At 38.7% G+C, this 144,179-nt stretch overlaps 3 protein-coding genes and 1 non-coding gene across 14 annotated transcripts; 1 reads left to right on the plus strand and 3 right to left on the minus strand.

The window, feature by feature from the left end:
* Positions 1-783: 783 nt before the first annotated feature.
* Positions 784-25,600, minus strand: ZCCHC8 (zinc finger CCHC-type containing 8). 6 transcript variants are annotated; one of them, XM_070220322.1, is made up of 14 exons: positions 24,913-25,460; positions 23,768-23,804; positions 21,223-21,297; positions 19,257-19,362; positions 17,792-17,869; positions 13,786-13,889; positions 13,604-13,669; positions 12,966-13,026; positions 12,347-12,489; positions 11,616-11,758; positions 9,491-9,612; positions 7,792-7,878; positions 7,410-7,524; positions 784-2,803 (listed from the first exon to the last, which is right to left on the minus strand). In XM_070220322.1, exons 3-14 carry the CDS (start codon positions 21,285-21,287, stop codon positions 2,034-2,036), a joined length of 1,860 nt encoding a protein of 619 aa, XP_070076423.1. In that variant the 5' UTR covers positions 21,288-21,297; positions 23,768-23,804; positions 24,913-25,460; the 3' UTR covers positions 784-2,033. The 6 variants fall into 6 exon arrangements, with proteins under 6 accessions (XP_070076423.1, XP_070076421.1, XP_070076422.1 ...); XM_070220320.1 differs by having other exon boundaries at positions 23,768-23,808; positions 25,096-25,427; XM_070220321.1 differs by having other exon boundaries at positions 23,768-23,811; positions 25,098-25,310.
* LOC111774864 (small nucleolar RNA SNORA9) lies at positions 20,624-20,758 on the minus strand. Its single transcript, XR_002810165.1, has one exon. It is a non-coding gene; the product is annotated as a small nucleolar RNA SNORA9 (small nucleolar RNA).
* A 4,247-nt stretch (positions 25,601-29,847) lies between the features above and the next one.
* RSRC2 (arginine and serine rich coiled-coil 2) lies at positions 29,848-47,132 on the minus strand. 6 transcript variants are annotated; one of them, XM_070220334.1, is made up of 11 exons: positions 46,936-47,091; positions 42,787-42,943; positions 41,556-41,599; positions 40,669-40,746; positions 38,862-39,074; positions 37,774-37,977; positions 37,081-37,203; positions 34,534-34,613; positions 32,402-32,634; positions 31,839-31,928; positions 29,848-30,836 (listed from the first exon to the last, which is right to left on the minus strand). In XM_070220334.1, the coding sequence occupies exons 4-11, from the start codon at positions 40,674-40,676 to the stop codon at positions 30,657-30,659; spliced, it is 1,131 nt and encodes a 376-aa protein (XP_070076435.1). In that variant the 5' UTR covers positions 40,677-40,746; positions 41,556-41,599; positions 42,787-42,943; positions 46,936-47,091; the 3' UTR covers positions 29,848-30,656. The 6 variants fall into 6 exon arrangements, with proteins under 6 accessions (XP_070076435.1, XP_070076436.1, XP_023503009.1 ...); XM_070220335.1 differs by having other exon boundaries at positions 32,402-32,631; positions 46,936-47,061; XM_023647241.2 differs by lacking the exon at positions 40,669-40,746 and having other exon boundaries at positions 38,862-39,052; positions 46,936-47,132.
* Positions 47,133-47,200: 68 nt separating this feature from the next.
* On the plus strand, positions 47,201-121,007 carry KNTC1 (kinetochore associated 1). The gene is made up of 64 exons (XM_023647239.2): positions 47,201-47,432; positions 49,537-49,707; positions 53,518-53,638; positions 55,046-55,161; positions 55,476-55,554; positions 56,145-56,222; positions 57,377-57,411; positions 57,652-57,762; positions 59,448-59,541; positions 59,899-59,951; positions 60,157-60,272; positions 60,625-60,679; positions 67,891-67,989; positions 69,287-69,330; positions 69,440-69,505; positions 69,603-69,678; positions 71,838-71,963; positions 72,054-72,143; positions 73,072-73,125; positions 73,779-73,840; positions 76,603-76,714; positions 77,387-77,530; positions 77,990-78,046; positions 78,141-78,242; positions 81,657-81,776; positions 81,871-82,014; positions 82,532-82,630; positions 83,240-83,343; positions 83,500-83,599; positions 84,050-84,184; positions 84,736-84,855; positions 87,139-87,211; positions 87,841-87,908; positions 90,672-90,949; positions 91,695-91,867; positions 92,301-92,398; positions 92,839-92,977; positions 93,497-93,553; positions 94,051-94,214; positions 95,543-95,647; positions 96,025-96,153; positions 96,760-96,876; positions 97,702-97,811; positions 100,813-101,020; positions 102,400-102,489; positions 103,318-103,489; positions 103,576-103,634; positions 103,769-103,985; positions 104,733-104,806; positions 105,491-105,701; positions 105,818-105,927; positions 108,040-108,086; positions 109,758-109,836; positions 111,002-111,120; positions 111,762-111,897; positions 112,393-112,488; positions 112,863-112,919; positions 115,468-115,522; positions 115,606-115,669; positions 116,615-116,744; positions 118,079-118,168; positions 118,469-118,614; positions 119,686-119,776; positions 120,779-121,007. The coding sequence occupies exons 2-64, from the start codon at positions 49,579-49,581 to the stop codon at positions 120,797-120,799; spliced, it is 6,624 nt and encodes a 2,207-aa protein (XP_023503007.1). The 5' UTR covers positions 47,201-47,432; positions 49,537-49,578; the 3' UTR covers positions 120,800-121,007.
* Positions 121,008-144,179: the final 23,172 nt, after the last annotated feature.

Here is a 144,179-nt window from a genome sequence, read left to right on the forward strand (position 1 = left end):
AATTTGAGGCCAGCCCTCCTTAGCTGCTTCTCCTATGACCCCAAAGTGGCCCAGGGACCTTGCCCTGTTCACAAGGCCACTTAGTGAATCTCGTAACTAAGAAGGAACCATGTATCTTCTTCCACTAGTGTATAAGCTCCTTAAAGCAGAGTCTATTTTCTTCTTTTAATGCCTCAAAGCACGCACAACGACTTAACACAAGTGCCTTCAATATGTAATTGAATAAATCAAAAACTAGGAGCCAACTTTTTGAGAAACCAGAGCTTTTATGGCAATGACAGGGAGGCAGTACAGTGGTCAGGAGCATGGATGTGGGGGTCAGAGAGCTCTGATTCAGGTTCACTAGGTTACTTACCAGCTGTGTGGCTTAGGCATTTCCTCTAAAAAATGACACAACAAAACCTACTGAACACGGTGATTGTGAAAATGGGGTAGTGCGCAATACCTTAACATGACGTCTGTGGCCCCTGCTAAGGAGGTAACTGTTAGACCCCTCTGGTGCGCACAGAAGGCTCCGCTGACGCGAGCCTTCAAGGGGCGTGTAGCCTAGCCTATGGTGTAGGGAACAGGCAGGTCTTCACCTGAAGCCTGGCCTCTCAAGAACCACTTCTTGGATGGTGACGAGTCCCTTTAGCCTGTCACTGCTGCTGAAGTTTCCTCATGTTATATACATAATGTGGCGATAATACATTTACCCCATAGAAAGACTAAGGTAACGTAAAAGCACTGTGTAAACTACTGTAAAGGATTACTTTTACATGTACTTCAACTCAGAGAAAAAAGTCAAAAGTAGTCAACATTTTATTCAATTTCCAGCATGTTCTGTGAAGGCCTTGAAAATAAATTTCCCCTTTTCATATAACTTTCCTCCTCCTTACTGTTATAGGACAGTAAATTTGGTTACTCAGGCTCTCAAAATGAAAGTGAATTCTAGACTGGCTGGATTCTGCTCCCTCTGCTGGCCTGAGAGCAGGATAGCACTGCCCGAGACTGACAGTTCAAGACCACCTGAACGTTCATCATCATGGACATGACTAGAAGGATGTAACGGCATTCCAGAAAAAGACAAAACCCATAGTTTCAGCTCTATCTTATACATCTGACAGTTAAAAGCAATTTTTTTATGTCTACTTTTTTAAACTATTAATTATCTTAGGGTTCAAATCTAGAAAATTATTTTTGTACAAATGCTAGCTGCCCTCCATTTTTTTCAAAATAATTTACTTTAAAAGATTCTGTTTTTTATATTTAAGGCTGAAATCCACTGAAAACATCCAAACTTGCAATTTCTTATAGTTCCTTTGCTACCACCAATTTTTGCAACCATAGAGTTAACTTCGAAACTTAAAAGGTTGTCTATACTAATTTGACTGTGAATCACTTTTTTGCATTCAAAGTCTTAGATTATGCATATGAAAACTAATTTATTAAACCTCTGTACACAAAGCTGAGCTACCTGTATAGCAAGCTTATATGAAGAACCAAGTTACAAAAAAGTAAAAGTGTTATTAAAACTGATGCATGTAAATCACTTACAAAAATACCCCAAATGGGATAAAGCTGCTCCACCCTGATTGTTCTCATTTGGTTGTCAAAGTTGACATATGAATTTAAAATGGTTAGATTTGTTTCTTTTAAAAAGTGATATATTAAACTTATATACAGGATAATTAGCAAAACGTACAAAGGGAAAACAACGTACAAAAGACAGATAAAAAGCATCACTCTTGACAGACACTCACAATCCAAAAATAGTATAAACCTTAACAAACTATCTCTAAACCAGCTCATACTTAGACCAACCCCCCACCCCCCAAGTTTTGATCAGAGAATAAAATAGAGTAAACCAGCAAACCCAGGCTTTCCATTCTTTAAAATAGGCCTGACTTCAGGCCACAATTAAGCCCTGGATAGATTTTTAAACATGGGAGGGACAAATAGGAAAACAATTTTATCTGTCCATTTGGTTAGTACTAATTAACAGAACACAAAGTTACAGAGAATTAAATAGCTCTTCGTGCTATGTCAAGCAGTTAATCAGAAGCCTTTTTGTTTTTTTGCTGGTTTCGGGGCGAGTTCTTTAACAAGTTTCTTATCCTGAGGTACATTCCAGTAGATTCTGCCATATTCTCAAATTCAAATGGTGTTATTCCAGTTGCAAACTTGCTCATGTCAGGTATGGGACTATGAACTTTAGTGGCTGTTGAAGGACTGGTGTCCACATGGCTGCCTCCATTCCTAATGTCACAGTTTGACACAACGCTGCCATTATCAAGAAGAGCACCTTGAGAGTCTACCTGAGTAGATTCTTTCTTTTCCTTCTGACAAAGCGATGCAGCCTCAGAATCCGGACTCGAGGGACGGTCAACTTCCGATTCCTTTGCACAAGTACCTGGGACCTCAGGCTCCTCTGGAGTCTGTTTTTCAGGTGTTTTTCCCACTGGGAAAGGGAGGTCTAGTTCGTTTGGACAAGGTGAAGAGGCAACTGAATTCCCAGTCAAGGGCGTGTCAGCGGGAATATCAGAATCGCTGTTTACGCTCTCAGCCTGCTCGAGGGCCGCCCAGATCCGCCTCTGCTGCTCTTCGAGTTCTTCCAGAGTCAGTGCGTCCGCATCCACAGCTGCAGATGCTGTTCTGGTTTGTGGCGAGTCACTGGGAGTCAGCGGCGGGGTGCCTTTGGGGAGCGGAGGGGTGAAGATGGGTGGAGGAGTTCCCCGTGGCAGAGGGGGAGGAGTGCCAGGGGGCAGTGGTGGCTGAAACTGAAAAGCTTCGCTGCTCGGAGAACCACGTGGGACCTCTGCATCTGAAATAAGAAAGATACGATACTTCAAGTTGTCACAGCATTTGGTTTTATTAACATTAGTTATTTGAACTCAGGGGTATCCAGAGAGTCAATGGCCCAAAATAACTGGCTCAAGAGGGGAAAACTGTGGCTCCTCAGCTATCATGTCCATCACCTAATGTCCTCAATCTACCTGAAAAGAAGCCCTGCGGGGAGAGCTGCAGGCACTTCTGGCACCAGAAACTTTACCCACACCCCTGGGGAATCCATCTCCACGCTGTTTACATCATTTTAGGGTGGGGAAATATTAACAGTGGCATGGAGATACAGAGTAATCTCTAGACAGTCTGCTGTAACTGAAGATTGGGGCTCGTGGCAGGACACAGTAGGACCCTGGGCTGGAAATGCAGGCTGGCTGGACTGCAGAGTTGGGGAAGACTGAAGGAGATGAAGCCGAGGAGACAGGGCAGGAATACACCCTGGCTTATTTCCCAACTCTGTACCTCTAGTCTAGACTGCTTGCCTGAGCTATGGGTTCAAGTAGCTAATTGATCACTCGTCATCATCACATATATGTCCCTCAGACAACACATCTGATCTGTCCAAAACAAAGGATCTTTTCCTAAAATTGAGACTATTCTCAGTAACGGTACCACCAGTGGTATTTGGTTGAAGTTTCCCAAAATGAAACCTGCTCGTCATCTGAGAGTCCTCCCTTTCCTTCTGCCCTACCCCAGGTCCTTGGCTCTCTGGGGTCCACTCTTTCCTAGAGAGTGTCACAGCCACTATGTTATTTCTGGCCCATATTAAAGTCATCCCTGCCTCTGCACTCATTTTCCTAATATCCATCCTCCAAACTATTAATTTTTCTAAAACACAAATCTGATCCTATTAATCTTCCCACCTCACTGGAAACCCCTCAGTGCCCTCTGATCAACTACAGGATGAAGTGTGATCTCCTCTACGCCTTGTAGGGCTCTCTACGACCAAGAATTTGCCTACTTCCACCACATCATTTCTTACTGCCTGGTTTAAACTCCAGCTGTCACTCTGATGTTGGCACGGTGTGCCGTGATACTTCATGCTTCTGCATTTGCATTTCCCACTGTCTCAAATGCCCTAACCCTACTCATCTCCCTGGTAAATCCCTGAATTCATCTCTCAAGATACAGCTAAAAGCCCTTCTTGGTAGGGGTCTATGACTCCATCCTAGCACAGCTGCTCAGTTTCTCCTTTGTGCCACCATCAGAGTCGGTAACCAGCTCTGTGGCAGCAATAGGCGATGGCTCTATACATATCAATATGGGCCACGTACATCAAAATGATGTTTACACATCTGCAATCCCTAGGTGACAGAGTGGTAACTAAGGGCAGCAGTTGTGTCTTATTAATCTCCCTGTCCTCAGGGTCTAGTAGAGAAGTCTGTAACACACTATACATGTTTTACAAATTTGGAAAATTCAACTGAGTAACATGGAATCTTGAAAGCTACGCAAAACCAGTCTGAAATTTATTGTTCAATAAATAAGACAATAAGGCAATAAGATTTGTAAGGAGATAAACATACTGTCATTTATATTTTAAGAAATTAACTCAGGGGCTGGCCCCGTGGCCGAGTGGTTAAGTTCCTGCGCTCTGCTGCAGGCGGCCCAGTGTTTCGTTGGTTCGAATCCTGGGCGCGGACATGGCACTGCTCATCAAACCACGCTGAGGCAGCGTCCCACATGCCACAACTAGAAGGACCCACAACGAAGAATATACCACTATGTACCGGGGGGCTTTGGGGATAAAAAGGGGGAAAAAAAAATCTAAAAAAAAAGAAATTAACTCACTCTGAAGAGCAAAGAATGGATAAAATAGCTGAAACGAAAGATGCAAAAAAAAATCAGTTACAAGGGCACCAAAAGGCATTAGGTAAGAGAGAAGAGCCTGAAGTAAGAGGCAATTTACTGAGATATTGTTAGGATTTTGGCAACAGGCTAGAAACGGAGGGCCAAGATAAGGGTGGATGGAGCTGCAGATGAACGGGGTTTCTCAGCCTAAGGAATTACAAGAACACTGATACCACTAACTGCAACAAAGAGCACACACGAGGAGGAGGACGGGGAGGAGCAGGGGGCAGTGAGAAGCTAACACCAAGCTGGTAACTTAGTTCTTTAACAATTTGTGTCCATGATGCTTTTAAGAATAAATCATATCCAAACAGTTTAACCCAAGTTTTATTTGCACAAAATATCACAATATTAGCATAAGGATGTTATGTTAACATTGTTAAAGTAAATAGGAAAAAGACATTTAGGTAGTTAGAGTTCACAACTCCAAACCAAATCACTATACTCACAATTTTGTGACACAGAATCCCATTTTACTTTTAATATATTAATTTTAATTAAGCCAGCAGAGGCCTGGTAAGCAGGTCCAACGGATGGAAGGATTCGATTACAGACGGTAGGGCAAGGGTGATGGAGTGAGCTAAGGCAGAGATGCGAAGGTGAGGCCCTCAGAGAGCTGCTGTGGCTTACCGTGGAGTGCAGCCACCCCTCAGGAAGTGCGGTTGAGACAGCCCTAACAGTATGGTATGAAAATAGGTCATCTCAGGCCTTTTAGGCACCTATGGGTGAATAATCTTTGTTCTGCAAAGATTCCATCTTCTTACAGGGAACTCATGCAAAAAGGTTCTGTTTGCATTATAGAGAACTAATGAGGTTCTAACTCAACTGTTCATCAGGCAAGTGCTGTAACTTCGGCCCCAAATTCCACTCTGGACTGGCTGAGAGCCAAGGAAGGAATGCGGAGGCACTAAACTTGAATCCTTAAGACTCTGGCCTTGGGATCAAGAGTCTCAGCTTACCACACAGGCTCAGGTTGGCTCTGGATTGGCTAATTATATGAGAGAGAGAGGGATAGATAAACTTCTCCTAGGAGGCAGGTTTCTCAGCCCTCAGCGATTCCCTCAAAAGAAACAGACGAAAAAGCTCCCAGCACAGGGCTGAAAACACCTGCACCTAAGTGTGTGACACGGGTGCCACAACCACACATTCCCAAACTTCATGAGACTGTAACTATGTCTCAAATGATTCAAAACACCAAGCATGGGTGACTTCTCCGCACAGATACTGTGAGTGCCTAAGACCAAACTTAACTTCTTACGGAGAGAGTTCTTCCAACCAAAGCATACAGGCACGAGAGTCAGACCACTGGCACCGCCCAACATCCCTGAGAGACAGGAACCAGGACTTCTGCCCTCACTCAGAAATCTCAAGTATGGCCTTCGGTAAGGCTGAGAGATACTGGGCTCTGGGGACATAATTTTGTCTGGGACAACTGCTTTTGGGGTTTTGGTAACTGCTTGTTTTCAAAGTTTCAAAGATACGTGACAAAGGCTGTAAAGATTCTGCTTCCTCTTAACTCATTGGCCTCGCTAACAGTGAGACCGGATGCTGAAGTCAGGCTGCATAGGTCTAAGAGCCTAGGCTGTGAACTCCACTCAGGGATCACGGACGCCTGCGGCTGAGACCCAGCAGAGTAAAGCATTGGGGAAAATGGTCTGGGGGCTTTGATTTTGGACTCTGAAGTCACTCATGCAAAATAATTCAATTTTGGACTTTAATTCCCTTGGACTTTAAGGGGATTTAATCTGTGACCTTTGAATTCTCCTTGGGAATCTGAAAATGGGAAGGGGGGTTCACATTCGAATGTGGGGCAATTTATATTGCTGGCATCTTTCTATTAGAGTGTCTGAGTGCATTTTATCTTACTGTTGCCATTAATCTCACTTCAGAACATCTGACAGGCTATAGGACCAAAGTAGCTAGGCATAATTTGGGATGGGAAATCGAGTAAGTAGTGAATTTTCAGTCGTGGATTCAGAGTGGCCTTGGAGTTTATCTAATAAAACAAAGTTCTGATCCATTCCAGAGCCTTCTGGGGGTAAAAATCTAGATTCCTCATCAGTAATCCTAAGAGGAGACCCAAAGGAGCAATGGTTGGTACTGCGGGGATGGGAGCTCAAAAAGGTGGGAGCATGACTGTGCTGATGGATTACTGATCTGCTGAAAAGGACCATCACGATCCTGGCTGACCACAGCTTCCAGGGTTAAGCCCAGAGGGTTCAGAGAACAAAGAGCTTGGAGAACGTCAGAGGGCACAGCCTCTGTTCCACCTGGGGTTTCCAGGAGGGCAGATTTTCCTCATGGTCTCTCTTTCCCGGGGAGGAGGAGCGATTTATCAAACTGATACAATTGGGGAGAGTAACTGGGCAAGTTTGGCTAGGGCCCCGCCCTTCTTCCTCTTGGGACCGAGCTGCCAGAGGGGAGCACTTTCCGCTGCCTGTCTCAGAGTGCTGCCCCTATCCAAGGGGCCAGTCCAGATGTGGGAGCTGGGACTGGGTGGGTAGGTCTGCCTAACTCAGGAATCCAGTTAGCTGGCCAATTTGGCCCTCACATCAAGCCATGTCCTCCAGCTCGGCTTCAATCAGTAAAAGTGGTGATGCCTGATCGCCAAGGATAAAATCAAAGATTTACTATTTAGTAGTGCTCATAAAGAGTTTCCCGTTCTTACCAGACTCAGGAGCACAGTAATTCGTCTTACGTTCTCAGCGAAATTGAAACCGCGGGACGAAACTTACCTGAGTCGAGCTCCATGTCGGCGGGCGAGGCGGCGGAGCTGCTCTCCTTCTTCTGCTTCTTGGGACTGCTAGTGCTGGACTGAGACGACCTCTTGCTGCCAGGCCTCACACTCGACTAACAGAGGAACCAAACAAACGTAAGTCAGACGGGGTAGACAAACAATCAAGCTCCATCCGCTCGCTTAAATATGACGTAGAAAACCACTCTGGAGCTAAGTCTAGGTAACGTAAATTCAGCTACACCTTTGCCTTTGGATTCATCAGAAAACACAGAGTGTTCTATATACAAAGCAAGAAATGGCATTAAGATGCGAATGAGCCACAAAATCCCACAGATACATGTGATACATTTTTATAAACCATACCCTGAAAATCTATTTACCACTTGGAAGTTAGAAGTAAGGTAATTGGCAAACACGTCCTTCTGTTGACATGCCTGCATCGGTATGGAACCAAACATCCGCCACTCCTAAAGATGAAAAGAGAAGGCAAAAATAAGTACGTATTTGGAAAATGTCATGCCTTGGGATTTTCCTCAAAGGAGGTAAAGTGGAGGTCTCAAACTACATTTCTGCTCCATATGGGACTTTTCCTTTTTTTGGGAATTAGTGAAAATAACGGTGCAGTGAAGGAAAAAAACAACTCTGCCTGCAGAACGATCAGGACTGAATAGTAAAAGACCACTTGAAAAAATCACTTGGCTCAAAAAGGTTTCACCTACCACCAGAAGCTACAGGCAGAGACGCCACGGACTCCTGTCCAGCCTACCTGGCTCGTCTCTGCCACGGTGCACTAGCACTGCTAACTCGACTTCGCACTGCTCACTTCTCCCCGCACATACACTCATGCTGAGTCGTCTATCTCCTGTTCCTTTCCTTTCCAAACTGAGCACTCATCTTTAATGCTTGACATCTCTCATCTCTCTTTGATCACCAATAGCACAGTCAACAGTGTTTCTCAAGAAGAATCACTTTGGGCTTCTGTTAACCCTACAGATCCCAGGGCCTGCGTCAGTTACGTCTAAGAGCAGGTCTCAAGAATGTGCATGTCTAACGAGCGCTCCAAGGGGATTCTGAAGTAGGCTGGTACTTGGACCACCTCCAGAGGCACTGATGGTTTGTACCATGTAATTTAGCCCTTAATTAATTGCACACTTGTCTTTATAGCTGTTTGCTAGACTCAGTTCAGATCTTTGGCTTCTTCTCTACCACCCAGTTCCTAAGAACACCTAGAATGCACGTTTTTATTAAAATACCACCAATACCATCACCACCACAATAGCTAATTGTTGAAACTTGAAACATAAGATGAAAAATGGAAAAGAGTAATTGTAGAAAACCATTCTCATGTAAAACAAGAACTTTTACTGTGAAGGGGAGATAAAAGGGAAGAAAGAATAGAAAAGAGTTAGATTTACTAAAGGTAGAAATTTACTTCTCAAGTAATTCTGTAAAATTATAATACTATCTCAGAACCATCCTATATTTTTAATTTTTTTTATCCCATATTTTTAAAAAATAATCTTTTAAGGGGCCGGCCCTATGGCCAAGCAGTTAAGTTCGCGTGCTCCGTTTCAGCGGCCCAGGGTTTCACCAGTTCAGATCCTGGGCGCCAACATGGCACTGCTCGTCAGGCCATGTTGAGGCAGCGTCCCACATGCCACAACTAGAAGGACCCACAACTAAGATATGCAACTATGTGCCGGGGGATTTGGGGAGATAAAGCAGAAAAAAAAAAAGAAAAAAAAAAGATTGGCAACAGTTGTTAGCTCAGGTGCCAATCTTAAGAAAAAAAAAAACCAACTTTTAATTTTAGAATAGTCTTAGATTTACAGAATCTAACCATTTTATTTTAGCTCCTTTCTTAGGGCATAAAGTCAGAAAAAAATGTGTGGGTTTTTTTTTGATGAATATAAGACTTCACTCAACATAAAGGAGGTTAAAAAGTTAAACACACAAGTCACATATTTACTGTTCTTCATGCAACAGTAACTGGTGAATAAGCTAACATTTTGAACAACCTTTAACATATAACATATAATAATGTCATATCCCAGAAGAACAAAAAAACAATATACTTACATCTGGAATTCCTCTGGGAGTAGATATATTAAAACCTGGATAGGTTACCAATTTCGAGAGATCGTAGGTGACACTTTTATTCTGTTGTACTTCTCCAGCTTCTGTCTCCCCGTCAGCACCATCTATAACAGACCATCGAAAGGGCAAATATTGCTCAGTGCCAATATAAACCCCTCTCTGGACCAAGAGCAGACCTGGGAGTGCTTACAGTCACGGCAACAGAGTTATTCCAAGAAGGGTTTATCATAAATGGGTGTTGGATCCTGTCAGATGCTTTCTCTGCACCTATTGAGATGATCATGTGGTTTTTGTTTTTCATTTTGTTAACGTAGTGAATCACGCTGACTGACTTGCGGATGTTGAACCATCCCTGTGTCCCTGGTATAAATCCAACTTGATCATGGTGTATAATCTTTTTGATGTATTGCTGTATTCGGTTTGCCAGAATTTTGTTGAGGATTTTTGTATCTATGTTCATCACTGATATCGGCCTATAGTTTTCCTTCTTTGTGTTGTCCTTGTCAGGTTTGGGGATCAGGGTGATGTTGGCTTCATAGAATGTGTTAGGGAGTGCTCCATCTTCCAAGAATGGTTTTAATTATCATTTTCCTGAACCATTAGAATTTTAAAACAATGTGGATAGATGTAATACTTTAATGAAAATAAATATTTAAAATCTTAGAAACTTTGGTTCTTTCATGGGTTGCTTAAAAGTCTATTTTGCACTGATCTTATAATTTGCCTAATGCTCTATTCCAATGTTTTTATTTTATTTAATAAGCATTTATATAATGCTTACTATGTACCAGACAGTGTTTTAGATGGTTTACAAGTATAAACTCAGTTAATCTTCATTACAGCCCTAAGAGGTGGTGCAGCGGTTAAGTGTGCACATTCTGCTTTGGCCGTGGCCTGGGATTTGCTGGTTCGGATCCCGGGTCCGGACATGGCACCACTTGGCAAGCCATGCTGTGGCAGGTGTCCCACATATAAAGTAGGGGAAGATGGGCACGGATGTTGGCTCAGGGCCAGTCTTCCTCAGCAAAAAGAGGAGGATTGGTGGTGGATGTTAGCTCAGGGCTAATCTTCCTCAAAAAAAAAAAAAAAAGAAAAGAAAAAGAAAGAAAGAAACCCATATGGATGAAACAATGCTCAATGTTTTTTCTGAGGACTTATTTATATAAAAAGTTTTTTTTTTTTTTTTGAGGAAGATTAGCCCTGAGCTAACTGCTGCCAATCCTCTTTTTGCTGAGGAAGACTGGCCCTGGGCTAACATCCATGCCCATTTCCCTCTACTTTATTATGTGGGACGTCTACCACAGCATGGCTTGCCAAGTGGTGCCATGTCCGCACCCAGGATTCGAACTGGCGACCCCAGGGCTGCTGAAATGGAACGTGTGCACTTACCCGCTGTGCCACCAGGTCGGCCCCAGTAAAAAGTATTTTTTTTAACCACTGCGCCACCGGGCCGGCCCCTCTTTCTTTTTTTTTTAAATTTAAGATCAATGGCATCATAATATTACAAGTCATCCAGAAACTTGCTTTTGCTCAGCATTGCACAGATTTTGCTATGTCAGCTCACATGGATTTACTCCCTTTTTAAAATTCTGCAGGGACTCCAGAGCCCAGACTTCCCAGGCTTTATTTAGCCATTCTCCCTTCAGGGCCTTAATGTTGGTTTTAATTTTTCACTATCATATTCAATGCTACAAAAATACCTTTATATACATACATTTCCTTGTGCACGTGTGAATATTTTTCTGGAGTAGATACCTAAGAGAAGAATTCTAGATTATAAGAGGGTTTATGTATTCTAAATTTTATAGTCCTCTTGGCATTGACGGATGTATTTCTGTTATTACCGAGAAAGGCAAGACCTTATGAGGAGTAGCTGGAGAACTGAAACTTTGGCTGAGTTAGTCATTGAACAGGTCCAGATAACTACCTGATAATACTCAATGAAGTTTTAGTTCCTTCCTTGTAAAACAAAGGAAATACTATCATATTTTTTAGTTAACTCAACACATACTAAACAAGCCAGCCATTCCTATGACATTTTATTGCGATTCTCTATTAAAAAAAAAGATTCACACTCGAGCTGACTTTCTAACCCCACATACTGTACCTTTTCCATCATAGAGTGCAAGCCCTGAATTCTCCAATTCGGCCTCTTTGAGCCAGCCTGGTGGGTACCCGAGCTGGCGCATCCGATAGATGAAAGGCGGAAGGCTCTTGTCCGTCACACCCAGTGCATCCTGAAGTTCCTCACTAAGTAAAAATGAAAGAGGAAGAAAAACTGTATTCCTGTTTGGATGAAAACATATACTATTCTGATGTTTTAAAACAATTCTATGCCTTATGTTATACAGAATGTGCCATGGTGCCTAACAAATACATAGGTAAGATTTCAACTAATGTTTTTTGTTTGTTTTAAAAGTGGAGTATTTAATATGGCTTCATGTTTTTGTTTTGTTTTGTTTTGTTTAACATTGACCCTGAGCTAACATCTATTGCCAATCTTCCTCTTTTTGCTTGAGGAAGATTGTCCCTGAGCCAACATCTGTGCCAATCTTCCTCCATTTTGTAAGTGGGTCGCTGCCACAGCATGGCTTGATGAGCAGTGTGTAGGTCCTCACTCAGGATCCAAACCAGCAAACCCCAGGCCAGCAAATCAGAGCACGTGAACTTAACCACTGAGCCAAGGGGCTGACCCCCAGTTAATGTTTCTGAATGAACTGATGTATATTATCTAGAGCTGTGCTAGAGAACACTTATACACTGATAATTACTCTCAAGATACACGGTTCCAAATATTGGGGAAATAGAAATGACATTCTACGGTTGAAAAAGAGATACCTAATAACTCCTGGCTTGAATCTTCCAAATCTTTCTTCTACTTCTTCTGCATGGTATCGCTGCTGAAAATTCTGATTGTTTGTCTCACCACAGGCATCCATATATTCTTTTCTCTTTTCACTTATTCGGGCAGCATTTCGAGGCTAAATTGTCATGCATTCAAAAAGAATAGTATCAAGCAGTTTAGAAATATTTCAGAAATTAGATAACCATAAGCACTCTGTTTAGGTCAAGCAAACAGATTATTCCAGTTTTAATGTATAAGGAACAAGTATAAAACAGGGTGAATATTTTAGAAAAATAAGGAAGAGAAGCAGTTACTCTAATTTCTTATTATCTTGATATTATCATAACATAAAATCAAGTTTTTAGAATAAATTCTCTAAAAATTAACTCTCATAATGTTTCATTCATCTCATATATGGAGAACTGTAATAAATTATTACTTTTTTAAATGTGATGTCTTAAAATTTAAGTACAGATTTCAAAGGATTTCAAATTCAAGGACAACAGGAAAATAACACAAGAAGTTTCTTCATAGCACACAATGCCATAAATGTGTCAAAAACATTAGAAAGCTCTGGTTCAAACACATTTTTTTAATATGACAAAAATTTACCATTGGGCAATCTTTCATTTGATGTTCTTCAGAACCACAATTGAAACAGTGAGGCTTTGGCCTATTTGGTCAAAAACAAAGATTTTCATAATGTAAATTAAATATAAAAGCAAATCAATAAAATTCTATATGACAGCAAAGTGTATCAGAGAGACAAGAAAGCACTTAGATCACAAATTACTAGTATCTGCAATACTGAGTACACTTTCACCTCCTGTAATTAGTGATTTAACTAAAAGTACTTGCAACCTGGTCTTTTAACCAAGAACCCTTATGTTCCCGACTGATCTGTTACCTCTGAGTTTTGTCATTGTGGTTAATAACAAAGAACTGAGGCAAACAGATTATCACACTTCCTTTTGGTAACGTGGGAAGGGGCAGATGGTTATAAGACAGCAATCAAACTGACAGCAACAATTACACCTTTCCACCCACCCAGGCATATTAGGCGTGAACCAATGAATTCCAACAAACAGATGATCAATTTAAACATTTAACATATGTCTACATACTAAAATTCTAGCTTAATCTGTAATTTATTTATAGTAAGCCAGCAATAAAGAATATTAACTTTTCAAGCTAAGAGTTTATGGTTTTGGTTAAAAAAAGAAGAATAAAAAACAGCTCCCCACACAAACCTTTTTGCCTTTACTTGTATTTCTTGCCCTTCTAGAGAAACAATGTGGCTGAAGACTTGCTGGTACCTTTAGTGAATTTTATTAAGGAATAGTTATCATAGTCTGCAAAATTTGGTAAATTGTTTTAAAGGTGAACTTAATGGCAAGATGCATAAAAGATCTTCATTCACTATGTAGGATACTTGGGGATTTCCCATCCTTCGGTAAGCTGAGGGTTTTCATTTAGTAGCGGTTGCCCCAATTTATCAAGGCAAAAATTAGTAAAATACAGGACACTTCCTACAACCTGCAGAAAACAAGTCAAAAAATATTGCTATTTAAGCAGGAAAAAAAAGACATTAAATAATGTAAGACTATGATTAACTGTTTTAACGATTTATTTTTGGATGAAATTATTAGAAGTAATAATCAATTCCCTAGTTAAAGGAGCCAGATTTTGATGTGTCAAAGCTCCATCTTTAAATTCCCTTATGTTTCCTAGATCACTGAGTTTCTCCTCTATTGGATCATTACTATCAGCTGCACTCTCTCCAGACTTAAAAAATAAAAGCTTTGACTCTCACATTTCCCTCCAATTCCCCATTTCTTTGCTTCCCTTTGCAGCAAGACCCTCAGAAAAGTTGTCTATATTTACTATTTCCATTTCCTTTCCTCCCATTCACTCTTTTCTTTTCTCTCCAATTTTTTGGAAAAATTTCATATGGAACAGTTAAAAAACAGTACAACGAACACCCATATACCCTCTACCTAGATTCAACAATTGTTGTTTTGGTTTCTTTTTTGAGGAAGATTAGCCCTGAGTTAACATCTGCTGCCAATCCTTCTCTTTTTGCTGGGGAAGACTGGCCCTGAGTTAACATCCGTGCCCATCTTCCTCTACTTTATATGTGGGACGCCCACCACAGCATGGCTTGCCAAGCTATGCCATGTCCACACCCGGGATCCAACCTGGCGAACCCCAGGCTGCCAAAGTGGAATGTGTGCACTTAACCGCTGCACCACCGGGCCTGCCCCAATTGTTGATATTTTTGTGTGTACATCTCTCTCTACATAAACATAAACCCACACACACTCTTATTTTTTACATTTGAAGAAAGTAAGTCACTACCGCTAACACTTTACTCTAAGTTGCTATTTTTTTCTCGCCTGAGATCAATACATAACTTCCTAACTGGTTTCCAGCTTCCACACATAATCAGGTTTAGACTATTTTCATGACACTTCACTAATAAATACATCAATATGAGTCTGCTAAGAATAAGAACATACTCCTACAAACCACAAGACTATTGTCACACTTAAGAAAATTAATAACTCCTTAATATCATCTATATCTGACCCATATTCAGTTTTTCTCAACTACCCCCAAAATGCTTTTTATAGCTTTTTTCCCCAAGCTGGGATCTGATTAAAGTTCACATATTGCAATTAAGATGTTATCTTTTTAGTCTCTTTTAATCTAGAACGGTCTCCGCACTTTTTTTTCTGCCATTCTCTGCTGCATATCTCCAGTAAGGCTTCTGTTCCTATTACTCCATTACCCTACTTGATAATGGAGCTTCCTAATGACCCCACCGCCAAATTCAATGGATAGCTCCCCATCTTCATCTTAACCCATTAGCAACAAGTGACACAGCTGATTGCTCCTCTCTTCTAGAAACATCTTCTTCCTTTGCCTTCCAGGACACCATTCTCTTGGTTTTCTTCCTACCTTGCTGACCAGTCCTTCTTAGTCTTCTTTGCTAGACTCTTCTCATCTCTCCACCTTCTGTTAAGCTCAGTCCTTAGTCCTCTTCTCTACTTTCACTCTAGGTGATTCATCCAGACCCATGATATTAAATATAATTTACATGCTGACAATCCCCAAGTGTCCAGTTCTGACCCCTTCTAAACTCCAATCTTGTATATGCAAGTGCCAACTCCACAGCTCTCCCTGGACATCTAAGAGGCATCTCTAACTCACCTATTTAAAACTGCACTGGATTCTTATCCCCTACAAACCCGCTCCTCCCTCCAGTCTTTCCCATCACAGAAAAGGCAACGTTCTTCCAGCTGCTCACGCCAAAAACTTGAGCCATTCTGATTACTCTCTTGCTCTCACATTCCACACTCAACTCATCAACACATTTGATCAGTTCTCCTTTCAAAGTATATTCACGCTCTAACCACTTCTCATCACCACCACTATCATCTTAGTCCAAACCGTCACGTTCTCTCTCCTGAGATGAATACAGTAGCAGCTTCCACACGAAACCAGCTACAAACTATTTTCCATAGAGAAGCCAGCTCTTTTAAAAATTCAAGTCACATCATGTCACATTTCTACTTAAAACTTCACTCAGGCTTTGCACCTCACTCAGAGTAAAATTCAAAGGCCTCCCTACAGCCTATAAGGCAAGACAAGGATTCAGACCACACACTCTGGAGTCACTGGGCCTGGATTCAAACCCTGACTTTGCCACTTACTATCCGGTGACCACTGGCAAGTTACTTAGCTTTCCATGTCTGTTTCCTCATCTGTAAAATGAGAATAATAACAGTACCTTCATGCGTGATACCTGTAATGAGCTGAGAAGCGCCCGCTACACCGTGAGCAATACCTAAGTGCTCCTGCCTCAGGGCTTTGCACTCACTTTGCCTACTGCCTGGAGTACTCTTCACTTAAACCGTAGCACAGCTCATTCCCTCAGCGGACGCAGGTCTTGGCTCAGAGAGGCTGTCACTACTCACTATACAAACCAAATACCCTCTACTTCTCACTTTCTACCTTCTTACTCTGCTCCTTCTCTTCAGAGTGCTGCCTTCCCCAACTAGGACGTAATTCAATGAGAGCAGGGACTTTGCCCCCTTTTTCCATTCCTGTGTCCCTGGAACCTAGAACAATCCCTCGCACAAAAGAGCATTTAGTAAATATTTATTAGTATTTATTGAAGGACTAAATTAATAAATACACAAAATTCCCAGTTTCCAGGCAGGCACCACTTTAAATCCCAGAACCTTAGAGTTAGAAGGGAAATGAAAAGTTATCAAGTTCAAAGTGAGAAAGTTTTCTTTAAAGTGCCTTGATAGCATCCGGGCCTTTATTTGACTATTTCTAGTAACAAGGAATTCACTTTTTTATTAAGAGGTACCATTTCACTTTTCACATCTGACACAAATTTCCACCTTCTGAAAGTTGAGTTGAAATGTCTCTTTGTACTTAATCACTGTTCCTAACTCTGCCACGTGGCACTATACGGGTGATCTAAAATGCTATCTTTTGCAAACAACAGCCTTTATCACATCTGAAGAGATGTGACATCCCTTGTAAATCTTTTCACTAAGATCTGGGCTTTTCGACTTCCCAGCAGCCCCATGTCTTAAAAACTGCAGTATATTTATGGGGCACAATATGCCATCAAAATGAAAACTAGTCTTCCTTGAATCAAATCCAGGCTTACATTAGTTTCTTGAAAAAATTCTAAGTTGCAAAATCACACCACTACACTTCAGTGGCACTGCTGAATTTTGCACGCGTACTGAAAGGCCTACACGTGAGTTCACCCCTGTTCAGCTGCTTCTCTTTGTCACCCGTCATTTGAGTTTGTCAGCATTTTAAATTTCCTATCTGCCACCTGGTATATTAGCTCTTTATCCCTCCCAGCTTCATCCATCTGTAAGTTCAACAAGCATGCTTTTTTTTATCTCTATCTTAAGTTCTTGAAGATAAACACGAAGAGGTTGGTCAGGACAAAAATAAAGTCCCCCAAAGAACGTCTATTGCGCCCTCAGGGCATCACATTGCGATAGTTATTAAAAAGCAAACTAGAGTCACGTGTTGCTTCATGACGGAGATACGTTCCGAGAAATGCGTCGTCAGGCGATTTCATCATTGTGCAAACATCATAGAGTGCACCTACACAAACCTAGATGGCACAGCCTACTACACACCTAGGCTCTGTGGAACTAATCTCATGGGACCACCGTCATGTATGTGGTCCGCTGTTGACCTCAACATTGTTATGCGGCACACGACTGTATAATATTCAGAGGCTGACGCCTACACTGTTGTGTATAACAAATTTAACCAAAGAATGTGTGATCATTTGATGACATACAACCTTACCACTTTATCATTTAAATGCCACCCAACTGACAAAGGAAAGGAAACGTATCTGTAGAATTCAAAACTACAATGTCCAAACTTACACTAAAAGCTTCCTTGTTGTCTTTAACTGCACAGGATTCTTCTACTTTATGGTCCTCTTCTAGCATAACACTGGATGGCTAAGGCAAAGAAAAACACACATTACAAAAGGCAACCAATTTTTAACAACTTTAAATTTCAAATATTAGGAATTTGAATACACTCCTCTATTTTCTGATACATACTATTAAGGTATGTAAAATTTTGAATTCATCATTGTCATAAATAGGGGCTAGGAATGTTTACAAAGAAATTTCACAAGTGGGAAAATTAAATTAAAAAGTGTACAAAAGATGGCATCTGAAGCATTAGCATACACTATGACTTTTGCGTTGAGTATTAACTATGGAACTTTCAATGCTTAAACTGGCAAGGCAAACTTTACTTTGAAATCAGATAACAAGAAAGATTAAAAAATATGTAATTTTCCATTACTGGTCAATACTGATAATATAACTCTCACAGATCTCAAGCCACTACAAAATTCTCAAGTCTCCCTTGAGTCAAAAATAATATCCAGTATTTTTGTTAAATATATTGTTTCTTAAATCTTTAAAAATTGTATATGATAGGTGAAAAGCAAAGGTAATAAACAAAAAATTTAATGAATCATGGGGCCGGCCCTGTGGCCAAGTGGCTTGGTTTGAGTGCTCCGCTTCAGTGGCCCAGGATTTTGCTGGTTTGGATCCTGGGCGAGGACACGGCACTGCTCATCAGGCCGTGCTGAGGCAGCGTCCCACATAGCACAACCAGAAGGACCCACAATTAGAATATACAACTATGTATTGGGGGGCTTTGGGGAGAAGAAGAAAAATGAAAAAAGAAGATTGGCAACAGATGTTAGCTCAGGTGCCAATTAAAAAAAAAATTAATTAATCAGAATACTCCATTCTTCAACCTGAGGATAAACTGCTAAAGATCATTATTTGAGATTCTACCTACCTTAACTGTTAATTAAAAAAAAAGCCCAGAAATCATAACTCTGAATTTTTTAATATAAATTCATGCTCTAATATTCACACAGTGAAATTTCTCATATTTCTTTGGGCATGCTATTGATTTTGTTAAACAAGTAGAGGGCAAAAAAAGGATGGCATATGAATCTGTTGGTTTTAGATAGATCCATCTTTTATAAACTCGAGATATACAGGGCTTTTTTCTGGCTTAAAATTAATTTTCTGCCCAAAACTATGTGTCCAAATTAGGGAATAAGGAAAAAAAATCCTTTAATTTTGAGTATAGACAGGTCTGAATATGACTCTCCTGAGAAAAGGAGCCATAACCCAAAAGCAAGCCCCATGGCCACACTGGACGGACTGCGGAGGAGGAAGCCTGGTGGAAGGATGGAGGACGAATAGATAGTCTCAACAGTCATTTTGGTTTTGATTCAAGAGGATCCCTGTGGCCTAATAATTGGCAATGAAAAGCATACTTTACTAATCTTCAAGTCTTTTAAGTTTGAAATACCTGGGGCAAAAGATTAAAGGAAGTCTTTTCCACATCATTTTTCTGCTGTTCCTCAAATCTTTTTACTAAATTTGATACAAATTCCTCTATTTCTTGATGATATTGCCTGCATAAGAGGACAAAATGGTCAGAACCCAGACAAAGTAAAACAATGAATCAATCGAAGTCTTATGCATTATTAGAAGATGTCATGTGTAAATTTTATTTTATTTTTCAGAAGTTTATCAAATCACTCTTTGTACCACTCAGGAATCTATTCACTAGGAAAAAATACACATTGCTGCCAAGTCAAAAAAATGATTATGATAACCTAACACACTGCTCTGTTTGTAATAGTTGGCAAATATTTGTGCAAAGAACAAATGGATTTTATTAACAAATTTTATGTACTTAACTTTTGAATACCTAACACACATAAATGGTTCAAAATCCAAAACAAGTGAAGGAGTTACATAATGAAAAGCTTCCTTCCTACCCTGGCTCCAAGCCAACTGCTTCTGTAACACAAAAACAATCAATGCGGGGGCTGGCCCGGTGGTGCAGCAGTTAAGTGCGCACATCCCGCTTCGGCGGCCCGGAGTTTGCCAGTTCGGATCCCAGGTGCGGACACGGCACCGCTTGGCAGGCCATGCTGCCGCGGGTGTCCCACATATAAAGTAGAGGAAGATGGGCACGGATGTTAGCTCAGGGCCAGTCTTCCCCAGCAAAAAGAGGAGGATTGGCAGCAGATGTTAGCTCAGGGCTAATCTTCCTCAAAAACAAAAAAAACAAAAAACCATCAATGCATTCAGTTCTTCCACATCCTCCTCCCAGAGAGCCTATGCACATATAAGGGAACACCCATATAAATATTAAAGTGGAAAAAATAAAACCAAAATGTAATGCAAGAAAAACTACTGAGGTCTACTTTCTCCAGCTTTCCAAGTCAAAAACTACATTCATCAAATGTTCTTCAGCGCTCAGTTCAGGAGGTGCCAGAGGAGCCCACGTTAGACTGCAGTTGGGCAGCCAACTTCCTATTCACAGACCTGATGATCTGTGAGATCTCTTTAGCTCTGACATTCTAGGATTTTTGCAGGCGAAACACCAGAGAATGGTGCAGAAATTAGACTGCCATGACCTAGAGTAGATGTCGATCCTAATCCGATGGTGACAACAGGGCTAGAGCCCAGCTGTGCGCAGCACCATGCTGCTGCTGCCCTCACCATTGAGGGTCCCCACCCCTCAGAGCCTCAGTTTCCGCTTCTGCTGAGATAAGGTAGGTAATGGGCTTGTCACATAGCTAACACTCTCCGTACGTTACTCTTCTTTACCTTGCCCAGCACATAAGGTAACAATGTGACTAAGTGACTCAGGAGGGGGCAAGCAACTGTCTGAAATGTCCATGACCATGCTCTGAGGAAGGGTCAGGGCAAGGCCTCAAACCGTTTCAGAACACTTTAGCAAGCACTGCAGGAATGCACTGAGTCACCCTAGACCCCAGCATGCTGGAAGGCTTGCAAACGTCTAGTTTGATATTAAAGGAAAAAAATCATGTGGGTAAGCTTTAAAGAGAGCTAACAGAAACAACTCAGTTACCTAATTTTGGGGGAGAAATGGCTAACATTATTGACTGTTGCGGTGGTGGTGGTGATTTTATTAGAGGCTATTTATTGGGCTCTTCCTGGTGCTCATTTAGCTATGTGAGAGGTAGCTACTGTTAGTACCCTGTTTTCCAGTGAGGAAATGGACTGCAGTGAGCGTCAGTGACCTGCCCAGGTTCACATACGTAGAAAGTAGGAGTCCAGATCCAAACTCAGGTTTATATGACTCTAAAGTCCTTGCTTTTAATCTTAATTATGACTCCACAAATTTTAAGTAAAAGAATAAAGATGGTATAAATACAAATGAAAACAGTATATTTATAGAAGACATTGTTTCATAAACACTTTAACTCATTACATTTAGGAAAGGGAAAATGACTTACTTTGAAATAACATTGTTCATAAATAGAATCTGTAATAAAGGTCCATCTAACTTAGTATCGTTCATCAATATTCCACTAAAACAGAAGTTAAAACACATTCTTAGAAGAGGTTCAAGTAAAACTTGCATATGTACATATAAACACACAACTTTTATAATATAATTCTTAAGTACCAAAGATCACATAACATTTTACAAATAGGATCAAGAATCATCAAGAACTCCAGTTTTCTCAAGAAAACTTTAAGTTTTCACCAATGTTACCCTACTTTAATGATTATACACAAAAGTATCGCTTACATATTTAAAAAAAAAATTTCACAGTTTTCAACCAAAAAGTTTCTTTACGTAATGGCTAGTTTCTATACAAACTGGAGGAAGAGAGGGTCTGGATAGACCAGTAGGTCACAAGAATGTATTTCTAAAAGCAGAATGAATTTGGCTTGGAAATCTATAGGAAAATAAAATACTTTATAAATAAATGGATAAACTCTTGAAGGGCAAGTCACATCCCACTAAATATCTCAAATCCAAGATTCCAAAGTAGATATTATTTGTTCCTGGATTTGACTTTCAACTATTACAAAAACAGAACTACAATGTAGCCGGGAAACCTGCAATATATCCCTTTGGTAACCTGGGACCAGCTGAATCTCCGCTTCCTCCTCTTGTCACCTACCTCACATTCCTCTACCTGTACAGCATGTGAAATAAGTAAGTCTGTGTTTGGAATTGTTTGAATCAAATAAAGAAAACAAAATTAAAATAGGAATAGGTTCAGAGACTTGTTTCAACTTGTGCAAGCTACAGTCTTAAAAAATACATCATGTTGGGGTCGAGTGGTTAAGTTTGCGCGCTCTGCTGTGGCGGCCCAGGGTTTTGCCAGTACAGATCCTGGGCGCGGACATGGCACCGCTCATCAGGCCATGCTGAGGCGGCGTCCCACATGCCACAACTAAAAATATACAACTATGCACCAGGGCGCTTTGGAGAGAAAAAGGAAAAATAAAATCAAAAAAACACAAGACATCTTTTTAAAAACCACAAGCAACTGCATGGTCCTTGATTGGAGTTCAGTTTGAGCAATCAGCTATAAAGACATGCAGCTGGGGAAATCCGAATACGGACTGGAGAGGGAATGTTAAGGAAATCATGACAGTTATTAGTTCTGAGAATGGTGTGGTTACGTATGAAAAAGTCTTTTTTAAAAAAAAACATGGAATATTTGGGGTAAAATGTGCATATGAGATTAAAAGAAGAAAATATGACAAAATATTAATTGTTAAATCTGATGAAAATATGGGTATTACTTTTACTATTTTTCCCACTTTCTGTTTATTTGAAATGTTTCATAATATAGAGTAGAAAAAAAAAGAAAAAAATACCGTTTAATGAAAAAAAAGAAGAAAAACATCTGATCATGACAATTCCAAAAATTAGGATTAAACCAAGAGACTTGGTATAAATTTTATTTAAAAAACTTTGTTTCTTTTTTGTTCTTTGGTTTTCTATAAAATGCTTTATCAGTCTGACAATATGGAGGGTACTAATTCTAAAAAAAAATTAATTTATTCCTTTTTCATGATACTAATGCTTGTTTCTTATAAATTGGAAAAGGCGACAATGCTATAAATAAAGATTTAATGTTTAAACGATCAACTCTTTTGAAAATGTGTACTTATCTGAATAAAGTATCTTTAAATAGATAAAAATTATGGTATTTGAGGAATCCTAGTTATATCAACACATTTGATATCTAACCAAAAATGAGTTAGATCCACAAAGCGTGCTCACGTAGGGGAAGCAAGGTAGGGTATGGGGAAGCTATTCCAAAATACATGTAAATTCTAAAATTTTAAACTTTTAGTCACCAACGTAGCTGGTTACTCCGGCTGGTACCAGGGACACAGAAGTGTATGTGAAACTGCATCCTGGCACCCCCAAATTCTGAAAACGTGAAATTACCATTCCACATAATAAATCTGCAGTTTAGCGCATATTTTAGATTTAGTGACCTGTTAAATAAATTTATATTAAGAGAGATCAGCATTTAATCTTCTGTTAAAATCAGATGCCTGAATGCAAATCTACTCACTGTACTTTTCTCAAAAGCAACTACTTTTCTTCTAAAATGCTCTTTCTTGCATTATTTCTATTTACTAATACACTTTAATCGTGTAAACAAATCTTGCTAGAGCAATACCGCAATCTTAATTCTAACTTCCCAGAAATATTTGCAGAATAGGAACAGCTGGGTTGACAACTTGCCTGGTCTGAACATTAAATCAAAATTTTCTGGATTGTGTTTCACAAATATGTTCACCCACTAAGTCAGTTTAAAAGTTTAATGCAGCTATGAGAATTTAAATTTTAACCCCACAGAGTAAAAATAAAGGATCATTACTCTGATTTCTCCAGAGTATGCTGAAGACATAAAAACAATACAAAAACCCTAAACATCCTTTTTACAAAGAAATTGTAATTAAATATTCATATAAGGATAAAAAAATAAAGGACAACAATGGTGTAATTTCAAGATCTCATACCTTGGTCGAGTCAGAATGTTCAATTTTCTTTTAAGTTCTTGATGTTATTACTTGTTAAGGAATATAAGCCCCCATAAAACAGAATCATGGAGATCATAAAATTCGACTATTAACTCTCACTTTCGGTAGCACAACGTTATAAACATTAAAAGACCCACAGATATTTTGAGGATGACACACTTACTGAGCTCCCGTTTTGTTGCAGGGCTAGGCATGTGGATCCAAATATTAAGATAGAAGTTTTCATCCCTCCCAGCATAGATATTTCTCAAAAGGAGCCATGTAGTTCAAAGGAGATTAACAGACTGATGGTTGAATTATTCAAACAACGGTGTCTCGTCAAAAGTTAAACAGCCATTCACTCAAGAAAACTCTCCAAGTCAAAGCATCATGATCTTCGGTAAAGCAAATGCAGTATAACAAACCGCTAACGACTGAAAAATCTGGGATGGAATCTATGGATGTTCACTGTGCAATCCTTTCAATTTTTCTCTATTTTGAAGTTTTTCATAATAAAGTGTCGAGGAAAAAGGCAAACTTCGAAAACTTTTTAAAAGATGATTCACCAACGACTTTTAGGGGTCTTTACCAATTTTAAAAGGAAAACTAGCTGAGCCCAAATCATCTGTATGTATATATAGCTAAACACAAAACAAAACTCTAAGAGTGTAAATTAACACTAACAAATCTTGCTAGAAAGGCTGTAATCATGTAACTAAAGCCAAACGGAAACTTACTTGGCGCGATTTTCTTAAAACTTTGCAATGCACCTTTCAGCACGGAAGCTATTTCAAAGTGGAAGAACTTTAAAATGAACCCCCCCTTTGAAGCAATTAAGCATTTCTCTTTGCCTGCCTCGAATCCTTAAAGCCCCCACCTCTAGGGGCCCTGGGACCACCAGCTTTCCTCTCGCCATAAAAACAGATCCGCGCCAAGGTCCAAGTACCCGGTATCTCCTAAGAGACCACTGTTAACAGGACTGCATCAACTTTAGCTTGGCCGCAAAAAATGAAATCGGCTAAGGACTCCAAAAAGGGGGAGAAAAGGGGTGACCAGTCATTCATCTAACCGTTGACACAGTCCAAAATAACCCATAAAACCGGCCCCAGACGGACGGGCGGGAGGAGCGAATCTAGTCAGGATACGGATCCTAGTAGGGGAGAGGTTTGCCCGGGGGCAGCTTACCCCGCTCGAACCCTACATTCTCAGCCCTGCGAGGCGAGAGAAATTACTCGGAATTCTGGCCCTCGTGGAATTTCCGTCCGCGCCCTCACGGGCACAGCCGCCACCACACGCCCCGGTGACAGGGCCCAGCGAGCGGGAAGGATATTCTCGGCGCGGAGCTTCTCGATGGTTTCCTCGCACTGCCGAAGCCGCTCCCGCAGCTCCGCCTCGCCCACCCCATTCTCGTCCTCCTCCTCGCTGTCGTCGTCCTTGAAGCGGGTGTGAACTGGCTTCGGAATCGACTCCTCTGGGTGGTCAAACGCCTCGAACAGCTCTAGGTCGCCAAAATCCACCTCCGCCGCCATTTTGGGCTGTGAGAAAGATTCGAGAAGAGGCGGAGCTGGCCACCGGCTGGGGGCGAAGGTCGTAGGGCGGCACCGCTCTCTAGGGCTTACGCCTCGCTAAGCCACCCAGTAAGGTTTTCTCCAAACGTAGACCGCCGGAGCTGCACAGGCGGCGGCCGAGTCCCAAAAGACTACAACTCCCAGAATGCAATGGCGTCTCTCATACCCACTTCCGAGATTGCTCGGGTGCATGGCATGCTGGGACATGTGGTTTCTAAGCGACTGTTAACTCATTGTTTGCATTGCATCCTGGGATTGGTCCTTTGTAAACGTGAAGAAAGCCCGGCTAGATCAGAATGTATGAAAACAGTATGAATTGTCTCTGTTATGCATCTAAGGCTGAAAAATCAGAGCACGACGCATGGCTTGTCACAGATTCTGGTGTGCGTGCTAAACAAACAAGAAAATAAAGAAATCCAGTTTGTCATAGTGATCCTGGTCAAGCTATTTCAGTTTATTGGACTTGTTTCACTTTTTCATGAAAAACTAGCTAGACCGTTAGACTATTTTAGATTTGTCATTGTGGCTTTCGGTGGCTTCTCTCGTTCAATCATTCAATAACATTTATTTACTATGTTCAATGTGCCAGGCATTGTTCTAGGATCTGAGGATGCAAGAATGAGCAAAACAGAGAAGTTCCTGCTCTCAGGGAGCCTGTAGTTTAGCAAAAGAAAGAAACGAAAAATCGTAAATGTTCCCACTCTCAGGTCGAGGGGCATATTGATGGGTATTCAACATATTAAGAAATAAAATATCTGAAGTAAAAACACAGGGTCCAGCCTGGTGGCATAGTGGTTAAGTGTGTGCTCTGCTTGGTGGCCAGGTTAGCAGGTTTGGATCCTGGGTGTGGACCTACACGTTGCTCATCAAACCATGCTGTGGACATGCTGTGGCAGTGTCCCACATACAAAATAGAGAAAGATTGGCACAGATGTTAGCTCAGGGCCTATCTTCCTCACCAAAACAAGAAGAAAACAGGAAGTTATGGATATGTAACAAATTTTACATAATCTCTGGGAGTCAGTAAACTGAGGAATTGAGGTTTGAACTGAAATATGAAGTGTTAGGACAAAGTTGGTCGTGAGAGTATAGAGGACAGAATTGAGAGCACCATAGGCTGAGGAAACCTCATGAGGAATGAAAAGGCAGAGTGGAGCAGGATGAAGGTGGAACATTAGGCCAGTACTCTCAGACCATGTTAGGGGATCTTCTCTCCACCCCAAAAATTTGGAAGTCATTTCAACATTTTAAACAGGTGGTGTGTTTGTGACCTGCAAATTTTCATTTTGCTAAGATGGTCCTGCTCACATGGTAGAAAAAGGATGATGGATTTGGAGCAAAAATAAAATTCTGAATCTAGGGGCCAGCTCATAGCATAGTGGTTAAGTTTGGTGCACTCTGCTTCAGTGGCCCGGGTTCGGTTCTAGGCTTGGACTTACACCACTTGTCAGTGGCCATGATGTGGCAGTGACCCACATACAAAACAGAGGAAGGTTGGCACACATGTTGGCTCAGGGTGAATCATCATCAGCAAGAAATAAAAAATAAATAAAAATTAAAAAATAAAATACCCTTAAAAGAAAAACTTCTGAGTCTAGTAGACAGATTCGTAGATTTTTGTAGTTGAATCATCAAATGTTAGCTTGGATCAGGGTAGTGGCAGTAGTGGTGGAGAGTACAGACAGTCCCTGATTTACCATGGTTCGACTTTATGATTTATTGACTTTATGATGATGTGACAGCAATATGAATTCAGTAGAAACTGTGCCTTGAGTTGTGAATTTTGATCATTTCCTGGGCTAGAGATATGTGGTACAATACTCTATCATGATGCCGGGCAGCAGCCGCGAGCCACCGCTCCCAGCCAGCCATGCCACCAAGAAGATAAACAACCAATATACTTAACATCATTCTGTACCCACACAACAATTTTGTTTTTCACTTTCAATATTCAATAAATTACATGAGATATTCAACACTTTATTACAAAATAAGCTTCGTGTTAGATTTTGTCCAACTATAGGCTAATGTAAGTGTTCTGAGCAGGTTTAAGGTAGGCAAGGCTAAACTATGATGTTTGGTAGATTAGGAATATTAAATGCATTTTCAACTTACGATATTTTCAACTTATGATGGGTTTATTGGGATGTAACACCATAATTATGTCAAGGAAGATCTACAGATATTTAGAAATAGAGGATATTCAAAACATAAAATTAGAGCAACAGAGCTAATTGAAGGGTTGGATATGGAGACTGGGAGAAGAACAGTTGTGAATATTTGCTGGCTTCTCACTTAAGAAACTGGTTAATAAATGATCATTTAAGACAGAAAACAACATATGGGGACTAGGTTTGGGAGCAAAGAGAGGGAGTTCTATGTTGGTTATGTAGTACCTTGAGGCAATTTTATCCTTATAGGCAACAAGGAAGTAACTGGACTGGTGAAGGAATTTTTGAAGCATTTTGGTTCATCATTGGTACAGTGAAAGTAAAATTTGCGACCCCAGTGGAGGTATATATTAGGCAGCTGGATCTTTGGGCAAAGCTCTGAGAAAATGTTTGAACTAAAGGTTAACATTTGGCTGGCCCGTTTTTATGGAAAGTAAATAAAACTTTTATAGAGGATGAGATTACATAAGGAAGAATACAAAGAAAGCCTAGGACTGCATCTTGAGAAACTCAAAGGGCTGGGATGAAGATGAGACTACAGAAACTGATAAATGGCCGGAGAGAGAACTAGGAGTGGGTTCCACAGGAATTATATTGAAGTGTATACTTAAATCATCTTTTGGCTTAAATACTGATTAACCTGGAAAGATATATAAGTCAGCTTGTTTCCATCTCCTTCCACCAATCTACTTCTTAAATGGTATTTAAGTTTTCTAAGCTTAATAGAATAAAAATCCACCATAATCTAGGGTGGGAATCTCATCTTTCAATTGGCCTTCTTCCACAACACCTACACAACTACCAAATCCTATTCTACCTTCCAAGGTACCCTCACAGCCAACTGTTCCGGCGCTGTTCATCACACCTAGTGTGGTCTTCTGCTTACTGCCCCACCTAGCCAATGTCTTTAAATCATCTGGACAGCAACTTATGTTCCTGTTGCTTACAAGAGTAAAGGCCAAAACATCCATCATGAAGGACAAGGCTTTGAAACCGAAAGCACAGTAACAGCCAGGAAAAAGGGGTAAGGAAACATTTAAGCAGATAAAAATTACCGAGTATGTCTCCCCTATAAACTCATTTCCAATTGAGGCAAGCAGTTAACTGTAGTCTCCCACCTTGTTGGGACTCTAATAATTGCTTCTTAAAGTTTAATTATGTAATTTAAAATCACCTGTGCGCTTCCCTCTAGCTCTGCATTGTCCAATATGGTTGCCCCTGGCTACATGTGGCTATCGATAACTTTAAATGTCACTAGTCCCAATTGGGATGTCTTAAAATATAAATACACACGGTTTAAAAAGTATGAAAATAAGAATGTAAAATCTCAATGAAAAATACCGTTATTTTAAATGTGTACTAAATAAATCAAAATTAGTTTCATCTGTTTGAACTCAGCTAAAATTTTTAAAATTACTGCTCTAGATGAATGCAGGATGGATCTTGTCATTCATAATGTATGACCAGCTCCTAAAATACTGTAGAGAAACACATAACTCCTTAATGTGTGCTTTCATATCCACACTGCCTTACAAGCCTACGAAATTTTTTTTTTGAGGAAGATTAGCCTTCAGCTAACTGCCAATCCTCCTCTTTTTGTTGAGGAAGACTGGCCCTAAGCTAACATCCATGCCCATCTTCCTCTACTTCATATGTGGGACGCCTACTACAGCATGGCTTTTGCCAAGTGGTGCCACATCCGCAACCAGGATCCGAACCGGCGAACCCCGGGCGGCTGCCACTGAGAAGCAGAACGTGCAAACTTAACCGCTGCACCACTAGGCCGGCCCTGTCTATGAAAATTTTTAATTAAATTGACTTGAGAAGGTATAGCTAAACTGAAAAATGTGGATTTGTGATGACTCCAAAACGAAAAACCATGGTGTTATTTTCCCAGAAACTTGACTTTGTCACTGGAGCATGAAGACTCATTTCTCCACAGAATTACTGTGCTCTGGGAACACTAATTTAAACATTTACCAAAATACACTAAAAATCTTGTAACACAACCACTTAGTTTTCATTTAGCACAAAAACATGCCGAACAAGCAAGCTAGCCAGACTTAGTGACTCCGATCTTTAAAGTAGAGGCATAAGTTTCACCAGTCCAAGCACTCTTCCCTTGTTGTTGTGCTCCTACACCGTGGAGATGTTTTCTAAAGGATTTTTCTAGGGAAAGCTAAAAATTATGACTTTGTTGTAATGAAAGCAAACTCTGAGTTCTGTAGTCCGCCCCCCCAACAGCCCTATTCAGTTGAGTGACAGTAGTTTCCTAATGCTTTTAGTACTTTATGCTAGAGAAGACTTCAAAGGGATAATGAGCAAAGGGCATACAAAGAACTTGTTATAAGGCACTTTATTAAAATAAAAGTGCTTACATCCCTTTAAAGTATTAATCTATTTCCTGAATAACATATGGAATATTTAACAAATACTGTACACCAATTCTGTCCCTTATAATAGTAAGAAAACAGTATTATTTTAATAAATTTTACTCCTCCCAACTTCCTTTTACATTCTTGCTCACCATGGTATCGCCTGTAGTATAGTTAACTGTTCTTTAAAAAAAAAAAAAAAAAAAAAAGAGGAATTTCTAGCCAGTGTTTTCTAACAGCAACTGCAAAATGCTACAGAAACCATAAAACAAATTTAAATAAGAATTCCGGTAACTTAAATTAACACGAGTTTTGAGAAAACGATTTTTATTATCACCACCACCCAGCTCATGTGTGCTGGGTTATGTACCAAATGGCCAGATCTTCTAAAGAACATCTACATAACATTTCCTCATGTTTCAAGAGATGAAAATAACTGTACAAGGTTAAGTACAAAAGTACACAAGACAGCGTACACGAAAAATCCACATGAGATTTTATCCCACCTGCAGCTTTTATATATTTGAAAAGTAGAATTCATGAACTAAAAAATATTGTCCTTCTATAATCCTGTCAAGTTTAATGGAAGTGGGTTTAACCTGATTACAACACTAACACCAGTATCACTGATCTGATATTTACAAAAAATCGTATTTTTCAATAAATTAAAGTCAATGCAACACCCATGCAAGCTAGAATGCTAGCTGTTTGGTGAACAAGGACTGACATCAGAACCAGAAGTCTATAAAGTCCCAAACATTAAGCGTGATCTTTTTCAAACTGCATCCATTCCTCGCATTGATGATGTGAAACCCAATCCCATTCCTCTCTGTGTGTGTGTTTGTGATCTTGCCATTTCATACTGAGCATCCAGATTTCTAAATACTTCTTCCTGTTGTTTCAAAGTCTTGTAACTTTCTTCATCAACCGAACTACATCCAGCTTCATCTTCACTCTAAATATCAGACATGCAATGTATTATTAAAATGGATTCAGATGGAAATAAAAAGTGCTGTCACTTGACAGTACTGGTAAATTGCATCTTTAGGATACATATTTGACCCTAATTACTTAGCTTCCATCCACTCATTCAGTATCTATGGAGTAGTGGGATAGAGCAGGATGTAACGAAAATCAACTTAATCTTAGTGGGCATAAGGAAGAACACGTAGAACATGCCAGACAGTGCATCAATAAATGCCTCAGAGAAAAGTACAGTAGTAAATGGAAATGGAGTATTTGCTACTTTAAAAAAAGCAGGTGAGAAAGGACTCTAAAAAGGTGGTATTTGAACAGAAACCAGAAATAAGAAAAATACTCATGCAGGTAGCTGATGGAAGAATAGTGCAGGGAAGGCTAACAGGAAATGCAAAGGTCCTCTGGAATGTTCAAGATTAGCCAGCTCAGTGCAGCTTATTTTAATAAAATAACCCTTCAATAAAAAACCAACTCCCTTAGTAAAAACCATTTGTGGATCTTTCCACGTGGCTGTATGAAATCTAATACTGTATTTGTCTATTTACACTTCATTCAGCAAAAAACCAATTTTCAACATCTTTGAAAAAGAGATTCCTTGAAACTTCAAACATTAAGAAGATTCTACCCCACCAAGTCCAGTTAACCTTAAATGGAAGAGTATTTTTTTCAGCAAATTCATTAATTCCTTTTCACAATTTCATTTTTATTTGCTAAAAGAAGCTTATAATGTCAAACAAGGTTTACCTAAGGTATAAAAACTCAGTAATAATCAACAAACATGTTAATTCAAATCGAACAATTAGCATTGACAACTAGTGATGAAAATATATTTTAACTCTGCGAAACTAATTTGGAGAACATAAACAAAAAAAGCACTAGAAAATACCAAGTTGACACATCATCGAAATAATTTTTGAAAACCAATGTTACCCTGAAAATCTAAGTTAACATTAATTTTAATACAAAGTGTATAACTCACCTTAATACCCATTAATTTCCTAAATTTGACATTTTGGTCCTTGTTTCCAAAATTCAATTTTTCCCATATTTCAGCAGACTGGGATTTGTCCTGTTAAGAAACACTGAGCTTTTAGAATATGTAAAACTTGAATATTTTTTATTAGGATATTAAATTTCTCCCTAATACAGTCTAAGTAAAAGAAACAAAAGCACTTATGGCATTCTATCAATGTAAAAGTTTATAATTATTTTAAGGTTTCTATTATAGATTAATGATGCAAAGAAATAGAAGTACTTCATAAAATACTTTTTTTATACCTTAAATACTTAGGTTTTTATAAAAACACCTAAGCTAAAGAGCCTCTTTACCCTTAATAGATGCACAGTACTACTGATTTTCTTTGAAAGCTTGACTTACATCATGCATTTCCCCCCCAGTATTAAATATTTGTGGCACATAAAACTATTCCAGTTGGGTTCTCAGAAAAAAGATACACTGAAACTGATCTTTTCCAACTCAGACTTGTTTTTCTAAGCAACTGCTACTTAGAAATAAATTATAAAAGGAATAAGAGAACTTACCCCTTCTTTCTTGCCTTGCCAAAGCATCTTTCTCTTTTTCTCTTGTTCAGCAAATTTCATTGGATTCACAGCTGCTGGGTTATAATAGCTAGGTACAGCTATTCCGGTCTCTGCCAAAGCTTTAGCTTGCAGGGCTGCCATTTGAGCTGCCATGGCTATCTGAGGAGTTACTTGCGTTCCTGATGCCAAAAGGGCAGCAACATTGAGAACGGAACCTCCAGTAGCTGCAGCTGCTGAAAGAGGAGATGAATATGGATATTAAGCCTAACTAAAACAAACCTGATCTACAGTAATACAATTTTTTTAATATAAGCTACTAATCTGCAGAAAGGCAGGATATTTTCACCAAATATAAAGAAATGATTTTTAGCTTACAAAGCAAATAACACTTTAGCAAACATTTATCGAATGTATTCATCGATGGATGTATCTCTATGATCCCTTACATATACACCAAAACTTCATCTATTTCTCTGAGGACAAACAGAATTCTGCAAATAGTAAAAACGTATATGATTTCAATGGAAACAAACTATGGTGCCTGTAGCTAAACTTACAACGCAGTAAAAACTTTTATTTGTATAGTTCTTTATAGCTTAAGAAATGATTTCACAGACATCTCATTTGAAACTCCTAATAAACATTTAAAAACATTAAGCAAGGGGGTCAGCCCAGTGGTGCAGTGCTCACTCTGCTTCAGTGGCCTGGGATTCACAGGTTCGGATCCCAGGCGTGGACTTGCACACCACTCATTAAGGCATGCTGTGGTGGTGTCCCACATACAAAACAGAGGAAAATTGGCAAAGATTTTTGCTCAGTGACAATCTTCCTCAAGCAAAAAGAGGAAGATTGGCGACAGATGCTAGCTCAGGGCCAATCTTCCTCACCAAAAAGATTAAAATAAACATAAAAACATTCAACAGGTATTATGCACATTAAACAGATACTAAGCCCAACTCTATAAAAGTTAAGTGCCATGCCTGCTATTTCCATTTTAAAGTGGTTGAGTCAATCTGTAAAAAGATTGTTCTAATGACATATTTTTCTATCAGTCCAAAATATAAGCTTAAAAAGTCCTTAAATTACTAACATTATGGGAATCCAGTTATGAAAACTGTTATAATTATGTATTGACAAAACAGCAGTTTTAGATTATTTTAAAAAGTACCACTATTTACTAGCAATATCAAAAAACAAGACACTTTGCAAATTATATTTCATACAATTCAACAGTAAACTCTGTGATCACCTTTAATCATCCAGAGACAATGTTCATGTTATACCTAAAAACTCTTTTTTTGATAAGATTTTTTTTTTTTCCTTTTTCTCCCAAAGCCCCCCTGTACACAGTTGTGTATTTTTAGTTGTGGATCCTTCTAGATGTGACATGTGGGATGTCGCCTCAGCATGGCCTGATGAGCGGTGCCATGTCCACACCCAGGATTCGAACCGGCGAAACCCTGGGCCGCCAAAGCAGAGCGTGCGAACCCAACCACTCAGCCCCTGGGCCAGCCCCTGATTTCTTAAATAGTAAGACAATACACAGTTCATCTTTAATATACTACATTTCCAAAATCATAACTAAAAGATGTGCAGTGATGGCTAAAGTGCCACATAAATAAGAGTAGTCACTATTTACTTTTCAAAATTATCTGCATCAAACAAGTCAGAAATACATATGCATGAAGATTTTACAGAGTAGGGGGTTGGCTCCGTGGCCGAGAGGTTAAGTTTGCACATTCTGTTTCGGTGGCCCAGGGTTTCTCCGGTTCATATCCTGAGTGGGGATGTAGCACTGCTCATCAAGCCATACTGAGGTGGCGTCCCACATGCCACAACTAGAAGGACCCACAACTAAAATATACAACTGTGTACTGGTGGGCTCTGGGTAGAAAAAGGGAAAAAAAATTATTTTTAAACCCCTCAAAACATTCAAAAAAAAGGGGAAAAGATTTTATGAGGTAGGGAAGCAAGACTAAAAATAAGATGTTCATATTACAGTAATAAAAAAATACGTTTATGATGTACTGTTGGGTAGTAGAGACCATGGGTGATTTTCTTCCTATTACGTTTCTAAACTTCTCAAATTTTCCACAGAGAAATTCCATATACTTCCATAATAAAAAAATTACCTGCAGCTATTTCTTGTTGTTTTTGTTTCTCAACCATTTCCTTTTCTCGCTGTTCTTGTAATTTCTTTGCCCTTTCCAATCTGTCAAAGACAATTTAAAACAATATAAATTTAAAATAACAATATAAAACCAGTATTTATCTTGCTATTTCTCTACACGTACACATGCATAGACATAAAACACTTTATATATAGAATTTTAAATTAACACCTTCCCCAAATAGATATCTGCATGTGGGGAAAAAAGCAATCATTCTTAAGACAGTATCAGTCACAGTTAAAGAATATTTCAATACTGATTTTAAACATGTTTTTAGTTCACTAAATATCCAAAAACCGGAATAGTATTTATATACACAGTTCCCAGAGAGAATGGTAAAAATAAATAAATAAAAATTATTCAACCTTATCAGTGCTGGTTACAGAAAAAAGAATAAAATTAAATCTTGCTAATAACATATTGAGAACCAAGTAAATCTTAATGCATGTTAAGCAGTAAACAATATTTACAGAATTACCTAAATGCTTCTTGGGGGAGGCTGACACAGGATAAGGCCAATCAAAACATGCAGATAATGATTTTTGTATTTAAACAGACTTTAGCATATAGTCTTCAATTCAATAAAAATTTAAAAGCCAAAACTGAAAAAAAAGAAAGCAAACCCTAAATGCCATTCTCTATAATCCAATAAAATGGTAGAAAAACCCTCGATATTAGCAAATTACTTTTGGCAGCAAGGAACTGGAAACGTGAAGCACAAATTCATTCCAAAAGAAAATAAAAACAAATTCTGGTTCACACTAAACTCACTAATGAATACACATAGCAAATCCTAAGTAATATCATCTTCATAATGATTCCTGAAAAAGAAATTCCTTTTCTTTGAAGAATTCTGTGATTTACCAATCATAAGTTTAACCACCACACCTTCCTCCTCTAATATAGTATAAAGGGGAAAGGACTGGGGAAAAGGTTTTTTTTTGTTTTGTTTTGGGGAGCTATGGGCAGTAAAATATAGTGGTAGTAAATTGGCATTTGTTCGAACAACTGCTGACATTTACATAAAAGGAACAGAATAATCTATAATTTTATTCCTTTTATTGAGTACATATGCAAGAAAGATACAGGATAGACTTGACCTTGTCCTGAGGAATAAAAGTTTCTGATTAGGGGTGACACTAAAGTGCAGCTTCATAGATATTAAAAATATTTCTAAAACAGTTTTAAAACTCTGTCCTTATCTAAAAACAAAAAAGGAACAAACAAAAAATGGTCTACATAGTTCTTTATTAACAAAAGACTTCCCTTCAAATTTCAAGGTGCCAATGAGTAGTCTGGAATTCTGAAATTAGAGTATTTCACATAAACTCGTCACCTGAAAATCACTAAGTAGATTTGTCATTTTAAGTCAAAAAACTTTTAGATGCTAGTAACAGCTTCAGCTTTACTAAGATCAAAAAATTAAAACACAATAAACAAACTCATAATAAATAAGAGAAAATTTTAGGGCTTAAAAAATACTGGTCAGAGTTAATGAACCATTCTTTGTAAATCTGTCCAGATGCTACAGCAAATTATTTCCTAATTTTTTTGATTTTAGTTTCAGAAAGAAAATATAATTGACTACTACTGGCTGCATACTTAAAATGGCCATTGCAGGTTTGGAACTAACACCATTCACTAAGGTGAATGGAATGAAGAAGGGGTGAGCTCACACCTTTGCTGCTGCTGCTGCTGTTCAGCTGGAGTTTCTGCCAGGCTGGGTTCACAGGGCAGCAGCTCATCAGGTTACATTGTGATAACTGTATGTTTGTAATGAAAAAAAAATACAAACTCAATTTCATAAAGAAAAAAATCAAAATCAAGCGTATAGTTTTCAGAATATGGGAAAACCTGCAAAGAAGCAATTGGATTTTACTTTATTTCTTGCCTCTTTATATGAGGCAATTCTTTCAATGGTTTTGCAGATTTCAGTCAGACAGCCCAGCCCTGTGTGTGTAGTCCCAGAATCATTCATCCTAGAAATATTAAAAAACTAAAAAATACAATGATCTCCTTATGCTAGCAGCAGTGAAATTTACAGGAGCAAATAAATTGGCTTATAATGTTTATTATTTGCCACCTTCAAAATAAGACAACTATTGACAGAATTCTACTTCTTCTTTCAGACTGTTTTGAGGAAGAAAAAAAGTAAACACAGAGCAGTTTTAGAGGCAAAATTAACAGCTCTCCCGTAAGATTTAAAAAACAGTTTGAACTTCAAACAAAATATTTAGGAGACCGGATTTGAGAAGAATGAATCAGTTAATCACGAAGCAAAGAGGAACTGCTGCAGATCCGACAATCTGCCCTGCTGTGGGAACAACTCAACGTTTAAGAGTGAGAACTGACAAGCCCTTACTTCCAGATCACAAAGATGCCCCAGCAGTCACGGTTAGATTAATTACTGGAATTTCCTCTGACTCAAAGTACTCACTTTGTCCACACAATTGAGTATCTACTTGAAGTTGTGAAAGGAAAAAATGCATCAAATAACAACATACACACCTCCTAGCTAAAGCTTCTTGTGCATCCATCGCTGTATTTCTGCCTCTGAAGGGAGGTGGACTGGGAGTTCGGCTTAAACTTCTGCTAAATCTTCTTGGTTTCTCAATTCTCTTCTTTCGATCACTGTAATAAATCATATTTTACATACCTCAGTATAGCCAAGGACTAATTACGTTGTTGAATCAAAATCAATTACAGTCAGGCATCACCTAACAATGTTTTGATCAATGTTGAAACAAATATACAACAGCGGTCCCATGAGATTAGTACCACACAGCCTAGATGAGTGGTAGGTTATACCATCTGGGTTTGGGTAAGCATACTCTATAATGTTCGCATGACAGCAAAATCGCCCGACAACGCAGTTCTCAGAACGTATCCCTGTTGTTGAGCAAGGCATGACTGTATTGTGATTACAAAATTAACATAATGAATTCAGTGTTCAAAACAACTGAAGTCATTTTAATAGAACTATGCTTACCTGCACTTCACAATAGATCTGATCAAATGAGAACATGTAGGAATGCCAGACAAGTATTTAGGCTCGTTCTTTATTGGTCAGAATGCAATTAAAATATTTTATCATTTATAAACAAGATTCAGACCCATAATCTAATATTCTCAGATTGATAGAAGAAAAACAGACCCTGTGAGGGGCCTATTTGATTTTTATTGAAAATGATGAACACCTACCGACTTCTACTCCTTGTCCTACTCCTGCTTCTACTCCTATGCCTATGTCTTGATCTCGAGCGGGAACGGGATCGGATCCGACGTTTTCTTTCCCTGCTTCTGGATCGTGATTTCTTCCTCTCTCTGCTTCTGGATCTTGACTTCTTCCGCTCCCTACTCCTGGATCTTGACTTCTTCCGCTCCCTGCTTCTACTACGATGACGCCTGAAATTCAAGTACACAAATTTGTAGTCACTTAACAGTGATGTCTTCAATTACAGACATTATCAGTTATCTGTAGTGTATGCAATCAAGACTGGCATACTACTCTGTACTGTTATAGAAAGGATAATTGAGGTTTTTAATGGAAGGGGTTATAACAAAAAATGGACTTTTTCATGTTTGATGATGGCTCCTAGGGAACACAGTAAAGCTATAACATGTCAAAAACACAACGTATACTATCCCAGCTTAAGATTGTGTTTAACAGTTTAAAGTTTATTGCCTTAACCAAAGTATTTATAAAATTTAAGAATGATAATCAAGTTAATCTACTACTGAAAAATTTTGACTGAATCTGATACTACACACATACATTCCGCACAGAAACCTCTAAATATATGGTAAGCATTGGCTTCTTAAAAACAAAAATCCCACAAATCTGAGCCGTGACCCACTTTCTCAAAACTCTTTTAACCTATACCACAAAACAAAGTCTAGATTAGAGTTTAGCAGCAAACAAATCCTACATCAGGAATGTAAAAGCACTGTTATATTGGCTTAAACTACAAAAATATAGTGAGCAATGATTTTTTTCACTGCAAGAGACAGATAAATCAAGAAGTTAAAAAAATATATAGTTGCTAACTAAATATATTAATCATAATCATCCTTTATCCCCCAGTCTTGGATGACATTTTTGCCTTTATCAGAAAGCAAAGCCCCAAAGACTTCAGCTATTAGCAGACATTAGTGGGCAAAGAGATAGGTCAGGTTAACAAGAAATATCAATTCTCTAAGATTTTCTTGGGTATTGCTGGGTTAATGAGCTTTATGTAATTTAGGAGTTCTTTATGGGGCACTGACTTATAAACACCAAAACTTCTCACCTTTCACGAGACCTAGATCTTGAGTGACTTCTGCCTCTTGATGACTTTCTTTCTTTGCGTTTGTGTCTGTCCTCACCATTTTCAGATGAATTTAGCCGCTCTCTTCCTTTATCAGAAGAATGTTCTTTGTCATTATGTTCCTCAGACTTGTGTTTCTTAGAGGACTTATCTTTGGATTCATGTCTTCTTGCCTGTTTTAAGAAGAAGTTGGTTCTTTCAGGAAAATAGTGCAACAAAGAGAGTTAGTATGGGTATCAGTAGACAAAAATGTTGTGATGCAACATTAGTAACCTTAGGAGTGTGTGGCAAATAAAAAAAATGATCTAGTTTCACATCACCCAAATGTTGCAGAGATATATTACTAACTTTACTTTTTCTTTATAAACCCCCCAAATGCAGTTTCCTCCCCCAAATATTTCCAATACCGCAATTAAAACAGTAATTTTCGAAGTTGAAATAATATTCAAAAACCATTATGTCAGAAAAAGAGGAATCACTGATGTTTCTTTAATCTAAAAGAATAAGGGAAGTACACATATAACAAAACTTTTAAATTTTTCAACAAACCTTTTAGAGAAATAGACAATGTGTAAACATCAACTTTTAAATCCAGAGTACAGAATATTAGGTTTAAAAAATTAACAATAATGAAGACAATAAGGACACAAGGAAATGCACCAGAAAAACGCATTTCAAATTAGGTAGCTAAGTAAAATTCATCTAAGTATTAATATTTTCTGCAATTTCAAATTACTTTACGCAGAGTTGAAGTGTCCTTTTTATAGCTATACTGTCACATCCTCTCTACAAGACGGCTCTTGATTTTTCTCCCAATGTCTAAACTGTGAAGCAATCACTTTTCATCTTGCAATATCCCAACAGGCTTGGAGTTCTATTACATTTTTCATGTACCTAGGGTAGAAAATGGCAACCGTATCTGTTTTAATTTTTATGAAATCAAACTAGGTATAACATAATTAATCCCTATAGCATTCTACAATACACACTTCCCCCATACTCTCAAAGATTAAAAACCAAGGCTTTCACTTCTACAACATATGCATTCAGAGACTGAGCTAAAATTAATTGTATGATCAAGTCTCCATTCTACACTCACATACTAAATTAGGAAGTGCTAAATACTAGATTTCCCCACATTAAGATTTGTCGAATCCATCTTGGAGCTAAAGCTTAAAATGTTGGACATCTCAGAATCACAATTTTAAAGCTGGAAGGAACTCAGACTCTCTAATTCTGTACTTTATGTATGACTAACCTAAGATCTAAAGTCACAAAGCTACACAGTAGCAGAGCTGAACCCAGACCCCATGTTCTTCTGATGCCCAGGCCACGGCTTTTCCACCACAATAGGACAATTATCTCATGTTTCCCAAAATAGGCGATAGCATATTTCTTTCTACTCAAGATTAACTTTTCTTAAAAACTAAAAACTTAGCCAAACATTTTGGAACATGCATGAGGACATATCTGAAAAGGATCATAATATGTAATTTATTATTTTGCAGAAAGTTATGAGAGACCTGGAGACACATCTAAATTTTAGTTTCATTGCCAGTTCTCTTTTCTAAGAGCTGATAAAACAGTATTTCCTTGATTTTGCCATATAGTAGCAAACTGGAAAAGCTTTAAGCGGTTTAACTTCCAAAGGTTTTAGAGTTTATTTCAAACCAATTTTCCAAACATAACATTACTATTAATAATGAAAAAAAAAAAAAAAACCATTAAAACCCTTAACTGATTTAAGATATACTTAAGGGAAATAGGAGTTTGAATGACTAATAGTTACCTTATCATGAAGTAGGCTTATTATTTTGCTATCTGAGTCTGCAGCGTCTTCAGTTCAGTCTCTTCGCGCATTAGCACGCTGAGTATGATTTATTATAGAAATGTTATCATGTGAGCTAAACAAAATAGTCATTTTCACAAAAACTCTCCTAAATTAAAAATTTAACAGAGCTTCCATTAGGGGAAGAGGTGAAGTCCCTGCCCACACTTGTTTTAGGAGTCCCTTGCCCAGCCCCCATGAGACTCTTCTCCTCCCTTTTTGGCTGCTACTTCTGCTCTTCCTTGTTGGCTCTTTCCTTGTCTTCTCAGGTGGGTGAACAAGTTAACTCCTCTGCAACACAGCAGCTGCCTTTTTCCTCAAGTTTTGCTGTCACCGCCACCTTTCCAGCTGTCCCTCACTGACACTTTTATTTCAAAATTCAATACTACTATTAGGGGAATTAAACTAGTTTACTAAGGAAAAGAGGACTCTTGTTACCTTCCATGAAGAGAAAGCAGCCCATAGATATCTAGGGTATTGCTACTTAAAGATGATTATTACTTAAAAATCCTGAGCAGTCGTCAGGCATAAGGACACTCGGGACCTCAGATTAATGGAAGCTCTGTGTGACAGGGCTAAAAAAACGAATTATATTCTTCATATGAAATTTTTATTGTGAATATTTTCACAAGATAATAAAATTAATAGTTTTTGAATGAACGTTTCACATAAACAACTATCTTCTTGAAAAATGATGAATCCAAATCATGCTTATTTTATAACTCAATTAACCTTTTAAATTTCAAGTTTTGGTACTTACCTTGACAATATATATATTCACACAAACATTTCTACCAGATACTTTATAAGTATTTTAAAGTGCCTATTCACTACAAAGTGTTAATTACCTCTTTGCTTCTGCTCCGGCTCCTGTGTTTTCTTCCTTCGTTATCTGTGAATACATACAAAAATTCACCATAAACAAAAATACAGAAGCATCTCAAACACAAATTCCAATACTCACATAAAGAACAATTTCAGTCCATTTGGCTAACTAAAGATTCTACTTACTAGTCATCTTCTAAAGAATATAGTTTTTACAGCAGTGATGGGATTATTCTACTATATTAATACTGTACATATGCGAAAAACCAAGCCATCTGAATAAACCAGAATATAACCGAGACACAGAAATACGCAAAAAAAAGTTCCATGGCAAGTCAAAACAGATATAGTCTTTTAGGAGGTTACAGAGTATTAGTATTTAAAAAACATTCTATGACTAGCCCATCTTGTTTCTTAGTCCATATCAAATATATAAAAGGACTTATCAGAGGTTAACAATTAAGAACAAAACAAAGAAGGCAAAAGAAAATAAATAGGTTGAATGACATTTGATATGTTCTAAGTACTCAAAAGGATGTTATAGTTTAGAAAAATTTCCACTCAAAACTGGTTATAATACTGTCTAGTTTTACATATATAAAAATTCTATTTCAACCATTTTGTAGATGATTATCCATGCAAAGGACAAATAACTAGAGCCCAGGTCTTAAAACTTTTAAACTTGTTACTATTCTACTTATCACTTAACCTCTTCATTAAGTAACAATACTGTTTTTTTTTTTTAATAGCAAAACACCATCCTTTCTATACCACCTCAGTTGTTTTTTAAAAGTAAACAAGGAGCAGTTCAAAACAGTCAAACCTCTTGCTTTAGAAATATTCTAACATTAAGTTAAAAAGAAAAACAAAGTTAAAAATGTTCTTCCAATTTACATCAAAGAATGTTAAATAAATTCAGAATAATATACCACTGCCCAGACTACATCTTTTAAAATATTATTTTGCCAGCGTTCAAAGAATGAAACTTAAACATCTTAGGGTTAACAAATAGTTACCATGACAAATTTAAGCATATATTTTTGCCTTTGCACACGTTATAAAACCTCTGCATTAGGACATTTGTATTTTTCATAATTGAAAAATTCTCCAGAAAATTACCAATTCACTTTCATTATTCATTTTTCAACTGGGAAGAACACATCAATTACATCAATAAACTAAACTTACGTCTTATACACATGTCTACATGGATCATAACAAATGCTGGTAATCACCATTTCCAACAATTCATACCTGACTTTCGTTTTCTTTCTCTTGACCTTGATCGTGATCTTGAATAATGATGTTTTGAGGCTCTAGGAGAAACAGATACATCTGACTGCTCTTTTTTCTTATCTCTATCTGGGGAAGTCTTTTCTGGGGCTAGGCCGTCTCGTTCTGTATCACTAGCCTAAAAATTTAAAGAAAAATGATTATAAGTTTCTAATTACATTTAAAATGTATCCAATTACTTAAAAGAGAGGGAGGGGAGGGAAAATAGTCATCCTTGAGATAAAATAAAAATAAAAGCAAAAAAATAAAAATGAAATAAAATCAGTAAATCAGAATGGCTGATTTCCAAGTAGCTAAACATGCTTTGTACCTGATAAATAAATCTAAATAAATTGAAATGACTAACCCAACACCAAAGAGAGACATGTTGTTACACTGACGTGTCTTTAATTTTTTAAATCATTATTTTTATAACTTTCAAAACAATGGGGGAAGAGGGGAATAAAGGTTCTAAGTATTTCCAATAAACATTCAAGCAGAGCAAATATAGTCCATTTTAGATCTGTGAACTCATTTAGCTGACTACCAATATTTTTATTTTAAATTGGCATAAATTAAAAAGACATTTTAAATGAGTTGTTAAAGGTTGAAGACACTCAAGACTGAAAATCTTAAAACAGCAGAGAACGCTTCTAAAATATTATAAAAGAATAAACAGAAAATTAACTTACCTATCTGAGAACCCAATCTTAATTTCATTAACCCTCTTTAATGAAAACAGCCCCTTGGCACAGTGCTGCTGCAATATATGGTCTGCCTCTCCTCACATATGCTCTGGGCTATGGAAACATTAAGTTGTTTCTGCTTTAAAGCATTTTATAAGTTATTACAATATAACTTTTTTAAAAATTAAAACAGTACTCAAGCATACACACTCTTTCCCAGAGACCTGATTTACCTCAAAGAGTAAGCTCCTTCATCTGAGAATCAGTTCTTTGTTTTCCAGTTTACAGAAGGCAATTTCACCTGCCTTGCTCATAACATAGTACTCAGCACAGAAATCAATCAATAAATGTTTGAGAAACAAATTCCAGTTATTATTTTTCCATTAAAAAAAGTATTTCTGTGGCTTTACTGAACTGTGTGGTCCAAATTACAAACAACAAGAGTACCACAAATGAAGAAATTGATTTAAATGAGTCACAGAAAAAAGCTTCAAGGAGAAACTAGAATCTGAAAGTTCCCAATTTTGATAAAAGGCAGGGAAAATACTTCCAGTAATATGTGGAAGATGGATGGTGGTGACCTATTTGACCAGAGGGGAAATATGAAAATAGGTCAATATGCCTGGAGGGTCGATTACTTAGGACAAAGGTTGGCAGACTATGGCCCTTGACCCTTGGCTAAGAATAGTTTTAACGTTTTTAAAAGGGTTGTTAAAGCAAGCAAGCAAGCAAGGAATGTGACAGAAGCTGTTATGTGGTCCACAATGTCTAAAATATTTACTATCTTGCCCTTTACAAAAGAAATCTGGAGTGGATAAACAGCAAATCATTGTACGTTCTCAGCAGGAGGAATAACCACATGGTAATGAACTCTCTTTCCCTTTGGAAGATTAGTCCAGGAAACCAACACTGAATAAACTAAATGGGGAGTATCTTAACAAACGAGGTGTGAGAGGTTGCATTACTTCAACACTTGTTTACTGAGGGTCAACAGTGTGCCAAACTCGATGCTAGATTCCAGGAATAAAAAGGATAAATTAAAAGAAAGGATTTACAGCTTAGTTGGGATGAAAAACAAACTATCTGTTAAGCCTCTAACAATGGTACAAACAAAACAAAATTAAGAAACAGACGTAAGCAACTAAGTACTGGCAAGGTCTCATTCAAGCATATGTGCTCCTCCAGTTTTCTATGTATGGTTGATCTCTGGAATCATAAAATTTTTGTGCTGAAAGGCTTTCATCCCTTAGAATCGACTTCAACTTTCTCATTTTAAAGATGAGATCCAGCAACATTAGCTGACTCGCCTAAGATGGTACTCTCTTTGCTGTCCACTATTAACAAATGATGCAGTATCAGCACAATTAAGAATGACCCTGATTTTCACAACTACAATTGATTATTTTCTTTCATTCTTGGTCTCACTATTATCCTTAAGGACTATTTCAGACACACGTATGATGTGTTAAGTGTTGGTAAAGCCAATACTTGGTAAAATAAAAGCAATTGCAAAAAACTTTAAGCACTGCTGTCACTTCTCTGCACGTGCCATTTTTCTGCCAGACAGCATTCCTGAAACAGTGGCATATCTCATTCACTTTGACAGAGATCGGGACTAGAAGTGAAAACAATCTCCCCACAGAAAAGTCAGCATCTCTCCCAGACAGTAAATGTTTTCAATCAATGCTTAACATCACAGAAGCCTGCCAACAGGGAAGAGAAATGACCTGGGTTTAAGGGAAGGCGCTCTGTGATAGAGGCTAACAACTTACTCCAAGCAGCCCTTTTCACCTGAACACACAACAGGACGACAACGAAAACCATCCTATCACTAAATAGATGCGAATGATAGGCAGCCACTTAGCTCGTGCAGAACTTTTATTTCCATGAGGATATTTTATAGTAGCATAATGAAAGTATTCAAATTTTAAAAATCAATTGAATATTAAAATTTCCCAGAAAATTTCTAAGCTTTATTTCAATTTAGTAGGACTCTACAGATAAATCTTAAATACTAACTGCAAAACTGCCCTCCACTCTAGCATTTGCTCTATTAGAAAGCCACCACTGTTTCTTAAAATTACATATTGTTTAAAACCTAATAACGCTGAAGACAAAGCATACAAATCTTTTTCCAGTGCAAAGAAGGAACACTGGATTTAATACTAGGCCACTTCTCCAGGGGATCCTGTCTATTGAACAAGGCACTACAGAAACAAATGTTTGAATCGATTTCATTTTGTAAAAATATTTGAGCCCAAGTAAATACTACTATTCTTTAAACTACATTAAGAGGCCCCAAATACTAAACAAAGGAAACCATTAAATCGATTAGCTGCACAAATACCAAATGCCTGTCAGGTGTTTGACACCTTATGAAAGAAAAATCGGTTTTAAATTCACTTAGGTATGGGGGGGGGGGGCGCAGAAAACCATCCTAATTCCTGATACCCTAATGATCAGAAAGAGTAAACTAAAAACTTTTCGTTATGTTTAATAGTCTTATTTACTTTTGAAAATGAGAAAACTTCAGGCGGTGGAAAGGAACGCAAAACGCTTGCATTTTTCTTTTAACAGGATAAGTAAAAACGAAGTAACCACACAATAACACGATCCATTAAGATTGGGCATCTGATACCCAAAACACGCTTACTGTTCAGAGAAGGTAATTTAAGAACTGTAGTTTTTATTTAAAATTAAATGGGCCAATGAAAGGTTCTTAAAGGAACAACGCCAAAGATAGGGCTTGATGATAATACTTCTCAAAGATAATTCATTCAAAATTATTACATCACGAGCCGCTTCGGAAACGGAGCATCAATCAGAATTCGTAGTTCCAAAGCCCTCTCCTAATGAAGTCGAATTTTTACTCCCTTTCAGCAACACCTTCCCCAGCTCCTTAGGAATAAACTAAGGTTTTCATAGACGGAACACTAAATCAAAATTATGCAACCAGAACCATCTTACTGAGGGAAGGGAAAAACTATCGGTACGAGACTGTTCTCTTCACCCCTTCCGTCTCTTACAGACACCGCCTTTCTGACACAATACTTTTCAGAGACGACCCCTGCTCCCCATTCTTTTCCCCGGTCCTTCCCCATTGCCAACATAAATTCCCAAGCCCTCAAGAAACTCAATACAAATCACTAGCCAGAGCGACTAAGCGAAACTGGGGGCAGTTCTGTGGCCTGAAAAGAAGACAGAGCTGGGAAAGAGATGAGGAAAGTTCTGGAAGAAAAGACACTCCCTGCGGCTCCCCACCCCCACCGACACCGCCTTATTCCCCCTCCCTACGGCAGGCAGCCATGATGGCGGGCGCAGAAGAAGGCCGCGGCGCCATTTTGTCCACACACGCGCGCGGACAACAGCTCTGGGAACCGTTCACCCATTCTTTGGAGAGTGGTAGAAAAATATCCACGGCTTTAAACTCAGATTCAGCACCTACCGCCATAGTCCAGAGTCCTGGCCGCTAGCGCGGCGCCTCCACTCGCCGCTTTCAACAATACCGGCCGCCAAGACGCTTCGCCACAGACTAAATCGCTCGCGCGAGAGACCCGGATGGCACAAAAGGGATGAGGCCCGGCGCGTCGCACAGCTTGCTGGGAGGAAAAGGGGTGGTGATAAGAGTTTCTATAGCAACGCGGTTCGAGGCGGTGATTGGTTGTACTTTTCTAAGGGGGCGTGTAAGGAAGGAGGGCGGGGCCAAGAATACACCCTGTAACGCGCTGATCAGAATGGGTAAAATTTAAGGGAGGGGCGACGTCCTATTTCGATTCAAAAGCAATCTTGGCCTTCTCCGGCCGCCGTAAAAGGGGTTGGGCTTGGTGTTCTCCCGCCAATTTAAACTCATGGGACGGCCCCTGAAGAGATTAGGGGTGGTTATGGGAGTCGGGAAGAGGGGCGATTAATTTGAGCGTTCCTCTTTAGTTTCTTCAGTTGCAGGTGAGGAGCGGAAGCTGCGCTGCTGTAGGGATCTGCGGGTGGGTTCAGGTCGAAGTAGCAGCGGCCTCAGCTCAGTTCGGGGTGTTTTCCCCTCAAGAGGCTGGCGGGAGAGAGGTCGGAGTCGGTTCTTGCTGGCCCCAGGGTCCAGCTGAGAGCGTTTATGCACGGAGGCCTAACTGACAGTTTTCATTTTGCTTAATTCGTTAATCTATTCTCCACCTAGCAGCCAGAGTGGTCTCAAATCGTTAATCCTATCATGTCACTCGTCTGCTTAGTAGCTTTCCTCTCTTGTAAAACCCAATCTTGAAGTCGAGGATTCTTTTGGCTCCCAGACTGTTGCATTCTTGCTGTGCCCGGGCAGCCGCCTCAAACTCGTTCCAGCCTCTGAGCCTTTGCCCTCGGCGTGCATCGCTCCTCCCCCTGAGCTTTGCATAGTTCGCTTCTTGCTATTCGGGTCTTAGTTCAGAGGTCATCTCCTTCCTTTCCCAAACAGGTGCTTCTTACGCGGCCCTCCTCCCTCCCATCCATCTGAGCCCTGTTTGCTTCCAAACATTTAGCATGGTTGGTAATTGTGCGTTAACTTATCTTTTTGTAGGGAGGCAGTCTAACAGTTAATAGCAGGCGCGGATTTGAGTCTTGTCTAGCTACATAATTTACTCGCTTTAGGTGACCTTGGCCATTTATTTAATCCCTGACTCGTGTTTCTCAGCTGTAAAATGGGTTGTGCAGATTAAATGAGTAAAGCAGTCAAAACTATCTTGCATACTCAGTATGTGTTAACTGTTTTATTTTGGTCTGTCCTTCCTACGAGAATATAGACTTCGTAATGACAGAGACCTTTTCTGTCTTCACAGCTGTATTCCCAGCTCCTAGAGCAGTGCCTGGCATATAGTAGTCAGTAAACATTTGTTGAATGAGTGAGTGTGACAGCCATGGGAGGTTGATAATATTTCTCTACTTTTACAGATATGGGACACGGAAACCCATAAAAGTGTTCACTCCAACCTGTCACTCCTGTCTTAATCTCTTCCCACCTCCCACCCAAATGCCAGTCACTAAAACTACTGTCTGTCGCAACGTGCTTTGTTTCTGCACCCTCGCTTACACTCTTAGTGAGAATTCTTCCTGCACTTAAAAAGCTCCTATGACCTTAAGTTCCTAGCCCAAATGTTATGTGCATCCGATAACAATAATAATTAAGTTAACTCTTAAAATTGATTGCTTGCCATGAACCAAGCATTGTTCTGTGAGTGTTTAAAACTCATAACCTTTTCAGTTATCTACAACGATATTCCTGTTTTGTAGGTTAGAGACTTGAGGAACAGAAAGATTAAGTTACTTGCTCAAGGACAACTGGCTAGGAAATGTGAAAGAGCACCAAGTCAAAAATTATTCCTTCGCTTACTGTACTTCTATAGATTTTAAAACATTTCTGCTAGCACTTATCAAAACAACTGTAATTATTTGGTTCTTGTTCCCCACTAATAGTCTTGACCCAGGGGTTGTTTTTCAATTTGGTATTCTACCCCCACCCAGACCACACATGAAATGAGTTATGTAAATCTTTGCTGAGGAGATGGTTAAGTGACTCTCCTCTGGTTACAAATATACTCTCTGGTCCAGTCAGAAACCTAATCTAATTTTTTCTTCCCCCCCACCCCCCGTTATTGTTTTCATTTATACAACAATACTGAAAACATGCATGGACATTTTTTAAAATTTCATTTGAAACTTTACCATCCTAAGATATCCCAGACAGTCTGACTTCAGATATTTTGCTACTTATTGCTCTACTGATTAAAGGTTTATTTCAAATGAAAACTTATAATTTCAAGCTAGGCACACAAAGTATTAGAAGCTCTAGGATACATTGATAAGATCAGAATTATGTGTGTTCCTAAATCAATATGTGTTTCTCTGATGATAATCAGAGCTCTAGTTCCATTTATCTTATTGGTCCAAAGTGTCTAGGACCACAGAGATAAAAAAAAGACAGAGAAGTCTTTATTTATTGATATATATATTGATTAAGTTTTTTCATTTCCCAAATAACTAGATTCTATGCAACAGTATAATTTAGTCTCTAATTTTACATTTGTCACAGGGAAATCAGTGGTTCCTGACTCAGGAAGACAATCTCAGAAACATGTGGAATGATATTGAGCTGCTAACAAGTGATGATACAGGAAGTGGGTACCTAAGTGTTGGTTCAAGAAAAGAACACGGAACTGCTTTGTATCAAGTAGATTTGCTAGCAAAGGTGACCTCCGAAAAGGTAATTATTGTGATGTTGAGTGTTTTCATTCACAGAATTTTTACTGAGTGCTTAGTAAGCCTAGTAGCCACAGGGTAAATGTTTTGTGAGTGAATATGCACTTTCTCAGGGAATCAAGGTTCAGTCTCAGATTACCAGAAAATTCCATCTGAATTCCCCCTGCATCATCTTAAGATCTGTATTTCCAAAATTGGACGTTTCATAGCTCCTCTTGACATTTTGGACATACAGAATGTATAATAAATGATAGGAAGAATATCCACTACCAGCTTAGGAAATAAAACATTACCAGTAGAGTTGAAGCCCCTGGGATGCCTCCCTGATCCTGTGCTCCTCCCATGCTTTACGCCTGAGTTAAGCTCTCTCCTGAGGTTGAAGTTTATCCTTTCTATGTATTTCTTTCTATATTTGAACTTTCTTTTGATAATAATCCCACCCTTGTCATTCCAGGCTTGAAACCTTATTCTTTGCCTGATATAGAAAATGCTACTGTTAGTTTTTTACCTTAGATTTTCCTTTTTAGTAATTTGCTTCTGGTAAAATATTGATGACCTTGGTAAACAGAGGTTTCTTGTAGAGAAAGTACATCTGATCATTTCTCACAGTGTTACAGTCCAGGATCTTTCTACTTCCCTTAGTAAGTCAATGTAATATTTAATTCTCTCATTATGAATAAGATTTAAAAGAAAGAAAGGAAGACAATACCAACTATTAGAGACAAGTTTTGTATCTTCTAGGGCTTGAAAGTCAGGGCCTCCTCTGGGGACCTTTTATAAAGGGCCTCAAATGTAGGCTTTTGACTTTTCTTCAAGTGAGGTTCTATAGGTATTCAAAGAAACTGGATGATAGGATTTAAAAAAAAGAAATCATTCTTTATGCTGGTTAGATTCTATTGTTAGACTGTACTGCGTTTAGTATATTATGAATCACAGAATTTACAAATATTAGTTATGAGTAGTACAAGTAAATTGTATTCTTTGGTATTAAGTTGTTTATTTGTTAAAGGCAAAAACTTAAAGTATACCACAAATTCTGTAATGAGAAAGTGACATTTCTTTATTTTTCAGTGTTACTAAGAGGCTTAAAACGTGGAAGTGGCCCAGGCCTCTCTTGACCTCTGAGGGTTCCTGTTGAAAAATAATAGTGTGTGTGTATTGAGCTTTGAATTCAGTTAGGAACTAAATTTCCATCTGTTATTAGCTTGGAGCATCACTCATCAATACATTCAAAACTGCCGGGCATGCAATAGCAGATGCGGTGTTCAAAACCCTATGCTAGGCACTTATAATAACATAAGATGACGTATTATCCCTCCTCTTTTAGGACCTTTCTTTAAAGTTAGGCCGACAGGACACCAGCAATAAAAGATATTTTGCTATGCAAGTCGGCCTATGCTAAATTCCAAATGAATGGTACAGGCAGTAAATGCAGTAGGAATTCAGAGAATGGAAAGCTTATTGTGGGTTGGGATAGTTTAACGAGCATTTCATAAAGAAACTAGCACTTGACTTGGGCCTAAAGAAAAAGGAAGGGAAAATGAAAACACAACTTATCAAGGTTTGTGGAGTGCAGTGAAAATAGTCCTTAGAGGAAAGTTTATAGCATTGAATGCATATATTAGAAAAGAAGAAGGGCCGGCCTCATGGCCGAGTGGTTGAGTTTGTGCTCTCCGATTTGGCTGCTTGGGGTTTTGCCAGTTCGGATCCTGAGCGTGGACATGGCACTGCTTGTTGGGCCATGCTGAGGCAGCATCCCACATAGCAGAACCAGAGGCACTCACAACTAGAATATACAACTATGTACTGGGGGGCTTTGGGGAGAATAAGAACAGATGGCAACAGATGTTAGCTCAGGTGCCAATCTTAAAAAAAAAAGAAGAGAGCTGGCCCAGTGACACAGTGGTTAAGTGCGCACGTTCTGCTTTGGCGGCCCTGGGTTCGCCGGTTCAGATCCTGGGCGTGGACATGGCACCACTCATCAAGCCATGCTGAGGTGGCATCCCACATGCCACAACTAGAAGGATCCACAACTAAAAATATACAACTATGTAGCAGGGGGCTCTGGGGAGAAAAAGGAAAAAAAAAAAACTTAAAAAAAAAATCACTGTTGGGGTGATGGATGTGTTAGCTAACCTTATTGTGGTAATTATTTCACAGTATGTATGTATATTAAATCATCACATCGTATACCTTAAACTTACACAACGTTATTTGTCAAATATATCTTAAAGCTGGAAAAAAAATCAATGTAATCCATTAGATCAACAAACTAAAGAAAAATGACATGATCGTATCAATAGATGCAGAAAAAATATTACTAAGTGAAAGAAGCCAATCTGAAAAGGTTGCATACCGCATGATTCCAAGTATATGACATTCTGGAAAAGGCAAAGACAATACAAAGATCAGTGGTTGGGGGTTGGAGGGAGGGATGAATAGGCAGAGAACAGAGCATTTTTAGGGCAATGAAGATAGTCTGATGAAGATAGTCTGTATGATACCATAATGATGGATACCTGTCATACATTTGTCCAGACCCACAGAATGTACACCACCACGAGTGAACTACAATGTAAACTATGCACTTTGGGTGATTATGATGTGTCAATGTAGGTTCATCAGTTGTAACAAATGTACCACCTGGTAGGAGATGTCAGGGGCAGGGGGTATATGGGAATTCTCTGTACCTTACTTTCAATTTTGCTGTGAACCTAAACCTGCTATTAGAAAATAGTCTTAAAAAAAAGAAAGGGAAAGTGCAGTCCAGGCAGAGAGAACAGAATGAGTAGACCCCTAGGAAGTATATAGCACAGTTTCTTCTATGCAACGCTTCGGTGCAACTTTTCACTAGTTGAAGAAGCAAGTTAAAAGACTATACGAGGGATCAGAATGTGATGGGGTTTTCAAGAATTACACCTGGAGAAGGTGACCATTGAAAACAGGCATAAAATGAACTGATTGGCTTAAAACTAAGCCAGGGCTGAATAAGAATAGTTAACATTTATTGAGCACATACTATGTGCAAGGCCGTCTTCTAGCTCTTTACTGAGTTAATTCATTCAATCTCCATACGAGTCTGCTTTGTATTATTATTCCTGTCTTACAGGAGAGTCAGTCAAGGCATTTGCCCAAGATTACTCAGCTAGTAAGTGACTGAGCATTCTCAACCACTGAGCTGTCCATCTGCTTCAGGATACATATGTGTGGGAAGCTCTAATCAACAGAAGCTGAAAACTGGAGACTCATAGTTGGCTTGCATAGTGTTTTTAAAGATGTTGCCTTGACTGCCAGGATTTAAAAATCAGAACATTTCGCATAAAGATCTAGCTTTTTGTGATAAATTGGAAGGTGTAGTTGCCATCCCAGGGTCTCGTTTCCGAAGGGCCTTGAGCTGGCTGATTCTGCTCTTTAGTTTGTATGGGGGTGTGTACCCTCCAGTTCACAGTACACCACAGGCCCCTCCCTGTCGTATCCCAGACACTGAGACTTTATGCCAGTCTTTGTTCATTCATTTATGTTAATGCCTCTGGCTCCTACAGGCATAAAGATCAACTCTTGGGAAACAAAGACTTAAACATGGAAATCCTTTGCCCTTTCCTAGCAATCCTGGTCTATTTCCCTATTTTGGACCTTGGATTCAAAATATACCATGCAAAGAAAAAGTCAACTAATTAGATATATGGGCTAAAGAAAAAAGGCCTGCCAAGTTAAGTTTTAAACTTGAGTGCTTGGGACAATGATGATATTACTGATAAATATTGTTAAATGTGTATAAAAAAGTTTTATTTTAGTCATGCTTTCCCCCCCACAGGCCTCATTAAATCCGAGGATTCAAGCGTGCAGCTTGAGTGATGGGTTTATTGTTGTAGCAGATCAGTCAGTGATACTGCTTGACGGGATTTGTAGATCACTTCAATTGCATCTTATATTTGGTAAGTCTAATGTAATATAGTAAAATACATGGGAAGTCAAATATATCTTCTTACCAATTTCCACTGCATTGTCTTTTCTTTACTCCGTTATCTCTAAGATCAAAATTGGACTAAATTCCAGAAATTAATCTTGAGTGCTTTTTTTGTCCCAAGTTCTAGACACAAAGGATACTGAGATGATCCCTTGTCTCAATAAGTCTAAGGGGCGATATACATGTAAAGCAATAATTTACTTTATTTGCATGATTTTTGTGTTAAAATATTGTAGAAAACAGGTGAGCCCAATTGTGTTCAATTCCTGAATCTTGTGTATAATTTCATTATTATAAACAGATACTTGAATACTTTTAGAATGTATAACGCTATAGAAAGCTTTTGAAATACTTATGAATTAATTCTTCATGGAATTAAAGAGCTTTAAGTGTATGCAAACATGGACAAGAGTAAATTAAGGGACAATCAGTGATTGTGCTAGAAAATAAGTGAGAAGCTTATTGGTGAAAGCTTTTTCTATTTTGAGTGGAAATTTTGACAGAAAGATGGTTGTTGAAGTGTTTGCATAAGAACTTAGACAAGTGAAAAGGAATCAGAAGGTAGGCATTTGAGAACGCAGTCTTAATCACAATATGGAGGCAAGACGCTCATATTTTTGGAATCTTAATGTATCTACCCTGATCGGTCCACAAGATTCACAATTCACCAGTGAAATAGTAGGCTGTGTTAACATATACATTTGTATAAAGATATTGCTACTGGACAAGTTTAGTTTATAAGCCACTTACATGCTGTTGCTTTTCTCTCTTACTCTTCCGCTCTTGGACGCCACTTCACTCCCCCTGGGCTTCTTGCTGTTGCACAAACTGTGCGGCAAGCTCCCACTTTACCATCCGTGCTCCAGGTGTGCCCACTGCCTGGAATGCTCTTCATCCGTTCGGCTAACTTCCTCACTTCCTTCAGGTCTCTGTTCATATCTCACCTTGTCAAAGTGGGCTGTCCTGAGCACTCCTATTAATGCTCCAACTGCATGGTTCTCCTGAGCTCTCTTACCTTGCTCTACTCTTTCTCTTTTCCACAGCATTTATCACCTTCTTACATGTCTTACAATTTGTTTATTATGCTAATTGTTTATCATCCATTTCTGCCTTTGAGCTCCATGAAGGAAGGAATCTTTTGTCATTATTCTCAGATATATGCAAAAGGCCTAGAACAGTGCTTAGCGTATAATGAGTGCTCAGTAAATATTTGTTGACTAAGAGTCAGTAGCCTTCTTTTTTAGTTTAATCACCATTTAAAAAAATATTTAGAAGAAGCTTGAATAATTGATTTTTAATGACAAAATTTGCAATTTTTTGTATTAAAAATAAACATTTTCAAAGGAAGCTTGTAACTTTGATTTAAAATTTTCAGATACTGAAGTGGATGTAGTTGGCCTGTGTCAAGAAGGAAAGTTTCTTTTGGTTGGGGAGAGAAGTGGCAACTTACATCTGATTCATGTAACATCAAAGCAAACATTACTCACTAACGTAAGACGTTGTTATGTTTTTCTAAATTCTAAGTTCTCTCTTAGTTGTGTTTTAAATTAAAAGAATAATACTGCTTTATGTTAAAGAATCGTGCCTCAGAAACATATGAAATAAATGCAAAGTTGAAAAAGTAAGCTTTGAAGATCTTCTTAGTATGCTTGTCCAAAATAGTTTTCCATTTTAAAACTAAAGTGTTTGGAATATAGGCAGAATTATTGCTCATGATAATTGATAAATCAAGAGTTTAAAGAATATAATCCTTGATTATATTTTTCTGGGTCTAATCTTATTATCTGAAATTAATTTGCAATTAGGCTTTTGTTCAGAAAACTAATGATGAAGATCAGTGTACTTACCGGAATCTCGTTATTGAGAAAGACAGTTCAAATGAAGGTAAGTTTTTTGAATTTTTTTTGAATGGCTTCTGACTAATACCCAATCAAAAAAATCAGATTTAAAGTTAATAAATTCTGTAAATTCATTGTTAAGATATGTTAAATTTTCTAGTGATGTAATTAATATTGTAAGAAACAAGTTTTTTATTTTAGCTCTTTTCAGAGGTTTAAATGTACTTTTTCTAAATGTAGTATTCCAAACTCATTTTAACACTTGAGAGTTCTATAGATTACTAAGGAGCTGTTATATTCTTTTAAAATGTTTTTGTGGGTTTCAGCATATTTATCATATTTTCAACAGATTTTAACTGGACCTTAATTTATTTTAATATTTATCTGAGATTTTTTTTTTTTTCCTGGCAAGTGAAGTTTGGTTTTTTTATAAAAGTTTCAAAGAAGATGACATTGTTTTTCCAAATAATTTACCAATTCTTTGTAAATAAGCTTTATCTATATCATTACTATATTATTTGATGATTAGAATTTAAATGAGCAAATTAACATGTTTTTAAGCTAATTCCAGATACTGGTTTAAATTTTATGTCCCTGTGCCTTTTAGAGAAACTGGTTTTGATTTTATTTTACTAGGTACCTATTATATGCTGCTTCTTACAAACAATGGATTCTTTTGCATTACAAACCTTCAGCTTGTAAAAATTCAACAAGGTAAATAATGCATTATTTTCTTGTTATTGATTTGCAGCAATATTTCTTACTGGTTTTCCAGAGAATTTTTTAAATATTTTTCTTAAGAATATTTAGTTGATTACATTCTATAATACTTGGTATACTTTTAAGTATTCATGATATACTTATTCTTCACTTTTATGGCTGCAACAGAATCTGAAGAAATATCATTTGTTTATAGGTTTCGAGGAGTTTACAGTTTAGTTGGGGAGAGAAGACATACACTACATAGTAATAAATGCTTTTTGGTGTAATAAATGAACCTGGAAAGCAAAATGACTATATAATTGTTAACAATACAGAGCCATAACCTGTAGTATGTGCTAATGAGTGGCATGGACCATACGTCACTCTGAGCTGGGAGAGACTGAGGAATTGGTTTGGGGCATGTATTCAACAATTTTTTTTTTGGTGAGTAAGATTTGCCCTGAGCTAACATCTGTTGCCAATCTTCCTCTGTTTTTTTTTTTGGCTTGAGGAAGATTAGTCCTGAGCTAACATCCATGCCCATCCTCTATTTTGTATGTGGGATGCCTCCGCAGCATGGCTGACAAGTGGAGCAGGTCTGCACCCAGGATCTGAATCTGCAAACCATAGACTGCTGAAGTGGAGCATGCAGAGCTTCAACAATTTGGCCATGGGGCTGGTGCCAAGAAATATTTTTTTAAAATCTACTGTGTGCCAAGACGTGCAAAGTCCTGGGAATACAACAAGGTTTAAGATGCATAGTTCTCTATAGTTTAGTGAGGGAGCTAAACAAGTAAAAGAGCTCTTCCAAAACGGAGTACGAAGTGATGAAGACTTTACAGATAGGACTTCAGAGCTTGAACAGGAGTAGGAGAGTTGGAGCAGGGAGAAGACCCTCTTAGGAGGGAGCAGCATGGTAGGGGAAGGTATGGAGAGGCACTGTAGGGACGGTACAGCAGCATGGCTGCTGCCCTGAATGTAACATGTTACAGTTTAGATCATTGATCAAGGGCAAAACCGAAAAATCACTGCTGCCTTATTCATTTCTGACCAGTGTTCTATTCACTAGATTGTGTATAATTTCACCTTGACACGAAAGGGGTGGCTTGTATATATTTCATAGGTGAATACTGTGAATTTAGCTTGCTTTTCTCTTTTTCATGCAGCAATTGAGAATGCAGACTTCAATAAAGCAAAAAAGGTAAGAAAACAAAACCATATTGTCTTCTTGAAACCTACATTTAATGTAAGTTTAGAAGAGTGTTTCTGAATATAATTGATCAGCTGGTTGATATTTCAAGAATTAGCATGATATAACATTTAATAACATTTCTATTTAAAAATACATTTATAACATTGATTTAAACCAATTTTTACCTATATTTCCAAGGAATTTGGACTGGAGCATATATATAACATTCTTATTTTTTAAATTTTGCAGTTACAAGGACAAATCAAATCCCGTTTTATTTCTACTGAAAATTATCATAGTCTTGGTTGTCTCAATCTTGTGGCTGGAGATTTAGCAAGCGAAATCCCTGTGATAATTGGGGTAATTCTTTTTATAAAATTTCCTTTTTTGATCTCTGAAGTGTTTCTTCATTAAAACGTTATAGTGTTGGCTAAATAATGAATTGTAATATTAGCAGAAACAGGGAAATTATAAAATTAAGGTCATAAATTTAATAAGTAAATGTAAGTTTCTATGTTATAAAAAATATTGAATATTTTCACTAATCTCTACCTCGTATTTAGCATCTTTAATTATAAGCGTAAGCAAAAACAACAATAATGTCAACAAACAAAAACAAAATACTCCATAGTTATACCATTTCCTGTGACTTTTTCAGTAACATCACAGACTTTTTTAAAATCACATTATTGCAGCTATCTTGAAATGTTGTTTATGTATCACTATTTTAAAATTATAGTTTACCCAGCAGGCGGTGTAATAACTATTGGTGACAAAGTCAAAAGTACTGCTGATTCTACTTTTTATTTTTGCTTATATTCGTAATTAAAGGAAACGCTAAATTTCAGATAGAGATTAGTAAAAATAAAGATGTACATTTTTTCCTAAGTTCACAGATCCCTTGAATCTTGAAATAAGCCAGATTAAGAACCTCAGTATTAGAGAATGGTCCTAATGAGTAAAAGGTCTTTAATTTAATCCCTACCTGATAAGTGATTCTACCTTATTCTTAACGTTGGCTAGCTAAGCTACTTACAAGTATATGTTATTAGTAAAATGGGAAACTGCACAAGATTGTATATAGAGAAGCACAGTTCGCTAACCACCATTGGAAAGACAACTCAAAATGTATACCTTTCTGTATAATGTCCAATGTTATATATGAAAAGTAACGTTATTTATGTGTAACTTCTGATTACTGTGGTCACAATTTCTTTGCATCTTGGGGGAAAACATCTAATATTATATTCAAGAAGTGGCAAATATTCAATATAATTACAGCATTTACAACTTTTTTTTTTTATGCTTTTTTGGTGAGGAAGATTGACCCTGAGCTAACATCTGTTGCCAAACTTCCTCTTTTTTTTTTATTTCTCCCCAAAGCCCCAATACATAGTTGTATATCCTAATTATAAGTCCTTCTAGTTCTTCTGTGTGGGATGCTACCACAGCGTGGCTTGATGAGTGGTGTGTAGGTCCACACCCAAGATCCAAACTGGCAAACCCTGGGCCACTGAAGTGGTGCACGCAAACTTAACCACTCGGCCACAGGGCTGGCTCCTACATTTTTACTTATCAAATATATATTTTAAGAAACAGTCGCATTTTGCCATTTTGCGTATCCACTTTAATATTTCATCAGGGTTTTAAATAATTTAAAGATAATATTTATAAATTTTTTTCAAATGTAGTTATTTTAACAAAAATACTTAGTCAAAGATTATAATCATAATATATAATATTATAGTCATAATACTGGAGGCAGTCTTAAGGTTTACCCCATGTCTTTAGAGTGAGCTGTCTGAACGTGCCTACTCCTTATTAAATATCCCTGTGATAACAATGAACAGCAGCAGTTCACTGTTCTTTCCATTCTGCTCTGTGGAAAACAAAGAGAGGAACTGGGAGATAAAGGCCAGTTGGATTTGAATTTATAAATATATTTTCGAAATTACTAATGCGTACAACTTAGGTGTTTCTACTTTGAGGAAGATTCAGATCTAAGAACCAAATTTATAATTAATGTACTGTTTTCACTTCTGTAGGGAACTGGTAGTTGTGCATTCTCAAAATGGGAACCAGACTCTTCCAAGGAAGGAATGACAGTTAAGAATGTTATTGATGCAGAGATTATTGAAGGTACAATAAGTTAGTGAAACCACTTTTGGTAATTGTTAGTGGATTTAATTTTCATGTCAATGTACTAAGTCTGGCAGATGGGCCATTTTACGTACTACTCTTTGAAAGAAGCCAGATTTGTCTAATTGTCCACATGCATGACTGCTCTTGACATGTTACAGTTGTTACTCTTCATTTTGGGAGGTTTTACATTTTAGTGGTCACCTAAAAAATTATAGAAGCAGGAATAAAAGAGAATGGGAACTTTTTGTTTAAATGTAGTTCTGCCTTTCCATAAATATGTTAGTTTTCTATTTAAATCTGGCTGTATGTAACACAGAAATATAATCCTTGCACACCTTGCTTTTTCTTTTGTAGGTGCAAAGAAGTTCCAGCTGATAGACAATCTACTTTTTGTTCTTGATACCGACGTATGTTTCTGATAGTTCTCTTTCAATGTTTTCACTTTGTATTATCTTTAACAACAAAAACATTGTCAAACTTACAAAGACAAGGACTTTCGCGGGGATGGACTACTATCTTGTGTACTGTGCTTTATTTATATCATAAAATATATCCTGAAATGTAAATTTTTAATCATTAAGCTGATATATCAATGAAATGTCTCTTTTGCAGAATGTGCTGAGCTTATGGGATATTTACACTCTAACTCCCATATGGAACTGGTCCTCTCTTCACATAGAAGATTTTCTTCTTACCACAGAAGCAGACTCTCCTTCTTCAGTCACGTGGTACATTTGGGTGCTGGTAGCGGTTCCCCTTCTGTAAGAACCAGGTTTTTTTGCCTGGTTCTGTTCCAATCATTCATTATGTGTCGCATTCTAAATAACACTATGAGCAGACTGACAGGGTAAGGACCATTTCCTTGTCAGCCAGATTCACTGAGAACAAGTAGACAATACAAATCTCCAAGTGATTGTGTTAGAAAGCGTGTCAGGGTGGGCCATAGACAGGCAGAAATCAAGTTCCATGTCTTTTAGGTAAATCAGTTTTAACTTTTATACAAGAATATCCGTTTGACTTAGCTTGTATCTAGCAATTGATAAAGCTTATTTTGATTCCCTTAAACCTTTTCTTTTTTAGGCAAGGAATTACAAATCTCAAATTAGTAGCTCTGACAACTACTACTAATAAGAAGGTACTGGAAAATTTTTTTCACGTTGGTCCATGTTGTGTTAGAAATAGCATTTATTTATTTATTTATTTTTTTTATGGAATGTGAATTTTTTTTTTTTTTTATTAATGTTATGATAGATTACAACCTTGTGAGATTTCAGTTGTACATTTTTGTTAGTCATGTTGTGGGTACACCACTTCCCCCTCCGTACCCTCCCCCCACCCCCCCCTTTTCCCTGGTAACCACCGATCAGATCTCCTTCTCAATATACTAATTTCCACCTATGAGTGGAGTCATATAGAGTTCGTCTTTCTCTGACTGACTTATTTCGCTTAACATAATGCCCTCGAGGTCCATCCACGTTGTTGTGAATGGGCCAATTTCGTCGTTTTTTATGGCTGAGTAGTATTCCACTGTGTATATATACCACATCTTCTTTATCCAATCATCAGTTTCTGGGCATGTAGGCTGGTTCCACGTCTTGGCTATTGTAAATAATGCTGCGATGAACATAGGGGTGCAACAGACTCTTGAGATTTCTGATATCAGGTTCTTAGGATAGATACCCAGTAATGGGATGGCTGGGTCATAGGGTATTTCTATTTTTAACTTTTTGAGAAATCTCCATACTGTTTTCCATAGTGGCTGTACCAGTTTGCATTCCCACCAACAGTGTATGAGGGTTCCTCTTTCTCCACAACCTCTCCAACATTTGTCGTTCTTGGTTTTGGATGTTTTTGCCAATCTAACGGGGGTAAGGTGATATCTTAGTGTAGTTTTGATTTGCATTTCCCTGATGATTAGCGATGATGAACATCTTTTCATGTGTCTATTGGCCATATTCATATCTTCTTTTGAGAAATGTCTGTTCATGTCCTCTGCCCATTTTTTGATCGGGTTGTTTGTTTTTTTGTTGTTAAGCAGTGTGAGTTCTTTGTATATTATGGAGATTAACCCTTTGTCGGATAAGTGGCTTGTGAATATTTTTTCCCAATTAGTGAGCTGTTTTTTTGTTTCAATCCTGTTTTCCCTTGCCTTGAAGAAGCTCTTTAGTCTGATGAAGTCCCATTTGTTTATTCTTTCTATTGTTTCCCTCAACTGAGGAGTTACAGTGTCCGAAAAGATTCTTTTGAAACTGATGTCAAAGAGTGTACTGCCTATATTCTCTTCCAAAAGACTTATTGTCTCAGGCCTAATCTTTAGGTCTTTGATCCATTTTGAGTTTATTTTGGTGTGTGGTGAAAAAGAATGGTCAATTTTCAATCTTTTGCATGTGGCTGTCCAGTTTTCCCAGCACCATTTGTTGAAGAGACTTTCCTTTCTCCATTGTAGGCCCTCTGCTCCTTTGTCGAAGATTAGCTGTCCATAGATGTGTGGTTTTATCTCTGGGCTTTCAATTCTGTTCCATTGATCTGTGGACCTGTTTTTGTACCAGTACCATGCTGTTTTGATCACTGTAGCTTTGTAGTATGTTTTGAAATCGGGGATTGTGATTCCGCCGGCTTTGTTTTTCTTGCTCAGGATTGCTTTAGCAATTCGCGGTCTTTTGTTCCCCCATATGAATTTTAGGATTGTTTGTTCAATTTCTGTGAAGAATGTTCTTGGGATTCTGATTGGGACAGCATTGAATCTGTATATTGCTTTAGGTAGTATGGACATTTTAACTATGTTTATTCTTCCAATCCATGTGCAAGGAATGTTTTTCCATCTCTTTATGTCATCGCCTATTTCTTTCAAGAAAGTCTTGTAGTTTTCATTGTATAGATCCTTCACTTCCTTGGTTAAGTTTATCCCAAGGTATTTTATTCTTTTCGTTGCGATTGTGAATGGGGTAGAGTTCTTGAGTTCTTTTTCTGTTAGTTTATTGTTAGTGTATAGAAATGCTACTGATTTATGCACGTTAATTTTATACCCTGCTACTTTGCTGTAGTTGTTGATTATTTCTAATAGTTTTTCCATGGATTCTTTGGGGTTTTCTATGTATAAGATCATGTCATCTGCAAACAACGAGAGTTTTACTTCTTCGTTACCTATTTGGATTCCTTTTATTTCTTTTTCCTGCCAAATTGCTCTGGCCGGCACCTCCAGTACTATGTTGAATAGGAGTGGTGAAAGTGGGCACCCTTGTCTTGTTCCTGTCCTCAGAGGGATGGCTTTCAGCTTTTGTCCATTGAGTATGATGTTGGCTGTGGGTCTATCATATATGGCCTTTATTATGTTGAGGTACTTTCCTTCTATACCCATTTTACTGAGGGTTTTTATCATAAATGGGTGTTGGATCTTGTCGAATGCTTTCTCTGCATCTATTGAGATGATCATGTGGTTTTTGTTTTTCATTTTGTTGATGTAGTGTATCACGCTGATTGACTTGCGGATGTTGAACCATCCCTGTGTCCCTGGTATAAATCCCCCTTGATCGTGGTGTATAATCTTTTTGATGTATTGCTGTAATCGGTTTGCCAAAATTTTGTTGAGGATTTTTGCATCTATGTTCATCAGTGATATCGGCCTGTAGTTCTCCTTCTTTGTGTTGTCCTTGTCAGGTTTGGGGATCAGAGTGATGTTGGCTTCATAGAATGTGTTAGGGAGTTCTCCATCTTTCTCAATTTTCTGGAACAGTTTGAGGAGAATAGGTATTAAGTCTTCTTTGAATGTTTGGTAGAATTCTCCAGAGAAGCCGTCTGGTCCTGGACTCTTGTTTTTGGGGAGGTTTTTGATTACCGTTTCTATTTCCTTACTTGTGATTGGTCTATTCAGATTCTCCATTTCTTCCTGATTCAGTTTGGGGAGATTGTAGGAGTCTAGGAATTTGTCCATTTCTTCCAGGTTGTTCAATTTGTTGGATATAGTTTTTCATAGTATTCTCTTATGATCTCTTATATTTCATTGGTATCTGTTGTGATTTCTCCTCTGTCATTCCTGATTTTATTAATTTGCGATTTCTCTCTTCTTTTCTTGGTGAGTCTGGCTAGGGGTTTGTCAATTTTGTTAATTCTTTCGAAGAACCAACTCTTTGTTTCATTGATCCTTTCTATTGTCTTTTTTGTTTCAATATCGTTTATTTCTGCTCTTATTTTTATTATTTCCCTCCTTCTACTGACTCTGGGCTTTGCTTGTTCTTCTTTTTCTAGTTCTGTTAGGTGTCGTTTGAGGTTGCTTACGTGAGCTTTTTCTTGTTTAGTGAGGTGAGCCTGTATTGCGATGAATTTCCCTCTTAGGACTGCTTTTGCTGCATCCCAAATGATTTGGTATGTCGTGTTCTCATTTTCATTTGTCTCCAGATAATATTTGATTTCTTCTTTAATTTCTTCAATGATCCATTGTTTGTTGAGAAGTGTGTTGTTTAGTCTCCACATTTTTGCACCTTTCTCTGCTTTTTTCTTGTAGTTGATTTCTAGTTTAATAGCGTTATGATCAGAAAAGATGCTTGATATTATTTCAACTCTCTTGTATTTATTGATGTTTGCTTTGGTTCCAAAAATATGGTCAATCCTTGAGAATGTTCCATGTGCACTTGAGAAGAATGTGTAACCTGCTGTTTTTGGATGAAGTGTTCTATATATATCTATTAAGTCCATCTGGTCTAGTTTTTCATTTAATTCTATTATTTCCTTGTTGATTTTCTGTCTGGATGTTCTGTCCATTGGTGTTAATGGTGTGTTGAGGTCCCCTACTATTATTGTATTGTTGTTGATGTCTTCTTTTAGTTCTATTAAGAGTTGCTTTACAAATTTTGGTGCTCCTGTGTTGGGTGCGTATATATTTATAAGTGTTATGTCTTCTTGGTGGAGAGTCCCTTTTATCATTATATACTGTCCCTCTTTATCTTTCTTTATCTGTTTTGCTTTGAAATCTACCTTGTCTGATATTAGTATAGCGACACCTGCTTTCTTTTGTTCATTATTAGCTTGGAGTATTGTTCTCCATCCCTTCACTCTGAGTCTGTGTTTGTCTTTGGGGCTGAGGAGTGTTTCCTGGAGGCAGCATATTGTTGGATCTTGTTCTTTGATCCATCCTGCCACTCTGTGTCTTTTGATTGGGGAGTTCAATCCATTTACATTTAGAGTGATTATTGAGACGTGGGGGCCTACCACTACCATTTTGTGTCTTGTTTTCCGGTTTTCTTCAGTTTCCTTTGTTTCTCGTCCCATGGTTTAATCTGTTCTGATGTAGAGCTGCTACTCTCTGTTGTTGTCCTTCTACTTATCTCCTCTGCTCTTGGTTTTGTAGCCCCTTTCCTTTTTTGGATTTTTCAGGAATGAGGGTTTTCCTGAGGATTTCCTGAAGAGGAGGTTTTGTGGCAATGAACTCCCTTAATTTTTGTTTATCTGGGAAAGTTTTTATTTCTCCATCGTATTTGAAGGATATTTTCGCTGGGTAGAGAATTCTCGGCTGTAGATTTTTGTCCTTCAGATTTTTGAATATATCATTCCACTCTCTTCTAGCCTGTAAAGTTTCTGCTGAGAAATCTGCTGATAGCCTGATGGGGGTTCCTTTGTAGGTTAGTTTCTTTTGCCTGGCTGTCCTTAATATTTTCTCCTTGTTGTTGACTTTTGCTAGCTTCACTACGATATGCCGTGGAGTTGGTCTTCTTGCATTGATGAAGTTTGGAGATCTATTGGCTTCTGTCACCTGAAGATCCATCTCCCTCACCAGATTTGGGAAGTTCTCAGCCATTATTTCTTTGAATAGGTTTTCTGCCCCTTTCTCCTTCTCTTCTCCCTCTGGTATACCTATAATCCTTACGTTGCATCTCCTAATTGTGTCTGATAATTCTCGGAGAGTTTCTTCATTTCTTTTAAGTCTTGCTTCTCTCTCCTCCTCTGCCTGCAACAATTCTATATTGCCATCTTCCAAATTGCTAATTCTTTCCTCCATATTATCGGCCCTACTGTTCAGAGCATCTAGATTTTTCTTAATCTCCTCTATTGTGTTCTTCATTTCCAATATTTCTGTTTGGTTCTTCTTTATCGTATCAAACTCTTTTGTGACATAGCTCCTGAACTCGTTGAGTTGACGGTCAGAATTCTCTCTTAACTCATTGAGAATGTTAATGATGGCTGTTTTGAAGTCATCATCATTTAGGTTATATATCTCATTTTCTTTGGGATTGTTTTCTGTGTATTTGTTACTTTCTTTCTGTTCTGGAGATTTAATGTATTTTTTCATATTGCTTGATGTTGTTGATTTGTGCCTCCGCATGGAGATAGAGTTTAGTTGCTCCTTTCACTTGTTTCAGCTGCTGCGGTGGGGGGAGCAGCTGTTTATACTTCACCAACCAGGAACCCTGTCTGTAGTTGCTAACTGGGCCTGGGCCCCTCTTCGTAGCCACAGTGGCCCTTTGGATTCCCTCCTCTGCCTTGGGGGCCGTCACAGGGGGGCTTCAGGCTGCAGGTGCCTACTGTTGCAGCCCACCTAGATGTGCTCTCTCCTTGGGGTCTGCAACGGTGTTATGGGCTTTTCCAGCGGCCAGGGGTGGGATCACTTATATTTGTCGCTCCGTTGCTGTCGGCACCCACCGAATCTCACTTGTCCTCTATGGGTCGCAGGAGAGCTATTGGCATCTTCTACAGTCTGTGGTTAGTACACCTAGCTATGCTGCTTTTGCCCTGGGGTCTTCCAGCCTTGTGGCTGGTGGCTGGGTGCCTTCTACTGGTGCTGTACAGAGGCTTTCCCTAAGGCTGCTGTGAGCCTGTAGGGTTTCCCCCTAGGCTACTAAGCTGGGTCTCTGGAACTCTCTCCAGCCCCAGTCCTCTCCGAGATCTCCGGCAATCCCTAGTCCCACGGGGCGGGCAACGGCAGATGGGGGTCGCCCCGCCCTCTGGGCTTCTCTCTGGGCCTCTCCCGGGAGCCCTGAATGCTGGGAGTGGCCCCTCTGCTAATGGCAGACAGAGAGTTTTGTCTGCTTCCTGGCGGAACTCTGGCGCTTCCCCTCCGGGTCGCAGGACCGGCCTTTGAAAGTTCCCCCCACCCCGGTCCTCTCCGAGATCTCTGGCAATCTCTAGCCCCACGGGGCGGACAACGGCAGCTGGGGGTCGCCCCGCCCTCTGGGCTTCTCTCCGGGCCTCTGCCGGGAGCCCTGAATGCTCGGCGTGGCCCCTCTGCTAACGGCACACAGAGAGTTTTGTCTGCTGCCCGGGTGGAGCTCCGGCGCTTCCCCTCCGGGTCGCAGAACCGGCCTTTGAAAGTTCCCCCAGCCCCGGTCCTCTCCGAGATCTCCGGCAATCCCTAGTCCCACGGGGCGGGCAACGGCAGCTGGGAGACCTCCGTACCCTCCGTGACTCTCTCTGGGACCCTCCGGGTGCCCCGAGCACCAGGCTGGGTCTCCCTGCCAATGGCGGGGAGAGACTCTCCCCGCGGGCTCAGGTGTGCAACTCCAAAGTTTCCCTCTGCGTTTAGGAGTAATTGCGGGGGGTTTAGGTAGGGTTCTGGTCACCTGTTTCCACCGTCGCTCCTCTGTTGTGTTCTCGCTCCTGCCCTAGATGTGTGTGGATCCTCTGGGGGCGTCCTTTGGAAGAAAGCCGCTTGTGGGTACTAGGCTGCCCGTCGGGGTCAGAGAGTTTTCACCTATTTCCACATCCTCCCGGAGGAAAGTCCGTCCTCCTTCCGATGTATAGTCGCGTGGGTGTCTCAGACGTCCTGAGATGCTGTCTGGATATCCTTTGTCAAGCGATAAGTGTCCAAATAATTGTAGACTCGAAGGGCGAGAGACAAAGAGGACTACTCACGGCGCCATCTTGGATCTTCCTCCTAGAAATAGCATTTAACACAGAAGTATTTAACTACTTTAAGTCGCGCTCACCACACATTAGCTCTTAGTTCACACAAACACTTAACAAATCAGAAATAATCCTGCAGAGCTCTTTTTTTCCCATTTAAAAAAATAGATATAAATCTTGGCTCCCCATTTTAAATGGAGCATTTCAGGAATAAAAATGTCCACAAGAAAATACATCATTCTGGAACTGGGGAATTAGATTCACCTTTAATACGGATTGTAGAATGGGCTTCAACTATGTGGATTTTCATTCAACATATTTGGAGGGTAGAATAGAAGGTAATTTTATATGTATAACATTTAAATAATACAGTGACAGACTTAATTATAAAATTATTTTTGCATTTAGCTTTGTACCAAGTGTTTTAATCTCTGTCCTTGATTGTGAAGTGCTGACTTGTGCTCATAGGTTTATATTGACCTACTAAATTAATTGCTCTACTATTTTTCTTAGATGAAAAACCTCATGGTTTATTCATTACCTACAATGGAAATACTATATTCTTTGGAAGTGTCTAGTATTTCTTCTCTGGTCCAAACAGGAATTAGCACAGTAAGTTGATGTCTATTTTGAATTACTTTATAATAAAAAACATTAAGAATAAGCTAAGCATGAGTGGAACCCAGTGGAGTATCTGGATAGATCTCAGGTTTATAAATATATTTATTGTTATTAGAGGTCCTTAAATACACTTGCTGAAGGTCAGCGTTCATATAAAAAAAGAAATGAAGAGGCTGGCCCAGTTGCATAGTGGTTAAGTTTGCGCACTCCACTCGGCGGGCTGCGGTTTGCGGGTTTGGATCCCAGGCGTAGACCTATACACCACTCATCAAGCCATGCTGTGGCAGCATCCCACATACAAAGTAGAGGAAAATTGGCACACATGTTAGCTCAGGGTCAATCTTCCTCACCAAAAAAAAAAAAAAACAAAAAAAAACCCAAATTAAATAAAACAACAATTGTCTGTATATTCAATTTTCTTGTTTCTCCACAAGAACTATAGATGATAATTAATTTGGGGGGATTTATTGCTTTTATTTATTTATTTACTAGTGATCTTGTAAAAAGACATTTTACTACGTTTATTTCATCTGTTTTTACATTCCATATGTTGGAAATTACTTGCCAACATCATTACCTGTCACCCCTAAATACAGCAGCAAGTATCAGCTAAAAACAACGGCACTTTTCTACAACACAATTATCAAACTGAGAAAATTTAATATTAATATAATACTATTATGAAATGTACCATCCAAATTGAAATTTTGTCAAATTATTGTGCCAATTACTTTAAAGCTATTTTTTTCTTGATCCAGGATCCGATCAAGCATCACATATCGAATTTAGCTGTCGTGGTCACATGATAGTCTACTGTAATCCAGAATAGTTCCCTTGTCTTTTTTGTCTTCTAAGACAGTGACATTTTTCAAGAGTCCTAGCCTGTTGCGTTGTAGAATGCATCTCTGTTTGGATTTGTCTGATTGTTTCATCATGGTTAGATTCATGCTTAACTTTTTGGCAATAATACTGCGTAGGTAATACCGTGTCCTAACTGCATCACATTAACGTCCATTTGTTCTGTTGGTGATGTTAAATTTGATCACTTGGTTAAGGTAACTCTGCCAGATTTCTCCATTGTAAAAGTACATTTTCCCCCTTTGTAATTAGTAGGTGATTTCTGTGGTGTTATTTTGAGACTATGGGAATATCCTTTTCCCGAATAGTTTTTCCCAGTGATTTTAAAATCCGTTGATGGATAATTCTTGCCTAAACCAGTTGTTACTCTAGTAACTGTAAAATGTATTAATCCTGCATTTCAGTTTTAAACATGGTTTTGCTATTGCAGGATACTATATACCTTCTGGAAGGAATTTGCAAAAATGACCCAAAGTAAGTTATGCTTTTTTTTTATCAGATAACTTGTTAAATAACAGCCAAGTTCAGATTTACTTATTAATGTTAAATGACAAATGCAATGACAGTGAACAACTTTTTTCAGACTATCTGAAGATTCAGTCTCTGTTTTAGTACTCAGATGTCTTACAGAAGCTTTACCAGAAAACAGGTAACTTCTCATTTTCCCTTAAGCCTTATCCCCTAATGAAGAACTTAGCTTCCCTGATTAATAAAAATTTTACGAAAATTTCTTTTCTACTTAACAGATTGAGTCGGTTACTTCACAAACACAGATTTGCTGAAGCCGAGAGCTTTGCCATTCAGTTTGGCTTGGATGTTGAGGTAATCATTCATGAATTCACTTGTGCATTAAACAAGCATTTCTTCATGTACTAGAGGCTGGGGAGCCAGACGTGTAAAACGTGATTGGAATTTAGTATGATAACGCCTTTAATTAAGATAGGTCCAAAGAAGAGTAAGATTCAAAGGAGAGATTGACCTGTAGTGGGGCAGAAAGACTTCACGGAGAAGATACTTTTTATGTCAGATCTGGAAGATGTTCCAGATAGTCCATGGAGAGGAAGGGAATTCTAAGTATAAGGACAGCATGAATGACGTGAGGGAGGCTTGTGGTGCTTCCAGGATCTCCTCGTATTTACGTGGGACCGGAGTGTGGGTTATACGTGCAGATGGAGATGGAGAAGCAGAGGATCAGAGCCTGGAGGGCTTTTGTACGTATTGCAAAGGATTTAGATTTTATTCTGCAGGTGATGAGGAGCTACTGAGAATTGTAAGCAGGAGAATGTCTTGGTTAGTTGTCATTTTGTAAAGATGGAGACTTGTTTGGAAAAGGGCAAACCTACAGGTGCAAAGACCAATTGGGAGACCAAACGGCTTTCTGTGGGAGACCGGAACCGAAGTAGTGAGATGGACAAGAGGAAAGGTCTGGTAGGAGACATCTGCAGGCGGTAGAAGCGGTAGGACTTAGTGATGAAGCTTAGGAGGGACAAATGTAGGGAATGGACTAGCAGGACTCAGGCTTAGCGTACTTGTGGACTGGTGATGGCATTACCTGAAATGAGGAACATGTGTGGAAGAACAGGTCAGGGGTAAAAGATGAAGGGTTCTGCCTTATATAAAGTGCATTTAAGGGATCTTAGAAAATGAGGCTGATAGGAAGCTGGAGAATGATCTGAGCTGAATCTAGAGGTAGGTAACACGAGGGGAGTGGCTCACATCACTCCAGGAGACTGTGTTGAGTAAGAAGAGATCTGAGGATGAAATCCAGGGGTACCAGCATCATGTCTGGTGTTTTCACTGTAAACATCTTTGCCGCAAGCATTTTTCCCACACGCATTTTTGCCACATAACTGATTGGCCATAGGCAATTTTGCTGTAACAGATAAAAAGTAACTGGTTGACAGTGTGGTTTTCTTTTGGTTTCATGTTTCCATTGATGAATTAACTGCCGTAAAAGCTAAAAAAATAGGGCTGGCCTGGTGGTGCAGCGGTTAAGTGTGCACGTTCCACTTTGGTGCCCCTGGATTCCCCGTTTCAGATCCCAGGTGTGGACATGGCACCGCGTGGCAAAAGCCATGCTGTGGTAGGTGTCCCATATATAAAATAAAGGAAGACGGGCATGGATGTTTGCTCAGGGCCAGTCTTTCTCAGTAAAAAGAGGAGGATTGGCAGCAGATGTTAGCTCAGGGCTAATCTTCCTCAAAAAATAAAATAAAATAAAATAAAATAAAATAAATAGTTGACAGGTTTTTTTTTTTTTTCTCAGTTTGGTTTCATTTCTCCACTGACGTTCTTGCAGTTACTCTCTCTTTTTTTTTTCTTTTGAGGAAGATTAGCCCTGAGCTAACATCTGCTGCCAATCCTCCTCTTTTTGCCAAGGAAGACTGGACCTGAGCTAACATCCGTGCCCATCTTCCTCCACTTTATATGTGGGACGCCTACCACAGTATGGCATGCCAAGCGGTGGCATGTCTGCACCCGGGATCCGAACTGGCAAACCCTGGGCTGCTGAGAAGCGGAATGTGGGAACTTAACCGCTGCGTCACTGGGCCAGCCCCTGGTCATCTTTTAAAAACCAGCTCTGTTCACTTTTGAATTGCATAAATTCAGACACATTACTTACCCTCTCTTGAGTCTCAGTCTTCTCGATTGTAAAAAGAGGATATTAGTATTTACCCTCTAGGTTTATGATAAGGTTTAAATGCTTGCTTAGATTTTTATGAGAATTAAATGAGATAATTCACATAAATCTCTGAGTATACTGCTTAGCACATTTAGTAAGGACTCAAGAGAAATGGCTTCCGTAAGTTAATAATCTGGATTACTTTTTGGTCACCTAAGTGTTATGTTCTTTAATGTTTATTCCTGGACCACATGAGGATTCACCTGTTTTCCTAACAGTTTATTGCATGCAGCCTGTGATGTCATCCACAGTCATTATTTTGCTTCAAGTTGCTTGATGTGGCATGTTTATATTACAGCTGGTTTACAAGGTAAAATCAAATGATATATTGGAGAAACTAGCTTTGAATTCTGTGGACACAAGTGAGCAGACCGAATGGCAAACACTTGTAGATGAAGCTAAGGAAAATCTGCATAAAATCCAGGTGTGTTTTCCGTGTCATGTACTAGAGTATTCGGATTGGTGGGTTGATCAACATTAGGTTGCCTTACTATGTCTGGCGTTTGTGAAACAGGATGATGAATTTGTGGTGAACTACTGCCTAGAGGCTCAGTGGATAACCTATGAAACAACCCAGGAAATGCTAAATTATGCCAAAGCCAGGGTAAGTTTTCGTCAAGTTTGTACATATTAGTTCATCTTACGCAAAATAAATCATTTCAAAAAAAGGGAATTCTTTTTCTATCATAAACCTTTTTTTTTTTAGTGAGGAAGACTGGCCCTGAGCTAAAATCCACTGCCTATCTCCCTCTTTTTGCTTGAGGAAGTTTGGCCCTGAGCTAATTATCTGTGCCACTCTTCCTCTGTTTTTTGTATGTGGGATGCCTACCACAGCATGGCCACAGCGTGGCTTGATGAGTGGCTTATAGGTCTGTGCCTGCAATCTGAACCTGCAAATCCTGGGCCACCGAAGTGGAGCATGCACACTTAACCTCTACACCACCAGGCTGGTCCCATCATAAACCTTTTTTTTTTTTTAAAGATTGGCGCCTGAGCTAACAACTGTTGCCAATCTTTTTTTTTTTTTCCTGCTTTATCTTCCCCAAATCCCCCCAGGTACATAGTTGTATATCTTAGTTGCAGGTCCTTCTAGTTGTGGCATGTGGGATGCTGCCTCAACGTGGCCTGATGAGCCGCGCCATGTCCGCACCCAGGATCCAAACCAGTGAACCCTGGGCCGCTGTAGCAGAGCGGGCGAACATAACCATTCGGCCACGGGGCCGGCCCCCATCATAAACCTTTTTTAAAGTGCATTTTTGCTGTAGATTGTTCCCCTCAGTGACCTTTGAACACCATTCCTAGTTATATTCCTTAAAGTGAAGGTGTAACAGATGGGCAAAACGTTGTGAGCTGTTTTTATAAAATGCATTACTTTTTAAGATATGTGATTTCTTTATTGTTCAATGTTCACCTCCGTTCAATGCAATTTCACTTTTAAAGATGATTTTTTTCCTTTAGTTCACAGAAAACCCATTTTCTTTCATGAAAATAACATAGCAGATATTCTAACTGTTTCTTATTGTTCATCTTAGCTTTTGAAAAAAGAAGATAAAACCGTTCCTATCTATTCTGATGGCTTAAAAGAGGTAATTACCCTAGATTTATAGGTTAATTTAGGCTGAATGTACCTTTACAATGTTTTGCAATTCAAGATAAGCCTATATTTTCTTCAAGAGCAAGTTATTTTAATACTTGTTTTCTTATCTGCAAAATGGGAATAATAATAGTACTTACAGGATTATTTTGAGGTCAGATGAAATAAGTTTACATAAATCATTTTGCATAGTTCCTGGCATTTGTTAAGCATGCAAATAAATGTAAAATGTGGTGATGATTATGATGGTACTAAAAATACTTGTGTGTGCGCACACGTGCGTAAGTTTTTTTAACTCTTATCTCAAAGTAAATTTTTGATATAATCCAACTAGGTTTTGCCAGAAGGACATTGATAAATCAGTGGGAAAACTGATTGATTTTGAAGGACATCTGCAATTAATGTGCAAATATCTCCCTCCCTTTTGCAGTTTTATTAATTGAATGTGATTGGAAATATTTCCATTATTCCAAGTTTTTTTGTTTTGTGTCAAAGGCAGTCATATTTATGGGAATTGACCTATAATATGCAATAAAATGAGAATATGTGCAAGACTTCTGAAACAGAATGCCTAACTTTTTGTGTTTTTAATTTTAACATTATTGCCCACAACTTTCAGATTATCAAGTTGTTATTTTTTTTTAGGTACTAAGGGCTCATGCGAAGTTGACTACTTTTTATGGAGCATTTGGACCAGAAAAATTCAGGTGTTTACATTCCTCATTTTTAATTTTTAGATCATGAGTTAGATTTAAGTTTGGAATGTCATAAAAGACATAGTATTGCTCTGATTGAATTTGTGATTCTGGGGGTGTTGAGTGATGGAAAATACTATTTTTCCTGCTAAGCTTTAGCCACTTCCTATACCATCTATGAAAGTGATACATTTGAAAGGCAAATTAAATGCACATATCTTGGCCTTAGCAATTTCACTTCTGGAAATTGATCTTATTAGATAGACTAACGTGTACCAAGAATATCATTATTTACACATGTGAGATATAATTACCTTAAAGATAAAAACAAATTTATTTATCAGAATAAATTAACAATGAAGGGAAGCAGGGCTGGCCCAGTGGCACAGTGGTTAAGTTCACACGTTCCGCTTCGGTGGCCCAGGGTTCGCTGGTTTAGATCCTGGGTGCGGATGTGGCATCGCTTGGCAAGCCATGCTGTGGCAGGCGTCCCACATATAAAGTAGAGGAAGATGGGCACGGATATTAGCTCAGGGCCAGTCTTCCTCAGCAAAAAGAGGAAGATTGGCCGCAGATGTTAGCTCAGGGCTAATCTTCCTCAAAAAAAATAAAATAAAAAAATAAAGTGACCGGCATGAGGAATTTAAAAAAAATAGTGAAGGGAAGCTTAATTCTTTACCTTATAGCTAGTCAGTTATCCCAATGCTATCATTAAACAGTCCAACTTTTCCCTGATAATTGCCTTTATTGTATGCTAAAAATCTGGTGTCTATTTGTCTGTCTCTGGACTTTGATTGTATTCAGTTGATCTTATCTCCCAGTTCGTTCACCAGTAGCAAATAGTTTAAATTAATGTAGCTTTAAATTGTCCTGTTATCTGGTAGACTAACCCTACTATCCTTTTCTTATTTTCCAGAATCTCTCATGTTTGCTTTGCTTTTTTTTTCCTCCCCAAATCCCCCCAGTACATAGTTGTATATTTTAGTTGTGGGTCCTTCTAGGTGTGGCATTTGGGACTCTGCCTCAGTGTGGCCTGACGAGTGGTGCCATGTCTGCACCCAGGATCCAAACCAGGGAAACCCTGGGCTGCCGAAGTGGAGCGCACAAACTTAACCACTTGACCACGGGGCCAACCCCTCATGTTTGCTTTTCTGTATGACATTTGAATCAGCATCAGCTTATCTAGTTTAAAGAAATCTTATTGGGATTTTTAAAATTTTTTTTATTGGGAATGTGCTGAACCTAAGATCAATTTGCGGAGAACCAGCGTCTTATAAAATTGAATCTTCCTATTTAAGGACAGTGTATGTCTTCCTACTGAGTCTATATATTTTTTTATGTTCCTGGGTGGTATCTACCCAGTTGTCTTCATACAGATTTTGTACTTTTGTGTGTGTGTGTGTGTGTGAGTAAGATTGGCCCTGAGCTAACATGTGTTGTCAATCTTCCTCTTTTCGCTTGAGGAAGAGTGGCCCTGAGCTAACATCTGTGCCAGTCTTCCTCTATTTTATCTTTGGGATGCTGCCACAGCATGGCTTGATGAGTACTGTAGGTCCACACCTGGGATCCGAACCTGCGAACCTGGGCTTTTGAAGCTGAGTGCACCAAACTTAACTACTATGCCACCAGACCTGCCCCAAGATTTTATACATTTTTTAATTCATTTTTATTTTATCTTTTTTCCTACTGTTATCAATGAGACTTTTCTCCATCATATTTTAAAAGGATATAGAGAGTTATTAATTTCTTTAAATTACTTTTTAACCAGCTACCTATTGAATTCTTTTATTATTCATAGTAATATTTCAGCTGATCTTACTTTTTCTAAGAATTTAATTATATATTCAAATAATGATAATTTTGCCTCATTTTTTTCTCATTTTTTTTCCTTGCCTAATTTCATTGACTGGCAATTGTAGGACAATATTAAATCATGGTAGTAATAGGCATCCTTCTCTTGTTCCTGACACTAATGGAAATGCTTCTTTTGGTTTATCTTTTAAGTATGGTATAGGGTTTTTGTTTGTCTTTTTATCATTTTAAGGAAGCTTTCATAATCTATTTCTGAGTTTTAATCAGGACTGAGTGGTCATTGCAGCATTGCTGATAATAGCAAAAGAGTGGAAGTAACCTAAATGTTCAACTGTGGAGGACTAGTTAAATTATAGTGAACCCATGACATAGAATAAGAGGTAGTCCTTAAAAAGAATAACAGTTATATGTGCTGATTTGGTACAAGCACCAAGATAATATAAAATGAATCTTTCTTTTTGGTGAGGGGGGGTTGGCCTGAGCTAACATCTATGCCAGTCTTCCTCTATTTTGTATGTGGGTCACTGCCACAGCATGGCTTGATGAGTGGTGTATACATGGTCGACACCTGGGATCCAAACCTGCAAACCCTGGGCTGCAAAAGCAGAGTACACCGAACTTAACCACTACACCACCGGGCCAGCCCTTAAAATGAATTTTTTAAAGTACAGATGGTATATATAGAAAACTCTCTTTCGTTTAAGAAGTAAAAATGGTTGCTTGTATATGCAGTGATTATCTCAGAAAGGACCTATGAGAAGAGATATGGCTTCTGGGGAGGATAAAGGAGTTCTGTAGGTCTGGGATAAGAAGGAAACTTACTTTTCACTTTATAATCTCTGGAACTGTTTTTTTCAACTTTTTGAGGGAAAAAAACTAGTTAATGCATGATACTATCCACTTGTAATGTATAACCTTAATATATTTTTTTAAACTACTAATTTCTTCCTCTGACTTTGCAGTGGTAGTTCTTGGATTGAATTTCTGAATAATGAAGACGACCTTAAGGATATTTTTTTACAGCTAAGAGAAGGAAACCTTGTTTGTGCACAGTACCTTTGGCTTAGACATCGGGTAATATATTTTGCATTTTTTTCTTAAAGGCTTTATAGTTCCTGAGATAGATATCGGAAACTAAACAGGGTGGCAAGTGTAACTAGGTAATAGGATGTTTTCAGATTGTTTGATAAAATATGACCCATCCCTCTTAGGATATTAACTCGGAGGAAATATTAAAAAGATACGATAGGAACTTACTTTATCTCATTATTCAGTCTAGTTAGCTCCCAAACTTAACTCAAAAGGTGATTTATTGATGGGCTTTTTTCTATACTGTTGTTGGAGAGGGTGTTCCTGTTGCAGCTCAGATTGTGGTGAAGGATTGCCCATTAAAATTGCTGCTCTGAATTTTAGCATATGACGATAGGTCTAAAAAGTAGTATCTTAGTGTGATGCCGTTAATGGGCAGGTTCCTTGTTGGGATTTGTACTATCACCTCCACTTAAGTTTTCCTTAGAATGCTATCTCTGCCACCTCATTAGTTATTTGGCACTCACTGTCCTGAGATTTCATGGAATTTGTGGCTCCCAACTTGAATTATTTGTATAGAGTAAATCAGCTTTAGTGCTCATTATTAAATTAGTAAAATATTTCTTGAAATAACTTCCTAGTAGGTCTTTCCCTTTTGGAAGGCTGTCAGTTTACATTTGTCAGATAAATCTTAATTTCTCACACTGTATAATTTAGGCAAACTTTGAGAGCAGATTTGATGTGAAAATGCTTGAGAACTTGCTGAACTCAATTTCTACACCAGTCTCTTTGCAAAAGCTTTGTCCATGGCTTAGAAACGATGTCATCCCATTTGTGAGAAAGACTGTACCTGAAGGACAGGTAAGTTGCCTTCAGTATTTCCACTTTGGATGATTCAGTTTTATTCTTTTTTCTTTTAAGATTGGCACCTGAGCTAACAACTGTTGCCACTCTTTTTTTTTTCCCCTGCTTTTTCTCCTCAAAGCCCCCCAGTACATAGTTGTATATTCTAGTGGCAGGTCCCTCTAGTTGTGGCATGTGGGACGCTGCCTCAGCATGGCCTGATAAGCGGAGCCGTCTCCGCCCCCAGGATCCAAACTGTGAAACCCTGGGCCGGCAAAGCAGAGCGCACAAACTTAACCACTTGGCCACGGGGCCGGCCCCTCAGTTTTATTCTTTATGTTATATCATTGAAGATTAAGTCATGCTAATACCAGTTAGTTTGTTTTAGTGTCTCTTTTGAAAGATTATCATGGAGGTTTCAATTTATTTCAGTGATTATCTATCGAGTTTTGTTTTTAAATGATAAATCTGTTTCAGAAAATTCTTGCAAAATGGTTGGAGCAAGCAGCCAGGAACCTTGAATTAACTGATAAGGTAATACCAGTATAATTGGCACTAGAAAGACATTTTGAACACTCCTAATGGCATAAAATATTATTTTTAATGGTCTCTAATATTTTTTTTTAAGGCAAACTGGCCAGAAAATGGACTTCAGCTGGCAGAGGTGTTTTTTACAGCAGAAAAACCAGATGAGTTGGGATTGGCATCCTCTTGGCATTGGATTTCCTTGGTATGATATGGAAAATGAATTTTTAGTAATAAAACATTCAACTTATGTTAAAGGGTTTGTCTGCATGTCCTGAGAAATATATTCACTTCTTAAATTTTCTGTTTCTCTTTTCTTTTGTTGTGTACTTTTTTTTTCTTAAAGATTGGCACCTAAGCTAACAACTGTTGCCAATCTTTTTTCTTTTTCTTCTTCTTCTTCTTCTCCCAAAAGGCCCCCCCGTGCACAATTGCATATTCTAGTGGCAGGTCCCTCTAGTTGTGCTATGTGAGACGCTGCCTCAGCATGGCCTGATGAGCGGTGCCATCTCCGCCCCCAGGATCCAAACTATGAAACCCCAGGCCGCCGAAGCAAAGTGTGTGAACTTAACCACTCGGCCACTGGGCCTTGTTGCATACTTTTAAAATCCACAAAAAGGAAAATTTGCTCTTTTTCTTCTTGATATTTCTGTTACAACTTCAACGTATTTTAATGTACCATTTTTTTAAAAAAATCTTTTATTGCGGTAACATTGGTTTATAACATTATATAAATTTCAGGTGTACATCGTTATGTTTCGATTTCTGTGTAGATTACATCATGTTCACCATCCAAAGACTAATCACAATCCATCACTATACACATGTACCTAATCACCCCTTTTGCCCTCCTCCCTCCCCCTTTCCCTGTGTTAACCACCAATCCAATCTCTATTTCTATGTGTTTGTCATTGTTTTTTTCTTCTACTTATGAGTGAAAAGATCATACGGTATTTGACTTTCTCTCTCTGGCTTGTTTCACTTACCATAATACCCTCAAGGTCCATCCATGTTGTCACAAATGGCCAGATTTCATCGTTTCTTATGGCTGAGTAGTATTCCATGTGTGTATATACCACATCTTCTTTATCCATTCGTCCCTTGATGGGCACCTAGATTATTTCCAAGTTTAGGTTATTGTGAATAATGCTGCGGTGAACATAGGGGTGCATGTATGTTTATGCATTCATGTTTTCATGTTCTTTGGATAAATACCCAGCAGTAGAATAGCTGGATTGTATGGTAGTTCTATTCTTTTTTTTTTTTTTTGAGGAAGATTAGCCCTGAGCTAACTGCTGCCAATCCTCCTCTTTTCGCTGAGGAAGACTGGCCCTGAGCTAACATCCGTGCCCATCTTCCTCTACTTTCTATGTGGGATGCCTGCCACAGCATGGCTTGCTGAGCGGTGCCATGTCCACACCTGGGGTCTGAACCGGCGAACCTCCGGCCGCCAAAACGGAACATGTGCACTTAACCACTGCGCCACCGGGCCGGCCCCCAACTATTCTTAATTTTTTTTTTTAATTCTTTTTTTTTTTAATTGAGTTATTGATAGGTTACAATCTTGTGAAATTTCAATTGTACATTAATGTTTGTCAATCATGTTGTAGGTGCACCAACTATTCTTAATTTTTTGAGGACTCTCCATACTGTTTTCCATAGTGGCTGCACCAGTTTGCACTCCCACCAGCAGTGTAAGAGTGTTCCCTTCTCTCCACATCCTCTGCAACACTTTTTGTTTCCTGTCTTGTTAATTATAGCCATTCTGACAGGAGTGAGGTGGTATTTCCTGTAGTTTTGATTTGCATTTCCCTGATAATGATGTTGAACATCTTTTCATGTGCCTGTTGGCCATCTGTATATCTTCTTTGGACATTTTTCTCTATTGAATCAACACCAAAAGTGAAACAATATATAAACATACTCCTAGATAGTATACAATCAGGTGTCACTTAGCGATGGGGATATGTTCTGAGAAATGCGTCATTAGGCATTTGTCATTGTACAAACATCATGAAGTGTACTTACACAAAACTGGACTATACTCTTAGGCTATATGGTACTAATCTCATGGGACCACTGCCATATGCAGTCCATTGTTGACAGAAACATCATTATGCAGTGCCTGACTGTAATTGGGATTTTCTGTATTAGCAGCATTTCACAGTTCTTTAAAAGAACAAAACTTAATAATACATTGATTAGTTTTCAAAGGCTGTATCAATTAGGTTTACTTCTTTTATTTAAACTAGTAAACTACTAGTTCTGGTTGCATTTCTGAGACATTCCAAGAGCTATTATGGCTTAAGTACCAATGAATTTTTTTTTTTTTTTTAAGATTTTTTTATTTTTTTTTTCCTTTTTCTCCCCAAAACCCCCCAGTACATAGTTGTATATTCTTTGTTGTGGGTCCTTCTAGTTGTGGCATGTGGGATGCTGCCTCAGCGTGGCTTGATGAGCAGTGCCATGTCCGCGCCCAGGATTCGAACCAACGAAACACTGGGCCGCCTGCAGCAGAGCGCATGAACTTATCCACTCGGCCCCGGGGCCAGCCCCCAGTACCAATGAATTTTTTGAAAGATCAAATTGAAAAAAATCTGGAACTTTCTGACTGAAAAAAATAGCAACGTTAGAAAGGGAAATAAGATCAGGAATATTGATGTTATAGTTGATGTTAATATGAGATTAATGAACTGAATTCATTATTTGGCTTCTAAATTTCTTATGTTCATTTCTTTTTCCCTTCAGGTTTCTAAAAACTAGAAAGCATTTGTTATATTGAAAACAAAGTATATTCTTACATTTTAAAAAAGTTTGTTGGGGTACCATAATTTAGTTTATAAGGTAACATATGAGACATCTCAGTATAATCTCAACTCTGAAGTTTTAAGTACTTAACACCAGCAGGTATGACCTATGTAAGGTCATAATGTACATTATTAAATTGCATTTATTCTTTAAATTCCTGGAGCCCAAAAGTAAATAATAAATTTCCTCCTACTTTCTGATACGTCAGATTCTTGTTGCTAACTGATTCTATGCTGTTAAAAATAAAATGAGAATTTTTTCTTTAAGCTTCAAGCAGTATATTGATGTATAGTCAATATATGTGATAATGTATATTGATCATTATACTATATTTTCCATAGAAGAGCTTTTTTCTCTTGCTATAAAATACTACTTTGTCTTTTCCCTGTAAATTTCCTTTTATCAATATTGAAAGTTCTTTTGTTTGTATATAACTTTAGGAAATGTTATAGCTTTATATATGGTCATGATCTATGTAGATGGGACATTGAGGGCCATCTAAATGATGTTTGCTTACCTAAGCATATTGGGGTTCTGAAAAAATATTCCACTAATATTAATAGTTTTTCTATATTTTTTAAGAAGAAAATTTCTTTCAGATTTCTGTTGGATTCTGATCTGTTAATTTGTACTAGTTCATTTTAGTTAAAATTACACAAAATTTAAGGGTTTAAATTGCAAGTTTCCTCTTATGTACATAATCATAATCATGGTCATTTCTTATTTTATCTGAAGTAATTCTGACCTTTTGTATATTTCCATCTCACACTTTTATTTCATATTCTTAACTATTTTAACACTTTTGTTTTAGAAAGATTATCAAAACACCGAAGAGGTATGTCAGTTAAGGACTTTGGTAAATAACTTGCGAGAGTTGATCACATTGCATAGGAAATACAACTGCAAATTGACCCTCTCTGATTTTGAGAAGGTAAATGTCTAGATTTATCAGAATTATTATTATTTTTTATCATAGCCAGTATGGCTAGAGTTTGCAATTATACCATCTTTCTTTTGGCATCCAGGAGAATACAACCACCATTGTATTCCGAATGTTTGATAAAGTGTTGGCCCCAGAGCTTATTCCTTCCATCTTAGAGAAGTTTATAAGGGTTTACATGAGGGAACATGACTTGCAAGAGGAGGAACTTCTCCTACTGTACATAGAGGTAACTTTTTCTTTTGATCTAGTCTTTTCTCTTGGGTCTATGCAGTGTATGATTGTATTAAATATTTAGCTCTTTAAGGAATGTCATGTTTACTGTTAGGATTTATGCAGCTTATTGTATTGGTTAAGAATGTGGATTAACTCTGCTACTAATTGACTGGTAACTTTGAGCAAAATGGGATCATATTAGGACTTTCTCCAAATGTTATTGTGAAATAATAGCATGAGCTCAATAAATATTAGCAATTATTTTTTGTAGATATTAATAAGCTGCAATAATCTTATTTGTAGATTCTTCAGGAATATTTCCTTCTTAAGTTTTTTGTACCATATAAAACTGAAGGCCAAAGTTTGGCAGTTTTGCATTTTTTTGACCATTATTCAACATTCATGGCTAACTAGAAGCTTTTGGTTTTTTACACATCCATAAAAGCTATTTATCGATATCTATATGTGTTTTACTTTTTTTTTAGTGAGAGTTTTAAGTTAAAAAAATATATGTTTATCTGTTTTTGAAGGATTTATTGAAGAGATGCAGCTCAAAGTCCACATCACTCTTTGAAACAGCATGGGAAGCGAAAGCCATGGCAGTAATAGGATGTTTATCTGACACAGATGTAAGTAAACAACGACCACGTAAATTTCCTTTTGAACATTGCATCTTTTCTTAAAACTTTTTTCTGATCATGAAAGCAACATATATTTGTTAAGACTTTATGTAGTATGAAAAAGGAGTAAAAAGAAAATAAAAACCATCCATAATTCTATTTTCTTAATCATGAAAATATAAAAGTTTTCTCATTCCCACCCCCAGAAGAACCGCCATGGACAATTGGATCCATACGTTTCCAGGCTTTTCTATGGTTTTACAAACAGAGTCATTTTTTAATATGTTATAATATGCCTCTATCTTGACTTGGCACTGTTATTATTCACCATTATAAAATATGAATAAATCATGAAAAGTATTTTTTAAAACCAAGACTGTAGAAAGTAATGGAGCTATATGAGTTAATTTTCAGCAGAGAAAATACTTTTCTGAAATTTTCTAAATAATAAAATTGCTCTTTATATATGAAAATTGGAAGAAATATAAGCTTTTGTAATATTCTCGAGCTACCATACAGTAGGTGTCAGACCCCCTCTGCAGCTTGGGCAGTGTCATTAATTTGTATGAAACGTAAATCTGAGAGCTATTCACCATCAATGTGTGCATATCTTTGTAGCTCATATTTGATGCTGTGCTTAAGATAATGTATGCGGCAATGGTTCCCTGGAGTGCGGCTGTGGAGCAGCTGGTGAAACAGCACTTAGAAATGGACCATCCCAAGTAAGATTACAGTCAGCCAGATAACTTTTTTGGTGTTGGATAAACGTCATCAAGTGTTTTGAGTTCACGTTCATTTATGGTTTCTATCCTTTACTGTGTCCTTTAGTATTTCATAAAAAAGACAATCTATGTTAATATCCATAAATTTACTTTTAGAGTCAAGTTATTACAGGAAAGTTACAAACTCATGGAGATGAAAAAACTTTTACGAGGCTATGGAATAAGGGAAGTGAATCTTTTAAACAAGGAAATAATGGTAAGTGCAATCGTTGAAGAGTCTTTTAATCCCTTTGCTCCATTTCTAGGGCAACATGGGAAATTTAATGAGGATTTCGTATTCTTAAAGGTTAATGGAGCTGAGTTCTCCGCTGCCTCCCTTTGTTAGACAGAATGTCAATAGAGTGTTCAGTTGCTTATTAGAGTAGTAAGGACAACAGATAATAAATTAAGAGGCTAAAGGAGTATCTCAAATCATCACGTTGTACACCTTAAAAATATACAATGTTTATTTGCTAATTTTACTCCGATAAAGCTGGGGGGAAAAAGGAAGTCATAAAATTCAGAATATAAATTGTGTTTTAATTTTTCATGCATCTTAATTTTTTGCTGCCTTATTTTAATGAGTACTTTGTCTTATGAACAAATGATTTCTGGGTTCTCTCTGAGATTTCATAACAAAGAAATGTATTTGTTGTCTCTATTTCAGAGAGTGGTCAGATACATTCTCAAACAAGATGTCCCATCTTCTCTAGAAGATGCTTTGAAGGTGGCCCAAGCATATATGTTATCTGATGATGAAATCTACAGTCTACGGATTATTGACCTGATTGATAGAGAACAGGTATGAAAGTTTAATATTGTCCTTTCCTATGGTTTCTTTGTTAGCTAAATCCTTAAAAACTCAAAATAATCAAATTATCCAAATAGATTAGCCTAAATAAAGTTATACCAAGATGAAAACTTCGAATGTTATATTGGCCATGTTTTTCATGTCTATAGGTTCTTTAAAGGTATTTTGTGGATTAGTTAATGGGCTTTCATACTCTTTGGTAGTTAACAAAACTCAGACTCATGTTTTATTTGTGCTATAGAACCCTTTGATTCCAGAATAGGATATGGGTTTCCTTTTTGTATTCTTAACTGTCTTGATTTCTATATAATTCTATAACCAGAGGCGTGCCTAGGACTTACAAAGGACAAAGGTGGTATTTTAATTTTTTTGTTTGCTGTCATCAAAAACAGAATTTTCAGATTTTTAAAACATTGTATCGTGATCTATTTTTCAAGATGATGTCTTTTCATCTTTAAATAGAAAAGAAAGAGGTAAGTGCACACTATCCTTTGTGCAAAGGTACCAGCTGTTTTTTTCTTCCTTTCAAACACTGTTTATAGGGTGAAGACTGTGTCCCTCTCTTGAGGTCTTTGCCTCCTGCTGAAGCCGAGAAAACTGCACAACGAGTAATCATCTGGGCACGATTGGCATTACAGGAAGAACCAGATAATTCTAAAGAGGTGAGGTTTTCACTAAATAAAATATAGATAAGTGTAGTTTTTATGGGTAGTAATCACTAGGATAGAAAAGATAGACTTACGAATATGAATATCTGCTCTTCTCACCGCTCAAATGGCCTAATGTAAAAATTCCTGTGTAAATAGGCTACATAGAAAAAAAAGCCAAGTATAGCTGCTTTGGAGCAGTGGCTTGCGCCAACACTGAATAATCTGGGATCTGTAAATCAGAAGGGTTAATCGAAATAGTAGTTGTACATACAGGGTTTTCCATAGTGCCTTGCAGTGTAAACAATGTTTTGCATTGTATGGGACGTAGAGTCATTTCTATCACATAATAATGTCAGCCACAGAACCAATGTAAATCTAAATAATCTTAGGACGTTGAAACTTAGAAAGTTTCAAGAGAGCTAATTTACTTCTTTATAGAGATAGGAAACAAATACCTACTTTATCCAGGATAATTGAGTTTTTTAAACCTTTAAAGATAGATACCTACCTCTTAATCTGTCCCAGCAGTCCACTTCAGTAATTTCTTCTCCTTGAGTGAAGTGAGTTGTGTGTTTTTTAACATCTATTAGTGGTCTTATTATGCAGTGGTCATTAGATTAAATAACTTTAAATGAATAATCCACTTCCTCTTAATGACAAAGTTGTGAAGTAGATCCTGTTGTTAGCTTCTTATAGATTAAGTTCAAAAACTAAAATTTCTTTTTGGTAGAGGAAGATTGGCCCTGAGCTAACATCTATTGCCAATCTTCCTCTTCTTTTTTTTCCCTAAAGCCCCAGTACATAGCTGTATATTCTAGTTGTAAGTCCTTCTAATTCTTCTATGTGGGATGCTGCCACAGCATGGCTTGACAAGCAGTGTGTGAGTCCGTGCTCAGGATCCAGCCTGGCAAACCCTGGGCTGCCAAAGCAGAGCATGCAAACTCAACTACTACGCCACTGGGCCAGCCCCCAGAAACTAAAATTTTAAGATAAATGACTTTCTCAATGATATTAGAAAGTGGTAGAGCCTCAACTCAAACTCTGACACCAAAGTCTGTGTTCCTTTTTTTTTTTCGCTGAGGAAAATTCACCCTGAGCTAATGTCTGTGCCAATCTTCCTCTATTTTGTATGTGGGTTGCTGCCACAGCATGGCTGCCGATGAGTGGTGTAGGTCTGTGCCTGGGAACCAAACCCAGGCCACCGAAGTGGAGTGTGCCAAACTTAACCACTAGGCCATGGGTCCAACCCCTAAAGTCTGTGTTCTTAACCATCAACTTGCACAGAATCTCATAGTGAATATGTTTGAGTACTTTGTATGGGCCTGGCCCTTACATACATACGTACGTCATGTCTGTTTTTTTGTTTTGCTTTTTTAAGATTGACCCTGAGCTAACATCAGTTGCCAGTCTTTTTTTTTCTTCTCCCCAGAGCCCCTCATTACATAGTTGTGTATGATAATTGTAGGTCCTTCTAGTTCTACTATGTGGGATGCCACCTCAGCATGGCTTGATGAGTGGTGCCACATCCTCGCCTGGGATCCGAACTGGTAAAACCCTGAGCTGCAGAAGCAGAGCATATGAACCTAACCACTCCACCATGAGGCCAGCCCCTATCATCATGTCTTTTAATTAAAGCTTTTCCCTCTTTGATTTTTCTTCACTTTAAAAAAAAATCCTTTTTAGTCTTGAAGATAATGATTATTTGACTTCTGTTCTCTGGACTAAACAAGTTCAATTCTTTAAAACTTTTCTGAATGTTTTGTTTTTTAATTTTTCCTTCTTTTCTCCAAAGCCCCCCAGTACATAGTTGTGTATTCTAGTTGTGAGTCCTTCTAGTTGTGGCATGTGGGACACTGCCTCAGTGTGGCCTGATAAGCAGTGCCATGTCTGTGCCCAGGATCTGAACCCGTGAAACCCTGGGCCGCCGAAGTGGAGCGCACAAACTTAACCACTCGGCCACGGGGCCAGCTCCTCGAATATTTTTTTCAAATAATAAAAACTGAAAAAACCCGAAACGTCTATAGCTAAAAGGTTATTTGGGAGAGTTGCATATTCTACAGGATTTCTAAATCATATATCCGAGAGTCCATACTGGTGTTTTTTGTGTTTAGCTTATGTATTATTCAATTATGATCCATTTCTTGGCTGCCCAACTCCCTCTAACATGGACCTCTCATTTTTTCAACCATTTTTATTGTTTTTTCTGATTCCATGTTTTTTTTGTGTTTGCTTGTGTGTATACTACTGAAGTGGCAAATAAAGAAAGTCGATTTCATTTTGTATTTTTCTTTTTAGGACAAGGCCTGGAGAATGTCTGTGGCGAAGACGTCAGTAGACATTCTTAAAATACTACGTGACGCTCTGAAAGGTACATTCTACCTCTGTCCTCTCATCTTGGTTTTATTCTAAAGTTTATCCTTTTCAGAAGGGAGGGAGCATCAGTGACAGCTCTCATCCTTATCCACAGTTTTTCTGCCTCTGATTGTCTTTATTGATGTCACTCATTTTTCTTCATGAAAACTCTTGCTTGCCTTATTCTTTGATTAATAGTGTAAGAACTGAAGCATCTAAGATCAACTTATCATTTGTTTGTATGCTTCAGTAAGCTATTTAATGCCAGACTAGATTTCTTTGGTGCCTTGCACTTATTCCTCATGTTTGTCACTTATCATTTGGTTATAATCAGGGGAAGAACCATTTAAACATGGACTTAAATAAAACAATTAACGAAATAACTGTCTTGGGAAAAAAAGAGCTATAATTTATTTTTTAAAAATTGCTGTTTCTCTTATAACGCATAAACTTTTCTACCTTCAGAAAGAATAGATTTCTTTTTGTACTTAAATTGTCTTATCTCAGCATTTCACAAGAGGTACTGAAGACTTGAGATAAAACCAAAGCTAATTAAAATTTTACCTTTTAAAATTTTAACTTTTAACAATTCTGATAATCTGGGAATTTGGATATCTGCTCTAACTCTTAAAACTTTAATTACAGACAATCTGCAGAAGAAGGATGAATGTGAAGAAATCTTGAAACTGTTTAAAAGTGTTGCTAGCCTGCAGGTAAAGATGTTAAGCTATATTCAGTGCACTTGACGCAGATGATCAGTCCCTCCTTAAAATTTTCTGCAGTAGCCTTCAGGGACTTTAGATATACTGATTTTCCTCCTCTTTCTCTCTCTCTCTCTCTTTAAAAACAGCTTTATTGAAATATAATTCACATACCATACATTTCTTTTTTTTTTTTTTAAGATTTTATTTTTCCTTTTTCTCCCAAAGCCCCCCAGTACATAGTTGTGTATGTTTAGTTGTGGGTCCTTCTAGTTGTGTCATGCTGGATGCCACCTCAGCATGGCTTGATGAGCAGTGCCATGTCTGCGCCCACGATTCGAACTGGCGAAACCCTGGGCCGCCAAAGCAGAGCGCTCGAACTTAACCGCTTGGCCACGGGGCCGGCCCCCATACCATACATTTCATATTCATTTAAAGTGTACTATTCCATGGTTACTGGTATATTGTAATATTAAATTTTTTAAATTGTGGTAAAATACAACATAAAATTTGCCATTCTTATCATTTTTCAATATACAATTCACTGATGTTAATTGCATTCACAATGTTGTGCAACCATCGCCACTGTCTAAGGTGAAAAATCACCTTAAGCAGAAACTGCACCCATTAAGCAGGAACTCCCATTTCTCTCTCCCCGCCGAATGCTGGTAACATCTAATCTGCTTTTTGTCTACATGAATTTACCTGTTCTATATATTGCATCCAAGCAGAATCATACAATATTTATCCTTTTGTGTCTGCCTTTTTTTACTTAGTATAATGTTTTCAAGATGCATCCATGTTGTAGCAAATTCAAACTTTTGAAACTTCTTTCTTATTTCTTCACGGTGTGGATACACCACATTTTGTTTATTTATCTGTGGATGACGTGGGTTGTGTGCAGTTTGTGGGTGTTGTGAATAATGCTGCAGTGAACGTGGATGTGCAATATCTGGTCGAGGCTCTGCCTTCAGTTCCTCTAGCTGTATACCTAGGAGAGGAATTGCTGAGTCATGTAGTAATTCTATATTTAGTTTTTTAAGGAACTGTTCTCTCTTTTTTAATTGTATTTTAGTTTATGCTTTTTTATAAAAACATTTTGGTTTGAGGTATCTTTTAAGGTTATTTAACTCAAATGCCCCTGAATAAGCTAACAATAGCTGTCATTTATTCAGCGCTTACTGTGTGCCGGGAGGCATCATTCCGAGGGTATCACGTATATTATTTAATTGTCACAATAGCGCACCACAGAGGGTGCTGTTACAATTCTCCTTTACAAATGAGGAAACTGGGGCACCACAGTTTCACAATTTGAAATATTGTGAAAGACAGAGAATTGTTTATAGACACTGGCCCTAAAGATGATTGTCTACTCCTTCATAGTGTCTTCAGTTTTTTTCTGTAAGTTTCATTCTAGATAATTCAATTTTTCTTAAAAATTAATTTCTGTTAACTCTGAATTGATTAACTGTCCTAAGATTTGAAATTAATTTTATTTTGGCTCAAGGGTCTTACTAATGTAAAAGATTTTGTAATTAGAAGGACTTTCAGAGTTAACTGATACATTTCATAAAATAGAAAATTACATAGATTTGAGCATCTCTTAATGAAAATTTAAGATTAATGCTGGCAGATTTAACTCCCAACTGTCGAAAGAAGAAATAATTTACCACAAGTTTAATGGACCACTGTTTCTCAAAGTATAGTCCATGGAATCCTAAGGGTCCCTGAGTCCTTTCAGGGGATCTATGAGATTAAAACTATATTTATAGCAATAATAAATTATTTTTTCCATCCATATTCTCTTATGAGAGTACAGTGGTTTTTCAAAGGCTATATGATGTGATGACATCATCGCTCTGAAGGCTAATGGAATGTGTACTTTTATATACTCTTGTGTTTTAAGATTTTCTCAGTTTAATTTCTAATACGGTAAATATTGATGAATATCTCATAAACAAAAGTTTTTTGGGGTCCTCAATTTTTAAGAGTGTAAAGGGGTGCTGGGAACAAAAAGTTTGAGACCTATTGTATTAGACCATAGATATCTTTGTGAAAAGCAGCTGGGGAGTCAGCGTAAGTTAACTCCTCATGTTCTTGTTGAATTTGAAAGTTAGAGGTGTTTTAAAGCAATGATTTCATCTAGGCAGAGTCATAGATATTCACCATGCTACTGTTTATTGAACATTTATTGTCCCAGGTCTACTGGGTAGAGGCCAGAGATGCTGCTAAATATTCTCCTATGCACAGGGCGGCCCCCACAACAACAAATTATCTGGCAAGATTGAGGCATGGCATCAAAGCAAAAGATGTGACTCACTCCCACTGCCTCTTAGTCTCCTCCCCTGGGCTTCAGTAGGATTCTTTTTATTGGATTAGAAAAAGAAGTTCCAGGTCTGGGGTTAGCAGCCAACCAGGATTTCTTTTAGAAAAGAGCAAAGCTGTGTTCTTCAAGCCACCAGGGTAGAATTGCCCAACTCTAATAATCCCTCCTTCCTTCTGCTCAGGGCTCGACAACAGAGGATTATCTGACCCAAAATGTCAGTAGTGCTGAAGTTGAGAAAATCCTGGGTTGTAGTGACATTTTCTTATTTTCCAAACTTTGTATAATATTATTACTTTCATAGCTTGAAATATACAGTCTTAAATTCTTAATTTACAAAGGAGTAGTCTTTGAGGGAGAGGTAATAAAGGGAGGTTTGAGACATAGCAATGATTTCTAACAACAGATAAGCTAAACAGACTTGGGACTTTGTTTTGCTTGCCTTGCTGCAGGAGAACTTTGAGGTCTTTCTTCCCTTTGGGGATTATAGCAATAGTTCCCTGGTGGCAGAGCTCCGTGAACAGTACATTAAAGCTCACGAAGTCGCACAGGCTACACACAAACCTAGGAGCACTGCAGAGCCTGTGGCTGCTGAGAAGAGCCTGAGCACCGAGTCCAAGCTGCACAGACAGGCGCTGGCCCTGCAGGTGTCCCGACAAGAGCTGGAAGCTGAGCTGACCCTGAGGGCCTTAAACAACGGGAATGCTGAAACAGCGCTGAGGAAATGCAGGTGACTTCTGGATCCCCACATTGCACTCTGAACTAACATCTGTTGCCAGTCCTCCTCTTTTTGCTGAGGAAGATTGGCCCTGAGTTAACAGCTGTGCCCATCTTCCTCTATTTTGTACGTGGGGTGCCACCACAGCATGGCTTGATGAGTGGTGCATAGGTCTGTGCCCAGGATCCTAACCTGCAAACCCTGGACTGCCAAAGTGGAATGCCCAGACTTAACCACTACACCACTGGGCCAGCCCCCGTTAGCCTGTTTTAGACGTGAGGGTCAAAAAGTGGTAGCATAGAAGACAAGTAACTAACACTCCATAGTTAGGTAACCTAACCATTGAAATTAGGTTACCTTGTACTCTGAGAGTTAACAGTATCCCAAATGAGTTGAAAAGGAAGCACATTGTATACCATGAAAACATTTTTTTTTTACTTTCTTCTTCTCCCCAAAGCGCCCCCAGTGCATAGTTGTATATTCTCATTGTGGGTGCCTCTGGTTGTGCTATGTGGGATACCGCCTCAGCATGGCCTGATGAGCAGTGCTGTGTCCACACCCGGGATCCAAAACGACAAAACCGTGGGCCGCTGATGCAGAGCACGAGAACTTAACCACTTGGCCACGGGGCCGGCCCTCCTGAAAACATTTTAAAGACATTTTAAATGGTGGTAGTGGTTATATATTTCTCTAAGCAAGATGACTGCTTTTGCATTCACTATGAGTATTCTAACCTGTAACTCTTCCTTTCCTCCAGAGACTTGTTTAAGTATCACTGCAATACCGACACTGGGAAACTGCTGTTTCTGACGTGTCAGAAGCTTTGTCAGATGTTGGCTAATGACGTCCCAATGACGACCCCTGTGGGACTAAATCTTCCTTCTGAGATACATAATCTAGCATGCCAAGCTGCCACCATCTGCAGTCCAGGTGACAAGATTTATAATAGGCATAGTTTTATATCCTCTGGTTCATTTTATGCTTGTCTCCCAAATGCTGTCTCCTTACAGTGGCCGTGTGGCAGCAAGAGAAGAGATCATCGTCTCCATTTTACAAAAGGACAATTATAATTGATTCTCTGTGGGGATTATTGTTTTAAAGTATTTGCAAATATTAATGTCGTTGATCCTATCTATTTTCATAGGATTGTCAAATTCCTTGCCTCCCCACATCTGGTCTTACTTTCCAGCCAAGCTTAAGGAAGAAGTTGAACCGCATCATTTGGGTAGTGAAAGCTATGTGAAAACCTTTCTCTCCGCTTGTGGCCTTCCTTAGAATTTTGATAGTAATTATTAAAAGGTTGTTTTCATTATTCCAAGCACATGAAATATTAGTTTAATGATTTTTCTCCATTTTCTTTCAGATTTTTTATTAGATGCTTTAGAACTGTGTAAATATACTTTAACGGCAGTAGAGCTTTCCAGACAGTGCCAAATGGATGACTGTGGAATTCTAATGAAAGTAAGTTGCTTTTGAATTTGTTTTCCTTAAGCAAAACCCCTGCAGTCCATTATGCACCACTTTTAAATGTAAACTTGCATAGTTTGCAAAAGTACTGAATCTCCTTCCTGTATTTTATTTTAGACTCAAAAACTGCGTAAGGGCTTGAGAGGCGTCTCTTTTCCAGTCACATTTATTGGCTTTAATTTGCTCTATCTTTTGAAACTTTGTGCCCCAAACAAAGCGTCTCTGGATATTGTCCTTATCTTAGAGTAACAATTTAATTTCAAGTGGCATTATTATAAGCCACAGACCAGAAGAAGCAGACTACAGAGTTGTACTTGACCATCAGAACTGTGTTTGGCTCTAATAAATCTGATTCTGCATTCTGCTTGGCGAAGATGGTATCTGTGTTTTGGAGTGTACTTATTTGTGTCTTTTCTGTATGATTTGATATTTAGACTTCTTTTGGAACTCATAAAGATCCATATGAAGAGTGGTCCTATAGTGACTTCTTCAGTGAGGATGGAATAGTTCTCGAGTCACAGATGGTGCTGCCTGTTATTTATGAATTGATTTCATCACTTGTGCCTCTTGCTGGTAAATTTCATGTGTGTCATTTTCTATGTATTTCTGCTTTGTGCAAGTTTAAACTGTAGAGGTTGGAACTAGAACTACACATAGTAATACGGATGAATTTCACAGGCATAATGCTGAGCAAAATTAGCCAGACACTAAAGAATACATACTGTATGATTTCATTTACATACTTTCCAGTACATTCATTTTCGTTCAAGTACAGAACAGGCTATAACGAAGCCATGCTGAAGGAGGTCAAGGTGGTGGTTACCGTTGGGGTGGGTAATGACTAGCAGGGGCAAGAGGGGGCTTCTGGATGCTGGTAATGTTCTATTTCTTAGTCTGGATGCTGTCACAGGGATGTATTCACTTAGTGGAGATTTATCAAGTTGTACACTTATCTGTGTAGTTTTCTCTATTTATACTTAAGTTTTTTAAGTAGCACATTATCTGATAATAGCACGATATTTAAATATCTTTGGGAACGTGTGCTCTGTAAGAGAGTTATTTTATTGTTATTTAATTTACTCTCTTTTGTAGAAAGCAGGAGACATCCCTTGGATTCTGCGAGTTTACCGTACTGCTCCATTAGTGAAGGTATTTGACATGAGAAATGTACACCGTTGTGTTATAATTTTGTACATGCACCAATATAGAAATTCCTTGAAATCCTGAATATGAATCTGACTTAACGTTCTTAATGTAGTTTCTTTGTTATTACTGTTACATTGTTATTCTTCCCAAGAGTCAGGAGAGTGTGTCATTTGGCTTATAATGTTAACTTTTATGAATCTGTTCATAAATTTTGGTTGTCTGAGGTTTTCTTCAGAGAGTGATTTGAGCATCTCAAAATAGGCGGATTACAGTCAAAGTAGTTCATTATCTAGTGGACTTAGTTATTTTCTGGTTTAAATTAAGTCTCATGTTAACTCTCTTATTTATTAACTTTGAGAAATAATTCTATGACCATTACCTGAATTGAAAAGGTGGGCTGTCCGTGAAAACAGTTTGCACTAATATGATCTTTATTTGTTTAAAAACAATCTAAATATTAAGATACTTTCCTCAAATAAAATACTTTTATCATTCTACAGGAGATGGCCTTATTTTACCTATTATAAATTCCATCTCTGCCCTGCTTCAGAACCTTCAGGAATCTAGCCAGTGGGAGCTGGCCCTAAGATTTGTAGTGGGTTCATTTGGTACCTGTCTTCAGCACTCCGTGTCAAACTTTATGAATGCCAGTTTGAGTGAAAAGGTATAGTTACAAGAACAAATACTCTCACTTTGGGTGAATATAGATACAAAAGCACTGCCAAACAAAGGAATTTGGAGTCCACTTTTTCCTGTTTGGCTCTGTAGCAACGAAATGGATGATTTGTCGGATTTAAGAAGCTTTTGTTGAGCATCTGCTAAGATTCAGATGTAGTTCAAGGTTCTGGCACACGTTTCATTCTCGACCTTTACAACAACTCTGAGAGTCTCCATTTTGCAAATGAGGAAGCTCAGATTCAGGGAGATAAAATGAATTACCTGAGGTTTTAGGTCACAATGATAACTCTCATTCCAGCCCAGTGTCCACATTAGGTCAAAACTATCTGCTGTTTGTTTTATTTTGGTCCAAATTATTATAATTATTACCTGACAGCATCACTGAAAAGATTCTAGAAGATAAGCTACTTGTTGATAAGTTGCTTTTGAAGCTTCAGAGGGAATTGTGTTCATGTCTACTCTGTTGATATTTATTAAATGCCAATTTTTTTTAAATTAACTTTATTGAAGTATAGCTTTCAAAATGAAAATGCACGTTTTGAATGTATCAACCAATGTATTCACCTTGTCACTAACACCACAATCAAGATATAGAGTAGGGGCCGGCCTGGTGGCACAGCAGTTAAGTTTGCACGTTCTGCTTCTCGGCGGCCTGGGGTTCACTGGTTCAGATCCCGGGTACGGACATGGCATTGCTTGGCAAAAGCCATGCTGTGGTAGCCATCCCGCGTATAAAGCAGAGGAAGATGGGCATGGATGTTAACTCAGAGCCAGTCTTCCTCAGCAAAAAGAGGAGGATTGGTAGTAGTTAGCTCAGGGCTAATCTTCCAAAAAAAAAAAAAGAAGATATAGAGTATTTTAGGGGCTGCCCTATGGCCAAACAGTGAAGTTCGTGTGCTCCACTTTGGCAGCCCAGGATTTCGCTGGTTTGGATCCTGGGTGCAGACCTAGCACCGCTCGTCAAGCCATGCTGAGGCGGTGTCCCACCTAGCACAGCCAGAAGGAGCTACAACTGGAATATACAACTAGGCACTGGGGGGCTTTGGGGAGAAGAAGGAGGAAAAAAAAAAAGTGGCAACAGATGTTAGCTCAGGTGCCAATTAAAAAAAAAAAGATATAGAGTATTTTAAAAGGTTCCTTTTTGCCCTTTCCCAGTCAACCCTGCTCCCCAACCCCAGCTTTCTGTCATTGTAGATTAAATGCCAATACTTTTTTCATATAATGATGAATTTTCCAAGTTTCTTAATATTTAAGAAAAGTTTTCAGAAGGATGCATAGAGTGGACCTAAAGATTCTTTTGTTCTTTTCTGAAAGTTGTTTGGAACGGCCACATTGGTTAAACCAAAGCATGTTGTTACGGAATTGAAAGAGAAAGCCGTTATGTTTGTTAGGGGAAATGCTACTACACTGTTGCACAAAGTGAGTATTTGTTCTTGGTGAGCTCTTTTTCTTTTGCTCTCTTTGGTTGCTTCTGATTTCTCAGGTTAAGAGTGAGGAGTCGGAGGGAATGTTGGGGATTTGAAGAGAAGTGATAAAATCGTCATGCAGGAGAGAAGAAGGAAGGAGTTCTGTGCCATACAGAACTTGTCATTGTTCCTTTCCTTACATTTATAATAGTGAGAATGGACAGTAAAACTAAAGAAACAAGTCGAAACTATGTTACTATAAATAACTTTTCATGAAACATTTGTTCTTTCATAGGATCTATAGTTAAATTTAGTGACAATCAAGCCTTTAGAGACTGAATTCTGTTTTGATTGTGAAGAATTGCTTCTCCTGGTGCTTTCTTCCCATAGGTATTTAATTGTCGCCTGGTGGATCTTGACTTGGCGTTGGGTTACTGCACTCTCTTACCCCAAAAAGAAGTGTTTGAAAATCTCTGGAAGCTCATAGATAAAGCCTGGCAGAATTATGACAAAATTTTGGTATGACCCAAGGAAGCACACCTTCAGTTCTTGACGTATTAAAGATGTAGGGGAAGAAATAGTTAGTTTTGCCACCAGATCTTAAAGATCTAGCAAAGGAAATGACATACTGACTCACTGGGTTTCTACCAGCTTTTCCTTGACTAGTGATGCAGGCCATAAGTGTTGCTCAACCCAAAGAATTACGATACTTTTTATTTCTTAAAATCTGTATGCAGCCGTAGAACCTCACTTCCTCTATTTACTCTAGTGTGTTTGAAACCTTAGACCTATGAGCCAGTTCTTTTTTAGGACAAGTTTTAACAGATGCAAAACTTCTCTTTGATGTTGTTTGTTTTAAAATTTGGTTTTTGAGGGGTTTGGCTTGTAGGATAACTAAAATTTGGCCTTTTCTTATGAAGGGAAGCCAGACTAAATTTATGGCTTCATAATAAAAGCTGAATAATCTAAATTTTGTGTAAATAATGACTGTGTACTGTGCAATGTGTAACATTCCACATTGTTAGCACAAAGAAAGGTTATGACTTTTATTGTTGAATTTCATCTGAAAGGTGTTAGAGCATATTCTATTTGCAATTGAATTTTAATTCTATTTTAATTTTTTAGGCAATATCTCTGGTGGGCTCTCAGCTGGCCAGTCTCTATCAGGAAATAGAAATGGAGCTTAAGTTCCGTGAACTCAGCACTGATGCCCAGTGGGGTATTCGTCTTGGTAAACTTGGTGTGAGTATTCTTCAGAGTGCCACGAAATTTTATCCATTCTGATAATTACCCAGTTTGAAAATTTAAAACAAAGATCTCACTGTCCTTTACTTGTGGGGAGAGGATGTATATATACTGACTCATAAATTTTAGTTATATTAAGTACATACATTGGTGCTTTCAAAGAAATAAAGACTTTTGCCTCATTTCCTTTTTTCTGTATTTCTAAGGAAATTAGAAGAGACCTGACATTTTCATCTGCTTAGTGTTCTCATTTGTAAGAATATAGCTAGTATTGGCATTTATGCTATTTCAGCCCTAGCCTTTAGCCTCATGCTTCTGTTTTGGACTGCTGTTATTTGCTTAAAGACAATATTAAAATGTATATACAGGTGTACCAAGCTTTAAGAACTCCTACTAGGGAAAAGTAAGTGATCTTTACTTTTCAATTTGCAAAAGCAATCAAACAAAATCCTGTTTTCTTTACTATACATGTAAGACATTTTATTTTATTTGCAAATAGTTGACTTATCAGGAATGGAACTACTTCAGAAATTATATATTTTGAAGCCTAATTCTTATGCAGTAGTGGGATGGGTTTTTACTAACAACCATACTTTACTGACGAAGAGCCAAGGGTTTGTGTGGAGTAAGAGAGACTTGGACCCCCAGCCAGATACACCGAAAGTCTCAGAATGATGGTCGATTTGATAAAAATAAAAGTTGAAGGAGCTATGGAACAATATTTGTCGATAAAAAAGGATAGTAAAAAGGCAAATCACAAAAGTGTCCTTTTTCTGATACATTTCAGTCTAGTGGTTTTTGTTTTGCTCTTTTTCTTTCTAGATTTCTTTCCAGCCAGTTTTCAGGCAACATTTTCTCACCAAGAAAGACCTTATTAAAGCTCTCGTGGAGAATATAGATATGGACACAAGCCTCATTCTGGAATATTGCAGGTAATTCTTTAAACTTTAACGGTATTTTTGCTGTTGGCTTAACAAACTGCTAATTCTTACTAAGGGAACACAGTAATAATGATGATTACCATAAGTGGTCCATAGACCTCTGATGTTTTCTTTTTTTGTTTGTTTTTTGTTTTCTTTCTTTCTTTTTTTTGCTGAGGAAGATTCACCCTGAGCTAACATCTGTGCCAATCTTCCTCTATTTTTTAGTATGTGGGTGGCCAGCACAGCATGGGCACTAACAGAGTGGTATAGGTCTGCGCCTAAGAACTGAACCTGGGCCGCCAAAGCAGAGCGGGCTGAACTTAATCACTAGGCCCCCAGGGCTGGCCCTGATAGTTTCTTTTGCTCACCTCTAAACTGAATAAATCCATAACCAGATTAAATTCTCTTAAGATATCACGTTTTTAATTCTCTGTTTAGTGTTTCCCTAACTTGCCTCATATAAAGCCATCACCTAGGGCACTTGATTAAAAATATAAATTCCTAGACCCCTCTTGGCAGTTCTGACTCAGCAGGTCTAGGCTAAGGCCCAGGAATTGGATCCTTAATAGCCCCAGGTGACTCCCCTGATCAGCAAAGTTTGGGAATATTCTTCTGAGCAATTAAACTTCTTAATCAGATCAACTTAGGGGCAAGGTAATCTTAAATTAAAAATTAGTGAAAAATATGATTTAGGGGGAATTTTAAAAAATAATTTAATAAGTGAATTTTAGAAATTGACAATGTAATTTATAGCTACCGCTTACTGTGATGAGTAGGAGTATATGTGTAATTTATATCTCAGATATTTCTATCTAATAAATATGATGACCAATTTGCTGGCACATTATTAGTTTTAAAGTGCTTTCACGCACATTATCTCGTTTAACTTTTACAATTTTTATTGCACATTATCGCAAGTTTATATTTGAGAGAACAAACTCATATTAGGTGACCTCAAGGTCAAATAATAAGTGACTGCTTCTAAAATACTGGAGGTGTTATATCGCTCGTCCAATTTCTGACAGATTAGTAGAATCTGGGTTATTGATAATGAGGCTGCTTGGTGCATTTCCTCACTAGGCAGGTATCCAGTTCTTTCTCCCTGTGGGTGATGCAGAGTAGAGTAATGACCCTGGCTGTCATCATCCTGAACCTGCGGGTCAAGGACTATGGGCTGCTCTTAGCTCTAAGTGGCTCTGACTTAACTGTACTTTGAAGGAACAGAACTCGGCATTCTCTGGGTTGAACTGCTACAAATCCAGAATGGGGTGTGCACACTCCCTCTTGCTTATTCATTTGAACTCCTGGTAGATTTTTGTGTGTTGTTTTATGGGACTGACCCCTTTTCTGACATGTAAATAGCTACAATGATGTCAAATTCGTTTCACAATCATTGTGCTTACATGGCATTGATGATTTGTATTTGTATGACAGTGACACTTGCCTCACGCAGTCCAGCTGAATAAATTTAGATGACCTTTAGAATTTCAGGGCATGACTTTAAAATGGTCATACTTAAAGCTTTTCTTGATATTTTGGTTATTCTGTATAGAAAATTAAACCATCACTGTCTTGTTAATAAGACTTGCAAAGGCGTTTCAGTTGTCTCTTTGTCTGTACTAACCTAAGTCTTAATTTTTAAATCTTTATTATTTTTTCTAATTCAGGTGAAACTTGTTAAGATAGAGGGCCCACATAATCCTGCCCTTCAGGGATAATCACTGTTAAAAGAGTTTTGCCTACATTTTTAATATTTTTTTCCTATGCATATACTAACATGCATTTTTTAAAATTTATCAAAAACAGGGCCAGCCCTGGTGGCCTAGTGGTTAAGTTTGGTGCGCTCCGCTTCAGTGGCCCAGCTTTGGTTCCCAAGCGCAGACCTACACCACTCGTCTGTCAGTGACCATGCTGTGGCAGTTGCTCACATACAAAAAAAAAAAAAAAAAAAAAAAGGAATATTTGCTACAGCTGTTAGCTTATGATGAATCTTTCTCAACAAAAAAATATCGAAAACAGAATCATACTTTACATACTATTTTATAGCATGTATCATTCATTTAACAAAATGTCTTCCCAGATGTGTTGAACTCCGTGGTATTCCTTTGTATGAATAAGTTGACTAGCCCCTTACTGATGGATAATTGAATTGTTTCCAATTTTTTATATTTTAAATTTTATATTTTAAATATTACAAACAGTTGTTGGAGTGGTATCCTCATATGTGAACCCTGGCTACTTTTGTGAAGTGTATGGAAGTGGAATTCTATTAAAGGACATAAATTTTTTTTAAATTTTAAAGATTGGCACCTGAGCTAACAATTGTTGCTAATCTTTTTTTTCTGCTTTTTCTCCCCAAATCCCCCCCAGTACATAGTTGTATATGTGGGTCCTTCTAGTTGTGGTGTGTGGGATGCTGCCTCAGCGTGGCTTGACAAGCAGTGCCATGTCTGTGCCCACAATCCGAACCGGTGAAACCCCGAGCCACCAAAGCGGAGCGCGTGAACTTAACCACTTGGCCACGGGGCCGGCCCCAAGGACATAAATGTTTTTGATTTTATCATAAATTTACCTCTGTTATTGTGCCAATTTACATACCCACCAAGAATATCTGATTTTTTTTTTAATTTTTTTTTTTTTTTTTTTGAGGAAGATTGGCCCTGAGCTAACATCCATGCCCATCTTCCTCTACTTTATATGTGGGATGCCTGCCACAGCATGGCTTGATAAGCAGAGTGTAGATCCACACCCGGGATCTGAACTGGTGAACCTCGGGCCGCTGAAGCAGAGCATGTGAACTTAACCACCCATGCCACTGGGCCAGCCCCAAGAGTATCTGATTTTTTAAAGGCAATATTTCACTCTGATGACAGGTAGATTATTATGAGACTGGACATTGGAAAAGTTAGATTTCAGTGGTGGGAACACCTACGTAAGTTTTCTGTGAGAAACTTTGTGTGGAAATGCTTGCCTTTGGTGAGATTAGTATGTAACTGAATACTTCTTTTAGCACATTTCAGTTGGATTGTGATGCAGCTCTTCAGCTATTCATTGAAACGCTCCTCCAGAACACTAATGCCAGCCAAAGCCAGGGAGATGCAAGCACAGAATCCACAAGGCAGCAGCATTCCAAACTCCTGGCCAAAGCCATTGAAATGGTTCCTTTACTGACGAGCACAAAAGATTTGGTCATCAGTCTTAGTGGAATACTACATAAGGTAGATGAATGGTGAAATGAGTGTATCAGGTCATTTCTAACATCCCTCCTACTCTTAATTAATTAGATACATAGAGTAACAAATTGGAATTGTAAGTCCCATATTTTTTATAAACTTTTAATTTTGAAATAATTTTAGATTTCTGTGTTTTTAATAGAGTTTAATACAGCAGTTTTCTTGTCTTATAGAAATAGCCTTTTTTTTAGATTTTTGAAAATAGCACACATTTTTTGAAAAAGATCAAACCAGAGAGAAAGATATAAATCAAAATGAGATTTCCCTATAACCCCACTGCCACAGATAAAAATGTTTATAGTTTGGTGACTATCTTAAATATACTACCGTGTTACTCTCTTTTTTCACTTAGCGTATTGTCATTACATGTCAATATATATACATCTATCTTATTTTTGACAAATGCATATTTATTGGTCCACTATATGGATGCACATACTGTATTTAACTAGGCCTTTATGGATGGACATTTAAATTGTTTGTAAATTTTATTATTATAAATTGTTATAGTGAATATCTTCATATATACATATTTTCCCTCTTGTCTGATTTTTTTTAAGATTTTATGAGTTGGAACTTTTAGATCAAGGGGTAGTTTGGTGGAGGAATAAAGGTGGATGAGAAGGGGAAATAAGATTGCAAGACTGCATGAAATACTTCAGTTTTATGTTTTGCCTGTAATTCAGCCAAAAATTATACAAACTTGCTCAAAATTTCTAGGTACTATAGAGATCATCTTCCCACTTTATTCAGTGTTATTATTTATGTGACTTTAGTTGACATTTAAAACATGGAAAAAAAGTAACGCTATGTGGGCAAAAACAAAGAATAAAGAGAATACTTCTTTTCTTTTTATAAGCACGTATAGATGCCACCCAATTCATTCTTGCTTTTAGTATATAGTTAGAGCTAGAGTGGAATCCTTTAAGGAACTTTTACTGGGAGCCCACACTTTTAGTTCTGTCCCTTCTAAGAAAAGGTCAATTTCCTCCGATTCTGATTTCCCATCATAAATGGAAGAAATAGAATTTTAATTTCAAAATCTTGTGAAATTTAGATATGTTTATTCTGTCTAGGTTTTTAGTACCCTAAGAACATCTTTCTTTATTAAAACTATATTGCCTTGTATAGCTTTTTCCTAAAATAGCTTTTGAAACATTTTAAAACATGTATGTTTATTCTAATAGAGCTAATTTTAGAAATGAGGAAAATATTTGTCACTTTTTAAAGAATAATCTAATCTAACATTGTAGTTTACTGAGATTTTTTGTTTGTAATCTCTACTGATGAACATAACTGAATAAAACCATCTGCCAGCCGGATAATGTCTTCTCAAGTTTTGATATATTTTTGTTTTTATACAGTTGGATCCCTATGACTATGACATGATTGAAATTGTCCTGAAAGTTATAGAAAGAGCTGATGAAAAGATAACCAACATTAATATTAATCAGGTATAACACGTATACTATAGATTTTAAAATTGCCTTTATATTTTTATTTGGATCATTAAAAAAATTACAGTTATCTAAATGTCTTTCTAGACTATCCTTTGAGCCCGTCTTAACTCCATGTTTTATTCTAATTCCTTTTCTTTAAAAGGGATATAGAAGTAAAAAGATTTTTCATGCTCTCTATATTTTTTTCATTTATATTAATTCTATTTTTACTTTACTGAGGCAATTTAAATCTCTCCAAGAGTGTGAAGTCATTAAAGGACTGATTGGAAGAATTAAGGCAAAATTATTTGACCACAAAAAAGTATGTGGGACTCATTTAGATTCAGCTTTCCATATTAGTAGGTAGGTCCAGAACTGACGCAATTCTAGTACTTTCCGTAACTTCTTAGTCTTTTCTGAATTTTGGTCACAGTAGCTTTTATATCTTTTTTAAAAATTGAAGAAAAGTACACTGATTCAAAAGGTTACACAAGCCCCAAAAATATAAGATATAAACTTGAGAGGTAAGGGATACGGAGGATTAATTTTAGATCTGCCTATGTATTTATAAATGAAATCAAGTAGGGAACTGCCAAACTCTGATTTACGAAACATCCCACCAACAACAGGGTTCCGTTGGTTTCTCCTAGTATAATTTCTTTAATGATCATATAAATTATGGTTTAGAAGAATAACATTAAAAATAAAACTACAAAAGGTTTTCATCATCTTTATGAAAAGAAGACTGTCTCAGGACTGGAAATCTATGATATAGAGTTAGACGATTTAAAACGTTAGGATTGGTTTAATCTCACAGGAAAATACTTTTTTATTTTAATATAGGCATTGAGTCTTCTGAAACACTTGAAGTCATACAGAAGAATTTCTCCTCCAGTGGACGTAGAATATCAATATATGTTGGAGCATGTGATAACTTTGCCGTCAGCTGCCCAAACTAGGCTGCCTTTTCACCTGATATTCTTTGGCACAGCACAGAACTTCTGGAAAATTCTCTGTATGTTCCTTAACTTCTTATGAATTTTACCAAATAGCCAAAATTTTTTTCTGAAGCAAATCATACTCTCCTTATTTCCTTTCTAGCTACAGAACTCAGTGAAGAATCCTTCCCAACATTGCTCTTAATTTCTAAATTAATGAAGGTAATGGGTTAAAACTTTGTAAGTCCTGTAGTTCATTCAGACCCTGTGTGGAAGGATTTTATGCTGCTTTCATGTAAAACCCTTAAAGACGAGTGTATAAATCAGCCTTAATTTTTCCTTTCCTTTGTTTAAAGTTCTCTTTGGATACTCTGTACATGTCTACAGCCAAACATGTTTTTGAAAAGAAACTAAAGCCAAAGCTCCTGAAGTTAACACAAGCTAAATCCTCAACTCTGATTAACAAGGAAATAACTAGGATCACTCAAACCATCGAATCCTACTTATTATCTATAGTTAACCCGGAGTGGGCTGTAGCTATTGCCATCAGTCTTGCCCAGGATATCCCAGAAGGTATGAATTCTTCCTTTAGCTGGGCTTAAAATGGTTGACTATGTTGTTTTTTGAACTTGTAGTAAAAAAAAAAGTACTACTTTCGTCTCTTTAAGGAGAAGCAGTATGATAGTTTAAAAATGTATGTGCCCTCTCTGCTTGCTTGTGGCTTTGCTGAATGTTGCAAAGCCTTCAGTGAAGTAAGCAAGACTCCTAGCTGCTGCTCAGGGTGCAGGGGTAGAGCACTCTGCAGCTCGTCGGTCGGAGTATAAACTGATGCACGCTTCCTAGTATCCAGTAGTACTTTCAAGGACAAATCCTCAGATGTTCTCGAATAATCAAAGAAGTACACAAACACAGGCCTTTATTGCCATGTTTTTGGTTGTAACAAAAGTTGAAAATAAGTTTTCTTTAAATGCTCATTGGTCAGGAGCTGGTTAAAAAAATAGAGCATATTCATAGAATATAGCTGATTTGGAAAGATATCCAAGATGTCTATTAAGTGAGAATAGCAAATTGTACTATGGTATGTACACACCTGCACACACACACACAGAAAACTTCCAGAAGGAACATAAGAATCTAGGGAATAAGGATAGAAGCTGAAGCGGGGGGCCTCTGTGGACGTTTACTGCCTACTTTGTATCCTTCTATTTAAATTGTTTTTTACTATGAGTGTGCATTTTTATAATTAAAAAGAAAAAACTTGTAATACATTGTCTTGAAAAGACTAAGATTTGCTTATAAATCTTTTCTTTATCTTTTTAGGTTCCTTCAAGATGTCCAGTTTGAAATTCTGTCTATATTTAGCTGAGAGGTGGCTACAGAATATCCCATCTCAGGTGTGTCTGAACTGTGAGATTGAAGGCTCCTTTTTTTTTTTTAATTGCTTTTTCTCCCCAAATCCCCCCAGTACATAGTTGTATATTTTAGTTGTTGGTCCTTCTAGTTGTGGCATGTGGGATGCTGCCTCAGCATGGCCTGACAAGCCGTGCCATGTCCGCGCCCAGGATCCAAACCGGCGAAACCCTGGGCCGAGGAAGCGGAGCATGTGGACTTAACCACTTGGCCACGAGGCCGGCCCCTGAAGGCTCCTTGTTTGTTTGTTTTTTGAGGGAAGATTGGCCCTGAGCTAACATCTCTTGCCAATTTTCCTCTATTTTATGTGGGATGCTGCCACAGCATGGCTTGACAAACAGTGCTATGTCCGTGCCCAGGATCTGAACCTGTGAATCCCAGGCCACTGAAGTGGAGCATGCGAACTTAACCACTATGCCACTGGGCAGGCCCCTCCTCTTTCTTTTTAATTTAAATTGTGCTCACCTAGCATACCTTCTCATTCTGCCCTGGTTACAGGCATTTTCAAGGGTTGGATGCCTAAAATGGAGAAAGAAGGCCAGGGCTTTGTGTAGATACTTAAGGATGTAACTAAGGCAGGGAAGGACCTTGATTGATAAAAGTGGATTCTTAAACTTACTTGAGATTTAGAAAACAAGATTTTCTTTTTGCTTGGAATTTTTTAAAAGGATGAAACACGTGAAAAAGCCGAGGCTTTGCTGAAGAAGCTTCATGTTCAGTACCGGCGATCGGGCACAGAAGCCGTGCTCATAGCCCACAAGCTGAACACTGCAGAATATTTAAGACTGATCGGAAAACCAGCACATCTCATTGTCAGTCTGTATGAACATCCTAGCGTAAATCAAAGAATTCAGAATTCATCAGGCACAGATTATCCTGGTGAGAACAAAAACCCTTTTACCCTTTTCTCAAGGAAAACTATTGTTTTGATTCCCAGTTATCTTGCATTGCAAATCTGTTTTTCTTTTTTTAATTCCTTGTCTTAAATATCTTAGATATTCATGCAGCAGCTAAAGAAATAGCCGAAGTCAATGAAATTAATTTGGAAAAAGTCTGGGATATGTTGTTGGAAAAATGGTTGTGCCCATCCACAAAACCTGGTGAGGTAAGTTCACTCTCTGAGAGTATCTGTGGTTATATCTGTTGTCCCACACTGACGTGATTTTCTAATTAGGAACACAGAATCTTCAAAGAAGGAACTTTTGTTCATTTTAATACCTTCTATTATCTGATGAGTTTTAATGAGATTGTTTACTTTTTGTTTTTGTTTAATTGTTGTTTTGCAGCTATTTTACCTTTTAATGGGTGATTCAAGATGAATTGTTGTATAAAAGAAGTGTCCTACACTTAGACTCAGATTCCTGTGATAAACTTTTTATTTTGAAATAATTTTAAATGTACGGAAAAGTTGCAAGAATAGTATAAAAGAATTCCTGTATATCCTTCACCCAGCTCTAACAGTTTTTAGCATTTGCCATATTTGCTTCATCACTCTTGCTATGATATATGTACTCATAATATTTTTATGAACCATTTGAGAGTAAATTGCATGTGCCATGCCCCTTTACCCCTTAATATTAAGTATATTTTTCCTAAGAGCAAGGCTTTTCTTTTACTTAGCCATAGTATAATTATCAAATCATATAATCTAATGTTGATACAATACAAATATAGACTTGGATCTATGGTCTATGTTACAATTTAACCAATTATCCCAATAATGTTCTTTATAGCAATTTTTCGCCTGTGACCAGGATCTGGTCCAGAATTATGCATTGCATTTATTTGTTGTGTCTCTAACCTCTTTTAATCTGGAATAGTTTTATCCCTTTTCCTAGTCTTTCATGATATTGACATTTTTGAAGTATACAGGCCAGTTATTTTATAAGCTGCCCCTCAATTTGGGTTTGTCTAATGTTTCCCCATGATAAGGTTCGAAGTATGTGTTTTTGGCTAGAATACTACCTAAGTGACGTTGTGTCCTTCTCAGGGTATGACATTTGGAGGCACATGATGTCTATTTGCCCTCATAGGTGATATTAATCTAGATAACTTAGTCAAGATGTTGTGCATTTCTCTAATACGTAGTTACTATATTTCCTTTTAAATTATTATGAGAGATACTTTGAAACAATATAATATCCTACTCCTCTTCAAACTCGTCCCTCCACCCCACGTATACCCTGATTTAGCACCTATCAATGGTTCTTTCTTGAATCTATTTGAACTGTGATGGACATTGACATTTTTGAAGAGTCAGGCCAATTGGTTTGTAAAATGCCTCATTCTGGGTTTGCTAATGTTTCTTATGATTAGATTCAGGTTGTGTATTTTTGGCAACAATAGTGTATAGGTGATGTGTTCTTTACAATATATCACTTCAGGAGGTACATAATGTCAGTTTTTTAAGAAATATTATCATTAACATCTAAATTTATGATAGGATTCAGCAATCCAAATGCAGAATTTTCTACACTGTTTCTTCTGAATTTTCAGCTAGAACTTAATTTGGGAGATTGTATAATTCCTTTATCCACCTAGGCAGATATCCTTGAAAAAATCTATTTCTAAACAAATAGTATAACTAACATGAAATTAGGTTTTTAATTAGTAGTTTTAATATGACTTGGCATTCAGTTTAACAGATTTTTTTTTAAGTATTTACCAAGGGCACGGATTGTGCTTCGGTGTAAACAGAGAAGTTAGAAGCATATCTAGACCACGTGGAATCTGTGGTTGACTCAGAAACCAGCATGTTTTAACTTATACATAAATATGGAGCACTAAACTGAACGTTCCACGAGGCCAGGAACTGTGTCTATGCAAAGCACCCAGCAAGTGCTTTGTAAGTCCCAATAAGTATACTGAATTAATGAATGAGTCATTTAAAATTCTTGGAGTCCTTTCCTTTTAAAAATCACCCAAGGAATGTAAGCTTCTGGGGGACAGGAGTATTTGTTTTGTTCTCGCAGGCAGCCCAGGTACCCAGAATCGTCCCTGGCACAGAGGAAGTACTCGGTAAACATTTGTTGACTGAATGAATGAAAGTAAACCCGTATTTTAAGCAAAAATCTTTTCATAAAGTAATGAGTTACATTGTAATTTCTTGTATGTAAACATACTTAATTTTTTACATTTTTCATCTAGTAGATTTTCATAAGCTTACATAGTCAACAAACTTTCTTAAGTTTTTGAAATTTTTTTCACTTTTTCAAAGAAACCATCAGAATTATTTGAACTTCAAGAAGATGAAGCACTACAAAGGTACTCTTCCTTTACTTACATTTGTCTATATCTTGATGCCTAGTAGGAATCTTACCAATAAATTTGTAAGAGTTGGTTTTAAAAGATTTTCTTGATATAATTTGGATTAGAGCCTCTGAGAAGAATCAGTTCATTGGTATATGGCTGTGAATATGTATAAGTATCTCCAATGGAGTAAAAAAATACAGCCAAGATCCAGAATTTTTGAACCCTCAACGAGTTCCTACTAATGTTGAGGGCTCCTAGAACATGTTTAGCAGAGAATGCTTCTGGAGCAAAGGAAAACTCTTTCACTAGCTGGGACTCTCGCCCCAGATCTCTGTGTTCTCTCTGGACCCGATGAGCTGGGCTGGTGCAGATATGGGCCACCAGAATTCCTTTTCCTTTCTAACCTAAGACAGACCAGAAAGGCACATAGGTTTCGTCTACTGTGCTAAATCTGATTGGTCATGGCTTGCTCTCCTGAGAAGACTGTATCTGGGCTCAAATCAAAAAGAATGTGGTAATCCATTAATGATGCTTGGCATAGGCATGGGAGAGGGAGTGCTGACACACATGCCAGCTTTTGCCGTTCCTGGCCTAGACAAAAAGTGGTCAGGTCACCTGTGAAGCCCTCCACCCTGTACGAGTCCTGGAGATCTGATAGTGAGAAAGGCTGTGGAAAGACAAACTCAAGAATTTCTCCCAGTTTGGGCAGAGCTGGTCTACCATCCACTCCATGCCCTCTTCCTGTGGACACTCACCTTGTCCTTGCTTAGTCCTTTAAGGGCAGACGCACCTTTGTCTAAGCAAGAGGCAGCTCCTAGAGTGCCTAACTGAACCAGCATCCTGGAAAATCTTAGAGGGAAAGAGTTCAGAGAGAGAGAAAAATCTTAAGAAGGAAGTCCCAAAAGAACACTTAATGCCAGTTTTGTAACTTCCTGCCTTTTCCCACTGAAAGCTCCATGCCATCCATCTGCCCTCACCCTCTAGTACGCCCAATCTTATCTTGCCCTTCTTGAGGAGGAGCCTGTCAGCCCTGAGTCTGGAGGTTGAAATGTGCCACTAACAAGGTTCCGTGAACTAGAGCACACAATTTTCCACGTGTAGTGTTCAGTGTACTTTGCTTCTATGGTTTGTATTAATTGCTTTTTTTTAAAAATTTTTTTTTATTGGCACCTGAGCTAACATCTGTTGCCAATCTTTTTTTTTCCCTTCCTCTTCTCTCCAAAGTCCCCCAGAAAATAGTTAAATATTCTAATCATCCTTCTGGTTGTGCTGTGTGGGATGCCACCTCAACATGGCTTGATGAGCGGTGTCATGTCCACACCCAGGATCCGAACTGGCAAAACCCTGGGCCGCCAGAACGGAACACAGAAACTTAACCACTCGGCCAGGGGGCTGGCCCCTATATTAATTTCTTAAACAGGGAATTTAAATTATCAGAGATTGGCTGGTCATTTTATAGGAGAGAAGACTGAGGCATTTATTGTATTTATTATCTTCTTTAGCTATGTAGATTAAACCTCTTTTAAAGGAGAAGGTAAAAATGTCCTTGACCCACAACTCTTCAGGCCTATGTTTGAGGTGTCAAATGACTTTTCCTATGGACAATAAACAGGTCTATTGTTTATTGTTTTGGTAATCTATGACTAAATTAAAATCTAAATGTAATTAAAATTTTTTTTCCAGAGTCCTGTATCTCCTTCTGTCTCGTCCGATTGATTACAGTTCAAGAATGCTGTTTGTATTTGCAACATCAGCTACAACTGTAAGCCCTAGAAACTTAGAACTCATCTTGGCATCTCAGCTTAATATTTTTTCTTGCATGTTTTCCGTGCTTGATTTTGTTAACAGATGATTACGATAATGGTCACTTACATACTTACTCAAAGTGTCTTATCTTGTTAATGAGGATTGTGCTATCTGTCTGCTCCATTTAGCTCTGGCTTCCGTAACATCCTGCAAACTGAATGGTGGACCTACTGAGAGTTCCCACGGGTTGTCTGCATTCACAGTTGTTAACTCCCTGCTCAGGCAACATTCCTAATAGCAGGAGGCCAAACCAACTGGCTGCGAGAGAAGCCTCCAGCCTGGCCTCGAGCCCTGCATGACGGGGCCTCCTCCAGACGTGCCACCGCCCCCACCTCAACTCTAGCTAGAGGAATGGTGTGGGTAGAAGGAAGAAAAGGGGAAAGTCTGAGATACTGACTGGGTGTCCTTGACAGCAAGAGGGGAGAAATCCCTTTTTTGCTTACGTATTAGTTTATCTGATAGTCATTCTTTAAAAATGGTGCTCCATGAAAAGTGGCTAGTTCAGCTCAGAACTCAGTTGAATAAGTGCTTTTCCCTGAAAAAACCATCATACTGCAGTATGCTTGACATGTACTATCCCATTTTGTCACAAGAACATTAATGAATACATTTTTAATTAATATTAGTATATATTCAGATGTGAATTCATATTAATGTATTCAAGAGTTGAGTTTTAATAAAATTAATTTTTACTGCTTCATCAAGAACCCTCTTAAGTGGAGGTCATCTTTTGTTTTCAATACTGCAAACGCATGGTTATGAAGAATACAGTGGCTGCTGTGACACTTGGGTGTTCTGCCTTGATTTGAGCCAGTACTTTCACCCACCTGTGCTTTTGCACCAGCAGTGCAAATATCGACAGAGTGTAAAAGGCAAATTACATGTTAATATTATCAAAGTCCTTTTGACCCTTTCCCTCCTGAAAGAGTCTGAGGAACACTCCCCAGGAGTCCCTGGACCACACTTTGAGAACCACTGCTCTACGCTGTGGACTCCCTAAGGGCACAGATTGACTTTCATGTTTTTTCAAATGATATTGCTTATGTTGCCTAAGTTGAACCTCATTTACCCAACTACAACATGCAGGTCTGCAACTCTCCAAACATTTTTCGGTTTTACAGACGTTAGGTATGCGTCAGTTAACTTTTGCTCACAGAACACGAGCTCTTCAGTGTCTCCTCTATTTGGCTGACAAGGAAACTATAGAATCTCTCTTCAAAAAACCCATCGAAGAAGTGAAGTAAGTAGGATTTTTTAAATTGTATTAAGAAATAGGAAATATCTCCCTTTTTTTTTTTTTGAGGAAGTTAGCTCTGAGCTAACATCCACCAGCAATCTTCCTCTTTTTTTGCTGGTGAAGATTGGCCCTGAGCTGACATCCGTGCCCATCTTCCTCTACTTTATATGTGGAATGCTTGCCACAGCATAGCTTGACAAGTGGTGCATAGATCTGCACCCAGGATCCGAATCAGCAAACCCTGGGCTGCTGAAGCGGAGCATGTGAACTTAACTGCTGCATCACCAGGCCAGCCCCCAAATCACTTTTTAGTAATATAACTTTTATGGCCCCTTAGTTCGTAAGAGTGCCTTAGAATAGCTGTGTAAGCGTAGCTTGACGTTTTGTCCTTGACATTTTGGCAAAGGGGGAATAGGACTTTGAGAACATCTTGTTTCCCTGGTTTCTTTGAGACATTTAGAAGCTGAAAGTTTTCTTCATCTTGCTAAAATGGATTTCTCTCTAATATTATATTCAGTGAATATATTTAGAAGCCTAAAATAGACATTTATAAACAAACTGGTGTACTATTTCCATATGGTGGCTTTTATTTTAAATGTATATGTGGCCTATGAGAATGATCCCCATAAATGCCTGTTTTCCAGATCTTATTTGAAATGTATAACTTTTATGGCATCATTTGAGACTTTGAATATCCCCATCACATATGAATTATTTTGCAACAGTCCTAAAGAAGGAATGATTAAGGGTCTGTGGAAAAATCACAGCCACGAAGCCACGGTATGTACACCGAGTCATCGGATGATGGGGGCTTGCATCTTCTCAGATGCTGTTGTATTCACTCCGTTCCCTGTGACCACTCAGATTCCTGGAAGACAAAAACAGAGAAACTGTATTCCTCAGCAAGTCTACTGTTGGGAACCCTTTTCTGCTTTCTCTTTCCTATGGGAATTTAGTCTCTGAGGCAATTCGAGCCCAGGGCGGGAAGGATATTGGGGCCAACAGGCAAACTGTTTTTGTACAGAAGGAAGCAAGGGGAAAAAGTCTGAGATGCTGTTTGTGAGTCCATGACAGCAAGAAAGAAAAAAAGTAATCTCTGTTTTTTCTTTCATTAGAGAGATGGGGGCCTTCACTATTAGGCAATAGATACCCCTAGATTATAAGCGTATTTTCTATTCACCTACCGCACCTTTTCCAAAGATGGTTTGATTTACTGGTGTCTGAAGCAGTATGTGTATATATACATATATGCTTGTGTTTTTTCTTTTGCTCCAGGCGGTAAGATTGGTGACCGAGCTTTGTTTAGAATACAAAATCTATGACCTGCAGCTTTGGAATGGACTCTTGCAAAAGCTTCTCGGCTTCAGTATGGTAAGTAAGACTCAGTGCCCTAGACTGCAGTATATTTTAAAGCTTTTGCACAGCATCTCCTAGACATTTTACATTGATAGTTGTTACTGAACAGATGTGTGCTGAAAAGACATTCACTCTCCCTGGGTTCATGCCAAACTTAAAGACTTTGGTGTTAGGCCAGAGAAAGTGCAAACTCAAAGTGACATAAATTGCACTGGAAACAAATGGAAGGTGCCTTGGCCTTTTTTGATATTTGTGAATTTGTCAGTGGTGGTTCTCATGGCAGATAAATTTTACTGATAATTCCTTTTAAAACTTTAAGAATCTGATGTTTCATGTTGAAATTTTTCTTTTTGGTGATCTTCACAACTTCTTATTTTATTTTTTCATAGATTCCTTATCTAAGGAAGGTTTTAACAGCAATTTCTAGTATCCATTCTTTATGGCAGGTATGTAGTTTTTTAAAGTAAGTTTTATTGAAGTTAATCTTTATGCTCACTGGCCTTGTGACTTCCGAGTGCATCGGATTAAGTAATTGCCTCCTCCGTAAAGAACAAAACTGATGTTCCCTTAAAGTGGTGCCTGGACCCAGAATATTCGGCTTGATCTCACCTCCTCTAAGACTTCACTTCCCCACTTCTCCAGCCCTCACGAATCACATCTTCGTTTATGTTCTCAAAACACCTCGGCTCTACTATAACATTTATCATGGTATAATTTATTCTAATTACATTTTCAGCTGCCTCTCTTAGACTTTGAAGATCTTTAACGTCAGAGACCGTGTCTTATTTATCTTTCTAAATTTCACAGTTATGCACACACATAATCATTATACTATATAACATAGGAATATATAATTTATTCTTAGTTTAATAAATTAGAACAATATAGAAATATGCTAAGTAAAACTTGAAAATTCTCCTTTACCATTTCCCTTTATAATTATCTCCCCAGAAATAACTACTGTTTATAATTTCTTGTGTTTTCTTCTGGAGCTTTTCTATTATCATTGTGAGCATATGTGTGTGTCTGTATGTGCATGTATTTGTGTGTATATATTCATTTTTGTACACATAAATGCGATCACATTCTAGACAAAGTGTTTTTTTCACATAACAGTGGTGTCTTGGAGATTATTCCATATCAGTACATAGACATCTGTTTTATTTTGTTTTTTAATTTTTTTGTAGTATGCTCCGTCCCTACAAAGCCTCCCAGGGCTTTACTCAGTGACTGCCATCACTTTCCTTTTCTTTTTCTTTGTTTTTTTTGCAAGGGAAGATTCACCCTAAGCTAACATTTGTTGCCGATCATCCTCCTTTTTTCTTATTTTCCTCTCCCAAAGACCCAGTACATAGTTGTGTGTAGTTGTAAGTTCTGGTTCTTCTATGTGAGCCCCCACCACAGCATGGCTACTGACAGACAAATGGTGTAGTGCACCACGCCTGGAAACCAAACCCAGGCTGCCTAAGCGGAGCACACCGAACTTTAACTGCTAGGCCATCAGGGCTGGCTCTATTTTATTTTGTTTTTTTAGTTGAGATGTAATCCACGTGTAAAATTTATCCTAAGGTGTACAATTGGTGGGGTTTTTTTTGCTGAGGAAGATTCACCCTGAGCTAACATCTATGCCAGTGTTTCTCTACTTTGTATGTGGGTCGCTGCCACAGCATGGCCGCCGACGAGTGCTGTAGGTCTGCATCTGGGAACCAAACCCAGGCTGCCAAAACGGAGCACACCAAACTTAACCACTGGCCACAGATTTTTTTAGTATATTCACAAAGTTGTGCCAACATCACTTCTATCTAATTCTAGAACATTTTCTTCACCCCAAAAATATATCCCATGTCTCTTAGCAGTCCTTCCCCATCCCTACCCCTCCAGCCCCTGGCAACCACTAATCTACTTTCTGTCTCTATGCATTGTCTATACTGGACATTTCATATCAATGTAGTCATGTAATATGTGGTCTTTTGTGCTTCCTTCACTTCGTATAATGTTCTCAAGGTTCATCTGCATTGTAGCATGTATCAGTGCTTCGTTCTTTTTTGTTGCTGAATAATGTTCCATTGTATGGATATACCACATTTTGTTTATCCATTCATCAATTGATGGATATTTGGATTGTTTCCACTTTTTGGTTATTATGAATAATGGTGTTCTATGAACCTTTGCATACAAACTGGATAAAAACACATGTGGATATGTGTTTTTGTTTCTCTTGAGTATATACCTAGGAGTGGAATTGTTGGGTGTTATAACTCTATGTTTAACCTTTTGAGGTATCTCATCATTTTTAACTCTTAATTATTCTCCATAATATGGAGTAAAATGTACCATAACTTATTTAACTACTCCCCTATTGATAGAAATTTTTGTTGTTGTCTTATTCAGTTTTTGGAATTCTCTCTCTTGTCTTCTTACCCCTTTCCTATGATCCTAGCACAATGTCTGGCTCAAAATGGACTTAGTATAAATTTTGTTTTCTAATTTAGGTTCTGACACTTTCTACCAAATGAAACAATAATGAATCAGCCAGAATTGTAAAATAAGATCCTGAAATTTACAGTCATGAAGAAAATTATCCTGGAATCTTAATCATCTTTTTTTTTTTGAGGAAGATTAGCCCTGAGCTAACTGCTGCCAATCCTCCTCTTTTCGCTGAGGAAGACTAGCCCTGAGCTAACATCCATGCCCATCTTCCTCTACTTTATATGTGGGACGCCCACCACAGCATGGCGTGCCAAGCAGTGCCATGTCCGCACCCGGGATTTGAACCAGTGAACCCCGGGCCGCCGAAGCACAATGTGTGCACTTAACCGCAGCACCACCGGGCCGGCCCCTAGAATCTTAATCATCTTGAACAGGGAGATATCAATTTGTGGTTTTGGTCTTAACATCCAGAATGTAAGGTCTAAGTATATGATTTTGTGACTGCAAAATGAAGAGAGCTTGTAATATCCCAGACATGAATTCTTTAATCCACTGTTTCCACAGGTCCCCTACTTCAGCAAAGCTTGGCAGCGTGTGGTTCAGATCCCACTGCTTTCAGGTATTTCTCTCTCCTCTGAAACACTGACAACAGCATTTTGTAGTTGTGTGTGTATATATGTTATTGCTGTTTTTTATTTTTAGCCTCTTGTCCGTTAAGCTCCAGTCAGTTATCAGATTGTTGTGAGAGTCTCATCGCTGTTCTAGAGTAAGTAAGACATTTGTTTTCCTGCCAAAAACATCAAATGTGTTGCTTATAAAATTTTTTCCAATAAACATCTCTTATGCGTAATTTCTTTTTCTTGGAAAGTTAAGCATACTGCTTGTTTTTAAAATAAAATATCTCTATTATTTTTACAATGTCTACTTTTCACATGCAGTGCAACTAGCAAACTGATATTCAATAAGCGGTCTCTAAAATTAGTACCCAATTTTAAGGTAAGGATAGAGTACATTTTTTTTTTTTTTTGGTCTTTTATTTTTTTTTAATTTTTTTATTTATTTATTTTTTTATTAATGTTATGATAGATTACAACCTTGTGAGATTTCAGTTGTACATTTTTGTTAGTCATGTTGTGGGTACACCACCTCCCCCTCTGTGCCCTCCCCCCACCCCCCCTTTTCCCTGGTAACCACCGATCAGATCTCCTTATCAATATACTAACTTCCACCTATGAGTGGAGTCATATAGAGTTCGTCTTTCTCTGACTGGCTTATTTCGCTTAACATAATACCCTTGAGGTCCATCCACGTTGTTGTGAATGGGCCAATTTTGTCTTTTTTTTATGGCTGAGTAGTATTCCATTGTGTATATATACCACAAGGATAGAGTACATTTTGTGACTACCTAAATCATACAGCATTGTCTCAGATTTTGAGTCTTCTGAGAATTTGTCTTTAGGCGTTTGTCAGCTTTCAGGCATAATCATAGCAGCAACCAGTGGCCTATGTTCTTGTAGGTAGATTCTTTTGTTCCATGAAGAATGCCGTAGAAGACTTGAGTTACTCATTACTAAGCATATGTTATGCACCAACACTTTAATGTTTAAAATTATTGAAAGCATAGACGGGTAACAACTGTGGAAAACTAGAAAAGCCAGTATAATCTAGTGAATCTGACAGGTTATTAACTAATTAATGTGCTCTCTTGAAGATGTCCAGTTTCAGATGATCTCGACATGATTGGAGTTGCCAGGCAATATGTGCAGTTAGAGCTTCCTGCTTTTGCATTGGCCTGTCTAATGCTTATGCCCCACTCGGAAAAAAGACACCAGCAAATTAAGGTATCTTGCAAATTATTCCTCTGGGCTGCCAAAGAAATGGAAGGTCTCATATAACATGTCCCCTGCAAATGGCTGCGTTTTCTTTTTACCAGACCTCTAAAGCATGAGTACATCCATATGGGTGGGGCGGGAGGTTTGTGTGGAGGTTTAGCAGGAGATAAAACTGAAAGATAAAGGTCTATCTGAGGGATGCCTTAAGAAGAATTTGGACTCTATTCTGTTCTCTTTTTTTGGATAAGGAAGATTGGCCCTGAGCTAACATCTGTTGCCGATCTTCCTCTTTTTGCTTGAGGAATATTGTCCCTGAGCTAACGTCTGTGCCAATCTTCCTCTACTTTGTATGTGGGACGCTGCCACAGCATGGCTTGATGAGCAATGTGTATGTTGGCTGCCTGGATCTGAACCCGTGAACCCCAGGCTGCCGAAACTGAGCACAAGAACTTAACCACTATGTCACTGGGCTGGCCCCTGGACTTTATTCTTTATCAGTGGGGAACAATAAATTTTCTTGGAAGAATACAGTGAAATGATCAGACAGTAGAAGGAATAATCCATGTGGGCTTGATGAAAGGAGAGAGGTGGCCAGAAGGGAAACTCTGGGAAGCAATTGCGTTGGAGTCGGATTTTATCTCACTGCATGCCTACACAATGACCTTGTGGATAGGCAAGGAAAGCTCGAGGGGATGAGTCCTCAGACTAGGGTGGTGGCGATGAAAGTGAACTAGAAGGAGAAGGCAGCCTGACGCAGTGACTGGGTGTGGAGACAAAAGTGAGGGGACAGTCAGGTTGTGTGTGGGCATCTAACAAAGGGAGCCACGAGCATTCTGAGGACAGAACTTTTAAAGATAACCCTCCTTCCCTTTGTAATCTAGAACAAATAGAACAAAGCATTTGGAAATATTTTACCCTTAGTTCCCCACAGGTAGATAAGCCAATAGAAAGAGATCTATATAAATGAACATGTATATTTTTACTTTGTCATTAAGTCTATTCATTGCATTTTTTTCAAAGCCATCTGAGCGTCTTTGACCTTGTTCTTTTTTGCCTATTCATAAACTCATCCATTGATGATTTTTAAAGTTTTAATATTTAAATAGATCCCTTTTGGCACTTAGAATCACCAAATGCTTGCTAAACAGCTCTTGCTGTTGGAATAGGTATTTGTAAAATGCCTTTCTTCTTATATCAATAATTTTTTATCTGAAAGAGGTGTTTTTTCCTATAATAGAAATTCTTTAAGATATTTCAATTTTAAAAATGTAAACCTTTTCTATTTGACAGAAATTAATATTAATAATACTTATCCATTAATTTCATTTCGATTTTTCCTCTAGAATTTCCTGGGCTCGTGCAATCCTCAGATCATTTTACAGCAGTTAGAAGAACATATGAGTACTGGCCAGTTGGCAGGATTTTCACATCAAGTAAGAGTCAATTTCATCTCTTTGTTGCTATGAAAACCCTGATATTAGAAGGTAATAATTTTCCCCAAATCAAGATTAAGCTAAAAACTACTGTCTCTATCTGTTTGTTGTTCCTTTTTATTTATTTCTTTACTGTCTACCAAAATGGGCCAAAGCTGTCCCCCTCCCCCACCCCTCAAAAAAGGCACTTAGCGTCAGTGCAATGATAGTTTAACTTCTGATTGTCAGAAATGTTTCAGTATTGAATAAGGACTTGGAATTTCACACATTTTTAATTTAATGATACCTGTCATTCTGTAGATTAGAAATCTGATTCTGAATAATGTCATAAATAAGAAGGACTTTGGGATTTTGGCAAAGACAAAATACTTTCAAATGTTGAAATTGCACACGATGAATACCAACAACATCACTGACCTAGTAAACTATTTGGCAAATGAGTTAAGGTAAGTTAATTAAAAAAAAAAATTATAGAATTTCCTTAAAATTTGTCTTTCTTTTGGAAGAAAATATCAAACAATGGTAGAGCTATTTGGTTGTGATGAAAGGCTCCGAATATTAAGCAGCAGCGTTACCATTCATACCCAGAGGTTAGCCCTCTCGTAACCAGATCCCATGCAACATGAACTTGGAATGAAACAATTAAACAAGCTGTCTGAACCCCCAAAATAGGTGTTTTCAGTCTTTCTCTAAAACTCTAAATTATGAGTTTATTCCTTTGACACTTGCTCAAAGAACTAAAGGCTTTATATAACATAATTTTTGCTAAGCTTCGTTACCTAATTTACCAGCAGCCACAAGTTTAGAAACAATAAGCTTCTTAGAATAGGATGGAGAGCAGATTTGGAAAGTAAAAAGGAAAATGGAGAGATGGGCTGACACTGAAGAAGGGAAAGCTCACTCAAGATTGAAATATTTTGGGGGGCTGGCCCCATGGCCAAGTGGTTAAGTTTACACGCTCCGCTTCAGCAGCCCGGGGTTTCCCTGGTTCAGATCCTGGGTACAGACATGGCGCCGCTCATCAGGCCATGCTGAGCTGGCGTCCCACACAGCATAAGCAGAAGGGCCTACAAATAGAATATACAACTATGTAGTGGGGGGCTTTGGGGAGAAGAAGAAGGAAAAAAAAAAAGAAAAAGAAGAAGATTGGCAACAGATATTAGCTCAGCTGCCAATCTTTAAAAAAAAAAAAATTTTTTTTACTGGGTTCTCCCCACATTTGGTCTGACTGTGCTGATTGCTTGGGAGGTGTCCCTTTCTCATTGTCACGCCATGAATTTCTTTCTGCTTGTTTATCACTTGTGATCCAGCCATAACTACATATTGTCATTTATGAACAAGTATTATTTTCTGAGGTATAATCGATATATATAATCTGCACAAATTTCAAGTAAGCAATTTGATGAACTTTGACATATGTATACACCTGTGAAGCCATCACCACAATCAAGATAATGAACATATCTGTCATCCCCAAAAATTTCCCCACGCCCCTCTTTTTCTTTCTGATTCCATAGTTTAGATGAAGCTTCAGTCTTTATAACTGAATATGCAAAGCATCGTGGGAAACCTGTACCTCCAGACGCTGCTCCCTGTGAAATTCTGAAGGTAAGGCTGACCCATAGTTCCTTGGGTCCTAACCTGACGCCGTTTTTATTTCTAGGGTCTTGGAATTGACCTGACTTATTCTGATGTTCTGGAGATAAATGTATTTTTATGTGTGACCACATATATTTTTATATTTTACTTTTTGTATAAGAGAGTCCTAGACCAGAAATCCGGAGGCCAGGGTTCTGGTCTCAGCTCTGCGCTGAGGCAGTGTGGCCTCAGGCCGAGTCGCTAAGCCTATGCAGGCTTCAGTTTTTATATTTGGACCATATGGTCTCTTAGGAGCTTTCCAATGTTATGATTCTTCATAAAGTCTTGTTTTTCATATTAAAGCAACTGAAAGACTAAATTTCAAAAGGCAGTAATTAATGCCATGCTTGGGTATTAACTGCTTTTATTTCTTCTTTTTTAATTACCTAACACATATATTCATTATGGAAAAAAGAGAAATTTGTAAGAGCAAAACAAAAACTAATCTCTTAAAATCACACTACCCAGAGATGGGGTCACTGTTAACATTTTGGTGTACATCTTTCCAAATGTTTTCGTGTGTAAAATATGCATGTAAATTACTTTTACTCCTATTCTGAACTTAAATATAAGATAAGAATTTTTACTTTGATCATATTTTGGTAGTTTTAGTATACCTAACAAAGTCATTATGGGTTTTTTCCTCTTTTGGTCCAGGTCAGGCATATTAAAAATAAGCCTAGTTTTGTTAACTTCCATTAATAACTTCCTTTATTCACTTCCAGGCTGTTCTGCTCAATGGCATAAGGTTACTTTTTTCAAAAAGGGAGGATATTGGTTCAGGGGACAAATTTGTAGCCCTTAAAATGTGTTTGTTTTTCTCCAGTCATATCCATTTAAAATGCCAAATAATTTTATGTATAGATTTTTAACAATATAGTTAAGTCTTAGGTTCTATAGTTTATTGGACCATTTTCTATTTAAAAAACTAGATGACACTCATAAAAATGCTGTGTGTTTCTCACCATTTAGATGTTTCTTAGTGGCTCATAGTGGCTCATCAGACCTTTTCTCAAGAACGAGAGGAGAAGAAGATAGAACAGGAGGAAGTTTGGAGTCATCTATTAACTGAACATATTTATTACGGTTTTAAAATTGTGCAATGTATGTGTTATAGCTAGTGTCAAATGTCCCACAAGTAATAACCAAGATGCTTAATAATAGCATAATTGTCGCATAAAGAACTCATGTCCTGAATTAATCAATCTTTTCTTTGCCTGTTCCTTGTATAACCTATACGAACTATCAATATTTTGCACCATACATGAAAGAAACAAAATGCAAAAATATTTTACTCCTCTCACAAGAAAAACAACTACTTACATCCTATTTCTTCCACATATGTAAATAAGAATAACAGTCTTTTGGGGGGCCGGCCTGGTGGCATAGTGGTTAAGTTCACACACTCCACTTTGGCGACCCCGGATTCGCAGGTTCTGATCTTGGGCACGGACCTACACACTGCTCGTCAAGCCATGCTGTGGCAGTATCCCATATAGAAAACAGAGGAAGATGGGCACAGATGTTAGCTCAGGGCCAACCTTCCTCACAAAAAAAAAAGAATATCGGGCCAGCCCATTGGCACAGCAGTTAAGTTCACATGTTCCGCTTCTTGGCGGCCTGGGGTTCGCCGGTTCTGATCCTGGGTGCAGACGTGGCACCACTTGGCACGCCATGCTGTGGTACGCGTCCCACATATAAAGTAGAGGAAGACGGGCATGGATGTTAGCTCAGGGCCAGTATTCCTCAGCAAAAAGAGGAGGATTGGCAGTAGTTAGCTCAGGGCTAATCTTCCTCAAAAAAAAAAAAAAGTCAATCTTTTTAATGTCATTCTAGTAAATAGGTACATAATTTTTGCTGCAGAGTGTAGCAGTCAGTGGCCAGATAGAAAAATAGAAACCACTCTAGAGACTTCAAGCAGAGAGGGAGTGAATGCCAGGAATTGGTTACAAAGGTGTTAAAAGGACTGAAAGGCAGGAGGGAGATGGAGGTTGCCCTCTAGAGAGGCAGAAGGGGAAGGGGCTATTGGCTGAAGATGAGGAAGCTGCTCCTGCCACTGGGGTGGAGCCCCCGAACCCCCATTTGCCACTGAGCTGGTGGAGCTGCCGCTGCTGCTCATAAGGCTGTCTCCTGCCGCCCGTCCTGCTGACACTTCACCACTGCTCCCCGAGCTGCCCTCCGCCATCCTAGCTACTGCTGCCGCTGTCAAGCCACTGCCAAAAGAGGAAAGAAGAAGCTCTTCACTTTCCCCAACCTTCTCATTCTTGTGTCAGTGCCAAGAAATGACAGAACCAAACGGGAAGACATCTGGCAAGGAGCCTGAGAGACGCAGCCTGCAGGCTTAAGTCCCTGGCAGGATGGAGGCTGGCCTAGAAGGGCACCGTGGCGCTGAAAGCCAGCAGACACTACCCGGCACTCAGCAATATTCACATCACTTATTCTGCCTTTGTGTGCTTTTGCTGTATTTGTGAATAACTTGAATAAATGAATTTGATAATACTAGAGTTAGTTTGCCTTGGTTTTAGTAGTTGAGAAAAATATTTCTAGACAGAAAACTCAGTGTAGTATTGTGATTGAAAACATAGGTTTTGGAGTAAAACAAGTCTGGATTTGAATTCTGGCTCTGTCACACACCAGCTGTGTGATCCTGGACAAGCTGTATAACTTGTCAAAGCCTTAATTCCCTCATTTGTAAAACTTCCTAGTTGCAGGAAATTTAAATAGTCATCCACTTGCTCTCTTCTGGATATTTAGACTACACTAATATTTTTCACAAAGCTTTTTCAATACTTGGAATAATTTGCTTAAGACACATTCCCAGGAACAGATTTACCAGATCGAAGGGAATAAAGAACATTTTAAAGACTCTAGATGCAAATTGCCAAACTGTATATTTCAAAAGGTCTTCTTCACAAAAGCCCACACCTGCCAGCAACAGATGAATGAATGATTCACTGCATCCTCCCCAACACTGGGTCATCTTACTTTTAAAAACTTTTTGCTAATTTGATAGGTGAAAATGTTGTCTCACTGTTTCCATTTGTATTTCTTTGGTATTTATGCGATTGAACCTTAAGAAAACTAATTATAAGGCTGAAATTGCCAGTCGAGCCTATAACTGCTTTACAGAAATGTGCAGGGAGTGGGAGGGTCACATGGTGGCGCTAGAGCCTAGCACATGAATGAATCTTCCCGCTCAGCTGACTGGAGTTGGGCTGAGGAGTCCTTGCCCAACCTTGACACCGGTTTCCTTGTTCAGAGTAGAGTTCTGATAGGTGAAGGGTGTGCTAGAGAAATAACTTTTTGAAACAGATATATTTGAATTTAAGATAAGGTCAAGTATGCAGTTAGCCAGGATCCTTCTTGTTGTTATACTTTTATTAGCCTTGATTATTTTTATTTTTCCAATCTTGTCTCCATACATCCATTCTCCATACTGTTACCTAAGTATATTCTCAAAACATAGCCACATCTTGTCATTGCCTGGCCTCATGCTTTTCACTGGCTCCCCATTTTGCACTTAGCATGAAACCCAAGTTGCCAACTGAGGCACACTGGCACCTTTGCTCAAATTAGAAACGGATCCACTCTTAGAAGCTGAATTAGGTAATAATGCTCTCCTTTCAATAAATCTGCAAAAAGGCACCCCCTGTGAAGGGTCACATTTTTACAAAGCACTGAGTTTAAAAGCTGGATTTCAGTTACAGCTCGGTGCTACCTGCCCATCCCACCATGGCTTAGAAAGTCCTGCGTGATCTAGCCCCTGCCTGCCTTTCTAACCAGCGTTTACATCGTCCCCTTTCCTCTGACCAGCCCAGCTAAAATCACCTGCCCTCATCCCCAGTCACTTGCTGTGGCATTAACATATTTATTTCCTTCACCATACCATCCAAAGTCATCTTGGTTGGCTTGTTCATTGATTGTCTCACTAGTCATCATTTTGTCCCCAAACCCTAAAACAGTGCCTCTCTCCTGTAGTAGACTCTTAATAAATACGTATGAGATAAATGAATTTTGGCTACCCATTTTCCCGGTAAAATTTCTTCCTTGAATGTTTCATGATCACATGAACAAATGACAGCACCTCATTACACAGACAAAAAGAGGGAAGTTAGTAACAACTGAGTAAAGGCACTATATTTAATTTTCATGACTCATGCACATTCTTCTATCATCTCTTACTTTGAATGAGGTGGCTAAATTTTCGTTCCTTTGACTACTTGGAGTAGAGAATTTTATTCGTGGGTTGCTCTCCACTTCCTCCAGATAGAAAACCCGGCCTGGCAAGACATAGGATATTCAATCTTCTTTCTATTGTTTCTTCTGGGGCCCAGAGGTTTGGAATCCGTCTGCTATGGTCTATGTAAACACATTGAATCCCTCCCTTGGGTAGTTTTTGAGTAAGAGAATAAGACTAATTTTGGTGATCACATCTATCCAGATGGGAGTAGCCAAGTAAGCACACAGATGTGCTTGGGGTAACCAACAGATTCTTTTTTCTCGAATGCTAGTGTCTTAGGTATAATAGACCAGTGGTCCCTAAATTTTTATTGCATGTCCCTCAGTAAAAGCTTTTGAATATATACCCCCAATATATATTCCTTTGGTAGAAATTTTAAAAAGAAGAAATAAAAAAATAGAAATTATAATACTTTCTTCCTGTACCCAATGGACTCTCCTGTGCACTCTTTGGAAACCACAGGGGTAGATAACTTTACCTTACAATACTCTTTTAATGTTGAGTATAATTTACATACAATAAAGCACATACAATAAATGAGGTTGTTACCTTAAACATATTCATACAACTGTACAATAATAATCTTCACCAAAATATAGAACATTCTAGCATCCCAGAAGACTACCTTGTGCCCCTCCCAGCACAGACTCCACCCAAAGGGAACCACCATTTTGACCTCTGTCATCATAGATTATTAGTTTTACCTGGTTTTGAACTTTCTATAAATGGACTAATAAAGAGTATACTCTAGAGTCTGAGTTCATTACTCAACATTATGAGACTCATCCATATTATTTTGTGTAGCAGTAGCAGTAGTTTATTCTTTTCCATTGTTGGGAGTATCCTCCTAATATGCCATAATTTATCCATCCTATTATTGACAGATGTTTGGGTTATTATCAGTTTTTGACAATTACGATTAAGGCTGCTATGAACACTCTTGTACACGTCTTTTGTTGAACATAGGTACCCATTTATGTTGGGTATATTTCCAGGAGTGGAAGAGCCTGAGTAGATATTGCCAAACACTCTTCCCAAGTGGCGGTTGTACCAATCTCCACTCCCACAGCTGAGTGTGAGACAGCAGATTGCTCCACATCCTTGACAACACTGAATCATCATCCGTCCTTTTAATTTTAGCCATTCTGACGGGAGACCTTACAATACTCGATGAATTAAAAAAAAAAATGCAAGGAGAAACATCTTATCTTGTCCTCCATTCTGGTTTCTCTCCCTTCCCTTTCCCACTTGAGATTTGTGGATGTGTTAAACCCACATGTGTATTTGCACATCTCAGAATCCAGTGTCCATCACATGATCTCAGTGGGGAATGCACAGCAAGATTCTAAATCTCAACTCACAGCAGCTAAGTTTTACTATAAACCTTATAAGATTAGAGAACTACCAAGTGGTGGGTTTTTTCCGGCACTCTGTGTATTCAAAAGCAACCAGAAAAGGCCTGTGTTTCTGCAATAACCAAGGCTGAATGTTTTCTAAAGGGAATAGAGAAATTTCTAGCGCAATTTTTTTCTCTATTTGAACCCTTCTTCCAACGTCCATAGGACTCAAGGATGCAACCTCTAAACTGACTTTCCCTTGGTAAATACTCCTATAGCTTTTTTCAAAAAACAGCTTTGTTAAGATTTAGTTCACATACCATACAATTCACCTATTTAAAGTGTACGGTTCAATGGTTTTTAGTACAGATCTTCCTCAACTTACGATGGGGCTATGTCCTGATAAACCTATCATAAGACAAAAATACCGTAAGTCAAAAATGCATTTAGGGGCTGGCCCCGTGGCCAAGTGGTTAAGTTTGTGCGCTCCGCTGCAGGCGGCCCAGTGTTTCATTGGTTCGATTCCTGGGTGCGGACACGGCACTGCTCATCAAGCCACGCTGAGGCAGCGTCCCATGTGCCACAACTAGAAGGACCCACAACGAAGAATATACAACTATGTACCGGGGGGCATTGGGGAGAAAAAGGAAAAAAAATAAAATTAAAAAAAATGCATTTAATACACCTAACTTACTGAACATGATAGCTTAGCCCGGCCTACCTTCGACATGCTCAGAACACTTAAATGAGCCTACATTTGGGCAAAATCATTTAACACAGAGCCTATTTTATAATAAAGTATTGAATATCTTGTGTAATTTGTTGAATACTGTACTGAAGGTGAAAAACAGAATGGTTATGTGGGTGCAGAGTGGTTGTCGGTGTGTTGGATGTTTACCCTCCTGATCACGTGGCTGACTGGGAGCTGTGGCTCCTTGCCGCTGCTCAGCATCAGGAGAAGTATTGTACCACATTCGCTAGCCCAGGAAAAGATCAAAATTCAAAATTCAAAGCACGGTTTCTACCAAATGCATTTGCACCATCATAAAGTTGAAAAATCGTAAGTAGAGCCATCATAAGTGGGGGACAGTCTGTATGTTCACAAATACATACAACCACCATCACAGTCAGTTTTAGAACATTTTCATCACCTCTAAGAGAAACCCCATACCCTTTAGCTATCATCCCCCATTTCCTCCCCTCCAACCTCCACCCATCCCCTAAGCAACCACTTATTTGCTTTCTGTCTCTGTTAGTTTACCTATTCTGGATATTTCCTAAAAACGGAATCATGCAATATTTGGCTTTTTGTGTCTAGCTCCTCTCACTTAACATAATGGTGTCAGTGTTCATCGGTGTTGTAGCAGGTGTCAGTACTTCATTTCTTTTTACGGTGGAATAAATATTCCATTGTATGGATATACCATATTTTGTTGTTTATACCATATTTGTTGTTTATAGATAAGCAACAAATTTAGGTTGTTTCCACTTTTTGGCTATCATGAAAAATACTGTTATATCCTATAGCTTTTAGGTTTTTTATTAACTTTTTTTCAATATGTATACACAGACTTACTCATTCTTAAGATATCAGTTAGGACTTTTTTTTTTTTTTATAAAGATTTTATTTTTTCCTTTTTCTCCCCAAAGCCCCCCAGTACATAGTTGTATATTCTTCGTTGTGGATCCTTCTAGTTGTGGCATGTGGGACGCCGCCTCAGCGTGGTCTGATGAGCAGTGCCATGTCCGCGCCCAGGATTCGAACTAACGAAACACTGGGCCGCCTGCAGCGGAGCGCGCGAACTTAACCACTCGGCCACGGGGCCAGCCCGAGATATCAGTTAGGACTTTGATCAGGTTTTCTCCACTCCCTGCCTTGTCTCTGGGAGCAATTCTCTGCACATACCATACTGTCTCAAGTCTTTGCTCTCATCCCCTCTTTGTCGAGTTAACTCCCACTCATTCTTTATAGCATGATATTTACTGAATATCCAAGTTCCTTGGATTACTTAAGAGAATATTTCATTTGTGAGAATATGCATATACACATGAAGCATTAGGATATTCCTTATATTCAAAGAGATAATGTGATGAACCAGAAGGAAGGGCATCATTTCAAAACCAAAATTATTTTTAACATGTTTTTTTCAATGTTCTTTATATAGATGATTTTTTAAGTCTTAAAAGGATATATTACTCATAAGCCATACTATATTTCATACCTCAAAAGAAGAAGTGGTAGTTTACGAAATTTCTTCCCCTCCTCCCCATCTCGTAATGTCACATGCCCTGAGTTGTTGCTGCTTTGGGTCATATGGAACCAGAATATCTAGGAAAACTTTCATCATCAGTTGATGTGGATGCATATGCTCGTGCTTCTCTCTCTTTTTAAAATCACTCTTAAGCAACCACAGTATACAACATTTAGGGTAACAGCTCCACCATTCATAAGTTTGCCAGGTAAAAATAAGAATTCCACATACTAATATATTAGCAAGCAGCCTTTTCTCAGGAAGTCACATACTTTTGGTTCAACCTAGGTTACTGGTGGGATTTTTCTATATTTTCATTTTTACCTCTGGGCTTGCAGGAAAAAAGGAGAAGCTGATAGCAAGGTTGAAAAGAAAATGTAAGTGGTGAGGGTTCTAAGTGTAGGGGAGGCAGACATTTCCTCTACCCACTCTGGGTCCTTCTGGCCGGACAACGAATTAAATGCACATGAGACAGAATAACAGGAGAAAATTAAACAAAGCTTCATAACATGTATACGTGGGAGAGATGCAGAAAAACTGAGTAACTCACCAAAACGGTGGAAGCTTTCATCTTAAATACTATCCTCAGCTGAAGACAAAGGAGGATGTTGGGGGTGGGGGGAGTCAATTATGGGAGATTACCGGAAAAGCACAGTAACAAGGGTAAGGTTATTATGCAGATTTAAGTCCTTGCCTTCTGCACTGATAAGACTTTCTAGAGAGAAGGTCGGCCCCTCTTCTTCCTGGTGCAGAGAGGGAGACACCTTTACAGATGGAGATTTCCTTTACAAATGTAAATGTCTCTTAACAAAGGGTAAGTAAATTCTACTTTCCAGAGTTTCTCTCATGTCTGCAGTTTTTAAAAGTAACCAGCCAAAAATAATCCTCACGCCAAAGAGACATATCTTGGGGTGGCCAATTCCAATCCCCCGCATAAGGAAGAATGAAAGGAAGAGAGAATCAGAAGGATGAAAGCTGGTGACCAAGTTCAGCTATCACAGAATTTTCTCAGCCTCCTCAGTTAGGTCTCCTGAAAGGCAGTGGGACAAAACTCAGTTTCTTGCCTGCTTGCCCCAAATATCTCAGTATTCGTTTTCTAAGACTGCCATAACAAATGACCACTACCTGGGTGCCCTCAAACATCAGAAATTTATTCTCTCAAACTTCTGGAGGCCAGAAGGTCAAAATCAAGGTGTCAGCAGGGCCACACTCCCTCTAAAGGCCCTAAGGGAACATTCTTTCTTGCCTCTTCTAACTTCGGTGGTTTCAGTTGTTTCTTGGCTTGTGGCAACATCACTCCAATCTCTGCCTCCATTGTCACATGGCCAGCCCTCTCACAAGTGCCTCTGTGTGTGCTCTTCTGTCTCTTATAAGGACACTTGTCATAGGATTTAGGGCCCATCCTAATCCTGTATGATCTAATCTCCACCCTCACCTTAATTACCTCTGCAAAGACACTATTTCCAAAAAAGGTCACAGTCTGAGGTTCCAGGTAGACATGAATTTGGGGTGGGGGGACACTATTCAACCCCCTACTATCTTCCCTCACATTCTATTCCTCTGCCTTTGGATAAAGAATATACTCCTTTAAATGACAGTGAGCTCTCTACTTAGCTACTAATTGGGAACAATCATCTTACAGATTTGACTGAAGTAAATTAACATACAGAAAAGTACAGAAATCCTAACGGATTTTCACAAAGTGAACATGCCCATGTACCAAGCACCCAAATCAAGACGCAGAACATTCCCACTATAGATTAGGAACCGTATTCTTTCTTTTTTCCCATTAAACTAAAAAAAATTTTAATTGTGGTAAAATACACATAACAAAATTTACCCTCTTAACCATTTTTAAGCGTCCAGTTCAGTGACATTAGGCACATTCACATTCTTGTGCCACCATCACCACCACCCATCTCCAGAGTTTCTTATCTTGCAAAACTGAAACCCTAACTCCCCATCCGCCTCCCCAGCCCCTGGCACCCTCCATTCTACTTTCTGTCTCTATGAATTTGACTCCTCTATGGACCTCATATGAGAGAAATCACGCGGTGTTTGTCCTTTTGTGACTGGCTTATTTCACTCAGCGTAATATCCTTGTCCTCCAGGTTCATCTACGTCGTAGCATGTGTCATAATTTCCTTCCCTTTTAGAGCCGAATAACAGAGGAACCATGTTCTTTTGAAAGGTGATCACAACCTCCTTTGGCTGTTTATGACTAAGTCTTTACTCCTTTTCATCCCTGATTCTAATTAAGAAACCATGCATGTTTCTTTTGTGTTTTCTCCCTTGAGGATTATAGATTTCAAATTTTCAGGTTTTTAAATCAGAACCCAGCCCTCTGCTCTGGGTCCTGTGGTTTGGGCCATGTTAACCAATCTCACATGCCCTTTAGTGATCTCATTGACTGTATAGAAAAGTTAAGGAATCAACAGGTTTCAAAAGTGAATAAGAGTAAGTGGAAGGGTAATTCTCGCAGAACAATTTTTATCCCTCTTTCCTCTTCCTTTCTTTGCAGTCGACTCACAGACAGACCTTCAGGACCTTGGCAGTAGTTCAGACTCCACTCAATGTCCTCATCTTGGCAGCTTTCTGAAAGTCAGCAGGATTTTGTGTTTTATTTTCTTTTATTTTAGCACACTTACTCATTGTTTTGGAAATAGCTCACATTCCAGGCGATTCAAGACTCCTTGAATAAACAACTCACCTCTTTCTAGACAAGACCCACTGAATATATGAATTCCCAGCTGAGTGGGAAAAAACAACCAAGATGTGCAGACAAGGAGGAATGTAATTTCATAGCCCTATTAGATATTCTCAGAGGGATAAATTTTAATTCATTTTCATCATGGCTAATTCCTTGCACCCTTTTCGTACCAATGTATCACCTTAATCAGCACAGGCAAATGACCTATTTCCCTCAATCCGTCAGCTATGAAACAGGTTTTTACTGTAGGAGACTTAAGTCAATTGTTTTCATAGTTTACACATTACACAATGACTTAGGACTAAGTGCCAAGAAATACAGCAAGAGCGAGATCAAATCCAACAACACTTCAAGTATTAATCCCTAATATTAGCCCTAAAAAACTCCAGCTGCACTATCCTTTTTCTGAAACCTTTCTACATGTGGAGTAGAGCAGGAACCTTATAGAGTGGCCATGCCAGGACCTTCCAGAACCACCAAAAAGTGAGGGAAAGGTGATGGAGAGGGAACCACTTATCCTTCTCTGCTTTTTCCCCGTCACAGCCTAGTGATGCAGAAAAGTCAAGCTGACTTTGAGAAGGGAAGTACTCCCCTTACCCACATAGAACTGGCATCTCACACAGAGAAAGCATGAGTTTTCTGCAACGTTTGGTCACATCTCAATGTTGGATACTAAGCTCTCAAATCCCAAGACGAACCACACAAACTCATGGTGTGACCAGTGCTTCCATCTTGTCTCTCTAGTAGTCAGAGCTGACAACTGATAATTATTTAAATATTGTACCTAAAGCTAGTCCATCCTGTTTTTGAAATACTAAGACTGCAAGAGACAACAGAGAGTATGGGACCTGGGTTCATCTTGGGGATCACACACACGCAATCCCTGTCTAACCCTAAGAATTAACAGCCATTGGGAATTCTTCATCATTAGCTATTTACCTACAAGCTGAAGAGACTCATTTCTTTCACTTTAGCTGTACCAACACGTTATGTCATCTTTTCTCTCCAGTGAGAGACACATAGAGTGTGTGAAGGCAGCTACTGTTAGTCTTGTGATTCTTGCTCCCATTTGAATAAAATAATGCCTTTGCCTTGCTTTTTCAGAACCTGGAAGTTTGTATCAATTAGGGTGCTTTGGTTGCAAGTAAAAGAAAACCCAACTAGAAATGGCTTTAAGCAAAGAGGGCATTTACTATCTTGTGTAATCAGAAGTCCAGAGATGGAGTTCCCAGAACTTGCTAATGATGTAATCAAGAGCCCAGGTTCTTTCCATCTCTCCACTCAGCCATCCTTGAATGTGTTGGTTTGTCCTTAGCTTGTCTCCTCACAATACAAAAGGGCTCGGTGGCTCCAAAGATTAAATCCTTAGGCAAGAATTTCCAAAGGTCCTTTTTTTAATTAAGGTGAAATTCACATAACATAAAATTAACCATTTTAAAGTGTACAATTCAGTGGTATTTAGTCCATTCACAATGTTGTGCAACCGCCACCTCTGTCTAGTTCCAAAACGTTTTCATCACCCCAAAGGAGACTCCATAGCCATTAACAGTCACCCCCCATTCCCTCCTCCCCACTCCCTGACAACCACTAATCTGCTTTCCATCTCTAAGAATTTGCCTATTCTGGACATTTCATATAATTATAATCATACAACATGGGGCCTTCTGTGTGGGTTTTTTTACTTAGTCTAATGCTTTCGAGCTTCATCCACTTTGGAGTATGTATCAGAACTTTTTTTTAAAATGATATTCTGTTGTACGGATATGCCACCTTTCGTTTATTCATTCATCTGTTGATGGACATTTTGGTTGTTTCCACTTTTAAACCACTGTAAATGTTGCTAAGAACATGCCTTCAAATGTATTTGCTTGAGGAACTGATTTTCATGTCTTTGGGGACTTATACCTCGAGATGGAATTGCTGGGAAATTTTCTGAAAAGCACCCCAAGAGACTTCCCCTCACATCCTACCGGTCAGATTTGTGGCACATTTCCATGCTGACAGCAATGTCTTGGCAAGGAGAATGAGACCACCACAACTGGCTTAAACTAACCCAGTTTCACCCCCTGCAGCTGGGTTGGAAGCCAGTCACCTCTGAAGAACACGTCAGTTGGAGGAAGGCCTTTTCCAGATGGTGGTGATTGTGAGCATGAACACTGCGACATAGGTAGGCGAGTTCTCTGTTAACCATCCCCCCCAATAGTATTAGAGTGATTTGTATTCCGTTCAAGGATGTGAACTTGTCTGTTCTAGCTGCCAAGCAACCTGTCCTTTGTATAGCTCTCTTTGTTCTTTTGTGTGTTTATTCTACAAACATCAGTCTTAATGAAGAGGTGTGGGAACTAGAGTCAGGACAAACAGCATGTCAGAGGATCAGGCTGTGTGAGGTGGAAGCTCTTAAAAAAACACTGGAGGAAGGATCCAGGATATGCTTTTCCTCTAGCATCCTTGCAGAGACACTCGGAATGGTTTTCAAAGACTCCCATTTATTTAATTGTCTTCTAGATTCTAGTTTGTTTACCCAGATTTGCCTTTGCCTCCACCATCAAGTCATATGGAATTCATTCATTCATCTATTCCACAAATAATCATTGTGAGCCCACTATGTATTAAGCGCTGTGCAAGGCACTGGGGAAATGATGTTAAACCAGAGACCATTAGTCCCTGTCCTCAGGGAGCTTACAGTGTGGTGGAAGAGATATTGGTTAAACAACGATCATGCAGATAATTATTTAATTAACATTATGATAAATGCTATGAAGAGAAAACAATACAGGGTACTATGAAAGTGTGGAAGGGAGGAAGTATTCAGATTAGAACCTCCATAGCAATAGACAGGTAACAAAGTCTAATAATAGACAGGTAGAGAGGCTGCAGCACTTCCCTGTAAGGCAGTTGTCAGGGAAAGTGGTTACATCAGGAAATGTCAATGAAGTCCCTCACTAAGCCAGGAAGGCCAAGTGCAGGCTCTGGGACACTGCTTAGAGCATACCGGGGATTAATTTGTTTTCAACTTAATGTTCATGAGAAAAATAATACTAAGTTTGCCAGTGACAACAATCCAATCGAGTCCTCCCTTTATGGAATTTTGAACACAAGACATGCAAGAAGTAGACATCTTCATTGGAGCCATGCAGAAGCCAAGAGACCAAGAAGGAAGACAGTTTGCAGAGGTTATGAGTAAACAAAAGCCATGAGGTGGAGAGAAAAGCAAGTCAGAAGTCAGAGCAACGGTCAGGCAAACCTCATCATGGGAATGGTGACAATTTTAGAATTTCTCTTTCCTGGCATACCATTTTCACCAATGTAGGCAAAAATGTATCTTTTCTTCCCCCCATGTTTTGACATCTTAGAATATGTCCAATAATAGAGAGTGTCTTAATTATTGTTTTTGGTGAGGTGGTGGTCCTGAAATGATTGACATTGCCTGCAAGTAGGTAAACACCAAGAACATTAGAATCGAAAGGCACAGAATGGGTGTCCATGGCTGTGGGACGTAGTGGAGCGCTCTTTTCACTTCTGAGAACCCAAGGTGTGGAGGGGGTGAGGCAGGGCCAGGATCAGACACATTTAGCGACGTTCCCATAGGAGCAGTCAAAGGAGGCTCCCCTCCATGATTACTGAGATGGCGTAAGAGCCCATTGGGCTTTCCGGTGTTTTAAGAAATGCCGCATCATCAGCATTATTGAGGCACAGGATGGTAGTGAGCAAAACACAGATCTCAATGTGAGTGGGTAGAAAGTGGTCAGAGGAGTCAGATTTGAAATGTCAAGGCGTTGTAGGAATACCTTAATCAACTTATTTCAGTTACTTGCATTCAGTTTTTATATATGTACAAGAGTGATGTAGGAAATAAAAATCAAAACCTGAGACCAAAAGCATCAAATGAAATTTTGAAGTGATAACAAAGAATTATGCCTTAGTTTCATTGTGGGCATTATTTTGCCTTCTTCGTGGTTCATAAAATAATGATATGCTTTCTAACAGATGGCATTTTGACTTGATTTAAGACAGTATGTTCCAGTTCTCCACAAGGCTTGACGGTTTCTAGAGCTTTCTTACTTCGCTGGGGTTGCTTAAAAATTTTTCATTACCTCAGGTAACCTGAAACCACTTAAACCCAGAAGGTCCCAAGGAACAGAGAGTCAGACAAAAGTTGGACGAGAAACAGAGATGAAGCTCAAAACTTTGTGGGCAGTGAAAAAACACACCCCAAATCCTGGATTAGAAAGAGACAAAGGATGAGGCTTACCTCAAGGGCCAACAAGGTCCCTCACTGTTTAAAAAAAAGGTGAATTATTTAGATATTTGCTTTAAGGGTGCCGATCTTGAATGCATTGAGATACAGACAAGTCTTTATCTCGGTGTTTCCCAACCCTTTTTTCGATTATCATCCCTCGCCAAGTTGCCTTTTTAGACACATTTTTCTTAATTGTCCCCCTCCACGAATTTTTTCTTATTGTTATAAAGTATACATAACATAAAATTCATCATTTTAACCATTTTAAAGTGGCCTTAACTACATTCACAATGTTTTGCAATCATCACACCACTATCTAGTTCTAGAACTTTTTCATCACCCCAAACAAACTCCGTACCCATTAAGCAGTCACTTCCCATTCTCCCCTCCCCCCAGGGCCTGACAACCACTCATCTGCTTTCTGTCTCTATGGATTTGCCTCTTCTGGACATTTCCTATAAGAGGAATCACACAATACGTGGCCTTTTGCGTCTGGCCTCTTTCATTCAGCGTGATATTTTCCAGGTCCACCCATGTTGTAGCACTGTCGGTACTTCATTCCTTTCTATGTCTGAACGATATCTCATTGTAGGGACGGACCACATTTGTTTATCCATTCATATGTTTATGGATATTTGGGTTGTTTTCACCTTTCGGCTATTGTGAACAGTGTGGGTGCGAATATTGTGTTCAGGTTTTTGTTTGAACACCTGTTTTCAGTTCTTCAGGATACATCCACGGGAATGAAATGGCCGAGCCTATGTTTAACTTATTGAGGACACACCAAACTGTTTTCCACGGTGGCTGCACCATTTTACATTCCCACCAGCAATATATAAGGGTTCCAATTTCTCCACATCCTTATCAACAACCCCCATGAGATATTAATACCACACATACGCTGTGCGTTGTTTATGTACTGTGGCCCTTTGGAGGACAGACTTTGTGTCTAATGGAAACATTTACAGGGGGTCACAGACTCAGGAGGCTGCAGGAATTTATAAACACTGCTGGCTCACCAAAAACACTTCCTCTGGCCCTCTGGGCCAGGCTGCCAGGTTACAGACCCTGATTGATTTTATTTTATTAAAATACAGATGGGGGGATGTAGCATAATTCGCTCAGTTGTTCCCCTTTCCTTTTGATGGGCATTAACTTTGTCGCCAGTTTTCTGCCACAAAAAATAATGTTCCAGTCAACATCCTTGTCCTTAAGTCTTAGTGTTTTTATTTCTTTGGGACAGATTCCCAGGAGTGGGATTAATGGGTGAAAGGGTATGCTTAGTTTCAGTTTTAACAGATGTTGCCAGATGGTTTTCCCAAACGGCTGCAAAACTTCACATGTATGAGAATGCCCTTTTCTCCCTATTCCTGCCAGCATTTGATATTGCTCTTTTTTGTTTGTGTCAGTCTGATGGATGGAAAGCGATGTCTCATTGTTTCTTTAATTTGCGTTTTTCTGACCACTGTTGAAGTTGAGGGTCTTTCTGTACGTTTGCTGGCCATTTGGTTTTGCTCTCTGTAAACAGTCCATTCAGAGTCTTAAATCCATTTTTCTTGTTCAGGTCAACTTGTAAAAGCTCTTTATATAGTGTCCATTTGGCCTTTGGTGTAATCACTGAGAAGTAATTAAGAGCATTGTTGTGCCAAGGGTCACAGCAGAGCGCAGCCCATGACTGGCCATGTGACCTCAGCAAGTCATTTAACCTTGTTATGCCTCAATTCACTCATCTATAAAGTAGCGACCACGATCATCAGAATTCCTGCTTCATAGACTTGTTCTAGGCACAAATGAGTTAACACACGTAAACTCAATAGAATGGCGCCTGGCACACGGTAAGTTAGTCAAATAATAGTGACTATTATTTGTATTACAAATATTTTTTCAGCTCCATCATTTGAACTGGCTTTATTTGTGGTATCCTTTGTCACACAAAATGTTCTGATGTTTACATAGTCAAATATATCCATGTTTTCTTTCATAGCTTCTGAGTTCCTAGGCTTGGTTAAGAAGATCTCCCCATTTCCTTCATGATGAATTTCCTTGCTCAGATAATCAGAGGCATATTAACTAACCGTTTCCTACACTGAAATGTGCCATCCTCCCGGCTCCCTGATCTATTTCCTGCCCTCCTCCCTCACCCCATTAAGATGAGACCTTTAGAACACTTTCGCTTCCTCCTCCTTCTTCTTTCCTTCCTCATGTTCCCTGCTGAGACCCATGAAACACTTTCACTCCCCACCCCCACTCACCAGTCTCTGAGGTCTGGCTGAGATAATCTAATATTAGTCAGAATTCCCTTAGAGGATGTCCGTTTGGTTTGGTTACAAGAGTCCTTCTCTGTTACACAAGTCCCAGTCCATCCTGATCCATTTACATGTAAAATGTCATATGCGTACATTCTTGACACCGAGTTGTCTCTCTTACTGCTTCCCCATTCTTGAGTTTTCTTTTCAGGTTCAGTTGTGGTTTGGTTAGTCTTTTCTCAAGTAGTTTCCTCACATGGAGCTCTGGAAATTATATTCTCTGAATTCTTGGGTATAGTGGGAGATCAGAATTGGCCACCTCAAAATGTGCCTCTTTGGCTTGATTATTTTTATTTATTTTATTTTTTTGAGGAAGATTAGCCCTGAGCTAACATCTGCTGCCAATCCTCCTCTTTTTGCTGAGGAAGATTGGCCCTGAGCTAACATCCATGCCCATTTTCCTCTGGTTTCTGTGTGGCATGCCTACCACAGCATGGCATGCCAAGTGGTGCCACGTCTGCACCTAGGACCCCAGGCCACCTAAGTGGAACGTGTGTACTTAACTACTGTGCCACTGGGCTGGCCCTAAAATATATTTTTAAAACAAAAAATAAAATGACCTGTGAGGTTATGGATGTTAAAGTATCTCATAAAGTATGTGAGTGCAGTCCAAACAGTGAGTTGAATTTTCAAAAAAGAATGTATCATACACATACATTTATACATGTATTATACCTAAGTGGCTTCATGAGAGATTTTTCCTTCAAGATAATGGTTCCTTGAACTTACAGGCCACCAAATCACTTTCTGGTTTCACAGGAAGAGATTGTTTACACTGAAGCATCTAGATCATGAAGCTTTTGGGAAAGCTGGATACAAACTTAGGATGTGTGTAAGGTGATACATTCACTAGTAAAGGCCCCACTGGGTTCGGGCTCTCCACCAGGTAGCCTGGAAAGATGAAAATGGCAACGATGCTCTCTGCTCTGCCAGCAGCAAATGTTGGTACCATTCTAACATGTCCTAAGGGAGAAGAGCCCACTCAGCTTGGTTTTTGGGAAGTCGAGAAGACCCAGGATGCTCATTTGAAGCCCAGGCGACCTTCTCTCTTGAGGAGTCCACAGACCTTGAGGCTCTTTCCAGAATCCATCGTTTTCTGCTAGCTTTACTTATCTATCACTAAACATAGTGGCTGAAAGCAACGATAATAACTTATTATCTCTGGCCCTTTCTATGAATCAGGAATGCGGACAGGCCATGGCTTATCTCTGCTGCACCATGTCTGGGGCCCCAAATGAACGGACCCAAAGGCTGGGGCTACAATCATCTGAAGGCACCTTCACACACGTCTGGCTGTTGGGACGGTCTACATAATTTGCAGGGCCCTTGTTAAAAAATCATTGAGCATTTACTAGGAGTAGGGTTTTGCAGGAGTGATGAAAACGTTCAGAAACTAGATTGTGGTGATGTTGCACAATTCTGTGAATATGCTTAGAAACCATTGGACTGTACACTTTAAATGGATGCATTTTATAGCATATGAATTACATCTCAATAAAGCTGTTTTTAGAAGTATTGAAAATTTCAAGGCGATGATAGCAGAGCACTAAAATGAGTCCCGGTGCCCTTCTTAGCACAAGGCCCTGTGCCTGCTGTCCAGGTCACATGCTCATGAAGGTGACCCTGTGGGCTGTGGATGTTGGCTGTCAGCTGGGGGTCCAGTTGGAAGCATCAGCTGAAGTGGTCCCATGCGGCCTCCCCAAGCAGCCTGGGCTTCCTCCCAACATGGTGGGCTAGAACAGATAGTAAGAGAGGCAGAAGCTGCATCCTTTTAATGCCATGCTTTAGTCACATAGCATCACTTGTACCACCTTCTATTAGTTAAAAGAAAGTCACTAAGTCTGGCTCACATTCAGGTAGAGGAAAATTAGTCTCCATCTTTTGAAGGGAGCAGAGTCAAAGAATTTGTGGATATATTTTAAGCCACCACATTTGTCTTCATATCTAAGCTATGTGCTGTTTTCTGGTCTCCTGTCAAGCACATCGATAGGAGAGAAAGCCCCACGTGAGTTTTCCTGCCAGGCCTCATTTATACCGTGTTACGGCATTTCTTCATTTTTAAAACTACATCATGACCATGGAGACAGAAAGTAAATTTGTGCTTGCCAGGAGCTGGGGCAGCTTTATGGGGAGTGACTGCTAATGGGTATGGGGGTTCTTTTTGGGGTGATGAAAAAGTTCTGGAATTAGATAGTGGTGATGGTTGCACAAGCTTGTGAATATACTAGAAATGACTGAATTGTACACCTTAGTGAAAGGTGAAAGATGTATGCAATCTGAGGAGAAACCAGAGTATGAATTATACACTTTAAAAGTGTGGATTTATCATTTCTCAGCCTTTTGGCCAACATCGAGTGTAAGTATTTTTATTAGGTGTTCTTGGCTGAATTGTGATTGAGGGCTTGATGGTAGAGTTGTAGGAGCGCTGGCATGGTATCTCAGTTTCTGGAAAAATCTCTTGGGTGGCTGAGAATCCAGTCCATGTCTGGAGTCAGTCCTTGTTTGGAGCCAGCCCTTGACCAAGGATGCCCTGGCCGCCTTCACCAGCATGCAGCCATACACAGGGGACCTGCCTGTGGCTGCCAGAATCAGCAGGACTGTCTCTCTTGGGAGTTTCTCAGGCTTCCCTCTGCCAATTGGTTTGTTCTCCTAGATTCCATTTTATTTCACTCTATCAGTAATAAAGAACTGACCGCTGAGCAGACGAGATGTGAGGGAAAGGATTGGCTTAGCGTTCAATGAGAAAGACGTGTGGGGCATTTACAGAAGTTGGAATTTGCCCTGCCTGTCCTGTCTCTCTCAGGCTTCCTAGCTGTGCGTGTGGGAAACTCTCCTGAATGTAAGAATGTTCTACAGGCAAAGTTATCCAATAAAATAAGTGACCTAAAAAAAAGGTGAATTTTATCGTATGTGAATTATATCTCAATAAATATATATCAGGAGCTTCAAAAGCTGGAAGGGTCTGAGGCTCTTTCACCCTCTCTGTGTCTCTGGCACCTAGTCAATGAGTGGCGAAGTTGGAATTTCAACCCAGGAACCTCTGATTCCAAAGGCCATTCTCTTTCACCTCTGCCATCCTGTGTTGGTACCAAGGAGCCTGGCAGTGAAGGGTTTGAACTGGGTTTGAACTCTGTTCTGTTGATAATTGAAGGTTTTTGAGGTAGGAAAAGAGGAATAATTCAATTTTTGTTCTAGAAAGATAATTCTTGGGAGCTTTATGTCAATATTCTTTGTTATAAATAACAGTAGATAAGAACATCTATTCAGTAGATAAGAATATCAATTTTTTTTCTGGATTGACTATAATATTTTTAGTAGTTTTGTTGAAAAAATTGTTTTAGGGGCCAGCCCCATGGCTGAGTGGTTAAGTTCACACACTCTGCTTCAGCGGCCCAGGGTTTTGCTGGTTTGGATCCTGAGCACGGACATGGCACCGCTCATCAAGCCACGCTGAGGCGGCGTCCCACATGCCACAACTAGAAGGACCCACAACTAGAATATACCATATGTACTGGGGGGCTTCGGGGAGAAGAAGGAGAAGAAAAGGAAGATTGGCAACAGATGTTAGCTCAGGTGCCAATTTTTTTTAAAAAACCAAATTTTTTTAAAAATCATGACTGAAATGTCAAGTGTTCTGCCTCTGTGAGAAGCCTAGAGAGCAGTGTAATTTCTTTTTCTCTCATTCAGTTTTTTTAAATATGCATTTTAATGACTTTTGAGGTTTGTTTCCATCATTAAACAAAAAGTAGATGGAGAGAGAGAAGAAAGAGTTGGGCAGTGTTTGCCTATGAAAAGTCATCCTGTTCTTAACGGGTGCTCGACTTTTTCTAAAGTTGGGTTTCTCTGCTGTGTAGCACGGCAGGCCTCATGTGAAATTCTCTTCAAATTTGTAGGTAATAAGGGCTTTTAAATAAACACATATGGCCTTCCTGCCAAGCTCTGAAGCCACTGGCTGACTGAGGCATAGAAGAAAGATGATCGGATATTGTATTCATTTGCTAGGGCAGCCTTAACAAAGTCCCACGGGCTGGGCATCTTAAACAACAGAAACTTATTTTCTCAGAGTTCTAGAGGCCAGAAGTCCAAGATCAAGGTGCCAGCAGGGTTGTTTCTTCTGAGGCCTCTCTCCTTGCTTTGTAGATGTCTGTCTTCTCCCTGTGTCATCACTTGGGCTTCCCTCTGAGTGTGTCTGTGTCCTAATCTCTTTTGATAAGGATACCAGTCCTGTTAGATTAGGGTCCACCCTATCAGTCTCATTTTAATTTAATTACCCCTTTAAAGGCCCTGTCTCCAAATACGGTCACATTCTGAGGTACTGGGCTAGGACTTCAACATGGGAACTTGGGGGGACACGATTCAGCCCCTAACAGACCTCCTGGTTCCATGCCTTCCTCCAAGGGGTTGTAACAGTGAGGAGATCATTTATATGATAATTACCCAGTCTAGAGATGACCAGAAACCACAACAGACACTGGTTCATACCTGATATCCCACGCTAGCTCCATCCTCAGACCACTGTCTCTGGGGCAGGCGAGGACTGGGATGGAGGCTGGACGGGAGGATGAGCTAGAGATGAGGACCGTTACTCTTGGATTCTGTTTTGTAAGAGTTTTGTTTGGTTTTAAGTCAGGTGAAATTCACATAACGGAAAATTAACCATTTTAAAGTGAACAATTTAGTATCTTCACAATGTTGTACAACTACCCCCTCTATCTAGTTCTAAAACATTCTCATCACTCCAAAAGGAAACCCTGTCGCCATCAGCAGTCATTTCCTCTCCCCCCTCACCAGCCCCTGGCAGCCCCAGTCTGCTTTCTGTCTCTCTGGATCTACCTGTTCTGGATGTTTCATATCAATGGAACCATACAGTATGTGGCCTTTTGTGTCTGGCTTCTTTCACTTAGCATAATGTTTCCCGAGTTCATTTTCTAAGTTTTTAACCTCGATTTTTTTATATAAACAAGCTTACTTTGGTTACCTTTTATCAGTTTCCCAAGTCGCTAGCCATAAAATCTTTAAAACAAAGGACACCTGTGAGTATTTGGGGGGATGCAAAAGAAGGTGGGGCATAAGCTGAATCTGGAGAGATGGGGCCTCCTAAACCGAGTGGATGGCGGCATCTGCCCCACAGTCCTGTCCCGTAGCCTAATCGTGTGTGTGTGTATACAAATACCCTCATACTCATAAAGAACAAAAATTAATGATACAACACTCGTGTTCCCACCACCCAGACTTAACAAATGTTAACAGTTGGTCATGTTTACCTCAGAATCTTTTTATTTTTTCACTTTTTATTCCAAATTAATTATAGACCCATAAAAAGTTGCAAAAACTGTACACTGAGGTCCCATCACCCAGCTCCCTCCAATGGTGGCATCTTACATACCTGTAGCACATTATCAAAGCCAGGAAGTTGGTATTCGAACAATAAAATTAACTAGTCTTCCTTCCTCCCTTCTTTCCTCCCTCCCCCCTCCCTCCCTCCCTTTCTCCCTCCACCCCCTCTCCTTCTTCTTCTCCTTTTATGTCTTTGTCATAATTCTGACATTTTATTACATATATAGATTTGTATAACCACCACCACATTCAAGATACAGACGGTTCTCACCATGAAGAAACACCCTCACGTTGACCACGCCTGCCCCGCCCCTGACCCCTAGCAACCACCGATCTATTCTTCTCCTTTACAATTTTATCATTTCAAGAATGTTACATAAATGGGGTCATATAGTATGTAACTTTGTAAGATTGGCCTTTTTTTCCCGTTCAGCATAACGCTCTTGAGATCCATCCAAGTTGTTGAGGGCATCAGTAGTCTGTCCCTTTTTATCGCTGAGCAGTTCTCCGTGGTATGGATGTACCACACTTTGTTTCACCACTCACCCAGTGAAGGACATTTGTGGATCCTTTTTTTAAAACGAAGTAAAGACGTTACAGATACAGATGAGGCCTCCCTTCATCCTATTTCCCTCCCTCCTCAGAAGCAGTCTTTATCTTGCTGCTACTGTGCACACATGATTTTTATTGCATATTGATGCTTCCAAAAACCATATATTATGTTGTTTAACATGTTTTAAACATTTACATAAATGTTATATTGCATGTATCTTTTGACAAGTTGCTTTTTTGCTCTAGATATTACGCTCAAGATTCAGTCCTATTGATTCAAGTGGCTCTGGTTCGTTTTTCTTCACCGCTATATATATCCCTTTGGGTTCCTGTATCACTATTTATCTATTCCCTACTAATAGACACTTAGATTGTTTCCTGTTCTTCACTATTCCAAACAATGTTGTAATGAACATCCCTGAACTGCCTCCTCGTGAGATGATAGCTTCTTTGGAAAGACAAGAAGAACCTTCAACGAGAAGCTTCAACAACAAAGGGGTCACCCCTGGGTTAGCTTTGGAGAAGGCTAACTCGCGTCCATGGGGCACCCACTAGGTGCTGGCACTGTACCAGGCAGCTCAAGTACATGGTCTCAGCTGGACTTGGGAGGCGCCTGAGGGCCGAAGGTTTGGGCAGCCTCCCAAGTTCCAGAAATATTGACCCCAAAGGGGTGAAGGCATTCACCCTACTTTTTTCAGTTCACGTTGCTCACCTCTTACTTTGCATTTCTTCAGAACTTGAAAAGCAAAGACTCTGGAGCCAGACAGCTCACGTTTGTTCTCCTGGTCCATCACTTATTGGTCTATGAGCTTGGGAAAATTATTCGAACTCTCTGAGCCTCAGTTCCCTTATCTGTGAATGGAAATAGCACCTACCTTATACAGCTATTGAAAGAAGGAAATGAGATCATCTATGTAAAACCCTCAGCATGGTGTCTGACAGCGCAGAGCAAATCTTAGATGTAATCATTGATGGCTGTCAAATGATGATGATGAAGGTAGCGTCTCTCCGATTGTGAGTCTATCTTTTTTTTTTAAAGATTGGCACCTCAGCTAACAACTGCTGCCAATCTTCTTCTTTTTTTTTTTTCCTGCTTTTTCTCCCCAAATCCCTCCAGTATAGTTGTATATTTTAGTTGTGGGTCCTTCTAGTTGTGGCATGTGGGATGCCACCTCAACATGGCCTAATGAGTGGTGCCACGTCCGTGCCCAGGAGCAAACCAGTGAAACCCTGGGCCGCCGAAGCAGAGTGCCTGAACTTAACCACTCGATCTCGGGGCCGCCCCGTAAGTCTATTTTTCCATCCTGTTGCTTTACAAAAATAAAAAAATGGATCACTAATACCATTTTCCTACTAAGCATTGTATTACAAAGGAGGGATATTTTGTAAACACGCAGAA

The sequence above is a fragment of the Equus caballus genome, chromosome 8 (assembly GCF_041296265.1).
Source record: "Equus caballus isolate H_3958 breed thoroughbred chromosome 8, TB-T2T, whole genome shotgun sequence".
Taxonomy (NCBI): domain Eukaryota; kingdom Metazoa; phylum Chordata; class Mammalia; order Perissodactyla; family Equidae; genus Equus; species Equus caballus.

Bases quoted from the DNA above. Each gene is read 5' to 3' on its own strand.
- ZCCHC8 (XM_070220320.1), bottom strand. From the start codon at position 25,296: ATGGCGGCGGAGGTGGATTTTGGCGACCTAGAGCTGTTCGAGGCGTTT. The intron at 19,363-21,222 runs GTAAGTCATTTT...CCTCTTATGCAG, and splicing joins ATGAACAATGTTATTTCAAA to GCAATATCATCAAGAAATAG. The intron at 9,613-11,615 runs GTACAGTATGTG...GGTCTGTTATAG, and splicing joins TGCACTCTATGATGGAAAAG to ATGGTGCTGACGGGGAGACA.
- RSRC2 (XM_023647241.2), bottom strand. The intron at 39,053-41,555 runs GTAATTAACACT...TTCTTAAAACAG, and splicing joins GCCGGAGCAGAAGCAAAGAG to GCAAGAAGACATGAATCCAA. The intron at 32,635-34,533 runs GTAATTTTTTTA...CTCCTCTTTCAG, and splicing joins ACAACAAGAAATAGCTGCAG to CAGCTGCAGCTACTGGAGGT.
- KNTC1 (XM_023647239.2), top strand. From the start codon at position 49,579: ATGTGGAATGATATTGAGCTGCTAACAAGTGATGATACAGGAAGTGGG. The intron at 111,898-112,392 runs GTATGTACACCG...CTTTTGCTCCAG, and splicing joins ATCACAGCCACGAAGCCACG to GCGGTAAGATTGGTGACCGA. The intron at 112,920-115,467 runs GTATGTAGTTTT...CTGTTTCCACAG, and splicing joins GTATCCATTCTTTATGGCAG to GTCCCCTACTTCAGCAAAGC.